General features: G+C 42.8%; 1 protein-coding gene across 3 annotated transcripts; it reads right to left on the bottom strand.

Moving 5' to 3' along the window:
• Positions 1-28,398: 28,398 nt before the first annotated feature.
• Positions 28,399-133,138, bottom strand: LRRCC1 (leucine rich repeat and coiled-coil centrosomal protein 1). Of its 3 annotated transcripts, XR_012244544.1 has the most exons (21): positions 133,006-133,138; positions 125,303-125,386; positions 117,712-117,917; positions 110,626-110,691; positions 96,267-96,434; positions 93,642-93,814; positions 92,208-92,423; positions 90,796-90,968; positions 89,008-89,206; positions 83,264-83,412; positions 80,282-80,486; positions 79,440-79,579; positions 75,957-76,158; positions 65,652-65,837; positions 63,323-63,497; positions 62,045-62,208; positions 60,410-60,618; positions 60,170-60,307; positions 45,180-45,315; positions 29,645-29,831; positions 28,399-29,359 (listed from the first exon to the last, which is right to left on the bottom strand). XR_012244544.1 is itself a non-coding variant. In XM_073631895.1 (20 exons), the coding sequence occupies exons 2-20, from the start codon at positions 125,359-125,361 to the stop codon at positions 29,709-29,711; spliced, it is 3,087 nt and encodes a 1,028-aa protein (XP_073487996.1). In that variant the 5' UTR covers positions 125,362-125,386; positions 133,006-133,138; the 3' UTR covers positions 28,399-29,708. The 3 variants fall into 3 exon arrangements, 2 of the variants coding, with proteins under 2 accessions (XP_073487996.1, XP_073487997.1); XM_073631895.1 differs by having other exon boundaries at positions 28,399-29,831; XM_073631896.1 differs by lacking the exons at positions 28,399-29,359; positions 29,645-29,831; positions 45,180-45,315 and adding an exon at positions 58,825-59,544.
• Positions 133,139-144,179: the final 11,041 nt, after the last annotated feature.

The following is a 144,179-nucleotide window of genomic DNA, read 5'->3' as shown; positions in this document are numbered from 1 at the left end:
TCCTTATATACAAGTATTGTGCAGCAGGATGGCCTACTGGGTGTAGAAAAAGCCTTACATGAGCTTACGTCTATAAAAAAAGAACAAATCAACTTTATCCTTGAAGGCCTACAGTTGGCTATGACCTGCAACTATTTTTGGTACAATCATGATTATTACGTCCAAACTAAAGGAGTTGCTATGGGCGCACGTTATGCCCCGAGTGTAGCCAACCTACTTATGACAATGTGGGAGGAAGAGTACATCTATGCCAAACAAATTCCCCAACTAAAAATGTACCGTAGGTACATAGATGATCTGATTATAATGTGGGAAGGCACACCAGATACGTTTGAAGATTTCCTGAGAAGTCTGAATACTAATAAATATGGCCTGACATTCACTGGGAAGTGGAATAATCAGAAGATTGAATACCTGGACCTTGAGATTATGAAAAATGGGAATGATTTACATACTAGAACGCACTTTAAGACAACAGACAGAAATGGGTATATCCCAATAACCAGCTGTCATCAGCCCCGATGGAAAGGGAATATTCCCAAAGGCCAGCTTATCAGACTGCGGAGGAACTGTGCAAAAACAGAGGATTACCTAGAGCAAGCAGACACTCTGATCGAACGTTTTTTAGAAAAAGGATACAAGCTAGACCTACTAACGAAACTTAAAAATAATGTAGCACAAATGGATCGGAAAAACCTGTTTTGCAAAATGAAGAAAAAGGAGAACAAACCTAGCATGGCGTTTATTACTGGGTTTAACACCCAGTATAAAGAGTTTGAGCACATTCTGACAAAGTATTGGTCCATCTTAAAACAGGATCGTGTCCTAGCAGACATATTACCAAATAAACCTAAGGTAATATACAGAAAAGCCCCTACGCTGCGAGACTACTTAGTCCACAACGTAATTGAACCTCCCAAGTCTATAAAGATATTTCCAGACATGAAGGGGTTTTACAAATGCCAAAAATGCCTACCATGTAGGGCTAGTAAAAAGCAACCCCGGAAGAAAGAGACCTTCAAATCTACAACTGATAATAAAGAATACCGCATTAGGGAACTTATCACTTGCCAGAGCACGCACGTAACGTACGTTATAGAATGCCCATGCAAGCTACAATACGTGGGCAGAACCACCCGCCCCCTATATGTACGTATAAGGGAGCACATTAAAAACATAAAAAAGGCGTTCCCTAAGCATCATTTGTCACGTCACTTTGATGCAGTACATAGACGTGACCCATCAGGTCTAATCTTTTATGGGATTGATTGCGTCAGGAAACACTGGAGAGGTGGTAATACAACTATATCAATATCACAAAACGAAACTGCCTGGATATACGGGTTGGGGTCCCTTGCCCCAAGGAGCCTCAACCTAGACATTGACTTAAACTGTTTTATAGCCAACCCCTAAGCGTCCTGTAGAGTAGAGCTATAATTATACACTTGGGAGGAGAATGGTGTCATTGGCCGTTTACCTTTTTGTAGAGTAACGTGGGGACCATTCTGTACTAGCAGCATGTTTGGTATAAACATGTTTGCCGGATGCTACTGACATAGGATGATCTCATCTTTTATGTACTTTTTCCAAGTTTGGAGATGCTACAAGAAAGCCCCTATTCTCCCATATCGGAAAAAATGTAAAGACTAATAGTGTAGTAACTGCAAATGATGTGAACTCTACTTCCCTGTAATAAACCAGGACTCAGGGGTTTTATACAAAACCACCTTGAGGATCTCTGAATACATATGTAGTGTTTGGTACTCATGTGCCCATTAATGAATGTGAACATATGTATACCAGCACTGAAGCACTGTGGAATTAGCCATGCAGATATGCTGGTGTACATTATGAAGGGCGTATATATGACCGGACAGTGAACAGACTGCCTATAATGTAAATTCCCTTTTGGATATATTCCTCATACATGAACAATTTTTCAGGCTACATGTCCTAACCCCCCTGTTTTCCTCCATCTTAAATGAACTCTGCTCAAAGTAGGAACCTTGATGGCCCTAAGTCTCCTCAGCTCATAGCTTATTATGCATATTAATATAATGCGCTGAGTGTACATATTGCACAGAATAATAAGACCCCCGGATAGGGTATTGAACATGTAATATATTCTTTAAGATCTCTATACATTTTTATATTATTTTGATATTATTTTTAGTTTTCGCATGCCATATGTGGTTTATAAATGTGTATATAATGGTTGCGGAGGGTCTGTCATGGTATCCATTTAAATTAGTTAGAATGCATCCAATTATGCCTTCCGCCTTTTAATTATACCCCATTGCTGACACTGCACAGACACCGCTCTGAATGCACCACCCATTCCTGTATTACGATTGGCCGATTCCTGAGTGTGGGATGGGACGGACATGGCGGCTCTCCTATTTATGACGTAGTGCGTGGCGTGCTTGGCACCGTCGCTGAGGACGTCAATGACGAAACGTGTATGACGGTGCCACGCACGCTACGTCACTTCCTGGTAGAGACAGCTGGAACGCAGGTGGAACGCAGCACGCTGCTGCTGATTCCACAACACACACTCAGCGTCCACTGCTGTGCTAGCCGACACATCCTACACCAGCTGCCCATTACTATTAGAGGCACTGTGTGCAGCCTGTGGGATACATTTAGGCTATCCAGGAATTTTATAAATATATATTTTTATACATATATTTTTTAAAGCTGTTATCGCTTGGATCAAGTTGTTGTGTCTCAAATAAAACCTAGCATTTTTTACTACACTATGGGAGCCTATATCTTTTTTCCTCTATGAGGAGCCAACCACAGAGATAACATCTACAGGAAGGTGAAATACCCCAGACCTCTGGAAGAGACCGGTGGAGCAACCGTGGTGGGCCTAAAGATAAGCGCATTACCCCCGTGGGGGTGAGGGGATCTGGTGAGTGAGGACACATGAGGGGGAGCACGAAGTCACAAGTGGAATTTTTTGAACACTCACAGTCACCGTTTTTATGTCAACTATTATGAATGGAGATTTAATCTACCTGATGGACTATTAGCTACACACAGATGCAGCAAGACCTGTTGGAACACTCGCATTCACTAATTTGGGGTGTTAACCCAGAGGGGGGGGTTCTACATATAATTATGGACTATCACTAAGTTTTTATGCACTCATAAAAATATTTGTTTATATATATTTTTTATTGCATATGTTCTCATTGCATATATATATTTTTTTCCATATGGTTTATAATTGAGGTTATGTGCTTTATTAAGGTCTATACAAGTGTGTAATATATAGGATTGGTAATTTGGAGCTAGCAATCTAGCATACGCTTAGAGACTTGCACATTAAGGTATATTTACTAGTAGGAAACACTCACTGATTAAAGATGAGTCATGTTTCTGGCAGGATCATCTCGCTAAGTGAATAACAGCCTATTTATTAGTCACGTACTCACAGCTCACTGAGCATTAACATAAAAAAGTTTTATTTTTCTCACCATTAAGGTTAGTCATACCACCACCTGGCACCCTTACCCAAACTAGGAAGCGCCACTATCCCTCCTCCTTCGTATTATTTGTGTTTATAGACCCCTTTGGGGAGCTATTTTAGGGGAGGCAGCACACCTAGACGGATCCCTAAGCGCGATAATTTACTTCCCTTTATATGAAAACCATTTATCACTTTCCTTCCACTTCACAATTATGTGCCACCTTTGTGTTGGTCTATCACATAAAATCCCAATAAAATACATTTACATGACAAAATGTGGAAAATTTCAAGGGGTATTAATACTTTTTCAAGGCACTGTAAGATTAGGAAGCCATAAAAACAAGGTAAAGCACAATATAACAAGTACAACTGCTGACTTACTGACCACTATATTGATTTGTAATAATAGCTTAATTAACTAATCTGTATGATAGTAATTATTGTGGCCGTAACTACTCATGAGTCAATGTTTTTCTCTGTTCTGCTTCCTCAGGACGCATGAGAGTTCACTGGACATATACAGTGCCTTGAAAAAGTATAAACACCCCTTGAAATTTTCCACATTTTGTTATGTTACAACCAAAAATGTAAATGTATTTTATTGGGATATTACGTGATAGACCAACACAAAGTGGCACATAATTGTGAGGTAGAAGGAAAATGATAAATGGTTTTCCATATTTTTTACAAATAAATATCCGAAAAGTGTGGCGTGCATTTGTATTCAGCCCCCTTTACTCTGATACCCCCCAACTAAAATCTAGTGAAACCAGTAGTCTTCAGAAGTCACCTAATTAGTAAATAGAGTCCACCTGTGTGTAATTTAATTTCAGTATAAATACAGTTGTTATGTGAAGCCCTCAGAGGTTTGTTAAAGAACCTTAGTGAACAAACAGCATCTTGAAGGCCAGACAGGTCAGGGATAAAGTTGTGGAGAAGTTTAAAGCAGGGTATAAAAAAATATCCCAAGCTTTGAACATCTCACGGAGCACTGTTCAATCCATCATTCGAAAATGAAAAGAGTATGGCACAACTGTAACCCTACCAAGACATGGCAGTCCACCTAAACTGACAGGCCGGGCAAGGAGAGCATTAATAAGAGAAGCAGCCAAGAGGTCCATGGTAACTCAGGAGGATCCACAGCTCAGGTGGGAAAATCTGTCCACAGGACAACTATTAATTGTGCACTCCACAAATCTGGCCTTTATGGAACAGTGGCAAAAAGCAAAAAGTTATGTGTGGTGGAAACTAACATTGCACATCACCCTGAACACACCACCCCCACGTGAAACATGGTGGTGGCAGCATCATGTTGTGGGGATGCTTTTCTTGAGCAGGGACAGGGAAGCTGTTCAGAGTTGATGGGAAGATGCATGAAGCCAAATACAGGGTAATCTTAAAAGAAAACCTTTTAGAGTCTGCAAAAACTTGAGACCCGGGCGGAGGTTCACCTTCCAACAGGACAACAACCCCAAACACACAGCCAGAACTACAATGGAATGATTTAAATCAAAGTATATTCATGTGTTGGCTCAGGGGGGATGAATACAAATGCACGCCACACTTTTCAGATATTTGTAAAAAATGTTGAAAATCATTTATCATTTTCCTTCTACTTCACAATTATGCGCCACACTGTGTTGGTCTATCACATAAAATCCCGTAAAATACATTTATGTTTTTGGTTCTAACATGACAAAATGTGGAAAATGTCAAGGGGTATGAATTCCTTTTCAAGTTACTGTAAGACTAGGCAGCCATAAACACAAGGTATAGCACAATATAACAAGTACGACTACTGACTTACTGGCCACTATATTGATTTGTAATAATAACTTAACTAATCTGTACGATAGTAACTATTGTGGCGGTAAGTCCTCATGAGTCAACGTGTTTCTCTGTTCTGCTTCCTCAGGACGCATGAGAGTTCAGCAGTGGTCACTGCACATATAAATAAAACACAAAATAATAGATATATACTTCAATAAACATATCATATGAATCACAGTAGATTGTATGTATCAAATCAGTAGTAGATTGTATATATCCCTAAAAAAAAATTGTGGCTGACGGACTTGAACTTCTCACACAACACAAGAGCAGTGGTAACCAAACTTGTAGTCCATTGAAACTACCTTGGTATGGAAACAGAGCTGCAGGGCCCTGGCAATGCACCCGTGATCCACTGATTGCAGTTGCTATGCTTTGCAGGCTGGGCTGCAAAAAAAACTAAATACATATTGTTTTTTGTATTTTATATGTGCTTTTATTATTGTTTTGTAGAAAGTAGAGTTAGCCTTTAAGTATCTTCTATATAAAAGACAACCGTATAAAAATAGATCATCAAGGTCTGAGAGTGCTTGAAAGTTACAAATTTAAGTCCTTTTTTGGCATTTACTTTGACTTTTTTCCTAACAAAAGTAAGCAAAAACAAAAGTGAAACTGTTAATCGTTATTTAATTTAGTCTGTAATAATGAACTGTTTGATTGTTGGGCTTCTAGAAAAGACAGGCACAAATCCCTGAGCAGCTTTTCTAAATACAAGGCTCTCCTGCTGATATTATTGTCAATTAGCAGGCTATCCTCTTTCAGTGACAAACTCACTGCTAAAAGCACTTTGTTCCAGATGATTAATTGTATAATCCATCTGAACAAATGAGTGGCATTTATAGATAAGCACAGCCATTAAATGAAAACAAAGCAATGGCAAACCAAGAATGATTGGAAAAACAATGTTACTGATCATAAAACAGATTGTTGTTGCTTTAGAATGGAATGCTGTCATCTACGTAGTGAGTATATAAGACATTTTAACTCTTACGGTGGGAATAAGGCTGGATTCACACTGGTGTGATCACAGACATCGCATGTGATTTGCACCGCATTGCATGCAATGTCTGTGCGATGCGAATTCAGCCAAACCGTATGGCTGAAATCCCATTGCAATTGCACCAAAATGGTGCAGAATCCTTTTTTTGGTCCGCACTGGAATCGATTCCTGAATCATTTCACAGTTCGTACTGCGATCTGAGAACCAATGTGGGGGTGTCATTAGGTTACATTGACACCCGCAGCGGTTCGCAGATGTCAGTGTTAACCGCCTGCGATTCAGGTGCAATGCGGGAACCCGCACAGGAATTGCAAGGTTTCCCGCATTGCACCAGTGTGAACCAAGCCTAAATTGGAAGAGATCAACGCATGGTATGTACAAATCTTATGTTATATGGGGCAGGAATTATTTCACCGTCTATGATGCAAGAGAAAGATGATTGAAGATTACATTTTGGCTTAAATTAATCAAGAAATACAATTTTTTTCATTGGATAGGTTTTATAGCAGAAAGTAAAAAATATTGTTTTTTCATTTATATCGCAACAAATAAAAACTCCAGCGGTGATCAAATACCACCAAAAGCAATTTAGTTTGGGTGCAGCGTTGCATGATCATGCAATTACCAGTCAAGGTAACGCAGTGCTAAACAGCAAAAAATGTTCTTGTTCTGAAGGGGCTAAAACCTCCTGGACCTCAAGTGGTTAAAGCTCACTTCTTGGCAGCACCATTGCATTCAGGCAGCTGCTGGTACCACGGCTGTTGAACACCCTAGCCGGCAGTGGGGATTCGTATGTTTAGCGTGGATAGGCAGTGCAAGAGAAAACTGAGCTAGGTATGGCCAGCTTAACCACTAGCCGACCAGCGCACGACGATGTATGTCGGCACAATGGCACGGCTGGGAAAATGGGTGTACAGCTACGTCCCCTTTCAATCGCGGCATTGTGGGCATGCGCACACGCCCGCCGCGTACTCTGTGACCGTGCCCGCGGGTCCCGCAGACGCTATGTCTGCCGGGGGCCCACGATCGTGTCACAGAGCGGAAGAACGGGGAGATGCCTTTGTAAACAAGGCATTCCCCCCCGTTCTGCCTAGTGACATGACAGAGATCTATTGCTCCATGTGATCGGGAGCAGTGATCGCTGTCATGTCAGTGGTAGCCCATCCCCCCACAGTTAGAACACCTCCCTAGGACACACTTAACCCCTTAATCGCCCCCTAGTGTCTAACCCCTTCCCTGCCAGTGTCATTTACACAGTAATCTCTGCATTTTTATAGCACTGATCGCTGTATAAATGACAATTGTCCAAAAATGGTGTCAAAAGTGTCCGATGTGTCCGCCATAATGTCGCAGTCACAATAAAAATCGCAGATCACCGCCATTACGAATAAAAAAAATTAATAATAAAAATGCCATAAATCTAACCCCTATTTTGTAGACGATATAACGTTTGCGTAAACCAATCAATATACGCTTATTGTGATTTTTTTTACCAAAAATATGTAGAAGAATACATATCGGCCTAAATTGAGAAATAAATCCTATTTTTATATATTTTTTGGGGATATTTATTATAGCAAAAAGTAAAAAATATTGCTTTTTTTTTTTTTTTCAAAATTGTCGCTCCTTTTTGTTAATGCAAAAAATAAAAACCGCAGAGGTGATCAAATACCACCAAAGGAAACTCTATTTGTGGGAAAAAAAGGACGTGAATTTTGTTGGGGTGCGACGTCGAACGACCGCACAATTATCAGTTAAAGCGACGCGGTGCCGACTCGCAAAAGGTACTCTGGTCAGGAAGGGGTCAAATCTTTCCGGGGCTGAAGTGGTTAAACAAACTCCTGATTAATTCGCAGCTCCTAACCTCCAAGGGGGAGTTTGTAGCGAGATAATATACAGATGGCCGGTGCTTATAATAGCCTCTTAAAATAAATTCATTTATTAAAATATGATTAAACTAAAGTTTTATACTTGCCTGCAGTTCACTTTAAATAAATGTAACAAATTTACATTCCAAACAATAGTCTTGCTTAACTAAAGTGGACGATCGGTAGGAAACAAAACTGCTCCTTCATTAGTGGCTCAGCAGGCTGCAGCAGCCTTTGAAATGAAATCTCTGCAGGTAATAGTAGGCTCTTGTATCACGGAGAACGGGAAATATAGAAAACGCTTGGCTCTGTATATCAGCAGCATGATGTCCATGGGCAGCTTAATCTATTGTGCCACATGAATGGAAAGTTGACTCTGGGGCTTTATAGTACATTTTTTGTAGCTACAATGTGGGATCAAGAAAAAAGTTTGCCTTTATGGTAATTCTGAATGTCTTTTAGTTCACATTATGGTATAATTAAGATGTCCATGTTGTATTGTAACTCCCATAATAGTTATACCGCATTTTTATTTGCAGTACTATAGCAATCATTATATATATATATATATATATATATATATATATATATATATATATATATATATATATTTTTACAACACTATTACTGGAAAATCTTTTAATTGTACTGTATCTTTAAAAGGATCATATTTGCTATGACATCTATGTTTTTGTCAGGAGAGTCTCAGATTGAATCTGAGGATAATTCTGTAGCATATGAATCAAATAAATGGGCTGTGCTATCTCTTTACCACTTCAGCTTCACAAGGTTTACCATTTACCACCCTTCATGACCAGGCCCTTTTTTGCGATATGGCACTGCATTCGTTTAACTGACACTTGCGTGGTCGTGCGACACTCTACCCAAATAAAATGTATGTCCTTTTTTTTCCCCCCACAAATAGAGCTTTCTTTTGGTGGTATTTGATCACCTCTGTGGCTTTTATTTTTTGTGCTATAACCAAAAAAAAAAAAATAGACAAATTTTGAAAAATAAAACTTTATTTTTTACTTTCTGCTATAAAACATATCCAAAAAAAAAAAGAAAATGTAAAAAAAAAACCTAATTACTTCATAAATTTAGGCCAATATGTATTCTGTTATATATTTTTGGTAAAAATAAAATCCCAATAAGCGTATATATATTTTTTTTTTACTTGGAATGGCGGGGATCAGCGACTTATAGCGGAACTGTGACATTGCAGCGAACAAATTGGACACTAATATAGTGATCAGTGCTACAAATATGCACTGTCACTGTACTGATAACACTGTCAGGGAAGGGGTTAACATCAGGGGCAATCAAAGGGTTAAACGTGTGTCTAAAATGTGCTTGGTTACTGTGGAGGAGGTGCTTGTGCTATGAGAAGGCAGAGATCCATGTCCCTGCTTAGCGGAAACACAGGATCACTACCTTCACTACTGACAGAACAACGCTCTGGCTTGTTTACATAGGCAAACTGCCGTTCTGCTTCTTTCCCAAACGATCGATGGGTCCCTGGCAGACCCGCTGATTGGCTTGTCTGCAGGGCTCAGTGAGGAGAGCTCTGAGAGCTGGTTGGAAGGAAGAGACACACCCCCTTCACACAGCACACAAGAACAGAGCTGAGGTTGTCAATCAGCTGGAGACCCCTCCCCTGTCACAATGTATCTCTTGGTGTCAGGAAAGCTTGTCAGAACTAACTCATGTTGATAGCAGAGGAACGAAGCAGCAGACAAAAATGACATTTAGTGCTCTTAACTGAGACAATTGTAAGGGGAGTTTGTGTTTGTAATAAGGAGTGCAACTATATTGAAAAAATGTGAACACAGGGGTATCATCCCATGTATAGTAGCAAAAAGGAAGAATAGCAATGGCGGAATTATAGGGGTCGCTGAGATCGCCATGGCGACCGGGCCCCTTGCTGCAGGGGGCCCTTGAACTCTTCGATAGGAGGAACGGCAAGGGCGGCTGAGACGAGCTCGTCAGCCGAACTGTAATCGGCACTGACTGTGCAGGGAGCTCATCAAAGTAAAAGTACAGTGCTGTGCTCTTTGTCTCCCCCTATAGTGCAGTACCCGGCAGGAAGAGCTTAGGTAAAAGTCTGACTTTTTTAATAAGACTATCTATCTACTGTATGTGTGTTTATATGTGTGTATGTGTGTGTGCATGTATGTATGCATATGTATGTGAGTGTGTATGTATGTATGTGAGTGTGTATGTATGTTTATGAGTGTGCATGTATGTATGTATGTGAGTGTGCATGTATGTATGTGAGTGTGTATGTATGTGAGTGTGCATGTATGTGAGTGTGCATGTATGTATGTGTGTGCATGTATGTATGTATTTGAGTGTGCATGTATGTATGTATGTATGTATATGAGTGTGCATGTGTTTATCAGTGGCGGTGCGTCCATAAGGGCACACAGACGCCGCCCCCTCTCTTCAGCCACCCCCTCCCTCTATGACCAATGGATAGATTCATGTATAGCATGAATCTATCCATTGCCACCTCTGCCACCACCATATTTAGGTGTCCGGCCCCTTTTTGGGCGCCGGGTGCCTGAATTACAGCGGCGGGGGATGTTTTTGAAGCACCTGATAGGCTCTAATAGGCTTCAAAATAGGTGAACTGCGAGTGCCATGCTTGGCGCTCACAGTCCACCCAAGTGTGTTAGAAAAACAAATTAATATTCACTTTCCTAACATTGAACCCCCTCTCCACCAATCAGGTGTGCGGGTCTGTTACCCATCACCTGATTGGCTGAAACAATAGGCGCGGCTATTGGATGCCTATCAGGAGGAGAGGACGAGAGATGAGGACGGCATGAGACGCTTGGAGGACCCTGCTCGTGGCCGTCACCTGCTGCCCCACGAGACAGGGTAAGTGCCGGGCGGGGGGGGGGGGATTCACAGGGGCAGCATTCAATGGCACAGTTGCAGCATTTGATGGCACACTGGCAGCATTTAATAGGCACAGTGGCGTCATTTGATGGGCACAGTGGCAGCATTTGATGGCACAGTGGCAGAGCTTGATAGGCACAGTGGCGGCGTTAGATGGGCACAGTGGCTGCAATTGATGTTTTTTTTCTGAATTTTTCAGTTTGCTTGCGCCCCCTAAAAATTTTGAGCACCAGCCGCCACTGTTTTATATGTGCATGCATATGTGCATTTATATATATATATATGTGTGTGTGTGTTTTTATATATGTGTTTGTGTGTTTACATGTATGTATGCACATTTTAGATATACGCCTTTAATCCTTACCCCCTATATGTGTACAATCAGAACCGATTTTTTTTTCTCTTTGCTTGTTCATAGTACCAGCAAAAAAATGCTGTTCCTCCGAAAAGCGATCCATGCTAAGATCGCTTCTCAGAGGCATTTGACAGCCAGTAAAGAGGCAATATGTTGCCTACTGACCGCCTGTTTTAAACCCTTAAATGCATCATTACTATGCTGCAACTGCATGCAATGCACACAGTTGCAGGGTGGTTGCAGTGCAGCCCCATTCACCTAGGGGTATACTTCAAGGGTGGCCTGACTGGAAAAAGATTGAGAAACTCCGACATAGAGGAACCCATCTCTCCATTTTCCTCCTGCAGCCACTGAATGCCTGTGGGAGGGACAGGAGGAGAAGCAGGGGGAAATGGAGAAATCGGTTCCTTTATATGCAGCCACACACTTGTGACCGGGCCTTGGTGTTCCGCCATCGGGCTTGGAGGAAAGTGCCTGTCCGGGGGTCAGGGGGGCGCTCCGTGGTTTCTTGCATCGGGGCCCTGAAGGTTCTAGTTACGCCACTGAAGAATAGATATTGGGACTTTAAATATACCCCCGTGTGCACAGTTGCATATGAACAAATACTAATAACATACAATATGTCTAAAAGAATTTTGTCTTTATTTTACACAATATAAAAAGCATATTTTGCTATCAATATAGTACATTACAACCAAAGCCATGCATAAGGTCTTCTAGAAGGGTCAACGCCTTTCACAGATCAACCGATTCGTCAGGACCAGTAGAATTAGACATATTGAGTTTAATAAATCAAACAATTTAAAAACAGATCCAAAATGTATGTAGTATGGTATACTTTGTGTCCAAGGAAGGAAAAGAAGTCAGTGATCTCAAAAAATAACCTGCCGGCCCATGGGAGGGCAACCATCAGGTTAAAGTAATGAGATAATGAAAGTTCACCGCCCCAAGATAATAACCCCTCCTAGAATTAGTTGTCTTCACAACAAAATGGGTGCCGGCTCTGTTTGCAACAGGAACATGAGGACAGAAATACGCTGGATAGCCGCACTCCAATATTCACCTTTTAATTGTGTATAAAAACAGAATCCAAAGCACCCACAGAGAAGTACAGACCAACAGGCGGCACAGCTAACGCGTTTCACACCGGATATGGTGCTTAATCATAGCTAGAGTGCTACACATACATACAGGCATATATATACACACCTAGGTGATTAAACAATTAGACAAGAGCATGTGTGACGTTAATTGTCAATGGAAAACACCTGTGGATATCAAACCATAAGTAACCATTATCCATTAACCACTTGCTTACAGGGCACTTAAACCCCCCTCCTATCCAGACCAATTTTCAGCTTTCAGCGCTGACGCACTTTGAATGACAATTGCGCGGTCATACAACACTGTACCCAAATGAAATTTTTATCATTTTTTCACCACAAATAGAGCTTTCTTTTGGTGGTATTTGATCACCTCTGCGGTTTTTACTTTTTGTTAAAAAAATGTAAAAATCTGAATTTAAAAAGAAAAAAAAAGTTTTATTTTTTTATATTTTGTTATAAAAAATTTAAAACGGGTAATTTTTCTCCTTCATTGATGTACGCTGATGAGGCGGCAGTGATGGGCACTGATAGGCGGCAGTGATGGGCACTGATGGGTGGCAGTGATGGGCAGCACTGCCAGGTGGCACTGATTGGCACTACAGGTGGGCATTGATAGGTGGCACTACAGGTGGGCATTGATAGGTGGCACTTGTGGGCACTGTTAGGTGGCACTGTGGGCAGTGTTAGGTGGCACTTATAGGTGGCACTGATGAGGCAGATGTGCCTCTTCCACTTGGGGACCGATGTCCCTGGCATCCGAGCCGGTGATCGGCTTTTTTTTCTACTCGCGCTGTCAGCGTGAGTAAAAAAAAAAACGATTACCGATCTTTTGTTTACATCATGTGATCAGCTGTCATTGGCTGACAGCTGATCACATGGTAAGGGGCCGGGACCGGCCCCTTACACGGATCGGTGATCAGCCGAGTCTCAGTGACTCGGTGATCACAGCGCGCCCTGCAGGGCGTGCGCAGGGAGCGTGCACAGGGGAGGCCGTCATACGACGGCCTCCCGGGAATGCAGCTCCGCGCTGTGGCCGTCATTCGGCCATAGCGCGGATAGCAGGTGGTTAATCAATGAATGAATCTTCACAATGAATTTCACATTAGAAATATATAAAAAACAAATCCTGGAAGAAGGGTTGATAGACATACTATCACCGAGCCTCATCGCAACTGAGCGGCATCCAACGGGGACTTGCTGGATTACCCTTCATTAAAACACATGCTGATAACACCGGGTGCCAGGCACAGGCACAGGCACCAAACAATGCAAGTGCATCTTATATCTTTTACGTTGAATTCTTTTCATAAATTACGGTTTTACACCATGGGAGTCCTCCTTCTGTCATTTTTTTCTTCCCATCTATGGAGGACCATCCCAAGTACAGCTGACCTTGGCATAAACCATCTAGGGGTCTACATTCCCCACAAAGCACTAGGGGTGCACCGAATGGGTTTTTTGGTGCCGATACCGAAAATGAAAAATACACTAGGCCGAAAACCGAAACCGATACCGAAAATGACCAATCCCGAAAATGACTGTTTTTAAAAAATATTTTTGTACAGGAGATGGTCAGAGACCGGGGTCATGGTACAGGAGATGGTCAGAGACTGCGGACATGGTACAGGAGATAAAAATAAAGAAAACAGTCCCGCTGGATATAAACACTGATATAACATTAGATGAGCAAAACCCTACAAATCAAGAACAAAACAAGTGTATAAAGGATGAATCAATATTGACAAAGAAGCAGCCGCTAAAAGTGGGATACACACACTCAGTAAACAAAATCTAAAAAAAAGAGCAGCGCTGTGATAGTGATTATCTTAAGGTTACCCTATAGGTAAACAGATATATAAAGTGAAAATACCTATTTAAGTGTTAATAAATTATATCAAATATGTGAATAAGGAATTGATCACATGAAGATTAGTCCCAAAATCAGTAAACGAAAAAACAGTCCAGATATAAGTCCCAACAGAAGAAATGGACTGATGAGGGGAGATAGGATAACAATCCCGATTGCCAAATGAAGTACAGTTGGATAAATGAGACCTTCACCGCACCAATGTGACAAACCGATAAAATTGTGCGCTTACCAGAAGGCAAGCTAATATAAGCTTGCGACCTTAACCCGGTCGGGGCCTTTGTAGATGAAACGGCACCGCACCCCTTCAGCTTATGGATGAGTATACTGTCAGTCAGGTCCCAGGGAACATTCATATGAGGAGGTACCCCTCCAGTTATACTCGGTTCTCACAGGGGGTATGTGAAGGAAAGAAAGGGCAACATAGTGTAATCCTGCTTAGGTTTATTAAAGGTAGCTAAAAATTGCACTTACATTTAGTAGGTCATATAAAAACAAAAGTTAGCCGGCCAGCTAAAAAGCGAACACCCGTTTGAGACGGAATCTGCAGCACGTCAGCACGTCAGCACGCCCGACGTACGTTTCGTCACACTCTGACGTCGTCTGGGGCACGGGCGACGCACTGACGTGTCGCACATATATAGCAAACAGCATAACCAGGCCTCGTAATGAGACCGGAACTGGAAATCACCCTGCGCTCCACTAGATGAAGCGGATGGTAAGAAAACGCCATCTTGGACGAGGGAGTGAATAAATAAAATTAATGCAGATTGCTACTGCGGGACCCCCAGATATGCAAAAAATAATGTAAGACACTATTAACGAGGTCAACCATACAATAATGCATATCAATTAAGGTAAACTAATGACAAATAGGAATAACAAAAATTACCCTATTCATAAGGAAAATAGAATCCCAAACAAACTATAGGTTACATTACCGATAAAAATTAAGTTATAAGTGGGTGCCAAAATTGAATTAATTATAAAAAATTATAAAAAACGGTCCAGAGCATAATTAATTACTCATATACCCCACCCCTTTAATTGAGTAAGGATAGGACATATACAGGGTAAACACCACACTCAATCAAGTAGAAATTACCCAAAATGGGCAGAGCTAGGGAAGGGAAGGGTGATTTCGTCCCCATAAGAAAAAGCTTTTTATATGCATAATAATCAAACAAGGATACAAAAGGGAGATACATCACACTCTAATAATTTAGACATAACATCCCTCAAGAGTCTTAATTGGAATACAAATGATGGGGCATATACCCCATGGCCAGAAACCTTTGATCTACCATGGAGGATATATCCAACCTAGGGTTCGATGGATATTTATGGCCTCTCTTGCTTAGTATAAAGGTAAGTCCTTAAGGGTATCCCAGGGTATATGTATAAATAAGGTTCATCCCATAGATAAAATTTCCTTATTCCTGATAGTAATTTTATGAGTTATCAATGAAGGCATTGGTATCAACGTCCACATTGAGGCCATGTGGGACGTAGCACTTAATTTTATGTATCCAGAGCATCTCGAGCCTAGAGATGCTCCTGATCAGAGAACTGCCCCTCCAATGGGGACGATACCTATCAATACCCAAAAACAAGGTCTTGGATGGATCCCTGTTATGGGTAGTTAGATAGTGCTTTGACACAGAGTGTTTCGGGAAACCGTTTCTGATGTTGGTAATATGTTCATTTAAACGAACGGAGAGGGGTCGTCTAGTCCTGCCCACATACTGCAAGCCACACGGGCATTGCAGCATGTAGACAACCCCCTCCGTTCCACAGGTGATAAAGGGTTTGATGTTGTGTTCCTCATGAGTACTAAAAGAGGTGAATCTCTGGGTACGAAACAAGAGGTATAGGTTATTACTTTATATGAGACCATGACCATCCGGTACACAGGTCTCCATCCAATTATATCTGAGAAAAATAAGGGGACTAGGGGAAAAAAGGGGGGACAATGGGGACTTTATATGAAACACATCACTAGGGCAGGCTGAGTCATCAGATGTAAAAATGTGTAAATTTATTGATACCACATGAGAAACAAGGTGCAATAGATGATGCTTGCATATAGTCAGTAAATAAGGTACAAAGTATGTAAAACATGGCAGTAGAACATATAATAATAGCATAGTAACATGTTATACATTGTAACATAGGTAGATTGCAGCATCATCAAAATTACACCCCACATGTGTATACGTAATTCATATTGTATTAAAATCCAACTGATGGCTAAAACACTAAAATGCCCATGGTAAATACATATTCGTTGTGACATGTCAAGAAGTTATGAATGTTCAGTTGTATTGCTCGACGCGTTTCGTGGAAGTTTGTCCACTCATCAGGAGCAGCTATCTGGAAATATCTAGAGTAACGTATAAAGTAGTAATTAATAATATTTAATTACAACAGGAAGAGGGGAAGGCAAAACCGCTAGTCCTAACACTCTTACCTGTAGATATATGGTATCATAGTAGTAGGGCATATATAGGAAAGTTCATGATGGTAGGAGATAACCAGGGGTGGACACAACAACCCCACGGGAGCTGAGGAGGCAACCAAGAGGCGGCAGGGCGAGGCAGCTCAGGACGCCGTAGAGCAATGGGTAGTGAAAAAGTTCACCTAGGTTTCCAACATGGTGTGTAAAATAGAGCATTGACCCAAGGTAACTGTAGATCAATAAAATAAAATACGTATAGGTAAAAAACAAGTAATGTTGGATGACCACTAGGTGGAAGATCAAGTGTGGGACAAGGTGAAGTGACAGTGAAGTGAACATAGGAAAAACAGACAGATAGTGTCCGGGAGACCGGTGGAGTGAAGGAACAAAGAAAGCCCATCACAACACCAAGCGAACAAGGTAAAGGGATAGTGCAAGGCAGGTAGAGTGAGGATGGATGTATAAAGGGGGATAAAGAAAGCAAGGTGCAAGGAGATCTACGGTTACCTAAGATGACAGAGTCTCAGCCCGCCAGCCAACGAGGTGAACCCCCAACGTCACACTCAGACGTGCTAGGAGGGAGGAGAGGAGGCAGCCCACTAAGGCGACTAGCGCCTATATAGGCAACCTCCGGCCTCCATCAGTATGCACGCCAGATGGAAACAGCGTCACGACGGCACGTGATGTCAATTGACGCCAAACGTGCCGATGTGCGGGGCGTGGCGTCGACGCACAGCGAACACACGCCCCCAATCCCATGACTGGTGGATCAGGGGGACAGGGGGATAGCAACGGTGCGCGTCGCAGCTCCCGAGGATGGAAAGGATCCACCCCCCGAGTATCAACCTGGATAGATAACATGACTAGGGTAAAACAAAGATATTCCAGTGATAGCAAGTAAATATAGTAACTAGGCATATGACACAAGACCACAGCAATGGTATATATAGTATTTAGTGTGTGTTTCCATCCCATATTAATTGAAACAAGAGGTATAGGTTAGGACTTTATATAAGACCATGACCATCTCTGGGTACGTCTAGAGGGCGCAGAATTCAACTTGCAGACACGACATCTACCACATTTATAGTACCCCTTCAAGTTATCAAAAAGGCCTTGTATGTTCCTACCAGGGGGATCCAAGACGTTAGGCGCTAGTCTATTTCTGAGGGACATTGCTCCCTTAAAGATCACCTGGTGGTCTCTCTGGGATCACACCTCTCAGAACAGGATCATTACACAATATGTGCCAATGCCTATCAAACAAGCTTTTGATATTATTGTGCTGTATTGAATAGGTTGTGACGAAGGGGAGAGTCACAGAGTTCTCCCTAGGGAGTGCCCTCTCACTTAATAGTTGTTTTCTATCAATATCCTTGACATCATATAGTGTTTGCGTTAGAAACTCCTTCTTGTAGCCTTTTTCCAAAAATCGATTCATCAGGACATCGGCCTGTTCCAAGAACTGAGAATCGTCAGTGCAATTGCGTTTAAGCCGCATAAACTGACTCTTGGGTATAGACCGGAGCCATGATCTATGGTGACAGCTATTTAAAGGAATATAAGAGTTGCGGTCCGTTTTTTTGAAAAATGTGGAAGTTACGAACCGGTCCCCTTGTATACCAATATTCAAATCCAAGAAGTTTATATTGGACTGACTAGCTTCAAATTGGAGTACAATACCCCTGTCATTTTGGTTAAGTTCCTCCATAAATAGATCTAAGTCACTGCGATTACCATCCCACAGGAGGAGGATGTCGTCAATGTACCTAGCCCACAGTATTAACTGGGGCCTCTGGCAAACATGGACAACATCCTCCTCCCATAGGGCCATGAATAGGTTCGCGAGACTGGGGGCATACTTTGCCCCCATCGCAACTCCACGGTCCTGTCGATAGAAGCATTTGTCGAACCAAAAATAACTGTGGGACGCGGCGTATCTTAGGAGTGCCATAATAAAGTTGATCTGCTCATCATATAATTCAGAGTCCCTCCTTAAATAATATTCAACCGCATATAAACCTAACTCGTGAGGAATAATTGTGTATAGGGACGTTATGTCCGCCGTCACAATCCACATAGTGGGACTAGGGGTGAAGTTAGCTAGGAGGTTAATAGTGTGTTTGGAATCCCTAATGAGGGAAGGCATTTTCCCCACTAAGGGTTGTAGGAAAAAGTCGATATACCTGCCCACCCGGGACGTGAGGGAATCAATCCCACTCACAATGGGGCGTCCCGGGGGGCAGGAAGGGTTCTTATGCACTTTCGGCAGATAATATATGACAGGAGTGCGGGGGGCTTTAGGTATCAGGTAGGCCTTTTCTTTTTTATTAAGGATGCCTTGTGTATACCCATAGTCAACTAATTTTTTCAGTTCTTTGAGATAGGGGGTTTTGGGATCTGATTCAAGTGGAGTGTAGGTCTCCCTGTCCTCAAGGATCCTATACATCTCTCGGAGATAATCTACTCTATTGAGCACCACGATCCCCCCCCCCCTTTGTCTGCGGGTCTGATAACCAACTCCTTATTTTTGCAAAGAGACTCGAGACCAATATGGAGTTCCCGATCTAATTTTGCCCTTTTAATGGTCATTTGGTCTAGGTCTCTTAACAGCACCTCTTTAAATATTTTAATAGAGGGTGCCAGCGCCCCTGGAGGATTGAATAAAGAGGCATTAGCCAATCCCGAATGTTGGTAATCATTAGGGAACCCCATCCTATCTTGAACAGGATTAGAGAGTAAATATCTCTTGATGTTAACTTTGCGAATGAATTTATGGATGTCCATATATGTTTCGAACTTGTTAAGTTTCCTGGGTGGTACAAACTTTAGGCCTTTGTCAAGTACCAGTTTCTCTTCTTGACTAAGAACCACAGTACTTAGATTAAAGATTCCTGTACCAGCTAAAGCTTTTTCCTTTTTTGCTCGATTGCGTCTGCCCCCTCGGGTGCCTCTCCTTGTTCTGCCAAATGCTTGGTACCCTGGCCTACCCTGTGAAAACCCCATTCATGATGGTTGGGGCCCAAGGGGCCTGGGTAATATGTGGATCCCATCCTGTCATTCTCGTAAAATGACGATGGGCCTGGGGTACCCCCCTCACCCGGATATGGGGAACAAACTGGGTCAATATCACTCTCCGGGGGACCAGCAAGGTCACGTAGGGGGAAAAAACGATTTTGTGTAATACCTCCATACCCATAGTATTCATCAGTACTAGGGCCACCCATTAGATGGTTCACTGGAGCTCCTGACGCATGGGAATATCTATCTTCCTGATGGATGGGGTGATTCCTCCTAGGGGGGGGACCACCTGTGGGTCTATGGGTGGGGTAATTCACCATACGTGATGGGGTACAGGAGATGGTCAGTGACTGGGGACATGATACAAGAGATCAATGCAGCCTGCCTGTGTCCCCAGTGCAGCCAGCCAGTGTCCCCAGTGCAGCCAGCCCAGCCTGCCAGTGTCCCCAGCGCAGCCAGCCCAGCCTGCCAGTGTCCCCAGCGCAGCCAGCCCAGCCTGCCAGTGTCCCCAGCGCAGCCAGCCCAGCCTGCCAGTATCCCCAGCGCAGCCAGCCCAGCCTGCCAGTGTTCCCAGTGCAGCCAGCCCAGTCTGCCAGTGTCCCCTGTGCAGGGGAAGAGAGGGAATAGAGAGGAGATCCACCGCTGCCTGTTTGATTAGAACGCCGGGAACATCACAGCTTTCATTTCAATAGCTGCGTGTTCCCCGCTGTGCGCGCCATCATATGCAGCCCCTCCCCCTTGTCCGGGGAACTTTGATAGACAGATCACCCGTCCAATCCCTTAATGGATGACACCGGGGGGCGGAGCGCCGTCCAGGCCCCGCCCCATTTTCGGCTCCATTATCGGCCATTCTTCTGTTTCGGCAAATTGCCGAAAAGGCCATTTTCGACCGATATGTTTCGGCAGCCGAAATTTCGGTGCATCCCTACAAAGCACAAGTGACCACTCTAGTCATAGGTGGCCAACATTTAGCGGTGAGTGTACATCCATGTGGGGCACCTCTGTCTGAACACTGAGCATTGGGACACCAATTATTTATCGACACACGAGCACTTTATTTCACAAAGTGGGACGTTTATAACAATTATGTTTGATTCACCTATTTATGTTTAATATGTTTGAATTTTTTATCAGCCAAGCGCGGTGTCTAACCACTTCATTTCATAGTGACACTAGTCAGCTCATGTTTACACTGCTGCTGGCAATGGTTTGTTTATTTGTTTATTATTTTCCATTTTCTCTGGCACAAAGTTTTATTTGTTTATATTGATTCATGGGGGCTGAATACAAATGCACGCCACACTTTTCACATAATTATTTGTAAAACATTTTGAAAACCATTTATCATTTTCCTTCCACTTCACAATTATGTGCTACTTTGTGTTGGTCTATCACAGGGGTAGGCAACCCCCAGCACTGGTGTCGCAAGCGGCACTCAAAGCCTCTTTTGCCGGCACTCAACTCCCTCCCCATCAGCAGAGCAGAGCAGGGAAATGTCCGTGAGACACTAATGCATTCCAGTTTCAGAATTCCCCACACCACACCTGCACTGAGGGGGAGGCACTGTGCCCCAAAAAGATTGTAAAAGATGAGAAATATTGTTTGGTTCTCTAACTTTGCTGTAGCTGCAATCGTCAGCTTTTGTGATGGGGAAGAGATTGGGTGCAGTTCTGCTGGGGGTGGCCCCTGTTTCCAGGAGGAGGAGGAGGACTGTCATTGGCCACTGCTAAAGCCAATCACAGTCCTGCTAGCCCCACCCACCATCTGGAGGAAGATGACTCGATTGGTTGCCACTACCAATCTCAGAAAGAAGGGATTTCACTGTGATTGAGAAAACCACAATCAGGTGACAGTTTGTGGAATTACTGTTGAGCTTCTGGGAACTTTGTTGAAATTATTCCTGAACCTTTGTGTCACTTACTACTGAACCCCTGCACTCTGTGTCCATTTAAGCCACAGCCAGTACTCTGCGCAATGAAAATCACACCCAACTTTTGCAGCGGAGCGCCGCACTTTTTCTCAGCTGCAGGAGCCCAACTTATGGTCTTGCACACAGGAACCACTGCTTTCAGAAAATGCCCCTGACCTGAGCTCATCATTGCGCATCCATTACAGATGCTTGTACGTTACATCACATACAAGTACGTGGGCTGGATGCAAGAGTTGGATCAGCAGGATAAGTGTGCCAGCACAGGTAGATGTGTCTCATCTGTTTCCTTTCACCACTCTGTATATCATGCATATCATAGAGGAGAAGAGGGTACAGCTTTGGAGCAGATGAGCAGGAGGGTACAGTGGTGGGGAAAATGAGCAGGAGGGGTGCAGAGGTGGGACAGATGAGCAGGAGGGTACAGTGGTGGGGCAGATGTGCAGGGATATACAGTGGTGGAATAGAAGAGAAGGGGGTTCAACAGTGGGACAGAAGAGCAAGGGGGTACAGCATTGGGCCAAATGAGCAGGGGGGTTCAGTGTTGGGCCAGATGAGCAGGAGGGTTTAGTGTTGGGGTAGAGCAGTGGGGCAGGTGAGAAAGGAGGTGTATTGGTGAGACAGATGAGCAGGGGGTTACAGTGGTGGGGCAGGAGAGCAGGGGGAACGGAGGTGAGACAGATGTGCAGGAGGTATATTGGTGGAGCAGATGAGAAAGCGGGTTACAGTGGTGGGGCATATGAGCAGATGGGTTCAGTGTTAGGACAGATAAGAAGGTGATTCAGTAGTGAGACAGAAGAGCATGGGGATACGGCGGTGGAGCAGATATGCAGGGAGGTACAGTGGTAGGGCAGATGAGAAAAGGTGGTACATTGATGAGGCAGATGAGCAAGGGGTTACAGTGGTGGGACAGAAGAGCAAGGGGGTACAGTGGTGTGGCAGATGTGCAGGAGGTACAGTGGTGGGAGCGATGAGAAGGGGGTTTTGGGGTGGGACAGAAACGCAGGAGGGTACAGTGATGGGGCAGATGGGCAGGGAGTTACAGTGGTGGGGACAGATCAGCAGGGGGGTTCAGTGTTGGGCCAGATGAAAAGGGGGTTACAGTGGTGGGAAAGATGACCAGGGAGTTCAGTGTTGGGGCAGAGGAAAAAGGAGGTACATTGGTGGGACAGATGAGCAGGGGGTTACAGTGGTGGGGCAGAGGAGCAGCGGGGTACAGAGGTGGGCAGATGTGCATAGGAGTGCAGAGGATAAAGGAGGTACATCGGTGGAACACATGAGCAGGGGGTTACAGTGGTGGGGCAGAAAAGCAGGGGGTACAGTGGTGGGACAGATGTGCAGGAAGTACAGTGGTGGGGCAGATGAGAAAGGGGGTTACAGTGATGGGGCAGATGAGCAGATACATTCAGTGTTAGGACAGATGAGAAGATGGTTCAGTGGTGAGACAGAAGAGCATGAAGGTACGGCGGTGGAGCAGATGTGCAGGGAGGTATAGTGGTGGGGCAGATGAGCAGGGGGTTACAGTGGTGGGACAGAAGAGCAGGGTGGTATAGAGGTGGGGCAGATGTGCAGGGGGTTACAGTGGTGGGGCAGATGTGCAGGGGAATACAGTGCTGGGGCAGATGAGAAAGGGGGTACATTGGTGGGGCAGATGAGAAAGGGGGTACATTGGTGGGGCAGATGAGAAAGGGGGTACATTGGTGGGGCAAATGAGCAGGGTGGTACAGTGGTGGGGTATATGTACAGGGGGTTACAGTGGTCTGGGGTGTGAAGGTGCATGAATTGGGGCTGATCTGAAGTGTGGAGTTGCAGGATGTTAATTTCTCACTACTAAAGTAGTTTACAGCGTATACTTTATAAAAAAATCATTCTCCTGATTGAGGGTGTACAGTTTAAATTTTTTTTTTTTTTTATAAAATCAGCATGCTTAATTTCTTTGAAAACATTTTTTGGCACACTGTGCTCAAAAGGATGCCTACCCCTGGTCTATCACATAAAATACATTTACGTTTTTGGTTGTAACATCACAATTTGTTTTAAATTTCAAGGTGTATGAATGCTTTTTCAAGGCACTGTATACAGTGCTGTGAAAAAGTATTTGCCCCCCCCTCTGATTTTTTTTTTTTTTGCATATTTGTCACACTGTCATGACTCAGATCATCAAACTAATTTTATTATTACACAAAGATAACCTGAGTAAATAAAAAATGCAGTTTTTAAATGATGGTTTCATTTATTAAGGCAAAAAAGCTGTCCAAACCTGCCTGGCAGCAACAACTGCAATCAAGCGTTTGCGATAACTGGCAATGAGTCTTTCACATTGCTGTGGAGCAATTTTGACCCACCTCTTCTTTGAAGAATTGTTTTAATTCAGCCACATCAGAGGGTTTTCCCAGCATGAACGGCCTGTGTAAGGTCATGATTCAGCATTTCAATTGGATTTAAGTCCAGGCTTTGACTAGGCCACCCTAAAACCTAAATTTTGCTTTGTTTGAACCATTTTGAGGTGGACTTGCTGTTGTGTTTCGGATCATTGTCCTGCTGCATAACCCAAGTGCACTTGAGCTTGAGGTCACAAACTGACGGCCGGACATTCTCCTTTAGGATTTTCTGGTAGAGCTCAGAATTTATGGTTCCATCAATTATGGTAAGTTGTTGAGGTCCTGAAGCTGCAAAGCAGCCCCAGACCATCACACTACCACCGCAATGTCTGACTGTTGGTATGATGTTCTTGTTATGAAATGCTGTATTAGTTTTATGCCAGATGTAATGGGACGCACACCTTCCAAAAAGTAAAATTTTTGTCTCATCGGTCCACAGAATATTTGCCTAAAATCAAGATGTTTTTTGGTAAATGTGAGATGAGCCTTTGTGTTCTTTTTGGTCAGCAGTGGCTTTGGCCTTGGAACTCTCCCATGGATGCTAGTTTTGCCCAGTCTCTTTCTTATTGTTGAATCATGAACACGGATGTTACCTGAGGCCTGCAGTTCTTTAGATGTTGTTCTGGGTTCTTTTATGACCTCCTGGATGAGTCGTCGTCATGCTCTTGGAGTAATTTTTGTAGGCCGGCCACTCCTGGGAAGGTTCACCACTGTTCCAAGTTATCCCCATTTGTGGATAATAGCTCTTCCCATGGTTTACTGGAGTTCCAAAGCCTTAGAAATGGCTTTGAAACCCTTCCTAGACTGATACATGTACATGACTTTGTTTCTAATCTGTTCTTGAATTTTTTTTAGATTGCGGCATGATGTGTGGCTTTTTGTGATCCGTTTGCGTGCTTCACTTTGTCAGACAGCTTCTTTTTTGTGATTTCTGGATTCAATAGGTCTAGCAGTAATCAGGTCTGGGTGTGGCAAGTGAAATTTAATTCAGCTTTACAAAAAATTGGGGTGAATCACAGTTCATTAATGATTCAGCATGGGAGGGGGCAATTACTTTTTCACACAGGGCCAGGCAGGTTTGAACAGCTTTTTTCCCCTTAATAAATGAAATAATCATTTAAAAACTGCATCTTGGATTTACTCAGGTTATCTTCATGTAATATTAAAATTTGTTTGATGATTTAAGTGTGAGAAATATGCAAAAAAAATAAAAAAATCAGGATGGGGCAAATACTTTTTCACAGCACTGTATATATTTTTTTATTGTTCTGTCCCATGTTGCTCGGTGCATCCTAATCCTAGCTATGAAGTATGAAATGCATTCCCTCATGCAGCAGCCAAATTTGTCAACAGCTAGAAAAGAGATGGCTGATTCATAACAGCAGCTTGTTTCGGCTGAGCACTTTCACCCCAGATCAGATTCTGGCACAGATCTGGTCACCATCCTGAGCAGCCTAATGAGGACAGCCATAGCGGAGCACCCGGAAGAAACTGGGTAGAAGATGCCGGCACCAGCAAGGGACATCTGACTGTTGAAGGAGTAGGTAATGCTAAGTTTAGTTCCACTTTAAGCAGCTGCAGCAAGTTTTTCCTTTTGGGATAAAGTTTTACATAAATGAATACAAGCTGATTATTGTAACCACCCCTGTCAGTGTTAAATGGTTTGTCTCAACCCAGTAAATGCCACTTGAAATTGCTGGACAGCTAATAAATAACAGACTTACTGGCTGGATCAGCAGGTAAAAAAAAAAAAAAAAAAAAAAAAGACAAATGCAGCCATTACATCCAAGAATTGAGAAGCTGCAATAGGTTGATGAATAAGATGATATACTTACTTTTTTCCTCACTCCCATCAGATGGCACTCTCCTCCACTACCCCATCTGATCGATTGCAGGCGCCCCCCAAAGTCCTCCTATACAATGTAGGGCTGCTGGTCCTGCATTTTAGGAGAGGACGTCAGTGAGTTGTGACCAATCCAGCTTCAACCTTCTGGAGCAAGGAATAAGGAAAGTATATCCTCTTATCCATCATCCCCCGAGCAAAGGTAGTAGTTAACCCTTGCAGTGGGGAGCAGGTTCATCTTTAATATTTACAGGTAGCTCACAAGACTCCTAAATGAGCAGTCTCAGGGCACAAAAAAAATAAAAATCAAATTAGGGAACACTGCCAAATCTCTATTTGTTTAATCTGTTCCACAAATGACTGCTTTCCCCTTCTTACTCCATTGCCTCAATCAGGAACGCTTCTATTTTGGTGATAGGTTGGTCAAGAGACCTCATTAGACATTCATTTTGCATGCCCATCCAACTAGTCACCAATGTCTGTGGCCAGTTTTAAAACTATCCCGTACTGGTAAAGTCTAAACTCTAGATCAGTGTTTCTCAACGCTTTGTGCATCATTTTAAAAGGTGCCTTGACTGAAAAATTTCGAGGCGCCCCAGTCTAAAATGTATAAAACTAAGCTTACAGTTTTTCATAATGCAGCAGCATTGACACATGTAGGGCACCCAAAATTAGAGGCGATATTCTTACAAAGCAATACACCTTTGCACACTGGTACAGATTAGTATTCCAGCGTTTCTTTCTCCCTCATCCAGCTAACGGGACCCCAATGTTGACTAAAAGGACCAGGAAAAGTGTAAACAAGGATATCCTTAGGCACCTGATGTCCTCCTTATCAACCGATGACATCACTGTGCGTTCAGAAGCTGGCAGCTAGCCTGCCCAGTGCCCAAGGTTGTAATCTTGCTCATTAAAAACCTGTGGCTTAGTGTAGCAAAAAAGGCCGTCTTGATCCACCTGCCAGCTTGTTGACAATTTTTGGGGTAATTTGGAGCAATTTTATCTTTCCAAGGCACCCCTGAAGAACCCAGAATGCACACTGGATGAAAAAATGGCAGCATAAGATGTTATGAACTTGATGGTCCCATAGGTGTGTTTATTTTGATGAATTAGTATTCTGTGATGCAACACACAAAGCTGCAATAGTATAAAAACTATGCCTTCTAGAATCTCCAATGAAGCAGGATATGAAGTACTCGGAACACACACCAACGCTGGGAGAAAAAAAAAGAAAAAAGTATTTGACTAATACAATTTGTTGGTCAGTTCAAAGGCATGTTGCCAATTAATAAATTGTTTATAAGAAGGAAAAAAATGCTGCACATTTAAAATGGTTGATTTTCCATTTTTTTTTACATGCCTTTTTTGCGTCAACAGGGTCTCTTCTGAGCATACATTTGTATCAAAAACTGAAATGTAGGTGGGCAGCTGAGTGCACATAGGCAGTTCCCATCATATTTAGAAAGTGAGAGATTGGCAAGCGGGAAAGACATAGCTATATATTTAGGCACGAGGGCAAATTCCTACGCTTTCGCACTCAAATGGAAAGACATGTGTCTGTACACCAGTTGTAATCTTCCTCCTTGTACTCCAGTAGTGGCAGAATGAAGTATAGGCAGTGATGTCATTTGGCACCTTTTTAAAATGACTGGTTCAAGAAAACATATTAACATATATACCCACCTGGGTGTATGCTGCATCTATCCCCCCGTTGTCTCTATACCGAGAACTGAACGATCAAAGACCGCCGATCATTCAGTTCTCCTCTTCAGTGAGCAGAGACTGTCATTCACTGGCTCTGTGCTTTGAATGACACAGTGCGATTTTTGAAAAGGTGCAGGTGCCTCTGGCATCTTTTATGTCATTTTTTTCAGATATTTGTTATGCTATGTATTCTGTGAAGTCTAAAACTTCAATAAAAATGTATTGAAAGTGAAAAGGTGCACGTGCTTCTTTCGGTGTGGTGGTGCAGTTAGTTTTTAGCTTCATAGACTGCAATGGGAGTGCATAAAAAACAAACGTACATTTACATGCATTTTTGGCAAGGTTTTAACAACCAGTTATTTTTGTCCATCACATGCAGCCCAACAGTAACTGGAGGTACAGTATAATCCATAACAGTGAAAATAAAAGTCAGGAACAGGAAAGATCAATATCTTTAATTTAAATAATGGATGTTTTGAGGACAGATGTTTCGATCAACAGGAGGCAGACCCTGTGTGTGTGCACAATACTGTGCTTAACTGCAACTTGTTTTGAATTAATAGCACTTTTTTACATTTTCTGCCAAACTTGGATGGTCTTGGGCTGTTTCTTTATATTATATTTTCTGAAAACATGGCAAATTAAAAAGCCTTAAACACTTTTAGTGAAAAATATTTATTAAAACAATAAATACACAGTACAATTATATGTTTAAACAAAATACAATTATTTTTTGGTGTCCACAGAGGAACACAGGAAGTCTTTAACCTTTATGTAATACGCTTGCCTATTTGACAAAGGTAAAAAAATAAAACTGGAAAAAAACAAAACAAAAACAAAACAAAAACAAAAATAGTAGGCCAGTCCAGGATAATCCTTCCTTCTACCAGCATACCTAAGTTATGAGGAAGACAGGAAGTCTTTCACCTTCATGATGTCCAAAAGCCATCCAACTTAGGCTCCTCTCACAGTGCTGCGCATTGAAAGTCACAAGATTTTGCGGCTGCGTTTTTGCGGAAATTTCAGGGAATGCCTGTGTAAACTTGAAGTCTATGGACCTCAACTCGCATCAAAGTCGCACCAAAGTAGTACAGGGAAGTCGGACAGATATGAGTTATCATGGAGTACGAATTGTCATGCGACTTTGATACAGGAAAAGTCACACAAGTGTGAAAGGGGCCTTAGGGTGGGCAACACAGCAAACAAATGCTAACAGGTCCAGGAAAACATGGCATCAGATGAGGCTGCAAAGTCCACCTGGTAGAACTTCGAGAACATGTGAACAGAAGACCAGATGGCAAGCTAGCAAAACTGGAAACAGTTGCTTGATGCTGAAAGGCAATAAAGTGCTCACAGATCTAGTAGAATGAGCCTTAACAGGAAAGAGTGGAAGCCCATCCTTGAGACCATAAGATGATGGTCTGAGCCTAGAAATGGTGGAATGAGAAGATGTTGCCCCCTTTCAGGGACTATCTAGGATGACTTAGGACACTAAAAGGGGAAAAAAGAACAGAGTCATTCTGGGAGTGGGGTCATCCTGGGCTGGCCTAGAGTTTGTTTGCCAGAGTCCAATCCTCTTGTAGGCCGCAGTATAATCCAAAAGGTGAAAGTCTTTGCGTCCTTTAATGGATGAGAAAGAAAATAAAAATATATTAATAAATAATATATTTTTATTACCGTCAGTTATATGAAAACTCTTTAAGAAGATAAAATTCTACTGGTATAATTATGTATACTGCCATTGCTGACCTCATGAACATGCTAACTGCATGGCTGTCTGAGGTTGAAGACTTTTGAAAGCCAGTAGGCACGACAGACAGGCAAGCAGCATTTTCAGAAGGAGATCACAGCAATAGAAGTCTGCATATTTCTCTAATGTAAGTTTCCTTTAAACTACGGACACACCTATAAACAGATGTAACTTTAGCCTTTTTAGCAACATAACATCTCCTTCCACTCTGTTGAAATGTTAGAAATGTTGCTGAATGTCACTTAATGCACTAGTGAGCCGCTTTATCTTTTCCTCCATGGCTTTCTTACTGTTAGCCGTTTCCTGCAAGAGCTGCCGCATTTCCTCTTCTACTTGATAAACCTGCAACAACAAAGTGGGCATTAGTGAGGTTGTATTATAGTAACACATTCTTGTTTTGTAGTTACCTGCATTTTTATAATGTAGCAAATTATATAACTTTTTTTTAAGAGAACATTTACATCAGTCCCTTCAGCAAAGGGTCGTATGATCGAGTGCGTTTACCATGCTCTTCATTATAGGTGACATGACATGGTATGAAATGACATATATGCAAGTGGCAGTTTAAATGTGTTTTTTATTCCACGTTTACATTCTGATCCCAGCTTCCTTGATTAGGCAGCCACTCACATGGAATTGCTTGCCTTGCATGCTTTTTCTAACTTTTCAGATTGCACCGACTAAATGCTTGCTCAATGTCAGTGGATGACGAGGTTGTAAATCCAGGAGAGGGGTGACAGCCTCAGAGCCTCCACCACTAACAGCAATTACAGTTATTATGTTTGTTTTTTGACAGGTTCCCTTTAACCAGATTACTCAGTAACTATGAAAGAATAAAGAATATAACTGCAGATGCAGAAGACAACTATTGCAATGTAAGCAAATAAAGAAAGAATGTGCCCCACTCAGAGAAAATCACCAATATGACTGGTACAAGACTTTGGGAAAAGACCAAAGACCATTGTTCTTTGCCTCCCACAACCCTTTCTGTTATTTGTACTTATAAGGCAAATTAAATTCAGCCATACAAATACAACAGTTGCAACAGCAATCATGTGGTCATTTACACAGCAGCAGGCTGAAAGAGAAATGTAGAAATGCAAATCATGAGTTTTGGCAAAAAGATGGAGTTACTGTATATGGAGGGGGGGGGGGCATACTGGAGTCATATAAAAATCCATAACTTTACACTTGTGAAAGGAATAGGAGTGTTCAGGTAAAACAATGTTTGAGAGAGGGTACTCCTCATTTGGGGGAAAGTTTCACACAAAAAAAAGACACACGTCCAACCTGTGTGTGCGCGATATATGTCAGTATTACATTATATATGTCTGTATGTTGCGGCTGTTCAGGTGCTTATCTAATAGTTTTTTGAAACTATCGATGCTCCCCGCTGAATCCACCGCCTGTGGAAGGGAATTCCACAGCCTTGCCGCTCTTACAGTAAAGAACCCTCCAAGTACTTTAAGGTTAAGCCTCTTTTCTTCTAATTTTAATGAGTGGCCACGTGTCTTGTTAAACTCCCTTCCGCGAAAAAGTTTTATCCCTATTGTGGGGTCACCAGTACGATATTTATAAATTGAAATCATATCCCCTCTCAAGAGTCTCTTCTCCAGAGAGAATAAGTTCAGTGCTCGCAACCTTTCTTCAGAACCGATATCCTCCAGACCCTTTATTAGCTTTGTTGCCCTTCTTTGTACTCGCTCCATTTCCAGTACATCCTTCCTGAGGACTGGTGGCCAGAACTGGACAGCATACTCCAGGTGCAGCCGGACCAGAGTCTTGTAGAGCAGGAGAATTATCGCTTTATCCCTGGAGTTAATCCCTTTTTTAATGCATGCCAATATTCTGTTTGCTTTCTTAGCAGCAGCTTGGCATTGCTTGCCATTGCTGAGCCTATCATCTACTAGGACCCCCTGGTCCTTTTCCATCCTAGATTCCCCCAGAGGTTCTCCCCCCCAGTGTATAGATTGCATTCATATTTTTGCCACCCAAATGCATTATTTTACATTTTTCTACATTAAACCACATTTGCCATGTAGCTGCCCACCCCATTAATTTGTTCAGATCTTCTTGCAAGGTTTCCACATCCTGCGAAGAAATTATTGCCCTGCTTAGCTTAGCACCACAAAAATAGGACAAAGGCAGGAAAAAAAATGTTTTTAACTACAAAACTGAAATAAAAGTTTTGGACGGAAATATTTTAAAGTGCATGTTACTTGGGGCGTGGCCTGGAGCTGCATGTGGTGAGACGTGCTTGAGCTGAGCTCCGCCGGTGGTGACTTTTATATTAGATCCTGTTCCCAGCAAACAGAGCCATCGGACCAGTACCTCACCACCAGAGTCCCGGTACACATCTGCACAATGTCACCACCTCGCAGAACAGCTGAAGCGGCTATTAAACTTGTGCAATTCTGCTCTGGCTCCCAGTCCTCCTCTGCAGCGTGCACTGCTGACAAGAGTGAGATCTTGGAGGCTATTGCTGCATGTCAAACATCCCTCACTACCAGAATAGAGGAGGTGAAGATTGACATATCGTTGCTCAGGCAGGACATGCAGCAACTAAGAGACAGAGTTGGGAAATCAGAACAGTGCCTGGGTCAGGTAGAAGACGCCATCCTCCTCTACGGGAGTCATCCGACCAGGCACACCGCATTATAGCACAACTGCAGCAGAAGCAAAATGACCTCGAGAATCGCATGCGGAGGAACAACTTGCGATTCATAGGTCTCCCTGAAGGTACAGAAGGCAACAATCCAGCTACCCTCTTGGAAGAGTTGCTGACTACTGCATATGGGCGAGAGGCCTTCTCACAATCATTCGTTGTGGAACGTGCACATCGGATGCCTGCAAAGAAACCACCCCAGGGTGCACCCCCTCGAGTCTTTAATGCTAAATTCCTTAACTATAAGGATCGTGATGCCATCCTCCGCCTGTCAAGAGAGGTTTCACTTTTTTGAGGAACCGAGGGCTGCCAGAGACTGGCTGGACCAACCTTACCCTGCATAAGCTGTGAGTACTATGTGGAAGTTTTCCCCTTTACCTTTTCACTTCATGCTGATTATTGCCTGGGCCCCTGACACTCCCTAGGGGGAATCGCACTCATATTCAGACTGTTCCTTTTGTTTTTAGTCTTGCATAAATCCCCTTATTAGTGCAACCCCTCTTCATAACATTGAACATATAATGGCCCAGGTCTGCATGTTGCCCTAACACATTATGGGACTTTCCTTTGCCTCAATACTGCCGGCGGGCTCAGTGATACCCTGCGGTTGTTTTTCAGCTTTACCGCTGTGCACAACCGGTGAGACCCCAGGCAGTAAATTCCAGAGGATTTTCGTCTCCCTCGCTCCTGTTAGACTGTTGGAGGAATTACCCCCCAAAGGACTTCAGCGCCCATGTTGATAAGTAAGCTGCCCCAGCCAGTGTCAATCCTGGTGTGGTCACTGAGCTGGCGTTCAATTCGACACTCTTACCAGTTGATCACCTTGTTTGGAATTTATGCTCGTACAAGTTGGGGTGGGTGCAGAGCTGGCTGGGTTAGGGTTTTGTTACTACTAAGAATCAAGTTTTTGGTGTTTATAGCATATATTTTTTACATGAATAGAACCAATCACAGCGCCAATGCAAAATTGAGCCGTGTAAGCCTACCCGGCTTAACTGCCATATCATGCTATATTTATGGCCAGGCTAAGGTTTCTGACATGGAATGTCAGTGGATTGGGAGATAAATTGAAACGCACTGCAGTGTTCTCCTTCCTTAAAAATCAGAGGGCTGACGTGGTTGTGCTGGTGGAGACCCATGCACAGGGACACCTGCAGCGGGCGCTGCAGAACCCCTGGATTGGTTGGGCATACCACTCTACCCACACATCATACTCCAGGGGCGTCTCAGTTCTGGTGGCTAAGTCAGTACCCTTTGAGGTCAAATCTGTGGTGTTAGATCCCCAGGGAAGTTATGTGTTGCTGTATGCCAAAATAGCGGTTAACCTCATATTAATACTTGCTTGGTACATTCCCCCTCCCTTCAATTTCACCATTCTTAGTAAGGGATTTTCGTTCATGGCTAAATACCCAGGTGTATCGGCAATCTGGTTAGGGGATTTTAATATGGTAACCAATCCCTTCCTTGACTGTCTGGGACAGGGCTCACAAACACCCATGCCAGATCATGCCACCAGGTTTAGCAGACTAATGACCAGTTTTGACTTAGTGGATACCTGGCGAAACCTATACCCAAGGCACCAAGCTTACTCCTGCTTTTCTAGTTCTCACTCTACTATGTCCCGCATAGACCAAGTGTGTATATCCGGTACTTTAACTCCATGGTAACATAACGCCGGATTTGGGCCCAGACTACTCTCTGACCATTCTTCTTACTGGGTTGAACTGATGTCTTATGACAATCCCCCTCCCTTAAATTGGAGGCTAAATCCTTTTTTGGTTAACCATACTCCCCGACACAGACAGGTTAGTCTTGGAATGGGCATTCTTTTTTCAAAACAACACAGACAGGTCCACTCCACTAAATATATGGGAAGCGTTCAAAAAACATGCTAGAATGATACTTACTGAAAGCATATCCAGTTTTAGGAGGAATTTTCTAAGCTCACTTTTACCCAACCTACAACACAACTAGTGGAAATGTAAAACGAATATGTAACATCTCCTACACCAGCCACACTGGCACAGCTGAAGCTGCAAACCAGGGCTGTTGACCAAATGTGCCAGGAGAGGGCCAAATATAAGATGTTCTTCAGTAAATAAAAAGCCTTTGAACATGGGGAACGCCCAGGTAAGCTATTGGCTTACCTGGCACAACTCGACTCCAGACCCCCCGGTGGTCATTACCCTGAAATCCGCCACGGCAGGTGACATTACAGACCCCACCTTGATTGTCAAAGAATTTGAAAGTTTCTTTAAAGATGTATACACATCCAAGGTTAATTATCCTACACAAGACCTAGTAAATTTGTTCAATACCCTTACACTCCCTAAACTAAATGCAGAACAAGTTGAGATGCTCAAGGCCCCATTGTCCGCAGATGATATTAAACTTGCTATTTCCCACTTTGCTAAAGCCCCGGGCTCTGACGGACTACCCATTGAATTTTATGCCCATTTTTCAGAAACCCTTATCCCTAGACTTCTCACTTTATACCAAGCAATATTTAAAGCTAAGGCCCTCCCCGAATCCATGCGTGAAGCCATCATAGTACTGATCCCTAAACCAGGCAAAGACCCCCCACTTACCCAAATCATACAGGCCTAACTCACTTTTACAAACTTTTATCAAAATTCTAGCAAAAATCCTAGCCCTGCGTTTAAATAAGGTTATCCTTTCCCTTATACACCCGACCAAACGGGCTTCATGCCAGCCAAAAACACGGCCTTTAATACTAGACGTCTTTTTATGAACGTCCAAGCCTCTCATCAGCAAATAGGATCTAGAGTAGTCGTTTCCCTTGAAGCTGTCACTGCCATTTGACTGAGTCGAATGCCTTATCTGTGGCATTGTTTACATAGATTTGGGTTTGGCCCTAACTTTGTCCAGTGGCTCACTATCCTATACAATGCTCCTCAGGCTAGAGTCGTGGCTAACGGATGGACATTTGCTGCTTTCCCACTTTTTTGGGGAACACGGCAGGGATGCCCCATCTCACCATTACTGTATGCGCTGGCAGTGGAACCGCTGGCAGTGGCGCTTAGAGAACATCCGGACGTCTACGTTCTGTCCTCAGGTATAGTGGAGGAATGGGGGGACTCTACGCGGATGATATGATACTATACCTTTCTGACACAGGTCCCTCCCTTTAGACGGCCCTACAGATTATCGAGGAATTTGGCAGGTTCTCAGGGCTTAAAATGAACTGGGACAAGTCTCAAATCCTCCCCATTGATATATTTCCCCCATCGAGAGAACAGGCTAATTTACCCCTAGTAAGAATGAGTATTCTTAAGCACCTGGGGATACAGATCTCCTGGTTGTTGGCAGATGTTATCCCTCTAAATGTCGAACCCCTAATCCCATTTATTAAATCTAGGATACAGACATGGGCAAGACTACCGGTGGGGGTGATGGGTCATATAGGCTTAATTAAAATGATACTTTTGCCAAAAATCTTGTATGTGATATGGCATTCCCAATATACATCCCCTTCAAATACTTAAAAATTATAGACACGCTTCTACAATCCTTCGTATGGGGACCAGGCAGACACAAACTCTCATGGAAAACATTACAGTGCCCGACATTGGGGGGCCTTGCTGTCCCGGATGTTGGGCCCTACTATTTAGCCGCACAACTTTCCCATTTCTATCATATAGATAAGTCAGATAAACATAGGTATTTGGCCTTTGTATCCGATTCCACAGACTCACACTTCCCACACCCCTTCTGTGATATACTGAGAGGACTGAAGGGCGCGACGATATCTCCCCATCGTTCCAAACTCTTATTCCAATACAAAAGGGTTTGGGATCTGGTGACAACCAGGTTGGACTGTCCAGTATTTCATGATAACACCCCTCTTTGGTACAACAAACATCTTCCAGAGCTCCTTCAGATACCTGGCCCCTCAATCTGGATATCTCGGGGAATAAACCTACTGTCACATGTACTCTATAATGGAGAAATTAAAACTTTTGACCAGCTCAAAATGGAATTCAATCTCCCAAATCACATGTTATTTCGCTTCTTTCAGGTATGCCATGCCCTCCACACTCAGTTCAGGACCATGCATCCCATACTATCCTCCCTAGACATACTTATGGCGATTCTTCGTGAAGAACCACGTCGGCTAATATCCCTCTTTTATGGTATGCTTAATACGCCCTCTACAACCAAATTAGCATACTCAGTTAAACGGAAGTGGACAGATGGGATAGGTGTAATAGAAGACGAGGACTGCAGTGACATATTGGAGACTCCAAAACTGGTTTCTCCTAAACTGTCTAACAGTCTTATACAAACCTACATTACCCATAGAGCCTATCTAACTCCACAACGTATGGCCAAATTCTGCCCATCTGGCAGTGACAGGTGCCCCAGATGTCTGATTGCTGTTGGTACCTTCGACCACATTATCTGGCAGTGCCCTCGGATCCAGGGATACTGGTCTTAAATAGTTCAATTCTTGCATGATCAGATGGGTTCACCAGTAGCCCTGGACCCTAAACGATGTTTATTGGGCCTATTCCCTGAAGAGGAAATGGACAAATTTACACGCCACTTTTTACATGAAACGCTGTTTACAGCAAGGAAAATAATAGCTCGTAACTGGATCCAGGCGGCGGCTCCTACGTTGTCGGCTTGGATTGCAGAGATACACTGCCATATAAAAAAGTGGTCTATACGAACAGGGGGTGCACGGCCAAATTAAATAAAATCTGGGACAGATGGCTGAAATCCCCCACAACCTGTGAATCGTAATTGAGCCTGATATATGCTATGCCTGTGCAACTTACTGCTTGGATCATGCTCTGTTAATATGCAAATATACATTATATGGTCTCTTAACGTACATAGGGAAAATAACACCAAAAATACTGGTTGAACTTGATTTATTAGTTTAATACTTATTTTTAATTTTACTTAGAAGTTTATTGAGTAGAACGGTTATATTTACTATGCATGTAACAATTGTACAACTTTCTTGCATACCTCTTTTGTACTAAAAATGAAAATTCAATAAACTTTTGTTTCTAATAATAAAAAAAAAAGTCTATGTTACCCCAAAATTTTGCATTTTATCTATGTGTGTTCGTCTGTGTATACTTTTATTATAGTAGTCTATCAGTTTGAATCACTGCATACAAGAGAAATACCTTGCTGATCCTGCTTCTTGTTTTAAACATAAACCACATAAGCAAATTCATGCTTGCCTGGTCAGTTTGCACCCCAATACTTGCAGTCAGTTACCTGTATCTTCCATTGTCGATTCATTGGCCAGGCCCCCAACCTAGTCCTTTCTAGTTGATTGTCAATCTGGTGTCAATAGCCTTCATTCCGGATGACAAACCTAATTCAGTAATATCACACTCCTGTAACTGCAGTCAGGCTGATGAGCATTAGCAAATCACAACCTGCCTTATAATGGTACAGTCTGTAGGGATTTGGAGAACAGAAAGCACAGCCTTCTGAAAATGGCGGCACAGTGGTGTAGTGGTAGCACTCTCACCTAGCAGTAAGAAGGGTCACTGGTTCAAATCCCAACCACCCAGACACTACCTGCTTGGAGTTTGCATGTTCTCCCTGTACCTGCGTGGGTTTCCTCCGGGTACTCCGGTTTCCTCCCACACTCCAAAGACATGCTGGTAGGTTAATTGGATCCTGTCTAAATTGTCCCTAGTATATGTATGAATGTGAATTAGGGACCTTAGATTGTAAGCTCCTTGAGGGTAGGGACTGATGTGAATGTACAACGTATATGTAAAGCGCTGCGTAAATTGACGGCGCTATATAAGTACCTGAAATAAATAAAATAAAAAATAAATACATAGACAGAGAGTGTAGTGATGCAATTAAATTCCTGCTCCTTGCTAGTTAAATGGGGATGGGCTAAAATGCTTTGCGGTCATTTGACTGCAAGAAAACAAAAACAAAAAACAAAAAAAAAGTTACTGAAAGTATGGTGAAAATGGAATATTAACTTTAACTTAGTGTCTGTGCAGATGAGTGTACACATATACTGAAAGAGAACTTAGTCTGAGAGGAATGTAGAGAGGCTTCCATTGCCAATCTTTAGTGTGACATTTTTTTTCCAGTAAATATGTTCTGTTTTTCCCATTACTTTCTGTCCCAATGTTGAGGGTGGACAGGGTGAATGTCCCCAGCAGAGACTCCAATAAAAACCTGGTTAGGAGGCTTCAGAGGCTTATAAGCACAGTATTTATATTGGATACATATTCCAGTTTACCTTCCTCTAGACCAGGGTTCTCCAAGCTTTATGTACAAAGGGCCACTTTACTGCCCTTTAGACCATAGAGCTGCTGGACTGTGGATATTGGCAATAAAAAGTGTTCCAGCGCCAGTGGGATTTAAAAAAATATAAAATTACGTGGTTAGTAGGAGGTGGAATGGTGCCCCCTCATTGGCATCAGCGAGAGGAATGGTGCCCCCCTGTTGGCATCAGCGAATCTTAGGTTTGAAAACTTCAGTTAAAGTTTGATATTTAACAAGCTTACTTTTGAACCAAAAGATTGATGTCAGTTGTAGTTTTAATCTGCTTTCAGAGTCCTCCCTTTGAAACACAAGGGTGATCCGCTCTCAGTGGGGGTGAGGAGGTGCAATTACAGAAGATATAGATGCACACAGAACTTGTGTACAACATAAATAAAAAGCATGCAAAAGAGCCTAAGCAGCTTTCTACTTCTGTAGAAATACACTGAGCAAAATTATAAACGCAACGCTTTTGTGTTTGCCCCTATTTATCATGAGCTGAACACAAAGATCTATGACTTTTTCTATGTAAACAAAAGGCCTATTTCTCTCAGATATTGTTCACAAATCTGTCTAATGCCGCGTACACACGAGCGGACTTTACGGCAGACTTGGTCCGGCGTACTGGATTTCGTCGGACAATTCGATCGTGTGTGCGCTCCAGCGGACTTTGTTTTCTCAAAAGTTGGACGGACTTAGATTTGAAACATGTTTCAAATCTATCCGACAGACTCGAGTCCCGTCGAAAAGTCCGCTCGTCTGTATGCTAGTTCGACGGACAAAAAGTCACGCTAGGGCAGCTATTGACTACTGGCTATGAACTTCCTTATTTAAGTCCGGTCGTACGTCATCACGTACGAATTTGTCGGACTTTGGTTGATTGTGTGTAGGCAAGTCTGTTCATTCAGAAAGTCCGTCGTAAAGTCCGTCGTAAAGTCCGTCGTAAAGTCCGTCGAAAAGTCCGTCGAAAAGTCCGTCGAAAAGTCCGTCGAAAAGTCCGTCGAAAAGTCCGTCGAAAAGTCCGTCGAAAAGTCCGTCGAAAAGTCCGTCGAAAAGTCCGTCGAAAAGTCCGTCGAAAAGTCCGCCGGGCAAAGTCTGGGGCAAAGTCTGCCGCAAAGTCTGCTCGTGTGTACGCAGCATAAGTCCTGGCTCGCATTGTTAAGATTTGACATGTCAAATCGGCGGCAATGGCACCGATTTCAAAAAGTCGTTTCTGTACTACTTTTTGCGATTTCGGCCTGCGATTTACATTGACATTTGTGCAGAAACCTGCACAGATGTCTATGAAATCGCGGACGAAATCGGGACTGACATGTGGGAGTAAAACGTGGTGCCCATATTTAAAAAGGGATCAAAGTCTTTACCAAGTAACTATAGACCTGTTAGTTTAACTTTTATAGTCAGGAAGATATTGGAGAGTTTTTTTAATAAAAGACACATAGATTAGTTCTTTCTGGGAAAAAAAATATTTTAAGTAACAGACAGCATGGATTCATGAAAGACAGAAGAAGTTATCAAACAAACCTGATTTCTTTTTATGAGGTGGGAACGAAAAACTTGGCAAGAGGGGTGGCTGTGGACGTGGTATACTTGGATTTTGCAAAAGCGTTTGACACAGTTCCCCACACACGACTAATGTGTAAGGGAAAGTCTACAGGCTTGGAAAGATCAGTTTGTAAATGAATAGTAAACTGGCTAAAAGACCAAATTCAGAGAGTAGTGGTTAATGCTTCTTACTCTGAATGGTCAGTGGTGTACCCCAAGGTTCAGTGTTGGGACCCTTACTTTTTAATATCTTTATAAATGATATAGGGTCTGGGATTAAAAGTAGCATTTCAGTCTTTGCAGAAGACACCAAGCTATGCAGTGGAATAACGTCCTTACAGGATGTCTCCACTTTACAACCCAACCTTAATGCACTGTTTAATTGGGCAACTATGTGGCAAATAAGGTTTAATGTTGATAAATGTAAAGTTATGCAAATGGGGGCTAAGAATATGCATGCATCATACATACTAGGGGCAGTACAACTGGGGGAATCCGTAGTGGAGAAGGATCTGGGGGTTTTGGTAGATCATAAGTTTAATAATGGCATGCAATGCCAAACTGCGGTTTCCGAGGGAGGGGGGGAGAGGGAGAGAGAATCATTTGTTAAAGACCTCATCTGGAATATGCAGTTGAGTTTTGGGCACCAGTTCTCAAAAAGGATATTGGGGAACTGGAAAAAGTGCAGAGAAGAGCAACCAAACTGATAAGAGGCATGGAGGAGCTCAGCTAAGAGAAAAGATTAGAGGAACTGAATTTATTCCCTCTTGAGAAGGGGAGATTAAGGGGGGATATGATCAACATGGTGTTGAGTTATTCATTTTAAGGTCATCACAGAGGACAAGGGGGCACTCTACATTTAGAGGAAAAAATATTTCATCTCTAAATTCAGAAATATTTCTTCACAGTAAGAACTGTGAAAATGTGGAATAGACTCCCTCCAGAGGTGGTTCTGGCCAGCTCAGTAGATTGCTTTAAAAAAGACCTGGATTATTTCCTAAATGTACATAATATAACTGGGTACTAACATTTATAGGTAAAGTTGATCCAGGGAAAATCCGATTGCCTCTTGGGGGATCAGGAAGGAATTTTTTCCCCCTGCTGTAGCAAATTGCATCATGCTTTGCTGGTATTTTTCGCCTTCCTCTGGATCAACTGTGGGTGAAGGATTGTGTATATGGGATTGTTATTTTTTTTTTTAAGTTGGTTGAACTAGATAGACTTACGTCTTTTTTCAATTTGACTAACTATGTATGTAATGTAAATGGCAGTACAATTAACTCTTCTAAATTATCTCCTCTGCATAGTAATAATAAATACCCCTCAAGATACGTACATGCAGTACTGTGTTAGCCATAGAAAGCAATAGTAATAAAAAATGTTGGCAATACCTTTCATTGGCGGAGTTTATTGTGAGGTGCAAGCCTTCGAAACAGTTTCCCTCTTCAGACATAGTTTCGTTATTCACTTTGAGTAGAATCATTATATATATATATATATATATATATATATATATATATATATATATATATATATATATATATATATATATATATATATATATATATATATACACACACACACCGTATTTATCGGCGTATAACACGCACAGGCGTATAACACGCACATTCATTTTAAGAGGGAATTTTCAGGGAAAAAAAATAAATTTTAAATAAGGAACTTTGAAGCAAAATAAGGGTCAGTGCCCATCTGCAGCCTCACCATTGCCCATCAATGCAGCCTGATCAATACCCATCTGCAGCCTCACCATTGCCATCTATGCAGCAGCCTCCCCATTGCCATCTATGCAGCAGCCTCCCCATTGCCATCTATGCAGCAGCCTCCCCATTGCCATCTATGCAGCAGCCTCCCCATTGCCATCTATGCAGCAGCCTCCCCATTGCCATCTATGCAGCAGCCTCCCCATTGCCATCTATGCAGCAGCCTCCCCATTGCCATCAGTGCAGCCTGATCGATGCCCATCTGCAGCCTAGAGGGAGGGGGGCGGGAGGAGCCCCGACAGATTACATACAGTGAGAATCTCCTATGATAGACAGAACAGTGGTCCAATGGCGGCCCAGGAGACGTGACTTCCCATTACAGAGGCCGCCATGTAAACAGGAGATTCTCACTGTATATAACCTGATGGCGCTCGTCCCGCCCCCCTCCCTGTCTCCTACAAGGCAGCTAAAATTGAAGTATTGGCGTATAACATGCACACACTATTTGTACCCGATTTTCATAGTGAAAAAGTGAGTGTTATACGCCAATAAATACTATATATATATATATATATATATATATATATATATATATATATATATATATATATATATATATATATATATATATATATATATATATTAGTTTCATTATTCACTTTGAGTAGAATCATTATTTACATATACACATACATACATACATATATACTGTCACTGTAAGACTTTATAATATCCTTGGTTTGTTTGTTTTTTTTCTTCTTAGATGGCTTGTTTCCCAATAAACAAAACTAAGGAACACCTGTGATGACACAGACTACTGATAAGGACTCAAAGGCCGCTCAAAATAGGCTTTTGTACCAAAACCTGTCGGAACGGACCAGATACGGCTGAAATCTCTTTTTTTGCTAGTCACATTACGTAACCACCTACTTAACTGTCCCCCTGCTGTTAAGAAGATATGAATGCTGATTGGACTAAACTATACAGTCACACCTATAACACGCTTGGATCTGTTGGATATTCATAAGTATATATTGTATAGCCTGTAGATGTAACCTCAGAAACACTTTCACTTTACTTGCTTTATTGAGAACTGTGTATTGTGTTTCTCCACTGGAGTGTATGAATAAAGCACCTAATTTTCTTTTACAAAGATTTGGATCTACTATCTCATCTGAATGTCTTGTTTGGAGACTCCCTAACCTGATGTAACAACTTCTATACCCACGAGTACAATGGATTTATAAAAGAATACAAGCTCATGAAATCAACAGCAAACAAGGTAAAAAATAAATGGAAAAACAAAAACACGGATCTATAGGGCAAGGATTTTCTTTGCAAATGAGTCCAGGCAATAAACACACCTCTGCCTAAACTAGAACTATAGTCAAATCTTTTTATTTATTATTTTGGATAGAGCAAAGGAGGGTTATAATCATCTGTGTCTCATTTTGAAGATTTGCCAAATAGGAAGTAAACAGAAATACCTGCAAATTAAGGGAATTTCTTTGGGATCCCCACGTGACCAAAACTTGTGTCCCCATTGGAAGATTCCCCCTCTATTACTTTTTTTGGGAAAATGCAAAATTTGGGATTTTCTATTACTTTCACTTTGAATGATAATGGTACAGGACAAACAGAGGAGGATGAATCTCCCTAACCGGGGCACAGACAGCAATACAAACTGACAGGGGTTATAATCCCTCTCAACTCTATCCAAAACTACAAAAAAAAGGTTTTGCCTTTAGTATTTTTTTTTTTTGGACTAATTTACATATAACTTCCTTTCCCAACTGATCTGTATTTTTGTCTCTGTCTCTGCATTTAGCTTACCTTGCTTTTTTGTTATTTATTGAAACCATATTTGAAGAGGGAAACTAAGGGGTAGATTTACCAAAACTAAGGCGCACAGAATCTGGTGCAGCTGTGCATGGTAGCCAATTGGCTTAACTTCAGCTCGTTCAATTAAGCTTTGGCAATAAAACCTGGAAGCTGATTAGTTTCCATGCAGTAGAGCCTGATTTTCAAATCTCCAGTGTTTTAAAAGCTTGCTCTTTGAAGGCACTCACATTTCATAATGAAATGAAAAAAAACAAAAAACATTTGCTATATATTTAGGGCTCATTCACCCCTTTGAATTTTAACGTGCATTAACACATGCTGGCTTGCCATTTTCTCTTTACTGGTACTAATTTACATATACGGAATGCATTAACATGAACGTGCAAAAGGTCAAAAAAGCTAATTTTTTAACATGTTGATGTGTATTATAGGGATTTTAGACAGAAATGGTAATGCATTTCAAAGCATTATAAAAAAACAAAACAAAAAAAAACGGACAGAAGAACGGGCTGCAACTCAAGTCAAATTATTGTGGATCCAGCCTCAAGGCTGAACCTCCAGGAATTGAGCCACTTTGGAAAATGTTCCGGATTACTAGGGGTTAAAGTGATTGATAATGATCACCTTGTAAAACAACCCATTCAGTTTAAAACTGAAATGAAAATCAAAACATGTGTGTATAGATAAAAAAAAGGTATTTATAATGTTTTTTTTTTTATATATTTTTTTTTTTTAGAAGTGATCACATGGATATGTCAGGACAAGTCTGATTATTCAAGGAGAGCAGGCTGAGTTCCAAGCATCGCTAGAGAACTAACCATGGCGTACTCTCCTGCTTAGTATGGTCATTTTCTAATAGGAAAGCAAGGGGACTAGCAGGAACACCAGGGCTTTCACACAAAGGAAGCAATATAAATAGAACAGGATACTTTTCCATACAAGTACATGGTAGAGTAGGCACATATCAGGAATATGAAATGGGTTAACAAACACTTTAAGTCCAACGGGTGCCTCATGGAATAAGATCTTTAAAGTCCAGTTTTCATTTTTACATGCAGCCCATGTGCCCGCCCCTCCCGTCCTTGTGCCCAGTCACAGAGCGGTTTGTGTTATGTGAACTCTTTCACAAAATACAAAGGCTTCTGTGAATGGGCAGTAGAGGGGAGGGGTGGGCAGAGATGCTGTTTGTGTGAGAAGCCACTGTTTCTACTGTCAGAACACCAGAAGTGTAGAGATAGCTGTACGCCTGGAGCTCTGTAAAACCATCAGATGTAAATAAAAGAGCCCAAAAGATGAAATACACCTCACCTGACTTAACTCATAGTACACCAGCATATTTTATAGATCTTTTCCTGAAGTTCAGCTTTAAAGATTGTGGGTAAAGCAACAGAAGTCAATTTTTTATTCATCAGTATGCAACTGTGCATCGAGAAACGCAGCTTTATAAAAGTATAGGGTAAAACAGTCAACCTGCAGAAAACTATTTCAAGCTAGTTAGCCCTAATCAGTAAAAACAATCTACTAAAGTGACATGTGGCTTTCATTTTCACCAGATTCTAAATATGTTTGTTTATTTACCACTGTGTAGAGTGGGTACAGGAGCCATGATTTACTTTGGGACAAATGTGCGTCGATACGTACCCTTTCATTTGCTGCTTCTACTTCCTTCTGTTTTTCACTGGCTACTTTAATAGTTTCAGCTTGATGAGCAGCTAGAATGGACTCCAATTGTCTTCGAAATGCATCATCCACAGAATGAAGTTTTTCCATTACAACCCTATGCAAACAAAGATTTACCACATAGGTGAATTAAAAAAAAAAAAAAAAATTACACTCACACACACACCCTTTCAGTACTTATAGATGGGACATGTTCTTATATACCTGAAGCGTTCCTTAAGTTTAATGAACCTACTTATGCATGTTGTTTTTAATAATGTGCACATTACATATATGCAATGGTCTATGAGGCTGTACCAGGCAGAAATCCCTTTCTTGGAGTCCATTGTAGGGCATGATTCAGTTACAGTCAGGGCTATACTGCCACCTACAGGAGGATTTGACGCTGGCAAACAGAAAAACTGTGAGCAAGAGACCCTGTGTTACCCTCTACCGAACATGCTTCAATTTTAGCGTAAAGCATTACCAAGACTATACCCCCTACACCAGCAGACATCACCTTGAGGAGGAACCGACTCCCATGACATACGTATTTTTGTATACTGACGCCAATGATGGACGTTTAGGTATGTATCTTGGCTAGGGGCGTAACTACCACCATAGCGACCCATGCGGGTGCTATGGGGCCTGCAGCCAAGTGGGGCCCAGTGAGGATGAGAGCACCGCTGGCACAGTCTCCCAGCCAGGGGAAGAGAGAGGAGAGGAAGAGGCAAGCTGTGACCTGTACCCAATGCAGCATGACCTGTGCCCAATACAGCCTGGTCTGCCTGTGCCCCATACAGCCTCACCTGTGCAGAGGAAGAGGCAAGCCACCCGGATCAGCAGAGAGCTGAATTGCCCTATGTAATAGCTTTCATTAGAACTTCCAGTGTTCCCGGGGCTCACGTCACATAGCTCCACCTCTTGGCCCGGCGCCTTTGATAGACAGAACGCCAATCCAATACGGGACGTGTGACGTCAAAGGCGTCAGGCCAAGAGGTGGGGCTATGTGACGATGAGCCCCAGGAAGACGGGAAACTCAAATGAAAGCTATTACAGTGGGCAATCCTGCTCTCTGCTGATCCGGGTGGCTTGCTTCTTCCTCTGCACAGGTGAGGCTGTATAGGGCACAGGCAGACCAGGCTGTATTGGGCACAGGTCACGCCGCATGGGGCACAGGTCACGCCGCATGGGGCACAGGTCACGCCGCATGGGGCACAGGTCACGCCGCATGGGGCACAGGTCACGCCGCATGGGGCACAGGTCACACTGCATTGACACTACGGCAGCTGTGGGGGGGGGGGCTGTTTGCAGGGGGGGCCCATACAACATTTTTCTATGGGGCCCTGCTATTTCTAGTTACGCATCTGATCGTGGCTCTTTAAGTGATTGGAATATATGCAGCGATATTATGAATTTTTGGAGTCAAGTTATGGTATCTTCATATGGCAGACATCTTTGGATCCACAGTATTAAACTAGGAGGTTTCGATATATGCAAGTTGAGTGGAATGCAATAAACACTTTTATACAACTGTTTGGACCCATTCTGTGCTCGTATGGGATGAAGATTTCATGTCAATTATGACCCTACTTGGCATGTTACTGTACAAGGGTGGCTGCCAGCCCTGCCAGCCAGCATGGTCTGGAGATGGGGACAGGACCCCCCATTGCAGTTTCCTCTGTCCCCCTTCACATAACTCCCATAGTGTCCTCTGCCCCCCTCCCCCATAGCAAGTTTCCTGTGCTCCCTAAAGCAGTGTCCCCTGTCCCTGCACCCCCCCCCCCCCCCCCCACTGTAGTGTCCTCTGCAGGAACTGCTGAAGTTAACTTTTTACAGCAACAGGCTGGTGAATAGGATCCCCCCCCCAATTGCAATGTCCTCTGTCCCCCTTCACATCACTCCCATAGTGTCCTCTGCCCCCTCCCATAGCAAGTTTGCTGTGCCCCCCAAAGCAGTGTCCTCTGTCTCTGCATCGCGCCCCCTACCTTACTGTAGTGTCCTCTGCCCCCATAGTGTCCAGTGTCCTCTGCCCCATAGTGTCCTCTGCCCATGGACACAAAAACACACTGTGTAGGTAGAACTCTCCTACCTTACACAGGTGTAGAGCACAGAAGAGAGTGGCTGGTATCACAGGGCTGGATGGGGGTGGGAACTGCTGAAGTTAACTTTTTCATCAACAGGCTGGCGATTGGTTGCTAGGGTCGCCCGGCACCAATCACCTGCTGTTTAATGTAAAAAGTTAACTTCAGCGGTTCCCGCCCCTATCCAGCCCTGCGATACCACCAAGTAATAACAGGCACTGACTGACCGGACAATTAGCGGTGACGGGCCGCTGATCCCTACTTTATACAGACAACTTTCATATAAAAGCCATGGTCTAAGAAACTCCTGATCTCCCCAGCAAAGTATCAACAGCTGTGGAGCGGGGGAACAGGCATCCTAGCAGAACCATTAAGAATATTCACTCAATTAAGGGCAACTGGAGGACACCTCCCTAAAGGGGCTGTGGATCAACTACAAAAGGAAGTCCAATTTCCAGGTGGAAAAATATATAATATAAATATATCAACTCGCGCTGATGGTGTAGAAAATGGGTGATAAGAATGAATGTAGCTGCTATACACAAAGTGCTAAACACTTGAACATAGTGACAAAATATATAAATACAGCGCTCACAAACAGAGACCCATAATAGGTGTCAAAAACATATAGTCCATATAAAAAAAGTGGATGATAAACGAGCCTTCAACGTAAATGCTCTGCCATACAAAACAGGTACCCAAAAAGGAAGAAAAAAGGGGGACCAATAGTGAAGTATGCTAAGAAAGCAAATTTATTGCGCTAAAAAGGTATACTTACAAAAGTAAGTTAAGAACAGGAATTGAAATTGTAAGAAGATGCAGCAAACACCATTGGGGGCATTCCTACGAAACCGGAAGTGATGTCAGTGCCGGAAGTGAGACACGTCAATGCATTTCGCCCTCCCACAGGGCGTCATCAAAGGACCCTTGAGGTTGAGTGTGAGCAAGACTAATACAGTCTGCATGTGACAGAGAAGAAACCAGGCCAATCTCCCTAGTTCAGGGAGGACTCCTATTCATTTCCAGAGGCAAAAGCACTGCAACACCTAGATGGTGTCCAACGGAGTCCAAACTAGAAAACATACTCAAGGCGGGATTCCCTGACGTGTTTTGAGAAACCAAACAGTAACTCTGAGGATGGATGCACTCCAGCGAGTGAAACCCTTCTGGTATGGGTGGAAGAAACTACCCCAGTCACCTAAAAAGGCTGAAGGATCATGGCGGTGGTAACCTGGTCTACAGAGACAGGTCTGTTGGTCTGCTCTGAACTAAAGCCCATGACAACTAGGAGGGGGACTTAGAGGGGCCAGGAAAAAAAAAAAAAAGAAAAGGAGAAGGGAGAGACCACCCTGAGTAAGGGAGTTAAACTTCCTCGACCACCAGTGATGGGTAGTTGCCAACACTGGAACCCAGTGATTCCCGATTCATCCAGATCTTGCAGGCAGTCAGACCTTCGGGAATGCGATTACTCCAATGAACCATAAAGCCGACTTCTGACATCACACAACCTTTCACAATGGACCCAGCTATGCCTTCTGGTGGCTTGCAGGGTGATTATAAGTAACTGGATAAAACTTTCACCACCTTGCCTTCTGGCGATAAAACAAATGCTATTATCGCTGTTCAACTTAGAGAGGCTGGACACCATCATATTGAATTTTCGATCTACTCAGCGCTTCTTTGCCAGATGGCGAAAGTTTATAGAATTTGCTATATATCCCTTTCACTACACTGATTGGTACCTAAAATGAAGCCTTATCAACTCCTTGGGCAAACATTTTTTGAAAAGCCTGTGGTGTGTGAAACACACCCAAAAACCACCACCCGGTGCCAAAAAAAGTGCTCACACATAAAGAGTGACACAAAACATGCAATAGGTGTTACACTGATCCTCCCTAGGAACGACCTCACCCTGATCTCCAGGGGTGTTAGGCTCCAGACGGGGACTGAGGTACTTCACTGGGTCCATCTGGCCGAAACCAGACAGACCCCCTTTCTCTGGAAGGTCTGCCGAAACAGACCCACCCAAGTACTTGGTGGGACTTCCCCGAAGGGAGACCCCATGAGAGAGGACGAACCAAGCCAGAAGGCCATGTCCATCCCCCTCCCAAAACTTTCAGGGTGGCCTGAGGACCCACATCCTACTCACACTGTGACAAACGTGCAACATCAAACAAAATGATACAAAAAAGTGACAAAGGGTAAATAAATAGAAAGTGGGGGAGAACGAAGTGGGAGAAGTGAAAAGTGACCATTTTGCAATACAATGGCCAGCCCTTCGGCCAGGAATAAAAAATTCCTCTGGTCCTAGCCAAAAGGCTTGGTGCCATGGTGCTATAAATCAAAGTGACGCTCACTCACAGTGAACTGCCACTTTAGGGGCACATTCACCACAGGCTTTTCATCCCAACCCTGACCAACAGCCCAGTCAGCACAGCCCCGACCCCAGCCAGGAAGGCCTGAAGTTCTGAGAGCTTAGGGAGATCCCTTGACCCCATAAAGGCTCAACCATCACTCCCATCACTCCTACCTAATTACATTCACGAGATACTAACCGCCCCCCCCCCCCCCTGCTAAAGAGGAGCCCGAAAAACTGGCTGGAGCTAGGGCAAACTCCTTAGGCAAACTTTTTTTTTTTTTAAAGCCAGTGGCATGTGAAACACACCCAAAAACTCCACCCGGTGCCAAAAAAATTGGATTTTTTATAACAGCTTACCTGTAAAATCCTTTTCTTTTGATGGACATCACGGGACACAGAGCCACAGTAATAACTGATGGGTTATGTAGGTACCACTAGGTATTGGACACTGGTCACACCCTAATCAGGAAGTTCAACCCCCTATATAATCCCTCCCCTTCCAGGGATACCTCAGTTTTGTAGCACAGCAATATAAGTTTATTAGAAGAGGGGCGGGACCTCTGTGTCCCGTGATGTCCATCGAAAGAAAAGGATTTTACAGGGAAGCTGTTAGAAAATACGATTTTTTTAATTTCTCGGACATCACAGGACACAGAGACACAGTAATAACTGATGGGATGTCCCAAAGCAATGCCAACTGAGGGGGGGGGGGGGGCAATCACAAGCAAGTAGGGTGCAATCAGACCTGAGGACCTTGTACCGCTGTCTGCAGCACACTACGCCCAAAGGCGATATCCTCATGCCTTCTCACATCCACCTGATAAAATCTGGTGAATGTGTGGACTGAAGACCAGGTTACGGCCTTGCAGATCTGAGCCATAGAGGCCTGGTGATGCACTGCCCAAGAAGCACTAATAGCCCTTGTGGAATGTGCCTTGATCTGAAACGGAGGAATCTTCAGTTTCAAACCGTAAGCCTGAATAATCAATTGTCGAATCCATTTAGAAATGGTAGCTTTTGACGCTGCCTGTCCTCTATTGGGACCCTCTGGCAGCACGAAAAAAACATCCGTTTTGTGAATCTGAGCAGTTGCTTCCAGATAGGTCTTGACTGCTCTTACTACATCCAAAGAATGTAGTGACCTCTCTTCCGGAGAACAGGGCTCTAGAAAAAAGGAAGGCAGAACAATGTCTTGGTTTAGATGAAAACCTGAAACCACCTTCGGTAAAAAATTAGGATGAGGGCGCAACACCACTTTATCCTTGTGTACAAGAGCTGCTAATTCTGATACTCTTCTAGCAGAAGAGATGGCTACCAGAAAAATTAGTTTCCTTGTCAGCAAGATCAAAGGATTCTGACGTATTGGTTCAAAAGGCTGTTTCTGTAACACCGACAGAACCAGGTTTAAGTCCCAGGGGTTTAGGGGCGCCTTAACTGGAGGATTAAGACGCATCACCCCCTGCATAAAGTTTCGGACCAAATAATGCGAAGCAAGTGGCCGTTGAAACAATACTGATAAGGCCGAGACCTGGCCCTTGATGGTACTCAAGGCCAGCTTCATCTCTAATCCTAATTGTAGAAAATCAAGAATTCTACCCATGACATACTTTCTGGGATGCCAACCCCTGGATTCATACCAGGATACATAAGCTTTCCAGACTCTATGATAACTCACTCTGGAAGTTGGCTTCCTTGCATTGATCAAGGTAGATATGACAGGACCTGAAAGCCCACGACTCTTCAGAACGTGGGTCTCAATAGCCAAACCGTCAAATTTAGCGTTTGTAAGGCAGGATGGAACACTGGACCTTGAGATAACAGGTCTGGGCGTACCGCTAGGGTCCACGGTGAATCCACCGTCATCCTCACTATTTCTGCATACCAAGTCCTTCTGGGCCAAGCGGGGTCCACCAGAAGTACCGACTTCCTTTCCTGCCTGATCCTGCGAAGCAGTCGTGGCAGTAACAGAATAGGCGGGAATGCATAAATCAGTGAGAACCGATGCCACGGAATCACCAACGCATCTGTCCTGCATGCAAGAGGATCCCTCGTTCTTGCCACAAATCTGTCTATCTTTTTGTTGAATCGGGATGCAAAGAGATCTACATCCGGGACCCCCCCATCTTTGGCATATGGCCCAAAAGACGTCGGGATGCAGAGACCATTCCCCCGGGAGTAACTGCTGGCGACTTAGATAATCCGCCTCTTAGTTCTCTATCCCTGGAATGAAAACTGCTGATATGCATGGCACATTCATCTCTGCCCTGACTAAGATCTGGTTCACCTTCTTTTGAGCTGCTTGGCTCTGGGTGCCTCCCTGATGATTGACATAAGCCACTGCTGTGGCATTGTCGGACTGGATCCTGACCGAGCAACCCTGTAGCCTGATAGTCCAGGCTTTTAGGGCAAGGTATACCGCCCGGATCTCCAGAATGTTGATGGGTAAGGTCCTCCCAGTCTTGGACCATAGCCCCTGAATCGCAGACTATTCCAGACATGCTCCCCAACCTGACAGACTGGCATCTGTTGTTACCACCGTCCAGGTAACCGGTAGAAAGGACCTCTCCTTCTGCCGATTTTCGGGTATGAGCCACCAATTGAGGCTCTGACGCACCGCATGCGACAGGTGCATCGGAAAGTCTAATGCCTGAACCTTCTTGTTCCAGGCCGACAGAATACGGTGTTGCAGTAGTCTTGAATGGAACTGAGCATAGGGAACTGCTTCGAATGAAGACACCATCTTCCCCAGCAGCCTCATACAACGGCGGACAGGACCCTTCTTGGTCCTGACTGTCAAGAATCAGCTCCCTTAAAGCAGTGATCTTTGCCTGAGGAAGAAATACCTTCTCCTGGCTCGTATCTATGATCAGACCCAAATACTCCAGTCTTCTTACTGGTTTTAGGAAAGACTTTTCTAGGTTGAGGATCCAACCTAGGTGTTCCAGATACTTGACCGTGGTCCTCAAGTTCCCATTCAAGGAGGCTACCGACCGGTCTATCAAGACCAGGTCGTCTAGGTATGCTATAACAGTTATACCCTGAGCCCTTAATCTGGCCAGAGGAGGAGCCAAGGTCTTTGTGAACACTCGAGGTGCAGTGGCTATCCTGAAGGGCAGAGCCACAAACTGGAAATGGCACCCTCCTAACTCGAAGCGTAGAAACTTCTGATGAGCAGGAAAAATGGGCACATGTAGATATGCATCTCTGATGTCTATCGATGCCAAAAATTCTCCTCCTTGTAGGATGGAGACTACTGTCCGAATTGATTCTATGCGGAAGGACTGAACACTTAGGAATCGATTCAGATCCCTTAAATCAAGAATGGGTCTGACATCCCCATTTGGTTTTTGGACCATAAAAAGGTTGGAATAGAAGCCCAATCCTTGATCCTTTGTGGGAACCACCATAATAACCTCTTGCGACAAAAGTCGCTCTAACGCTAGAAGGAGCATTTGCTTCTTCTCTGGGAACACTTGATCTGAGGAAACGAGGAGAGGGAAATTCTTGGAACTCCAGCCTGTACTCTAAGGTTACAGTGGAGATTACCCATCTGTCCTGGAAGTCCTCTTGCCAGAGCCTTGAGAACTGCAGCAGTCTTCCCCCCACTCGAGCGAGCGAGGGCGCCCCTTCATGAAGAGGCCTTAGTGTCTTGTCTAGAAGACTTCTTCCCCCAGGACTTCTTTTGTCCCTGGGGCTGGCTCTTGTTTCTTGCCCCAGACGGAGGAGGCCGTCGTGACTGCCTGGAGGCTGATGCCCCTGGCGCTGGGGAAAGAGTCCGTTTGAAAGAGGGACGCTTACTCTTCTTCTTAACAGGTAAGAGAGTGCTTTTCCCACAAGAGATTCTCTTGATATAGTTATCCAAGTCTTCTCCAAACAACCTTGCACCACGAAAAGGAAACCCAGCCAAGAGCTTCTTACATGGTGCTTCGGCTGACCAATTTTTCAACCATAAGATTCTACGCATATGCACCAACCCAAGTGAAAGGCGAGAGGTTTGCATGATAGAATCTCTGATGGCGTCAACAACATAACATAAGGCCGCTGGAAGGTTAGCAAACCCCTGGGCCTGTTGTTCAGGTAATACTTTGATGACCTGCTTAACATGGTCTCTTAAGTATTGACAGACTCCAATCGCTGCTACTGCAGGTTGAGCCACTGATCCTGCTAAGAAAAAAACATCCTTTAATAAGGACTCCATCTTTTTATCCACAGGATCCCTGAGCATCTGAGCGTTGTCTACAGGACAAGTCAGGCTACTATTAATAGAGGAAATGGCCGCATCAATGGCCGGCATTCCCCACATCTTAATAAATTTTTCTTCCATAGGATAAAGTGTTGAAAACCTTTTCGGCGGAAGAAATCGCTTATCTGGGTGATCCCACTCAGAATAAAGGAGCTTTTCAAGTAAACTATAAACAGGAAAAGCATGCGCTGTTTGAGAAGGTTTCAGCGACCCCAAAGAAGATGAAGATTCCTTAACAGATTCAGGTACGGGCAACTTAAATGTGGAGCGGACCAATCCAGTAAGGATCTGTACTAAGACTTTCTCCTCTTGGGAAGTCGCAGAGGGTCCCTTCTCCACCTGATTCCTCCGAAGAGGAATCATCCGTCCCATCCTGATCCTCTGAAAGGGATTCATCTCCTTTATCCCAGAGCTCCTCTGTCTGAGGGTCTTGGGAAACAGAGGAAGGCCTAGTATGTTTTCTTCCATTGAGTTAAGCTGTAATCACGGCAATTAATCTTTCCTCTAACCCAGAAATGGTTGAGGAAAAAACCTCTTGTGTAATGTATACAGGGGCTAAAGTGCCGGAAGCAGGTACAGCCCCTGACCCCAACGGCTCTCCCTGGCTAGCCATCCCTGGCCCCTCAGGGGGGGGGAGGATGTAGCAGAAAGGGGGTCCTCAGAACCTGACCGAGATCCCCTAGTGTCTCTGGCTCTGGGGTTACTTGAACCTCTTCTACCCATAGTGCAAAGCAACAAGGTGTGAGGTATCCAAAAATGAACACTGACTGCTGAGCGATGTAGTCCGGCAAAGCCCTGCTACCAAATGCCCAGTCTGGTGTTACCTTAGTAAATGCAGCTTAGGAGAATGCCTTTGTCCCACCTTACATGTGACTGTCAGCTCTGTGTCCCTCCAAGGCTCAGAGCACCTGTAAAGTGTGCTTTAAATAGCCATGCTTTCTGGCACTGTGGGCGTCTGAGCACGCTGATGCTGTGCTAATGCCCCGCCCCGCCCCCCCCACGCCGTTTTTCGAAAAAACAAGCGCTTCCCGCGCAAGCCGACCCTTCCTGACAAGCATGGAGGAAGGCTGGGGGTGGAGGAAGAAAGGAGGAGGCGGCAGTAATGGGGCCTGCATTGTAATGGCGGCCTGGCGGCGGCAGCGACAGTGCGGTGTAAAACCGCCTTACAGCACACCTGTAGCCTCCCCCTAGCCTGGCGGGAAAATCCCAGATGAGAAAATCCCCCATCCATCCTACCTGGAACCGGTCGGAAGAGCCTGTGCAGCGCCGAACGCTGAGACAGAAAACAGCATGAGAAGGTATGTGCTCTTGGCAGCCCCCCGGTGGTCACAATAGGCATAGAACGCATTTACCTTAAAGGAGAAAACCCACTAGAATTCAAAAATTCTGTGGAATCTCCTCTTACCTTATCCAGCCGCAGGATTCTGTATACACAGACCCAATCTTCACCTCTCACGGTGGGCTCCGTTTAAAAAAAACGTCAGAGACTGGGGCCCCCTACGAATAGGGGGATCCACAGTTCTGGCCCTGTAAAGCACCCAGCCAGAAATTAGGAGGTTTAAAGCCATTTTCTGATCTGCGGGGTCCAGCTCTCTAAAAAGAGAAGCGTTACAGGTAAAACCTTGTTTCTTTTGACACGAGGCCCGGGTACCATCCAATTCGGCCATGAAAGGACACTTTGAATGGATCCGGTTCGCCTGGCTTGCCCCAGTATAGGATATCAGGATATTTCCTTTGGAGCTTCAGCACAGGACATCTTTACACGTCCAACACCTAAGACACTGGCGAAAAAACTGAGGTATCCCTGGAAGGGGAGGGATTATATAGGGGGTTGAACTTCCTGATTAGGGTGTGACCAGTGTCCAATACCTAGTGGTACCTACATAACCCATCAGTTATTACTGTGGCTCTGTGTCCCGTGATGTCAGAGAAAGAAAAGTGCACGCACATAAAGAGTGACTCCTTGGGCAAGCTTTTTTTCTTTTGAAAAGCCAGTAGCATGCAAAACACACCCAAAAACTTCCACCCAGTTCCAAAAAAAGTGCACACACATAAAGAGTGAAACACAAAAACGTGTAACGGGTGTTTACACTGATCCTCCACTAGGGAAGGACCTTACCCTGATCCCTGGGGCGTTAGGCTCCAGACAGGGACTGAGGTACTTCACTTGAGTCCATCTAGCCGAAACCAGACGGACCCCCGTTCTCTGGAAGGTCTGCCAAAACAGACCCACCCAAGTAATAGGTGGGACTCCCCCGAAGGGAGGCCCCATGAGAGAGGGCAAACCAGGCCAGAAGGCCTATTATCCACCCCCTCCCAAGACTTTTAGAGTAGGCCCCAGGACCCACACCCTACTCATCACACAGTGACAAACGTGTATACACATCAACCAAAAAACACAAAAATAGTGACAAACACGGGGATAAATAAAAAGAAAGTAAGGAGACGGAAGATGGGAGAGTGAAAAGTGACCATTGTGTAATACAATGGCCGGCCCTCCAGCCAGGAATAAAAATTTCCCCTGGTCCTAGCCAAAAGGCTCGGCCCTAGAAGCAGGTGCGAAAAAAGTATGTTGTGGCGAAGTGACCATGGTGCCATAAATCAAGTGCCGAAACACTGACTGTACGGCACCCCTAAACTGCCACTTCAGGGGCACATTCACCACTGGCTTTTCGTGCAACCCTGAGCCCCAGCCCAGACCACAGCAGCCCCCATCCCAGCCAGGAAGGCCTGGAGTTCAGGAAGCTTGGTGAGAGCCCTTTACCATCAGGCCTCACCGTCGTTTCATCCCTCCTGCCTAATTTCATTCGGGAAATACTAACCACTCCCCCCCGAAGGAGGAGTAAGCATTTTCTCCCGAAAAACTGACCGGAGCTAGAACTACTCCAATCTAGGCCAAAAGGCCAGGGACCCGACCCTCCGGATCAGACCCTGTGGTTCTCCATCCCCATCAGAAGGCTTCCATTTTGGCTACAAACCGCTCCAGGTCACCTTTACTCCAGCAGGTTTTGCATAGCAACCGCAATCCCTTCTCCACTTCACCGTAGATCAGGGACGGAAGCAAGCACCACCTCCTGGAAACTGATAAGAACAGATACTACACTTGATCTTAGCTTAAAAAGGGGCTAGGAGGGCTCTCTGCACCTGAATGCTAGACAGGCAAACTACTCAAGGACCCGCCAGGATGCACACTAAACTTCCCCCTGTAGAAGTGGGGGCTCGCCTTCATGAAGGCTTTTTGGAGGTGTTAGCGGACATCTGAGTGGAAATCAAACTCTAAGGGCCTGTGAACACCCACTGCAGAAGTAAATAAAGGAAATGGGCAAGCTTCAGCTGACCTCCATCTAGACTCCCTCCACTAAAGCAGGACTCTGGCCCCCTGCTGCATTACTAATCATAGGGTCAAGTGCAGGGCTGAAGAGACATCTTCCCTTGAAGGCCAAACAAGTCAGATGCTCATTGGATATGGCATAAGTCTCTCTGCAGCACAACTGCTCTGTGCATCTGTATGAACATCAGACTCATGCAGGACATAAGCACAACTAACGCATAAAACTCCAAACATTTGTTTCACACACACTCCATGAAAGAGAGATCTACCCTTGCAGATGAGGATTCTTTTCAAGGGAACTATCATATTCTGGCATGGTTTGGCAGATTACAGCAATATTAAAGTAAAAAATTAAAAACTACTGACAGACCGTTTTTATAACAGAAGAGATCTTTGTGTTCTTTTCTGTTTTAAATGCTTCTTCCAGCCTGTCAACAGTAATGTAATCAGAGCTACAGATGCGCAGCTCAGACCACAATTACGTTAACTGCTCTGTGCCGTGATGAAGTGACTCCTGTGTGCATGCGTGGGAGTGATGTTACTGAGGCACATACATTGAAGTGGCCCGAGAGAGGGACCCCAGAAAAAAGACAGATTAAAGGTGGAAGCACCCAGGACCGGCTGAAGCAGTGACAGCACAGCGCTGGAGGGCTGGTTTGACAGGGAAGTCTGCCATAATGTGCTAATAGGCAGTGCACAATAGCACATTATGGCATAAACCTCCTGGAGGTTTATTAAAAAAAAAAAAAAAAAAAAAAAAAAAATAGTGGCATCTCTGTTAAAGTGAGTCACTGGTGGATCCACAGTGGGAATTTACCACAGTTCAACTTCACACTCAAAAGAGAACAGTTCCAGAGTAAACCAACTGGGACTGGTACATAAATGATCCAGTTTTTCGAGCCTGGTACGTACAGGTGCCTGATGCAGAACAGCAAGTTGTCTGTTCCTATTCCTGTGGCTGAGAGGGCTTGTTTGGACTGAACTATATGGCCTTTTTCCTGGGATTCAGAGAGTACTGAAACATGTCAGGAATGTGCACAAAACACCCTGCTTGGGTGCCTGTGTGTACACAGCTTACATGAACTGCTCTCAGTCAACAGTTCTTATAGACAGTGGATATAAAAAGTCTACATAACCCTGTTAAAATGCCAGGTCTCTGATTTAAAAAAAAAATGAGACAAAGATGAATAATTTCAGAACCTTTTCCACCTTTAATGTGACCTATAAACCGTACAACCCAGTTGAACAACAAACTGAAATCTTTTAGGTAGAGGGAAGTAAAAATAAAAAACTAAAATAATATAGTTGCATAAGTGTGCACGCCCTTAAATAAATACTTTGTTGAAGCACCTTTTAATACAGCACTCAGTCTTTTTTAGTATGAGTCTATCAGCATAGCACATCTTGACTTGGCAATATTTGCCCACTCTTCTTTGCAAAAAAAAATCTGTCAAATTGCGAGGACTTGTCCTGTGCACAGCCCTCTTCAGATCACCCCACAGATTTTCAAATCGGATTCAGGTCTGGGCTCTGGCTGTGCCATTCCAAAACTTTAAACTTCCTCTGGTGAAGCCATTCCTTTGTTGATTTGAATGTATGCTTGAATGTATGCTTTGGGTTGTTGTCATGCTGAAAAAAGAAGTTCCTCTTCATGTTCAGCTTTCTAGCAGAAGCCTGAAGATTTTGTGCCAATATTGACTGGTATTTGGAACTGTTCATAATTTCCTCTATCTTGACTAAGGCCCCTGTTTCAGCTGAAGAAAAAGAGCCCCAAAGCATGATGCTGCCACCACCATGCTTCACTGTGGGTATGGTGTTCTTTTGGTAATATGCAGTGTTTTTGTGACAAACATATCTTTTGGAATTTTAGCCACAAAGTTCAACCTTGGTTTCAACAGACCAGAACACATTTTCCCACATGCTTTTGGGAGACTTCAGATGTGTTTTTTCAAACACATTAGCCAGGCTTTGGATGTTTTTCTTTGTAAGAAAAGGCTTCCGTGTTGTCACTCTACCCCATAGCCCAGACATATAAAGAATACGGGAGAATGTTGTCACATGTACCACACAGCCAGTACTTGCCAGATATTCCTGAAGCTCCTTTAATGTTGCTGTAGGCCTCTTGGCAGCCTCCCTGACCATCTTTCTTCTTGTCTTTTCATCAATTCTGGAGGGACGTCCAGTTCTTGGTAATGTCACTGTTGTGCCATATTTTCTCCACTTGATGATGACTGTCTTTACTGTGTTCCATGGTATATCTAATATCCAATTAGATCCCTCTGATGCTTTGGAAGCTCTCTGCGGACCATGGCTTTTGTTGTAGGATGTGACTAGGAGAATGTCAGGAAAGACCTACTAGAACAGCTGAATTTTATTTGGGGTTAATCAGAGGCACTCTAGATGATGGCAGGTGTGTACTGACTCCTATTTAACATGAGTTTGAATGTGATTGCTTAATTCTGAACACAGCCACATCCCCAGTTATAAGAGGGTGTGCACCTATTCAACCACATAATTTTAGTTTTTTTATTTTTACCCCCCCCCCAAAAAAAAAAAAAAGATTTCAGTGTGTTTTTCAATTGAGTTGTATAGTTTATAGGTCACAAAAAGTTCTCAAACTATTTATCTTTGTCTCATTTTTTTACATCACAGAAACCTGACATTTTAACAGGGGTGTGTGGACTTTTTACAGCCACTAAGAGGCTAAGTGTGTATTAACTGAAAAACACATATTATGCCAATAATATTGAGCTTGCCAAGGGGACGTACAATGCATCAAGATACTCTACAAAAGCATCAAGCAGTGATAGTTTGTCAAAGTAATTGTACAGGGAAGCAGAGAGGAGTACCTAATAGACAGATATTACACATAAAACAGGCTACTAACCATTTGGATATAAAGTGGGATTCACCAAACCTTTACAAAGTTTAAATCCAGCATAGCTTTATACTCACTTTTGGTTTTGAAGGCTTTTGTCTCTCTCTTCAATCAGTCGCTTTTCCTTGGCATCAAAATTCTCTTTCATCTGCCTGACTTGCGTTTCAAGCTGGCTTAATAATTCTGCTTTATCCTGCCACTTCTTATTCATTGCACTATGAATAGAAAGCGCAAATGCCTCAAATGAGCACAGATTTCACATCAAACAGCACATGCTACATTTACTAAAACCTCTGCTCCAGAGGCTGCTTAATCACCTATAAGCTTTCTTCACATCTTCCAGCTCAGCCTCCTTCTCTTCTAGCTGCAGTTTGATTTCCTCCTTTCTTTCTGTTTGCCTTTCCAGCTTTTCTTTCAGCTCATGTAATTGTATTGCTCTTTCATCATTCTGCTCTCTTAATACTTTCTCCATCTCGAGATTTTGTGCATGCAGCTTTCTGATGCGTTCATCTCTCTCTTGCAGCCCCTGACAATAAGAAAGTCTAATATCAGAATCATATGGGCCCCATAAGTGGAATACTAGCCAATCAGGAAAAATGGACATGCACTCAACCCACGCATCAAAACCACTGGGGGCTAAAACATAACTTTTATTGGGCTGTAATACATATATACAAAATCTTAGATACATCCACTATTAAATAGCACTGAAAGTATAACCTCAATAGTATCTGGGAAAATACTCCCACTATTGTAATTCATGGAGGTTTCTCTGACAGGTCAAATATAATGAGCACATAAAGCTGAAAATGTGTCAGTATGCAGGAATTACACATTCTGCAGGTATATAAAGAGGTAACTACATTCAACCTCAATTATATTAGTAGGCATAGACTAATAGACTAAATAAACAGTGACTACTGAAGGGATTGTCTGCACCCCCTAATGCCCAGCATGCCAACTGTTCCAGCCTACTAGTACCAAACTGCACTACAAGTCCTCTTGGTGACCATGGAAACCACCACAACATTTACCGAGAAGTCACAGTGCCATCCTTAAAAATTGTGCTAAACAGTAAACCTAAAAAAACCCCAACAGGTTTCACTTCCAAATCAGAAGCTTCATCAGGAATTCTTAAGAAATAAAACAATAAGAAGTAAAGTGCAGATGATGCTCCACATACCAAAGTTGCAGTTTTGTACTATTAATATGAGTGGGGAAACAATACACCCTCCTATAAACTGCATATCCAATATGCAGTTTCTGAACTGTATGGACAGCCCTGCTCCTCTGTGGGAAATCTCACTAAAGTGGCATTGGGGGGTTGACACTCCCCTAAGATCCCCTTTAAACAACAAGGTCAACCTGTTTCTTGGTTTCTACAGTGTTTGGCAGACTTAAAGCAGAACTTCACATTTTAAATCAACGCTGACTATTTTTAATCCTTATGCTGCTAGCATTAGTAAACAGATATGATATACTTTCCTATGTACTTGTTTTGAACTTTTTTTTTTTTACATTTCTTCAGTTACTTCCTGGTTTCCAGGCCTAGGCAAATAATGTCATACATCTCAGGAGTCTTCAAGAGGGATTCTCTCAGCTAAGCACATGTTCCTGCCTGCATGCCTGAGCTAAGGGCAGAAGGGTTACAGGAAGTAAATGATTTACTCAAGATGGCCACGGTTAGAAATGCTAGGGGGGTGTTTATAAAAAATGATTTCTCAACAAAAAGTCTGGAGACATGAATGGATTGGGAAGTTCGCTTTGAATATTAAAAATGAAATTAGATAGCGTTTTTGATTCGTGGTGCTCGGAAGCAGTGTAGTTCAGCCCTTCAGGTACAATAGTTCTTAGAGCAATGGATTGCAATAGAGCAAATAGGTTGTTGTGGAATGTATATTTCTGATTAAAAGGTTTAGTGTACAGCAGCAGTCACTGGAAACATTACTCACTTCTTTTAACTTCCTAATAGTCTCTGTTTGATCCTCAACCATTTTTGTTTTAATCCTTAATGCATCATTGTCACGCTCATTTTGCTTTTTCAGGGATTCTATCTCTGTCGAAAGAACTTCAATTTTAGCTTCAAGCCTTCCTCTATCCTGAGCCAGTGAGACACCTATAATACAGAGCAAAGGGCAGAGGGGATACACAATCAGTAGATTAATAACTAAAAGCAATAGGTTACAATATCTACATTATGCACCTTGAGACAAGTCCATTTGAATCACAACATTATTCAGAGCACACAATACAGCTGCAGTGCCTGATCATGTTATTGGTTCCAGTATCAATTTGTCAGGAGACTAGACGGAGGAGAGTTGCCCACTGGCACAGTGGGCAATTTCCAATATGGCCACACCCGCACACGTATTGTGAATGCAAGTTCACCATGGCGAAGACGTGTGGATGCTGGCGCCTGCAACGCTTGTCAGATCCTGGTGCCCTCTGGCCTTTAAAAGAGTGACTGCAGCACATGGGCATGGCTGACTGGTCTTCAGCTTCCTGCTCTTGTGTGTATGCTTCTGATCTCCTGTTTACTACCCGGCCTGCCCTTGGATATCTCTTGTCGCTCTCCCAGCTCTGACCTCGGATTGCCCACGGATCTGCTTGTCTCCTGTCCTGTGTATGACTTCGGCTTGCCTGACCACGTCTTTGTTCTTCTGTCTGCTGACCACTGGCTTACCGACCTTGGCATCATTTCCTGACTATGCTCCCTGCTTCACCCTGTCTGCTGTGATATACCCTGGTGCCTACCCACAGTACCCAGTCTGATGTACCGACCTGCAGTACTTACCTGTTGCTCCAGCCTGCAATCCATACTTGCTGAATCCAGCTTGCTGCAATCTCCACTGCAACCTGTTTCCTGCTGTGTGCAGTCTGCACAATCATCAGCTCCACTGGGTCCTACTGCTCACCTCATCTGGTGGCCACCTACAGAGAGATCTTTACACCTGCATCTCCCATCTGTAGCACAGCTGGCAATCCCTGCTGCTCTGCGCTTGGTGTTCCCTGTTTCCACCTTCAGGGACACCAAGCACTCTGCTGCAAGGAGAGCACTCTCAGCATTTCGGCTTCAGGACCAGGTACGTGACACAATTACTTTCAGTATAAAATCCCAGAAGAGAGACGAGCAAAACACAAGTGAGATCTGAGAGAATTAAGAGAAGCAGATTGTAGCAAACTCTTTGAAATTGCACGTTATGTTCTACACATCAATATAATGATCTTACCTTGCTGGGTGAGCTCTTGTCCCCATATTTTCCTTTCAGCTTTTAATCCATCGATCAGTGACTCCTGGGCAGTGAGCTGTGAAATGAGTTTAGACTTTTCTTGTTTTAGAAGCTGTATTTGCACAGTTTTTTGTTTTTCTTCTTCTGCCACCATCTCCTGGTTGCGTATTTTACTCTGCAGATACAGTAAAACAGTGTTATTGAAAGCAACTCGCTCTTCTGAGAAGGAACACAGCATATAATTAAATCTGAACTACAGGCAGATATAAAAGACACAAAATAATGCAACCCTGAATTCATTAACCACTTCAGCCCCGGAAGGTTTTACCCCCTTCCTGACCAGAGCTCTTTTTACAATTTGGCACTGCGTCGCTTTAACTGGTAATTGCGCGGTCATGCAATGCTGTACCCAAACGAAATTTGCATCCTTTTTTTCCCCACAAATAGAGCTTTCTTTTGGTGCTATTTGATCACCTCTGTGGTTTTTATTTTTTGTGCTATAAACAAAACAAAAAAAGAGCAACAATTTTGAAAAAAAAAAAAAAAAACACAAATATTTTTTACTTTTTGCTATAATAAATATCCCAAAAATGTTTAAAAAATAAATTTCTTCATCAGTTTAGGCCAATATATATATTCTTCTACATATTTTTGGTAGAAAAAAAAAACAACAAAAAAAACCAGCAATAAGCGTATATTGAGTGGTTTGCGCAAAAGTTAAAGCTTCTACAAACTATGGGAAAGATTTATGGCATTTTTATTATTATTATTATTTTTACTAGTAATGGCAGTGATCTGCGATTTTTAGCAGTATTGCAACATTGCAATGGATACATCGGAGACCTCTGACACATTTTTGGGACCACTGACATTTATACAGCGATAAGTGCAATAAAAATGCACTGATTTCTGTATAAATGTCATTGGTGGTGACAAGGTTAACACTAGGGGGCGATCAAGGGGTTAAATGTGTGTTCCCTCAGTGTGTTCTAACTGTATGGGGATTGGACTGAGTAGGTGAGGAGGCATATCGCTGTTTCTACTTGCTAGGAACAAATGACATGTCTCCTCTCCTCTGACAGCACAGGGATTTGTGTGATTACACACACACACACACACAAATCCCTGTGCTGGTGCTCGTGCACGCGATCGCCGGCCACGTGCAGCGGGTGCGTGCCCCTCTCTGGTGGCTCTTAAAAGGAAACTCCGTACGGGTATGGGGTTTCATGCAGGGGAGCCATTCTGCCCCAGTAAATAGAGGTGAGCCGGTCAGGAACCGGTTAATAAGTCATTAAAAGTACTTTAATACAACTAGTGTAAGTACCTGAATTTCACTTCCAGTCCTGTCCCTTCAACACCTTGCACCCACTCCCAAAATGATCCCGTATCTAAAACTTGTTTTTCTTCCAGTTTTGGATAGTGTAGGGAAGGATTTTAAACCTGTGTCTGGTTTTTTTTTGCTGTCTGTGTGCCCATTAAGGAGATTCACTCTATTTGTTCAGACGATCAATGACCAAAACAGGAATAGAGGGAATATATTACAAAGGGGACACATGTTCTGGTGACAACGGTCAAGAGATTTCTCATTTTGAAGAGATTTCCTCTCACTTCTTGTGGTGTTGATAGGACAGGAAGTGAAGGAAAACCTTCACCATGGGACACACTATGGAAAAAAAAAAAAAAAAACAACAAAAAAAAAAACAAAACACAACACATCGCCCTTTCGCGTGCACCTTGCTGCAAAGGCCAGTTATAGGTTGGTATGCTTGCCAATTATTTGCAGGGTTTTAATCATTCCCTACTCCAATTTACCTGTTTACAGTTCTGGCTATTGATATACTTTATAAAACACAAAACATACCTCCAATACTGCCAAAATAAAAAATAACTTACCCCAGGTTTCCAAGTTTACTTTACAAATTTAGCAAAAATTACCATGTTTCAATATCATAAAGGTTTTAAGACCGGAAAGATCATTGGGATTATCTGCTGGGTCATTTATATCAGGGTGCAGAATAATTTCTTCACTGGGGGACTTCTCTCTGACCAGAGGATAAAGGACAGCTTTTGTGAAGTGGTAAAGAAGTCTTCAGGATCCCTTTACTATTTCACTGATGGGATCAATAATTAATTACTCACACCGGATGCAGCTCTTGAGGCACCCTGCTTGAATCCCTCAAAGTACTCCCCTGGACCATTCAGTACCACATAGAAATATTTGAAATTCCAGTAAAAATATTAAAAGGCAATGCTAATTATTAGACAATCTAAAACATAACATGTTCTGGTACCTGGAGAATTGTCAGTTTACAGTACAACACAAACATACTTTCAGATCTTTGATGACTTCTTGTTTTGTTTTGGTGATGTCCGCGATCCTGGTCTTCTGTTCCTTCACCATAGTGGTAAGCTCCTGGATTAAACTTGCTGATTGCTTCTCTTTCAGCCGGAGGCGGGACAGTGCTTCCTTATGCTCCGCTAACTCTGCTGTGACGCTGTCAAAGCCATCTTTCACCTGATGGAACATAAACACATTTTCACAATATACTTTTATTATGGCTAATCTGTGTACAACACATTGAATGTTCACGGATCTGAAAGCAGTGTCAGCAAGTGGTAAAAGCTGTGTCCACTAGAGGTCTATAGTCTTTGATCCAGGCAGTCAAACTATATAGTAAAAGGCACAGCTGGGCCAGCACACTGTAAGTACATACCTCAATAATGCTTATTGGTACAATGATTTCTTGGTTTATATGAACAACATAAATTTGCATGACAACAAGCACACACCTATTGGACAGTGAAAGCAAAAGGAAATGGATCTTCAAATAATTACCAGCCTTTGAAATGACTAAGTTGAATTACATTTATTTAGGCATGCACATCAAGAATACATGTAAAATGCAAAGATCTGTCCTCTTTTTTGGACAACCAATTAAAAAAAATGTAATGCCATTATGTATGTCCCACTATCAAATAGAAATAGCAGGACTGCCTGACAAGGGCACCAGGAGGTTTAAAGTAGTTGTAAACGGTTATACAGTGCATCCGGAAAGTTTGCACAGCACTTCACTTTTTCCACATTTTTGTTATGTTACAGCCTTATTCCAAAATGGATTCATTATTTTCCTCAAAATTCTACAAAACAAATACCCCATAATGACAACGTGAAAGATGTTTGTTTGAAATTTATTAAAAATAAAAAATGAAAATAAATCCCATGTACATAAGTATTCACAGCCTATGCTCAATACTTTGTTGAAGCACCTGTGCATCGGTGCACAGCCATTTTAGGATCTCTCCAGAGACGTTCATTCAGGTTCAAGTCTATGCTCTGGGTGGGCCCCTCAAGGACATTAACAGAGTTGTCCCGTAGCCACTCCTTTGTTATCTTGGCTGTGTGCTTAGAGTCGTTGTCTTGTTGGACGATGAATCTTCACCCCAGTTTGAGGTCTAGAGCACTCTGGAGCAGGTTTTCATCAAGGATATCTCTGTACATTGCTGCATTCATCTTTCCCTCAAGCCTGTCTAGTCTCCCAGTTCCTGCTGCTGAAAAATATTCCCACAGCATGATGCTGCCACCACCATGCTTCACTGTAGGGATGGTATTGGTCAGTGTCTGGTTTCCTCCAGACATGACGCTTGCCATTCAGGCCTAATGCCCCGTACACACGGTTGGATTTTCCGACGGAAAATGTGTAATAGGACCTTGTTGTCGGAAATTCCGACCGTGTGTAGGCTCCATCACACATTTTCCATCAGATTTTCCGACACACAAAGTTTGAGAGCAAGCTATAAAATTTTCTGACAACAAAATTGTTGTCGGAAATTCCGATCGTGTGTACACAAATCCGACGGACAAAGTGCCACGCATGCTCAGAATAAATAAAGAGATGAAAGCTATTGGCCACTGCCCCGTTTACAGTCCCGACGTACGTGTTTTACGTCACTGCGTTCAGAATGATCGGATTTTCCGACAACTTTGGGTGACCGTGTGTATGCAAGACAAGTTTGAGCCAACATCCGTCGGAAAAAATCCTAGGATTTTGTTGTCGGAATGTCCGAACAAAGTCCGACCGTGTGTACGGGGCATAAGTGTTCAAGCTTTGTTTCATCAGACCAGAGAATTTTGTTTCTCATGGTCCTTCTGGTGGCTTTTGGCAAACTTCAGGCAGGCCGTCATGTGCCTTTTACTGAGGAGTAGCTTCCATCTGGCCACTCTACCATTCAGGCCCAATTGGTGGAGTGCTGCAGAGATGGTTGTTTTTCTGTAAAGTTCTCCTCTCTCCACAGAGAAACGCTGGAGCTCTGTCAGCGTGACCACCAGGTTCTTGGTCACCTCCCTGACTAAGGCCCTTCTCCCCCGATCACTCAGTTTGGCTGGGCGGCCCGCTCTAGGAAAGAGTCCTGGTGGTTCCAAGCTTCTGCATTTTACGGATGATGGAGGCCACTGTACTCATTGGGACCTTCAATGCTGCAGAAATTTTTCTGTACCCTTCCCTAGATCTGTGCCGAGATACAATCCTGTCTTAGAGGTCTGCAGACAATTCAGTGGTTTGTGCTCTCACATGCACTGATAACTGTGGGACCTTATATAGACAGGTGTGTGCGCGCGCCTTTCCAAATCATGTCCAATTAACAGAATTTACAGCAGGTGGACTCCAATGAAGTTGTAGAAACATCTCAAGGATGATCAGTGGAAACAGGATGCACCTGAGCTCAATTTTGAGTGACATGTAAAGGCTGTGAATTACTTATGCACATGTGATTTTTTTTCATTTTTTATTTTTAATAAATTTGCAAAGATTTCAAACAAACTTATTTGCCGTTGTCATTATGGGATCGTGTTTGTAGAATTTTGGGGAAAATAACGAATATAATCCATTTTGGAATAAGGCTGTAACATAATAAAATGTGGAAAAACTGCGCTGTGAATACTTTCCGGATGGACTGTATATACACAGTGAAGTGACTGGCCTCAAGTGATACACAAATACTCCTACATAGGTTGTACCCATTTATCTGCAGTCTTCTCTTCTCTACATTAATTTAAAGTCCAGAAAGGCTGTGCTTGAGATCCCTCCACTGTCACCTTTTTTTTCTCTTGGTGTCAGGAAAACTTGTCAGACATGACTGATAGCAGAGGATCGAAGCAGACAGAAATCACACTTGTTACCCTGGATTGAGACAAGTGCACACTACTGAAGGATATGATTTGCTTAGCTTTTATGTCTGAGGTTTACAACCATTTTAAAGTAACATTAAACCTTCATTTTTTTTTTTCCCTTTAAAGCGGAGTTCCACCCATTTAAAAGTCAGCAGCTACAAAAAGTGTAGCTGCTGACTTTTAATAATCAAACACTCACCTGTCCCACGGTCCAGCAATGCAGGAGCACAAAGCCTCGCTCCTCTCCCCCTCCTCTCCATGGCGCCGGAATTCTAACTGTGGGCGTCCGGCTGTGGCTTCACAGCCGGGCGTGCGCTGAGCGCGGTGAATGACTGGGCAATCTTCTGGGACCTGTGACGTGTCCCAGAAGATTGCAGGGAGGGAGAGGGGAGAGGTGAACTTCCTTCCGGTGCCGCGGAGCCAGAGGAGGAAGTGGGAGCTTGGTGCCCTTAAAAACTGGGTACCCGCTCCCCCCCAAAAAAAAATTACATGCTAAATGTGGCATGTCAGGGGGTCACCATCACCTAAAGCAGAAGTTCCATTTTTTGGTGGAACTCCGCTTTAAAATAACAAACATGTTATACTTACCTGCTCTGTGCAATGATATTGCACAAAGCAGCCCCGATCCTCCTCTTCTGGGGTCCTGCGCCAGCACCCCTGGCTCCTCCTCTTCAGTGAGTGCCCTCATAGGAAGCCGATTACCATGGGGGCACTTGTGCGGGTTTGCTACCGAGCCGCCTTGTCTGCGTCCATTGACACAAACAGGGCAGCTCAACCTTGTCCTTCACATAATTTGACAGCAGTAGAAGCCAATGGTACCCGCTGTTATCAATCTGTGGATTGGATGTTTTATAGCAGAAAGTAAAAAAATAGTTTTTTTTTTTTTTTAATTGCCGGCCTTTTTTTGCTTATAGCATAAAAAATAAAAAAACACAGAGGTGATAAAATATCACCAAAAGAAAGCTTTATTTGTGGGGGAAAAAAAAGGACATACATTTTGTGTGCAGCATTACACGATCGCACAATCGTCAGTTAAAGTAACGCAGTGCTGTATCTCAAAAAATGGCCTGGTCATGAAGGGGGTAAACCTTCCGGGGGCTAAACTGGCTAAACAATGTTCAATTGGTACCAAGGGGCCCAAAGTGTGCCAAGAAAATATCCCCCACACCATTACACCACCAGCCTAAACCGTGGATACAAGGCAGGATGGATCCATGCTTTCATGTTTACGCCAAATTCTGACCCTATCATCTGAATGTTGCAACTGAAATCAAGACTCATCAGACCAGGCAGTTTTTCCAATCTTCTACTGCCCAATTTTGGTGAGCCTGTGTGAATTGTAGCCTCAGTTTCCTGTTCTTAGCTGACAGGAGTGGCACCCCGGTGTGGTCTTCTGCTGCTGTAGCCCATCTGCTTCAAGGTTTGATGTGTTGTGCATTGAGAGGATATTCTGCATACCTTGGTTGTAACGAATGGGTATTTGAGTTACTGTTGCCTTTTTATCATCTCAAACCAGTCTGCCCATTCTCCTCTGACACGAACAAGGCATTTTCCTCCACACAACTGCCCCTCATTGGATATTTTCTTTTTTTCAGACCATTCTCTGTAAACCCTGGAGATGGTTGTGCCTAAAAATCCAAATAGATCAGCAGTTTTTGAAATACTCAGACCAGCCCGTCTGGCACCAACAACCATGGCACGTTCAAAGTCACTTAAATCCTTTTTATCCCTTTTCTTCCCCATTCTGATGCTCGGTTTGAACCTCGGTCTTCACCACATCTAGATGCCAAAATGCATTGAGTTGCTGCCATGTGATTGGTTGATTAGCAATTTGTGTTACCAGATCTCACCATCTCCTCCGCCTGCTACGTAGAGTCCAGAAAAGGACAAAGCAGCAGTAGTTGGAACAATCATTAATTCCCGACTCAACTACGCAAACTCCCTCTACATAGGACTACCTCAATATCAGATTGCACGCCTACAACTCATCCAAAACATGGCAGCAAGACAGGTAACAGGAAGAAAAACCCTGGGAATCAATCTTCCCTTCCCTAAGGAGCCTACATTGGCTAACCGTAAAGAATGGGATCACATTCAAGACCCTCTGCCTCACCCACAAATGTATACAAGGAAACGCTCCTCAAAACCTATGCGAGAAAATAAAACACTACACACCCAATCGCAGTCTTCGATCAACTAACCAAAACCTCCTCCTCATTCCCAAGTCCCGCTACAAATCAAAGGGAAAACTAAGATTCGCAGTCCAAGGACCACGGCTATGGAACGCTCTACCGACTAACATCCGCATGGAAGAAAACCATCAGGCCTTCAGAAAAAAACTCAAGACCTACCTCTAAGAAGCTGGACAACACAGGACGGATCAAGCGCCTTGAGGCGATTCAGTTCACATTTGCAGTGCTATACAAATCATTCATTCATATACCAAGCAATAGGTGTACCTAATAAAGTGGCCGGTGAGTGTATATGCATATACACACACACATATTATAAATAAATTCTTTTTTTTTTTTTGCTGGTTTAAAGACATACCAGATCATATCTTCTCCCAGAAGCGGCAGTGGGACAGGCCTTACTACTGCACCAAATGACCCTGACATAATGAGGTGTTAGTGTTGTCCAGTGCAGTAGTTCTCAAAGCCCAGGCTGTGGGATGGCACTGCCCTTGATCTTAGAAGTAGTGGGTAAAGACACTGGCCTCCATTCCACCTAGAAGACTGGGAACATCTGGTGGCGGCTTTCTATTACTGCAGGGAACAGATCCAGATTGAAGGTAAGAACTGCAGCAAAAGCTGCTTAAAGTGGGGTTCCCATTTAAAAAAATAAATAAATTAAAAGTCAGCAGCTACAAATACTGCAGCTGCTGACTTTTAATTGGACACTTACCTGTCCTAGGGTCCAGCGATGCGGGGGGGGATCAAAACCCCGCTCATCCCCCCCTCCGCTTGGCTGCGCCGGCATTTTAACTGTGGGCACCCACTGTGCATGCATGAGCCGCACCGCCACTGGCCCCGCAATCATCTGGGACTGGTCACATGTCCCAGATGATTGACAAGAGGGAGGGTGGAGAGGCGACCTCCCTTCCAGCGCCAAGGGAAGTGACGTCAGGAGCCCAGGCACCGAAGGAGGCATACTACGAGGGACCCCCTAGCAACAGGCATTTAAAGGTGAGTAAAAAAGAAAATTTTTCTCCAAATGTTTTTTTTTAATCATTTTTTTTAAGCACATTACGTATTTTTTTTTTTGGGGGGGTGGAATTCCACTTTAAGCCACTAAGCAGGAAAAAAATAGATCAAGAGCACAGATTTCACTGGCCGCATGAGTGTTTTGTGTCAGCTGAAAGCACTGAGGCCAGAAAGTCGGCTAACTAGGAATTTCAGGTAGTAGGTCAGCAATAGCAGCATCAATATCTCTCACAGCAAATGTTTCCGCTAAACAGATTGAGCATCTGTCATTTTTCGGTTAGGCCACAAGGATGTGTTCTTAGGGGTTTTATTATGCATTTTGCCTCTATATATCCCCGGACTTTTTCCAATTACTAGTAAAGATTTGCAATTAAAACCATAATCTCCCCTTAAATCTTTCAATATCAATAAAGCTACAGAATGCCCCAGAGATTTTCCATCCAGAAGAAGTGATTTCCGCTGCTGATGCTTAACTGCATTTTATGATCTATACACACATTTCCGTGAAGAATGTTTTTAAGGGGTTGGCATAATGTTGAAGTTAATGGAAAAGCAGAATGGTTATTACCAAAGACAGACACTTGCATGAATTATATTTGCTGTGTGATATAATTTCCCAATCAGTCCACATTCCCCTTTTCCATCTCGGAGTAAATCACAGTGTTCATTCCAAGTTCTGCTTTGTCCTCTGATGTGAGCTGCTGGGTGCCCGACCAGTATTGACTACTGTCATCTATTACTTACAGGGGGCCAACGGCATTCTCCTAGTTTAAAGCAATTCCAATAAGGTATTGTATTGCCATCAACAATTATAGTAGTTTTCCTACCATGAATGTATCTTAATGACTACAGCATAAAAACATCAGAGCAATAATAACCTAAATAAACCTAAATTATTTTGAATGCTTTCCTTTTAAAGGAATATAGCAATAGACATAACATGTTTACATAGCAGAAAACAAAGCTCTATTTGACACTTGATTCAAGTAGCTGGAGAAAAAAAAAACTGTTAAAGATGCACCTATTACTTTGTGTGGTATGGGCAATACACAGCTTCACTTTAAATCAAAAAGCCCTCACAAGTCCAGAAACAAACCTACCAGTAGACAGGACTGGTTAAATTTCGGGCATCATCAGCAAAATAGCAATTGCCCATAAGTCATTTCTTTCTTTTTTTTTTTTTTTGGACGATCTGTCATCTGATTTTCAGATCATGTGTACGGGGCTTAGGCCCCTTTCATACGAGGCGGACTCCGTTTCTACGGAGCACGCCTCGGTCCGCCGGCTCAGTGGGAGATCAGTCCGTTCATCTCCGCTGAGCCGGCGGATGACAGGTCCCTCTCTGCTCACTGAGCGGGGAGGGGCTTGTCAGGTGCCGCTGCCGCCTATGGAGGGATCTCACCTGATCCGATAGCGACGGACCTGGACGTAGAGCCATCCGTCTGCTTTTAGCGGATCGGACCGTGTCGGATGTCAGCGGACATGTCTCCGCTGACATCCGACGCTCCATAGACTAACATGGAGCGCCCGTTCAGGTCCGCCGTCAAAACTGACAGGCGGCCCTGAACAGTCTGATCATGTGAATGGGGCCTTAGTCTTTAGTGGTTGAACTGATCTCATTTACAGAACAGTTCATTCCTTTGATTTAAAAGAACTAAAAAAAAAAAAAAAAAAAAAAAAAGATACTTTTGTTTATAGTTATCTTCCAGCGCTGACAATGTTGTGATAAACTTGGCAGGCTGCCCGTTTTTTTTTTGACAGCTCTTAGTGACTGAATCGTGTAAATGCTGCATTGAGATCGTGAGGGGGGCTGAATCGAGATCATGACTTTTTTTTTTTTTAACGATTAATCCTGCAGCTCTAATATCCATCCATACCTCTATGCTTTATTTTGCAGATAAATCACTTTACAAAAGCACACCCCTAGCATTTCTGGCAGTGTCCATCTTGAGTAAGGGCATTTACTTCCTGAAATCTGTCCTTAGCTCAGTCATGCAGGCAGGAGGGTGTGATTGGCTGAGAAAGCCCCTCCTTCTCTCCAGAAGACTTCTGGGATGTATGACATAATTTGCCTAGGCAAGAAACCAGGAAGTAAGTGAAGAAATGTAAAAAAAAAAATAAAAAAAAAATAAAATAAAATAAAATAAAACTCCCAGTGCAGTCCCCAGCTGGGACTGGAAAAAAAGCTCCCAATGCATACTTTCTATCGGGAGTTTTCTGATCATGCGACTGCTGTGAAAGCCAATCACAGTGGTCACTCGACCCAAATGCCTGCCTCCCAGCATCTAGAAGAAGTTCTTTAAGGACTGGGGTCGGCAGTGCGAAGGGGTTAAAGTGGTTGTAAACGTACATATACTCAGTGAAGTGACTGGCCTCTGATACACAGAGATGAAACAAATCCTCCTACATAAGTACCGGTTTATCTGCAGCCCTCAAATCTATACATCCAGAGTCCAGAATTTATAAAGTTTGTTGGGGCTGTCAGAAAAAAGGGTGTGGAGAGCAGAAGGTATAGTCTGCAGAGCTCAGCGAGGAGAGTTTTGAGAGCTGATTGGAGGGAGAGGAATGAAGCAGCAGACAGAAATTACACTTAGTGCTTTCAATTGGGACAAGTACACACACTATAGTGGGATTCGGTTTGTTCATATTTCATGTCTGAAATTTACAGCCACTTTAAATGTTGTTGAATACGCCAGGGGACCAAGTGCAAGTAGCACTTGGTTACACTGATCCGTGGCCGTGTTGCGCAATTAAAGCATGTCTTTATGTCTGTTTGTGCTGGCTGTGAGCTCCTCCCCAGGTTGAAACCCAATATATAGGCATTCCTATGGAGAAACTAAAGCACAGCACTGTTGCCACACCTCATCTTCATTCTCACAGACCTGCTGTGTGCCCCTTTTCTCCTCCTACTAGCCATTTTCCGGGAGGAGGGGATTAGGGCAAACACACCACTTAGTTCCCTGTAAATGGGTCTAATTTACCAGATAAACAAAGTCCCGAGTGCTACCCAACACCACTCACTGCATTGGATCAAACCTTATAAATAAAAGTGGCTTTGGTATGATATAGGCAGACAGGGGAAAAAGTCCTTCACTCCAGCTTTGCTCCTCTCATTTTAGCAGACACTGCACTTGTGAGGTGCATTTGTTACTTGAGTGGATTTGTAAGTTACATATAGTTACATAGTTAGGTTGAAAAAAGACACAAGTCTATCCAGTTCAACCTTAAAAACATTAAATAAATATAATAAAAAATTTTGTACAATCCAATATACCCAATTCTATACCCACAGTTGATCCAGAGGAAGGCAAAAAACCCCAGCAGAGCATGCTCCAATTTGCTACAGCAGGGAAAAAATTCCTCCCTGATCCCCCGAGAGGCAATCGGATTTTCCCTGGATCAACTTTACCTATAAATGTTAGTACCCAGTTATATTATGTATAGTTACATAGTTAGTCAGGTTGAAAAAAGACACAAGTCCATCCAGTTCAACCTTAAAAGAGGAAGGATGGGAACATAACATGCTACATATAAATTCAACAATGAAGAACAAGGACATAAAATGAGCTAACCTGACATATAACATATTTCTGTTATATTTTTTGGCTCAAAACATGCATAGAATAAGACATTTAATTTTTTAATTGTGTGTTAGTGCTGTACGCCTATATCAAAGAGCCCTGTGTAGACAGCACTCAGGAGATCTGGACCACCGCTCCCAGAGTACCTTGGTTTAGATCTCCAGCAGTCCGATACCCCACTGTACAGTGCTCCAATCAACAACAATCATGTTTCCTGAGCAGGATGAATGAATGAATGAATGAATGAATGAATGAATGAATGAATGGATGGAGCACTGTGCATGGGGCAGATCAGACTGCTGGAGATCCAGACCACTGTGTGAACACAGAGCACAGCCCCCTGGATCTCCAGCAGTCTGATCTGCCCCATGCACAGTGCTCCATTCATCAATCCTGCTCTGAAAACATGATTGTTGTTGTTGTCCAGACTGCTGGAGATCCAGGGGGCTGTGCTCTGTGTTCACACAGTGGTCCAGATCTCCAGCCTGCTGTCAGCATAAGACATAAAAAAATACCTGCACATACCTTACTTCTTTGGTAGACAGACTGCATCAAAGAAATAAAAGATATGGGTTCAAACTACAGTTTAAGCCTACAGGGATAAGACTGCGTTTATGAGCTAATCAAGACATTAAGGTTTACTATTTTTCGCTCAGGTGCTTATATTTTACACTCTGTAGTACCTCTTTAAATCTTCCTGCTTCGATAACCAGAGCAGCACGAAATTCATCTTCTAAATCAGCATACTGCTGTGTCAGCATGCCAATCTTCTCTTGGAACTCTTTGATCTGCTGGTTATGACGTTGCCCTTCTCTGGACACTTCCTTGGCCACAGCTTCCTGGAATTCAGGCCCATTTAATGGCACTCTTGCCTCCAGCTCCGTTCTGACAATGACAGACAGACATTGTAAAAGTGCACTACAACTTGTGCATACAAGGCAAGGCAATCTCTTGAAAACAGAAAAAGCCTCAGGTGACTTTAGTATCGCAAATGAAATGGCTGATTGCATAACTAAGTTATATTACACTTTTATTCAGCTTTATGGCTTTTTCATTTTCCAGGTTGTGACAGAACAGCAAACAGCAAAGAAGACAATCACATTTTACATACAAGACACAAAAATTGTGACATTGTAAGCTGACCATGCAGTATCCCATCCTTGCAAAGCAATTTGCAATGTTTCACGCTAACCAATGAGTGTAGTGAACAAGTCCAAATGTTTATAGGTGATTCAAATAAACCTATAACATCAGATGTTATAAGGAAAAGGTCAAGAGAAAAAAAATGGAGGCTTCCATTCAAGTCTTCAGTCTGGCAAAAAGTGAGGCCCAGGGTATGAGAGGGGTAGGGCTGGTCATTTACATCATGGAATTGGTTGATACTTGCATACCAAAGTATTCTGGGTGTTGGGGCTCCCATTATATTCAGCAGGAAAGCTGGACTGATATAGGGACACCAGCATGCTTTCACATACCAATGTTCTAAACAGAAAAGAAATACTGTATAGCCATCTCTACATATGTCGTCGCTCCAATATGTAAATTTTGACATTTTCTAGCAGTGTCAAGAGCTGGCTGACTGCTCTGCCCCTCATCCATCATCAGGATCGAATAGGAAGATGTGTAGGTGTGCAAGTGAGAGTGGGTTAAGAAATATCAAGACCTCCATATTAGAACTCCTAGGATTTGGGAGTCCTCCTGGCAAGACCAGTAAAGATATACATAAAGGTGGCTGTAGTTTATTTATGTTTAGAACATGGTTATAACTGACAGGAAGTGTTGGAATTTACAGTGAGCTGAAATTTAGGGATCCCATGGGTGCTCGAGAAGAAGTGTGTGCAGAAACCTCCCTAGGTGCCTGAGTTTCAGTATTGAATCAGCTGAGCACACCTTCACTATTGGCAGGCATATTTGAATGAATTTATTTGTTTAGCATTGGCATCACACAGTACACATTTAAATATGTATAGCAAATACAGGGTTCACCTTAAACTGGTTGTAAAGGCACAAGGTTTTTTTTTTTTTACCTTCATGCATTCAATGCATGAAGGTAAAAAAAAAAATTCAGTGTGCAGCAGCCCCGCCAAATACTTACTTGAGCGCCCTCTTGATCCAGCAAGCTGTTTGCTCTGGTGGCACCCGGCAGGATGCAGGGGCCAGGAGCGCCAGCGTGGGACCCGAGAAGAGGAGGATCCGGGCTGCTCTGTGCAAAACCACTCCATAGAGCAGGCAAGTACAACATGGTTATTTTAAAAAAAATAACATAAAACAAGGCTTTAATATACCTTAAAGCTGTTCTTAAAAAAAGATAGTTGCTGCATCTCTTTCAATTAAAATAAAAGGGCAGCAGCTACAAGACTACAGAATCAGCAACTTAAAGATTGGCTGTGACAAGCATTTCTAATCCTTAAAATGTTAAGCCTTTATTTTGCCCCAAATTGTATATACCAGCAAGCACTGATCACATCACAAGAACTTTGCATTAGCACAGTCAGACTTCTAGTGCCTCAAAAAGCTTATAAAAAGAGCTTTTTTTCCCCCCACGAATAAGTAAAATCTAAAGTGCTTGGATTTGGAAACACTTGTCCCCCTTAAACTTAAACTCTGGGGACAAAGAAATCTTAACTGGTGCAATAGAACGCCCTTCCCACTGTAGGGAACTGTAGGGATTAACTGCTCATTTCACCTAGGGGATAATAAATAAGGTGATATACTTATCTTATTCCTCCCTTCCCCAGCAGCCAGCGCTGTCTGATATCCAAGCTTGTGGGCAGGGCCTCCATGTCCTTCTGCACAATACAGGACTGTTGGTCTTGCATTTTACAGGATGACCTCATTGAGTTTGACCAGGTGGTCAATGAAGGACTGTTTGTACAAAGAGGAGGAAGCAAGGTATAAGATATGTATTATATTGCAGCTTACCAATTCTCAGATGTGATGGCTGCATTTGTTTTCTTTTTTGTGTTCTTTTATTTTCACCTGATGATCCAGCCAGTAAGCCAGTTGCTTTTCATTTCCAATATTTTTTTTCAGAACATTTTGAAAAAGTACCAAATCAGCGTTTGCCGTTGTAACAAAGATTAGTTGCTGGTTATAAAACCAGATATTATTTGTTTATGTCACAGAAGAGTATATGCTGATATTAAACTTAGTATATCATCATGCACATTTTAGACTTGTGTGAGAAAATCAAAAGATGAACAATAAAGAAACACTGTATAACATATATAAGCATCAAGCGATGAGATTACATAATATAACGTTGCATCCCCACCCATCCCACTAGAGATATTCAAAACTTGGGGGGGGGTAGATGGTGAGCATGCATACATTATATAGACTTCTTTCCGGAATAACCGTGCTCACTCTCGGTAATCTGCAGATGTATTTAAATACATAACAGGGGAAACATTGAGAGCCTGTTGCTTTTTCAAAAAAGCAAGCTCTCCTTGTTACAGGGACGAGACAAACCATTTAACACTGACGAGGTGTAGTTTGGGTTCAATTTGTTAGTGTATCTAAATCTGCTAGTGCATGTAACACTTCCCTCACCCAGACTGACAATTATGCTGTCCAAAGGGGTCTCTGTGCTTCTTCCTCCAGAAAAGGGGGACTCTAATACAGCAGGTGTTAGATCATCAGGTAAAAACAGAAAGGGGGAAAAAAAAGCCCATAAATAAGAAAAACTAAGCCATCACATCAAATGATTGGTAAGTTGTAATATATTACATTTTTGGCTTTGGGTTTAATAACGCTTACGTTTTAGCTGGTACACCAATCTCTCCAACTAGAAATGTGTATTGAAATCATATGCTGAAATGTCACATCAATTTCTGTGGCAACAATATTATTGAAACATTCAATTCAACTGTAGAAAACAATTTCACAGGGACCTACGATTTCACAATCCCACCAAATCTGAAGCTAAACACATTAGATGTAAACCTGGTAATTTATATTCATGGTTCAGAATGTTTATTTCACTTGGAAGTAAATTTAAATGAAATAATAACCAGGCAAAATTTTCAAGTTTACATCCAGCTTCTGAACAGGGCTCTCCCAGCAAGAGATTAAACTGATGAAAACGGTTGATGCTAGACTGTGTTTCATGTCTAAGTATTTAGAAGCTTGTGGGGAGGCGACGTGCTGGAGACAATCAGAAGTACCTGTGTGCCTGCTCCCTTGATGTAAGCAGTTCATTGAGCTGTTGGACTTTATCTTTGTGCTGATGCACAGATCCTCGAAGCAACTCAATTTCTCTTTTGGAGGCAGTTACTTTGCGTTCAGCTTCCTGCATGTGTTTCATCTGCATTCAAGGAAAATCATTTTTTAGATTTAGAGAAAGTGCAAAACAACATTACCCCTTTTTGTGTATGTCTGCTCACACAGCCAATCAGTATAAAGAGAGGACTACCCTTTTTTTAAATCAAAAATGTATTTTATTTGTTAAAAAGCCAATTAGTGTAAAGTGGGGAAAACCAGACGCTTCACACCAACACAACATAGCTTGTTTCTTAAAATTAGTGATATCCGTCAACATTAGTTGTGCTTGGGGATGGGTTAGTGCCTCTGTCTGCTGCCCCCACTGAGATCGCTACCCACGTCCTGTGTGATCTTATAGAAGTGAGCTGAATGCTTGGCTGTCATGCCGATCCAACAATGAGTTCGGCCAGTTTTTAGGTCAGGCACTTGAGACATAAATGCAGCTCAGATCTGCCTTAAAGTGGTTCTAAAAGGGCAGAACGATATTTTTTTTTTTTACCTTAATGCATTCTCTGCATTAAAGTATAAAACTTTGCATGCAGCTTGCAAGCATCTTGTGTGAACCAATCCTTAGTCACATATTGTGGCAAATTAGCTATAGTATGTAGACAGGTGCAGTTACACTTGAAGAAATAAACTCCCTAGGCAGCAGACATTGAAAGTGGTGATTCTTGTTGAATGCCAAGTCTATACAAGAAAAATTATGTTAAAAATTCATTTTGAAAAGGCTATGAATATCTTGTACCTCCAGCGCTTCCTGCTGGATTCTTTGCGTTTCTAATTTAGACATTGCTTCTTCCATCTTTCTAAAGGTTTGCTGATATTCTTCTTCTTTACTAGCAGACTGCTTTATTTTATCGGTAAGCCTCTCATTTTCTTCTTTTAACTGGTGCACAAGTGCTTGCAATGTACATTTCGCATTTTTCTCCTTCAGAAGTAATTCTTTAATCCTACAAAACAAAACACATAAAACACATTGCATTCGCAACGGCTTTACAAAATTCCTCTAATATTAGATGTTGCTTAAAGTGGTTCTAAAGGCTCAGGGTTTTTTACCTTAACGCCTTCTATGCATTATGGTAAAAATCCTTCTGGGTGCAGCTCCTTCCCCTACCCTTATACTTACCTGAGCCCCATCTTGCGATCCAGCGATGTGCACGAGAACAGCGGCTCTCCTGGGTCTCTCTCTCTCCTCATTGGCTCACACAGCAGTGGCAGCCATTGGCTCCTGCTGCTGTCAATCACAGCCACTGAGCCAATGAGGAGAAAGCAGGGGGTGGGGCCGAGCTGTGCTCTGTGTGTGAATGGTCACAAGGAGCACAGCTTGGGAGCGAGCCTGCTCATGTGCACATAGCAAAGGGCTTTTTATAGGGGGCACAGAAAGGGAAGGAGCCAGGACTGCTGATGGATGACCCAAAAAGAAGAGAATCGGGGTTGCTCTGTGCAATACTATTACACAGAGCAGGTAAGTATAACACATTTGTTGTTTTTTTTTTTCATTCCTTTAGATTCACTTTAACAGTAAATGATACACCACCATGTAAAGACTATAGGTGGAAGAGGATGTGAGTGATATAAACATTCACTAAGAGGCCTAGGGTATCTGTAGATATCCATTTTAAAACCCAATTGACCAAAAATGCACCAAGTTAGCCAGTCTTTTACATTTTAATAATTAACAGGATGGAGTTTTTTTTCATAAAATACTGCAAAGCCAGTATAAAGCCATATCTTTAACCAAGTCAGCAGAAAGTTTGATTTTTTTAGAGTACATTGTAGACTGTAAACACCGATGGGCCCTGGGTAGGCTGGACACCGAATGCACATCTGAGGTCTAGGTTTTCTATGTCTAACTTTCATGGGGGGGTGTAGGAAGTAAAGATGGCCATACACCGTTATTTTTTTTAATTCAAATTGGGTGGATGGAGGAATCCCCTCCTGCTGGGACATTGTGTTTTTCCAGCATCACCTGTAACTGTCAGAATATACCGATCAGCTGCTGATCAAGGAAAATTTTCCAACATGTCCCTTTGACAGAAGTCAAGTAACCCTTTCACTGCCACGTCCGTACGCTGTACGGACCTACCGAAGTGCCTAAGGTGGCCAGATCCGTACGGCGTACGGACCTCATTTCTCCCTCTCCTATTTGCTGTGCCTTAAAAATCAGTGGCACCTTATTTTTATTTAACTGGCCATGTGCTTTCAGAAAATGTATGGTTTGGGGGGTCTTTTACAAATTCTGAAAGCTATAAGTGAAAAAGGAAAACCTCCAGATTTTAATGAAGTTTTTGCGTACGTCCGATTTTCACCATTTCTCAAAAAGGCGCAATAAAAAATTGACAAATATTTGCTATTTATTAACTCAATACAGGCTAAGCTTTTATATTTAGTACGAATTTTGTAAAGTTTGCTGTGTTTGTATCTGCTAATAATGTTTTTACTGTATTTTTTCCGAAAATATTGCTTTGGTAAACATTTGCGCAAATGTCATGGGGCCTTAAAAATCAGTAGCACCTTCTTTTTATCCTACTAGTCCTATGCTTTCAGAAAATATATGGTTTGGGGGGTCATTAGCAAACTCTGAAAGCTGTAAGGGAACAATGAAAACCTTCAGATTTTTAGAGAAATGTGGCTATTTACATTTTTGCGTACATTCAGTTTTTACCATTTTGCAAAAAAGTCGTAATTCAAAAATTACAAATATTTGTTATTTATTAACTCAATACAGGTTAAGCTTTTATATTTAGTAGGGATTTTGTAAAATGTACTGTTTTTATCTGCTAATAATGATTTTAGTGTATTTTTAACGTAAATATTGTTTTGATAAACATTTGCGCAAATATCATTGTGCCCTAAAAATCAGTAGCACCTTATTTGTATTCTACTGGTCCTGTGCTTTCAGAAAAAAATATTTAACAAACTCTGAAAGCTGTAAGGGAAGAATAAAAAAACGCAATGAAAATTGCAAAAATGGCCTGGCCACCTGAGTGTAAAAATGGAGCACAGGGCCTGGCAGCAAAAAAGTTAAACAAATGAATCCTGTTGAAAAGGTAATACCACACACTGACCAAAATTTGGGCAGTCCTTGCTGAAAAAAAAAAAAAAAAAAAAAAAAAAAAAGTTTTATGTTCTGATCCCTATAGGTGGCACTACTGACAGGTTTTTCACCTCCTAACGCTTCCCATCTGAACAGAGAGCTGAAATGTTATAGGCGATACACAACAGTGATCTTTAGCACTGTCATATTTCTTCTGAGAATACTAGTTGCCTGCTGTCTCTAGCTTCAATACTTTCTGAGTTACAGTGTTGAAAAAGCATGCAGATTAGAAAGTCAGAGTAAAGTCAGAACTTGTAATCTACATATTTGTTCCAGGTCAGAGGGTACAAAAGTATTGAACCCATCGGAACAGCACAACAATCATACAACTAGTATTTTTAGAACAACAATGTTTTTCAGCACGTTTATTATCCTACCAAACGATTTCTAAATGGTTGTCATTTTTTATGTACTTCTTAATAAATAATTGCCAATATGTTTTGTCTATAAAGAAAAAAAAAAAAGATACGTGTAAAAACCAAATCCCACGATTTACAAAACATAGAAAAATGTGTATAAAGGTGGCAAATAAACAAAAATATCGACGGGCTATAAAAGTTCAGATATTTTAGGATTATGTATCCCAATGAGCTGAGGTCCAATTATGTAGAATTTTGCAGCTTTCCTCACCGATCCGTGGTATATACAGCCATGCTGTTTAGGTCTTTCTCCTCCTTAGCCTGACTTTGCAACTCTTTGAAATTTTCTGTTAGCTTTACGACAAGCTGTTCAGCTTTCCATCGCCGTTCTCTTTCCTGATCCAATTCTTGAACAAGTGCCTGCAATGCAAACACAACTAAATCAGATTTAAATCCTAACAACTGCAAAAGTACTGCCTCATAAAAACACATACAGTGCCTTTCAAAAGTATTCACCCCCCTGGCTTTTTACCTATTTTGTTACATTACAGCCTTTAGTTCAATGTTTTTTTAATCTGAATTATATGTGATGGATCAGAACACAAGTTGGTGAAGTAAAATGAGAAAAAAATATATACATAAACTATTTTTCAGAAATAAAAAACTGATAATTGGCATATGCGTATGTATTCACCCCCTTTGTTATGAAGCCCATAAAAAGCTCTGGTGCAACCAATTACCTTCAGAAGTCACATAATTAGTGAAATGATGTCCACCTGTGTGCAATCTAAGTGTCACTTGTTCTGTCATTACATATACACACCTTTTTGAAAGGTCCCAGAGGCTGCAACACTTAAGCAAGAGGCACCACTAACCAAAAACTGCCATGAAGACCAAGGGACTCTCCAAACAAGTAAGGGACAATGTTGTTGAGAAGTACAAGTCAGGGTTAGGTTCTAAAAAAATATCCAAATCTTTGATGATCCCTAGGAGCAGCATCAAATCTATCATAACCGAATGAAAAGAACATGGCACAACAGCAAACCTGCCGGACACCAAAACTCATGGACTGGGCAAGGAGGGCATTAATCAGAGAGGCAGCACAGAGACCTAAGGTAACCCTGGAGGAGCTGCAGAGTTCCACAGCAGAAACTGGAGTATCTGTACATAGGACGACAATAAGCCGTACGCTCCAAAGAGTTGGGCTTATTGGCAGAGTGGCAAAAAACATTCAGCAAAAAACAAAATGACATGTTTTGAGTTTGCGAAAAGTCATGTGGGAGACTCCCAAAATGTACGGAGGAAGGTGCTCTGGTCTGATGAGACTAAAATTGAACTTTTTGGCCATCAAAGAAAACGCTATGTCTGGCGCAAACCCAACACATCACATCACCCAAAGAACACCATCCCCACAGTGAAACATGGTGGTGGCAGCATCATGCTGTGGGCATGTTTTTTAGCAGTCGGGACTGGGAAACTGGTCAGAGTTGAGGAAAAGATGGATGGTGCTAAATACCAAGGTATATGTGAGCAAAACCTGTCTCACTCTGTGTGTGTGATTGGAGACTGGGACAGAGGTTCACCTTCCAGCAGGACAATGACCCCAAACACGCTGCTCAAGCAACACTTGAGTGGTTTAAGGGGAAACATGTAAACGTGTTGGAATGGCCTAGTCAAAGCCCAGACCTCAATCCAAAAGAAAATCTGTGGTCAGACTTAAAGATTGCTGTTCACAAGCTCAAACCATCCAACTTGCAAAACTGCTCCAGCTCCTTCAAGGAGGAATGGGCAAAAATCCCAGTGATAAGATGTAGCAAGCTCATAGAGACTTATCCAAATCGACTTAATGCTGTGATAGCCGCAAAAGATGGCTCTACAAAGTATTGACTTTAGGGGGGTGAATAGTTATGCACATTGACTTTTTCTGTTATATTGTCCCATTTTTTGTTTGCTTCACAATAATAATAAAAAAAAAAAAATCTTTAAAGTTGTGGGCATGTTCTATAAATTAAATTAAATGATGCAAATTCTCAAACAATCCACGTTAATTCCAGGTTGTGAGGCAACAAAACATGAAAAATGCCAATGGGGGGGGGGTGAATACTTTTGCAAGGCACTGTATACAGGCTCTAGTACCTTACAAGTACTTGGAAATGATTATTCTACAAGAACTATAATATAAGACTGACAGAAGTTCTGTTCTTCTACCCAGCTTGTAAGCTCCAGTCCTTAGTGGCATCTAGTAAAGTAGACAGCATGATTGCCATTTTGACACCCGTTATCAGCTGAAAGGACCAAGGAGTCAGGCATACAAAGCTTGTTGTTCAGCTACCTAATATTGTCTCTACATGCACATACACACAAAGGGTACTCAGGAGTGAAAGGGTGGAAGTGGTGGGGGGGGAAATTTTAAACCCTGCATTCAACGATCCATTCACTTGGTCTGATAAGATTATAAAATAATTCCCAGGTCACCTCAACGGGTTCTCTAAAGGCAGTATAAAGCTGGGTATACACATACTGAGCCTTGGTTCACACTTGTGTGGTGCGGGACACCGCATGTGATTCGCACCACATTCCTGTGCACTGCACATGTCTATGCAATTTGATTTGAGCCATTTTGTATGGGTTAAATTGCACCCGCAACAAAATGGTGCAGGACCCTTTTTTGTCGCACCTGAATCGCATTGCATGGTGTTTACACCCATGTTATCTGATTCTGGCAATCTCACTGTTTTGCAAGCTGTTTCAGAGTGTTTTTATTTTAACACTGACATCTGCAGCAGATTGCATGGACACCATGCGATTTTTAATTGTGGTGCAGGAAACGCACAGTATTCGCATTAGTGTGAACCTAGGCTAAATGTTAATAACCATGCAGGACAACAATTGGAAGACAGGGAAAGAATGTTGTCACCCTATAACAAAACTTGCCTGCCAATAAATCTTTATGAAAAGGATCACCATGTCTAATATCATTGGGAGGAATAGTGCCCCAAGGGTCAGATAAAGCTAGCAAAGTGCCGCAGTTTGGCGACCCCTGTTCTAGACGATGCAAAACCCACACATTTCAATGCCTCCCCTTCTATCCTCTAGGAAGCTAGGAGTATAATAATTAATAAATCACTAAGTCATTGGTCTCGTAAAACAATCTTCTTCGTTATACTAAAGTTGTATTTCATATTTCTGAAACTGTGAAAGTGCCTACGATGGCATAAAGATTAGAAGAAAATAACAAGAATACTACTACAATAACTTCCAACATACTCGCCCAAACTTAATAGAATTATGGCCTGCAAGTAGCAGTAAAGCATTGTACATTTAAAAAAAAAAAAAAAAAGTTGTTTTTATTTACAAAAATTCACATATGTTGCTTGCTTACTTCCTTAAAGGGGTTGTAAAGTTTCATGTTTTTTCACCCTAAAGTAGTTGTAAACTCTTACAATCCACTTTTGACTACAGAGAAGCCTATAATAAGGTTTACCTGTAGCTAAACCGGATATCTCTTAAACCTGCACCGTTTAGGAAATATCCCCTGTATCGGAGCTGTGTACAGGGACCGCTGTGGGGGCTTCGATCTAAGGTGAGTATTTCATAATGAGCTAGTATGTTATGCATACTGTTATGCATACTAGCTCATTATGCCTTTGTCTTAAAAGGATAAAAGTTTTTTTTTTTTTTTTTTTTATGTGGGTTTACAACCACTTTAATGCATTCTATGCATTAAGGTGAAAAAACTTGTGTGCTTCAGCTGCCCCCCGAACCCGACCTTTCCAGTGATGAGCCCAGCGGCTTCAGCCACTGTCTCAGGTCCTCATTGGATAGATTGATAGCAGCAGGGGCCATTGGCTCACGCTGATGTCAAATCCAGTGACATGGGAGCCGGGGGCGGGACAGAGTCCTGCTGTCTGTCAATGGACCCAGCAGCGGGACTCGTTAGCACGCCCGCACGGGTGCTTCCATAAAAAGCTGCTCTCTGTAGGGGCATCCTATGAAGAGGAAAAGCCAGGAGCGCTGTCGGGGCACCCCAGAAAAGGAGGATCAGGGCTGCTCTGTGCAAAACCCTTGCAAAGAACAGGCAGGTATGACATGTTTGTTATTTTAAAAAACAAAAAACGAACCTTTAGTGCCGGTTCACACTAGACGCGGCACGACTTGCAGGTCGCCTCACCGAGGCGACCTGCACTCGACTGCCGGGGCGACTTGCAAGACGACTTCTGTATAGAAGTCTATGCAAGTCGCCCCCAAAGTAGTACAGGAACCTTTCTTCTAAGTCGGAGCGACGCAATTAGAACGGTTCCATTGTACAGAACGGGAGGCGACTTGTCAGGTGGCTAGGTCGCCTGACAAGTCGCCCCCGTGTGAACCGAGCCTTACAATCACTAAAAACAAATACCAATACTGTAGCTGCTGACTTTTAAAAATCAGGTACGCACTTCATCAATTCCTTGGCTTGGGACGATAAGTACATTAAAAATGGACATTCTCCCTAAGCTGCTTTACATTCTTCAAACAGTCCCCATAACGCTGCCCAAAACATTTTTTCACACCTTGTGTTCTCTTTCTATTTGCTGTATATGGAACCGAGGAGTTTCAAAATTACGGTACAAGTTGCTCACCTATAATAAACTTCAAGGCAGCGCTGGTCTTTCTGACTATGAATTATATCACACAGCTGTGCTCCTCTCCCAAATGCTCGAGTGGTTCCCTCGTCCTGTGTTTAAGGTGTCCACTATGATGGAACAAGATCTCCTTCTGTTTGATTTATGGCCACTCCAGTGTGGTTTTAAACAGTCTTCCACAACAGCTGGAGGGCCCCAGGTTGCCTACCCCTGCTGTAAATGGTATCAGCAGAGGCTTCTTACTCTTTATGTCATCAGACCGTCTCGACACTTACATCTTTATTTGACAATCCAGCATTTCCTGAGGGTGTGGGCACTCCAACGAGGCCATTCCATCACTCCGACTGGCCTGTAGCACATACATTTATCGAACCTCGCATGGGCGTCCCCATCTCTGGAGTGGGTCAAGGGCACTGGCTTGTGTCTCTCCATCTGTCGTCTTTTTCCAGGCAACATTTTGCCTCTAAACATACACACACCGTTTATTGATGGAGTTCAAAACAGTTGTGCCCTCTCCATGAGACGCCTAGACATCCTCTATCTACAATATATCAGCTTCTCCACTCCATAAAAATCTCCCAACTTATATCAGGATGTGGTCAACGGAAATGGGTAGAGATCTTTCTGCCGCCGATTGGCAGACTTCTTTCTTATTTACTCATAATTCTACAATCTCTAGTTATGCCCAAGAAAATAATCTCAGGATCCATTTGCGGTGGTAAAGAACCACCGCCTCTTCACATTGGATAATCCCCTCCACACCTAGTGGTTGTTGGAGATGTGGCTCTGAGAGAGGCACTTATCTACATATTTGGTGGGACTGCCCCAGGATTAAGCCCTTTTGGACACAGGTTATTTCCATTTACAATACAGTCTATGACAAGTCTAACTCCGGAAAGAGGAATAGTAGCATTTTCACTTTTGAATACAGGTCAGCTTTAAAAGGAGAAGTATGGCCAAAGCTATTTAGGGTAGACTTCTCCTGCACTTGGTTGTACACTCCTGTGACCTGTTTTCAACTGACAGCAGGCTAAAGTCCACGTCACTCAGCTGGTCCAGGCTCAAGAAAGATCCAGACTTTATAATTGGGATCCACCCAGATGCCTGGACCGAATCTCAGAGAGCTGTTGGGAGGCTGAGCCAGCCGCTCTTCACCCCCTCCACAGCCCAGCACTCCAGTGAGCGCTGGTGGGGCAGAGCATCGGAGACAGTGACCGGCTCTCTGCTCAGTGCAGACTGGAAATGGAGTAATCAGCGGTCTTTGATCACTCAGGTCTTAGAAGCGGCGGAGTACAGCTGCACCATCAGATCGATGCTGCGTCCACCTAGACGAGTATAATTGTTTTTTATTTTTAAACCCAAACTTCTCTTTTAATGGCTAATAACTCCATACCCTGTATGTAGATTCCTCTACTGAGTTGGATACTGATGGTTCTAGCCTTCTTTGCGGAGATCTCAAAGGCCCAACAAGTCGCGCAGAGACCTGTTCCATACTGTCTGTATTTGCTCTTTCTGACGATCCACTGCTGGGTCTCTGTGCTTTTCTGTGAGGGCTGGGGCTCTTATTCTTGGTTGCATTTTGCTTAGATACACTGTAAAATGTAAGATGATAGAAAATAATTATACTTGTAGCCTATGGAAGCTGCAACTCTACAGAATTGAAATGGTGATTAATCCCACATAACCACATCTAAGTGAATTGATCAGAAATGACTGAATAACTAAACTGCTCCTCCACCAAATGGATTTCCTATGTGTTTACAGGGACACATTGAAAAAAGAAATATACAGATTTTACATTGAGACTGTTATTAATCACAAAATAGAAGTATCAGCATACATACAACAAACATATTCTCACACAAAAATTGCTAGCAGTTAGGATCAGTTCATACCAGAATGCAGTGTGGGAAACAGAGTTCCATGTGTGTTTCCTGCACCACACTCGTCTTGTGCGATTCATAGTATGAACCTCCCTAAAAGTGATATTGCCCTACAGTTAAGCCTGACCTGTAGGTGCCTTGTAAAGGGCCTGAAATTGTGCCTTTTAGTAGGTCTGAACATCGGCTTCAGCTGATGGCATATCTAGCGCAGTACTCGCTGCACTGACGGAGGACTGACTGTAATGTGAATGCAGAGAGTGTTGTGCCCAAATGGTGACTCGCATGCACGGAAGTGACACTGTCGTGGCCGTCATTCAAACAGCTGGACAGCAAACCTGAAAAGAAGACAGGGTGAAGATAGAAGTGCCAGGAGCAGTAAAAGCACACCATTGGAAAGCTCCACTTGAAAGAAAAGTCTATCACAATGTGCTAGTAAGTGGTGCATACTAGTATGCAATAAATTATGGCAATGACCTGCAGGGGGACCATTTTACTTTTTTGGCTAAAGCCTGCTGTCAGCTGACATCACTGCCACTCCAGGCTTTGGAAGCGACTCGACAATGACCTTAGGATTCACCCAGATGCCTCAGCCCTTCAGTGTGCTGCTGAGAGCCTGAACCCGTAGCTTCTGCCCCAGCCCGGTGCTTCAGTGAACAATAGAATGTCACCACTCTCAGCTCCCCGAGAACCGAGCGATCAGTGGTCATATGATCACTTAGTTCTCTGGCTTAGAGACAGCTGCAGCATCAGAACGGCAGCATCAGAATGATGCTGCCGTGAGGAAGTGAGTACAGAGGTTTGTTTTCTTTGTATTCCCACACTTTTCCTTTAATGCTAGGGCATTGAAAAAGCTCCAGGCCCAGGTCTCACTAAGGTTGAAAAATCACTGTCTTAAAGCATTAATGAAGCTGCTACACAGTAAGAGAACCACATCTGATACCCTTTAAATCAGAGGTTTTATTCTACTATAATTGATAAATATTAACTTTGAATAATTGGTTACCAGCACCATTTCCTTAACCCTTTCGTGATGATAATTTTTTGAAGCATAGATGCACAGATCAAGTTTAACAGCATCAGTATGTATCAGTTACCTTGACAAAAACCGATAATCATTTTTCAATTTGGCATTGGGCCTGAGGACTAGAAGCATATACACTTGCACATTAGTTTCTTTTCTGCAAGATTAATGGATGTTCTCACAGCAATAGGCATTTTTCATGTGGACCTCAAACGGAATATTGTGCTCACAAAATGGTTTGTAAACAATAAGAATGAGAGATTAGCCACAGGAATACCTAGTTGAAGTTCGGGTCTTTGATTGCTGATGAGAGTTTTGTTTCTGTGTCTGTCTATTTTTAGAAGCAGGAATTTTGCTCCTTTTAATTACAGAGGTCTTTACATTTTCCTTCTCACTTTCAAAGTCGCTCTCAGTTGTGGGGTCAGTGTCTCTCTGGGGTTTTATAGGATTCTGTAAGGAAAAGAAATACATTAAAAACTGTCACTTTAAAGCTGAACTCCAAGAATTCAGTCAGTCACTTTCGAAAATGTGCTGGATTATGTCCAACAAGGGGCATGCCAGCTTTTGGACTTTCCTTTTTTAACCACTTCAATACCGGCCACTTTCAGCCTCTTCCTACCCAGGCCAATTTTCAGCTTTCAGTGCTGTCGCACTTTGACTGACAATTGCGTGGGCATGCAACACTGTACCCATATGAAATTTTTATAATTTTTTTCCCACAAATAGAGTAGTGGTGGTATTTGATCACAACTGGGTTTTTTTTTTTTGCTAAATAAATGGAAAAAAAAGAGACCAAAAATGTAGTTTGTTATAAAATTTTGTAAATAAGAACATTTCTCCTTCAGTGACGGGCACTAATGAGGCTGCACTGATGAGGAAGCACTAATATGCGGCAGTGATAGGCGGCACTGATAGGTGGCAATGATGGGCACTGATTGGCATCGCTGATGAGGCTGCACTGATAATCACTGCACCAATTATCAGTGCAGATATCCCCGTCAGGAGAGCTGCTTATTCGCTCTCCTCTACTCACGCCCTGTCAGTGCGAATAGAGGAAAGCCGATAACCGGCACTTCCTAGTAACATAGATCAGCTGTGACCAGACACAGCTGATCACATGAAAAAGAGCCCACGCCATTGGCTCTTTACAGTGATTGGTGATGCGGTGTGTCGGAGCACACTACTTATCACCGCGCTGTGCGCCCCTGGGGTTGCGCACGACTGGCTTGTTCTGCTGGACATTCTATGTCATCCAGTCAGATGGAGAGAGCCACCGCCCGGCCATCATTTTCCTATAGGCCTTGGATGTGGTTAATTTACAATTGACATTTTTACTGAGCACCGGGAGCATCGTGATTGCTATACTTTCATTGTTCCAGCACTGGACATTCTGGTCTCAACTTCTGCAGCTACACACAGCTGCTGCGAACAAACAGTGGAGGGGAGAGTCAGGTAGAGCTGTTGCTGCGTGAGAAAGTCGCATATCTCCTGTCAGAGCGCGGGGAGTGCTGTAAAAATTGCACTCACAGAGCTCCGTAAAATTGTCAGCTGTAGATAATAGAGATAAGTCAACAAGGTGGTATGCCAGCACATTTTACAAAGTACCCGAAATCCTAGAGTTCAGCTTGAACATTACAAAATGTACATTACAAAATGAGCTACAACCAAGGTAAGAATTCAAAGACAAACCTTCAGAAGTTCCGATATCTGCTCCTCCAACTTCTTAATCCTCATTTCACGCAGGATGCTGGTGGAATCCTGATGTTTGGTGGACTCTTGGTCTGATGAAGTCATACCATCTATACATCTACTTAAGTGCCCTGAACCGAGGCCAACGGGCCTCTTCCGATACTGCGATAAAACCTGATCGATTCGAGGCGTTATGACAGAACCACTTGTTGAGCTCTGGTGATAAAATAAATGTGCAGTGTTTAAATATAAATATATATATATATATATATATATATATATATATATATATATATATATATATCTCCTTTAAATAATGCTCTGTCTGTAAGACAGCATTTTATTTAAAAGAGGTGTATGTGAATTTTGTTTCTGAATCGTACTTACCTAGGTGGCTACGGTCCGATGCTGCATCTGTCCCCGCCAACTCTAAGACTGAGAATCGAGCGATCAAAACCTGCTGATCGCTCAGTTCTCAGGGCTCCCTGAGCAGAAAGCCATTGGCTGTCAGTCACCGCTCTCTGCTCTGCCTCTCCTCACTCACTGGAGCGCTGGGCTGTTGAGAGGGCGGGAGCGGCTGGCTCAGGCTCTCAGTGGCTTGCTGAGAGGCTGAGCCGATTGCTGGTCCAGGCATGTGGTTAGATCCTAACCATATGTTTGTGATCCTTCCCGAGCCTGGACCGGCTCTGTGAAGTCAGCCAACAGCGGGCTTCAGCCCGCTGTCTGCTGAAAACAGATCACAGGAGTGCAGAATGATCTGCACTCTTGTGATTCTCTGGAATAGTACAGCCAAACGAGCTTTGGCTGTACTTCTCCTTTAATAGCCCTTTATGAATACAGATAAGTGTTGTAGCTTACCAGTCCAGGAGGTGTCTTTGGTTTATTTTTTCAGTCTAAGAACATTTTTTAAACAAGCACATACAATTTTGTAATAATACGGTTTACTTTTCACTTCCTGTTAACGGAAAGCGCAAGCAATATTATCTAACTTTTGTAAACTATTTATCTCTTCACCCTCTTGTAATGGAGAAGAAGAAAGTAAGACAAGTCCAGTCTGGGATGACAGCCATGGCTATCTCTCGCCAGAAATACAGTGGGCGATTGTAGCCACAGGGCAGGAATTGTGTTATTCACAGGACAGCAAGGTGAAAGTTAAAAAAAAATCCTGAAAAAAGGAAACTAGAGCAGACACCTTTAGTTTAGATATATAATAGTTTCTGCTACCATCAACACACTATTGATTATGCTTTCAATTATTACATACAGCATCAATCTTGTCAGTTTGAGTCTGCATCATCAACAAAGAGTGCAAGCCTCAGATCTGAGAGCCAGAAAAACAAAAACAAAACTAGGACATTGCCCTGAACAACTATTTTGATGCTTACTAACATTTTCTAATCTTCAGTGGACAATCAACAATGGCAAAAGTTGTACCTTTAATTCTTTGCTGCCAGGATCATCATCACAGGTGATCAAATATTCCAGGAAGTCAAGATTGGGGACATCTGAAGACTCTACATCAAACCCAAGAACTGGCTCGCCTGATCTACTAACACCATCCAGAGCTTTTAACTGTGCCAGGTTTTCAAGAACCACATTTCGGTATCCTAAAGACAAAAGAATTGTTTTTGCAATGAGCGTTTAGACAATTTAGGACAATCTCTAAATTACATATAATGACAACAGTGCTATAATCCAATGGATTTACAAGCGAAAAAAAAAAAAAAAAAAAAAAATAATAGCAGGAATAGAATGATAGATTTTCCAAAAATTCGGTCATTAAAAAAGGAAGCAGTTTTCAGCATCTCCTCTAATATCCTGGTTTTGCTCATGGCGAATGAGACTAAACAACTATAATTTTCCTACATTAAGGTGCCCATTGACAAAAGATGACAGTGTCACAGTTTAGCCGTTTTCAGCCAGATCAGGCAACAAATTAATGTTGTAAAGTGCTGCGTAAACTGTTGGCACTATATAAATCCTGAATCATTCATGCGTAGCCATATAAAACAAAAAGGCAAACCATACTGCTCTCTGCTAATAACATTTAACAAAACTTAACTCAGGGATAAAATACTCACAAATGTGAAAAACATGCATATCATCAATAATGATGAGATTGGAGAAAGTCCTGAATGGCGGCACCTCACAACTGTACGCATTACGCTCTCTAATGAGCTTCTTCAGCAGGTTAGAGAGCGTAACGTGTACAGGTGTGAAGTGTCGCCATTCAGGAAGTTTTTTCAGTTCTCATTATTGGTGATATGCATGTTTTTCACATTTGTGAGTATTTTATCCCTGAATTAAGTTTTACTAAATGCTATTAGCAGAGAGCACTATGGTTTGCCTTTGTTTTATATGGCTACACATGTCTGAATGAGATCCCAGGAGGAGGTCTGAGCTGTCTAGGTGCACTGTGATGAGGATTCATGTTCCTGAGGTATCCTGAGAGATATTTCACCAGGCGTGTGTCACTCTGTACTGGGGTCCATATCGTGAGAACCTGGGAGGAGGTCTGTCTTGTCCAGGAACACCAGGAGGAGGAAGGGTTTCCCCGAGGCATCCTGAGGGATATTACTAAAGGCGTGTGTCACTCTGTAGTGGGGTCTACATTGGGAGGTCAGCAGGCATTCCAGCTAGAGGTGGTGGTCATTAGGTCACTGGATATCTATAAACTGTCACTGAAAGTTGCACTATGGTGGAATTTTGTCAACATTTGGACTTGATTTATGAGCTTTTGGTTGTGCTACATTCAATAATTATACACACACAATATATATATATATATATATATATATATATATATATATATATATATATTTATTTATATTTATTTATATATATATAGTCACAAGTAGATACACTCTAAGTGGTGTGGGCAGCAATCACGTCAAGCCTATTAGTAGGCTATTATATTGATTATTTTATTTTTATTTTCACAATCACATTGTTTATTGCGCTGATCATATATATTTTTTTCACTAAATAGCAGATTATGTTGTTGATTGGTCTTTGTCTTTCAAATAGACCTCATAAACACAGAGCTCCAGCCAGCTTATAAAATGAACAAAGTGTCAGATAGGGTCTCATTTATATTTACCTTTGCAGTGGAACCATGGGGAATGCAACAGTCCCCCAAAGATGTGTTTTGACATAAAACATGTTGGGAGGAGCTTACTTGTGACATCATTATGCACACCAGAGTCGGGCATCGGTGAGATTGCCATTTTTTTTATGTCTAATGCTGGTTGATCGCTATCCTTGCAAGAATGTTTACAAAAAATTTGGACTTTATTTATTTGAAACTGGGCCATGGAGTTTATGCTTGTTCTCTCTAAACGACATATCACCGAGATTGATGTGGAGAGCTGCTGGAGTCCTAGGAGAGATGCTGGAGCCATCTATTGGTACAGGCTGCTGATGATACATCCCAGGCTGCTGATGAACCTGGGTTTATTACATCTGTGCTAGACTGACCTCCTATAGTTTAGAGGTCTGATCTTTCTGGTAATGAGTTTGTACACTTGGTGGTGGGGGAGAACTTTTGAGAGAGATTTTATGTTTGGATCTTTCACAGCAGCAGTCTTGGGACATTCTATGAACTTTTTAATCAATTATTCATATATTTATTAGGTTATTGCACAATTGCATTTTTATTCACCCATATACGCTGTATGGAATTAAATTTTATGATATTGAATTTGAAGTTCTGAATTGATACATTTTGGTCACATGATTAATTATAATTTTTTTTACATATTTAATCTTTATTGCATGATAAATCTGTTACACAAAATGCACCGATTTCATTTAACATTTGATTTGTATTGCTGGATGATTGCACATAGCAAAATGTTTTCATAATTACATTTAAAGAGACAGCACGCCCATTTAATAATTTAATCCATTTAATAAAACAAGAAGCGGACAAATTGCTGTGGCCATCTCAAGTAGCTCATCATCTACCTTAAACCACTAATCCTTTTGTCTGTAACAGTGTAACATGTTTTTGCTGTAATAATGTAGCTAACAAAAGAAAAAAATTATTGTACTGGTTACCTGCTACAAAACAAACACGGTTGCCTTTGCCATCCTGCTGCAATGTAAGGTGAGCTAAAGACTGTAACCCCACCATACTCTGTAGTACATGGTCCATGCTATTAATGCAGTTGCTATGGAGATAAAGGTGGCTAAGCTTGTGATTCCATCCATGGAGCGGAATTAAACCTGGAAAACAGGGACAAGACACCAAATACACATGAAATCCAGCTAGCTATGTAGGTGAGATTTATATTCAGCAACAGCTACGATTTACTATGGTGGTAACTTGGGTTCAAGTTGGGCTGCTATAATCCTTTAATTGTAAAACAAACTGATTATTGAGTGACACAAAGCAAAAAACAAGGATGTGCTATAATTTACATCCATTACAAAAAAAAAAAACTTTTAGTAATCAAGTCTAATTGGTGCAGTAATGATTAGGAAGAGCACTGAATGGAAATTTTGGTGCCAAAACCAAAAATGCAGGATGCACTTGGTCGAAAACGAAAATGACAGTTTTTAAAATATATAATACAATTTTATATATAAAAATGTATATATGTGACTTTTTAATTAATATCATGAATTTAAATGTATATGAGTTTATTGTCGGCCTGTATCGGCACCTTAAGCGTACGAAAAGCTCAAGAAAAATGCATCCCTTTAAATTCTATGTATGTTTTTACACTGGTCCGTTGTGCTTCCTTTGTGGTGTTAAAAATCTTGTCTAATGCATTTTTGGTCAGTTAAAAAAAAAAAAAAAAAGCGCACCTCCCCCATTGAAAAACGCAGCAAGAACACATCCATGTTATGTTTTTTGATGCAGTTTTTGAGTCACATGACCTATGAAGTACAAACCATAAGCATAGTAAAATCGCGGCAAAATCACATCCCCATTAGCGTCACCTGTTTTCTCGATATGCCAAAAACACCATTTTCGGCTGCCGAAATTTTGGCGCATCTCTAGTAATAATACACAATTAGTTCCTTAGGCAGGCCATACATGGGTCGAATTGCGAACACATTTTCTTTAAAAAAAATCAGAAGTTTTGTGATCCCATTGATTTAGAAATTCGACAAACCAAACCTTCAATTTCACCGCATAAAAGAATTGCTGCATAAAGAATTTTAGTGGTCGGGAATCTGTTTTCTTCTTTTTCGATGATATTTTTCACATGATTCTCCCATCATTGATTTGAAAATAGTTGGTTTTTAAAAAAAAATTCCAACATGCCCGATCACTCAAATTCGATGGCCGCACGAAATTCGGCTGTTGCTGTGGCTCACTAATGGTGCAAAATTTGAACGAAAACTCTAAGAGAAGACCCATGTATGGTCACCAGTGTTCTTTGTGCCATTTTATCACACGCCAACTAAGCTAAGCCTCAATTTTGTATTAGTATCTAAAACCCTGGTCACATCTGGCAATTTGGGATTGTGGGCAGAATCGCTGCGATTCTGCCTGCAATTCTAAATCACACTGCAATAGTGGCAAAACGCACCACGCACGTTTGGATGCCATTGATTTTGAATGGCACCTCAAAACGCAGTGTAGTTTTGCTGCAATTGTCACGCATTAAAATCACAAGGCAAACCTTGTCACCCAAAAAGGAGCAGGAGCTTCTTTTGGGCGACAAGCTTTGCAGGATGTGAAATTCGTGGCAAAACTGTACCATGTGCGTGGTGCGTTTTGCCACTATTGCAGTGCAATTTAGAATCACAAGCAGAATCGCTCCCAAATCGCCAGATGTGAATGAGGCATGTGTTAAACAGCCGCCTCTTGTCATTTCAGCCTATGTTTATTGTTTGTATGTGATTAGAATTACAGGGAGGTGATGCCTTCATCAATCAACATGTAATATCCCACCCCCATAGTGTGTAGCTCGTTAGTGGGGATGGAGAAAGGTGGGCTGTCATTTATTCAGAGTGTATACGTCCACATGTTTGACTCTATAGTCACACTGGCTGCACAGATAAGAAAAAGGAGGAAATGAACAGCTTAGAAGGGAACTGGAACTGGAGCATGCTCAGTCGGTGTGGCAACTGCTGGTCTACATAATCTCAGGCTGCATAACAAGTGTTCTAAGCAAGCTAAAGGCACCAATGTTTTTGTGAGGGGATCTCTGGATGTAAGGCATAATCAGTAGTCCAGAAGAGAGTTACTTTAGTGATATAAAGACTGTTCTGACCTCTTACTACATACTGAGGTCCATCAATATAAGCAAAATTACACCTGACTGAGCATGGTGATGGAGGAGAAACTCACTTTTGGTGGACTGTGAAATAATTAAAGTACACAACGTATTGGTGTCAAGGAGGGAAAAGTTGACTATTTTCACTATGTTCTCAATATAATTTATATTCATAAAAGGCCTCAAGATTTATATAAAAAAATTAAAAATAAATATATATATATTTTTTACTTTTCTAAGTTCTACCAGGTAGGTGTTCTGCGAACCCCAGTTTTGGGTGGAAGGTACTGCAGGCGGCTTTAGAGTGGAGTTCCCTCTCTGCTCTTTTGTGGTTTTGGCCTTGCCGTGTTTTTCTCCCTACATTATCAGAGCTTTGGGACTCCCAAGTAGTCATGAATATGAACACCAAGATGTTACGATTTTTGATCTACCCGTAAAACAGTTGCTGACCGGGCCGTACAGCAGGAGGATTAGCGGCGACCATGGTCCGCACAGGGCTATCACAGACTGCAGTTGCCCATTCCCTCTTGCTGTGCAGTCATGCCTGTTTGTCCTCTCCCAGCTCCTTCACCCACCCAGCCGACAATGTCATACAATCTGCAGGGCAGGGGCAGGAGGAGCTGCAGATCGGAATGGAGAGCTCCTCCAACCCCCTGCCCTGCTGATTGGATGACATGGTCGGTTGGGCAGGGGAGCCCAGAGAGGAAGCACGGACTGATCACTGCCTCTGCCCTGCTAAAGGTAGGAGTCCTGTGCAGGGGAGACAGACATTAGAATAGAGAAGTGTCATGTTAGAGAGGAGGGGGGGACTAGGGGCACTGTGATGGAGGAGGCTGTGATTGCTAGGGGCACTGTAATATAAAAAGGAGACTACACTGCAAAGGGGCACTGTAATAATTACAGTGCAGTCCCCATTACATCACAGTGTCCTCCTCACAAAGCAGTCCTCTTTATATTACAGTTCCCCTTTACAGAACAGTCCCCGTTACATTAAATGTAAAGGGGGAACTGTGATGTAAGGGGGAATGCACTGTAAAGGGGCACTGCAATGTAAAGGGGGGCTGTGATGTGAAGGGGAACTGAGGACACTGATATAAAAAGGGGGGACTATGCTGTAAAGGGGAGCTGAGGATAGACCATGAATAGCCCACTCCCCCAAACCCCTCCCCCCCCCCCGTCCCTGGGAAAATTGGCTGCTGTGAAAGCGGTCCCTGGTGCCAAAAAGGTTGGGGACCGCTGGTGTAAAACACTTTTTTTGGAGTACATTACAAGACACAGAAATCCCTCCTCTGTTGCTTGTGTTCCTCATTACAAAGCTAAGCCTTAGCTGAGCTGGGAGAAGTTATGCCTGAGTAGAGATCCTGCCTTTTTTTAGCCAGTGTCCATTCACCTGAAGGTGGCAGCATAACCCCAGTAGTCATTAATATTAATTTATCTGTGTTCTGTGATGTACACGATTAAAGGCCTGTACACGCGATAAGAAAAGAGGAAGTAAAAATTTGTACGATGAACAATCAGCCGATTATCTGATCATTAGTATAGTGCTTCTGACAGCCAATTCCGACTTTTCAGATGACAAAATCTGAAGGTGCAGGCTATAAAACATTTTTATCGTAAGTGAACAAAACCTCCAATTTTCGTTGAATCAGTACAGTTTTCATCCGGAAAAAAACGTAAGAGCAAGACTACGCATGCTCGGAAATTACAGAATACATGACAAAACACCACATTACATTACTTTTGAAGTTGTATTCTGTTATATGAGAATTTTCGTACGCTTAGTAACCTCTTCACTTTCGATATGAGACTAGTGTGCAAAAAAAAAAACAGGCAATTATTTGTCCGTAATCAATCTCATCATATGTACCAGGCTTTAGTTTTGGGATTCCATTACAGGGGTCCCCTAGTTATAAACATCCGACTTACAAACGACTCCTACTTACAAATGGAGGGAGACAACAGGAAGTGAGAGGAAATCTACCCCTAGGAAGGGAAATTCTCTCCTGTAAGAGCTATTATGGGGAAAAGGTACCTCCACTGATGCTTTACCACCAAGGCTTGTTTCCACAACAACCCAAAATTTTCAAAATCCAATTGTCATTGGGACAGAAAGTGAGGTGAAATCTTGTGAACAGGGGCACACACAGCAAAACAAATGTTACAGGGGTGGTAACCCCTCCCTATGCTATCCAAAAAGCTTAAAAATAGTTTTTTTTGGCTGAAGCTACACTTAAAAAATGTACCTGTTCCGACTTACAAACAGATTCAACTTAAGAACAAACCTACAGTCTAGAAAAATAAAACAAAAAAAAACAAAAACAAAAAAAAAAAAAAAAACAAACAACACACCAGACCCACCCAAAAAACCCAAAGGGTACTACTTCACCAAAGAATGTAATCAAAGGCCCAGATAAAGTTTAATCTGCTTATGTTATGCCTTTAGCCCACATCAACACGGGACACAGAGTATTCATTACATAGTGGGTTAGATAGGCACCATCGGTGATTGGACACTGGTTAACCCCAATTAAGGAGAATTCCTCCCCTATATAACCCCTCCCATACGGGGGGGGACCTCAGTTTTGTAGCAAAGCAACAGGTAACCACGTAAAACCCATAGAAGGGTGGGAGCTCTGTGTCCCGTGATGCACTCTCAAGAAAAGGATTTTTACAGGTAAGCTGTATTCAAAAATCCTATTTTCTTGATCATACATCATGGGACACAGAGTATTCATTACATAGTAGGATGTCCCAAAGCAGTGCTCATTTGAGGGGAGGGAGACACAGATCAGAAAACATAGACCGCAAACGGACCAGAGGAACTAAACTGCAGCCTGCAGTACACTGCGCCCGAAGGCAGTATCCTCTTGCCCTCTTACATCCACCTGATAGAATCTGGTGAATGTATGGACTGAAGACCAAGTCGCAGCCTTACAGATCTGAGCCATGGAGGCCTGGTGATGCACTGCCCAAGAAGCACTAACAGCCCTAGTTGAGTGTGCTTTCACATGAAAAGGAGGAGTCTTCCTCTTTATATCATAAGCCTGAAAAATAACCTGTCTAATCCATCTAGAAAGAATGGATTTCGATGCTGGCTGGCCTTTCTTATGGCCATCTGGCAGAATAAACAATCAGTTTTCCGTATCTGAGTGGTTGCCTGCAGATAGACACTGACTGTTCCAACCACATCAAGAGTGTGCAAAGATTCTTCCTCCGAGGAAAAAAGGATGGTAGGATTACATCTTGATTCAAATGGAATCCTGAAACCACCTTAGGTAAGAAGGAACGATTAGGACGCATAACAATCCTGTCCTTGTGAATAATTAAATATGGCTCTTTACAAGAAAAAGTTGCCAATTCTGATACTCTCCTAGCAGAGGATATGGCTATCAAGAAGACTAATTTTTTAGTCAAAAGCGCTAAAGGAGCCAGGTGCAGTGGCTCAAAGGGTTGTCTCTGTAAAGCCGACAACACCAAATTCAAATCCCATGGGCATACTGGAGGTTTGACTGGCGGATTCAACCGCAGCGCCCCTGAATAAAGGCCCGGACCAGGGAATGTGAAACAATTGGCTTCTGAAAAAATACAGACAAAGCCGAAATTTGGACTTTGATAGTGCTCAAAGCCAATCTCATTTCTAGGCCTGACTGAAGAAAGGTCAAGATTCTGCTAATCATATACCTTCTAGGATGCCATCCCCTGGGTTCACACCAGAAAACATATGCCTTCCAGATTTTGTAGTAAATAAGCCTGGAGGCCGGCTTTCTGGCATTGACCAGAGTGGAAAGGACTGACTCCGAGAGCCCACGGTCTTTTAAAATGTGGGTTTCAGCAGCCAAGTCGTCAAATTTAGACTTCGTAAAACAGGATGGCAAATCGGACCCTGTGCGAGCAGATCTGGCCGGAATGGGAGGACACAAGGCCTGCCCACTGCCATCTTTACGATCTCTGCATACCAAGGTTGTCTGGGCCAAGCGGGGCTACTAAAAGGACCGACTTTGCTTCCCTTTTGACCCTTCCCAGGAACCGCGGAAGAAGTGTTCGGAGGGAAGGCATACATTAGATTGTACTGATCCCATGGGATTGTCAGAGCATCTGACCCCTGAGCAAGTACATCCCTTGTTCTGGACACAAATTTGTCCAGCTTCCTGTTGAATCTGGACGCGAATAGATCCACATCTGGTGTTCCCCACCTTTGACATATGGTTTGGAATATGTCGGGGTGTAGGGACCATTCTCCTGGGCATAATTGCCGGCGGCTTAAGAAATCCGCTTGCCAATTTTCCTGGGATGAATACCGCAGACAGGCAGGGAACATGGCTTTTTGCCCATGCAAGAATGCGATTCAGCTCCCTTTGGGCATCCAGACTTCTGGTGTCTCCTTGGTGATTGATGTAAGCCACAGCCGTGGCATTGTCGGATTGTATCCGAATAGGATGACCCTGTAGCCTGTAAGACCAGTCCATGAGGGCCAAGTAAATTGCCCAAATTTCTAGAATATTGATGGGCAAGTGTTGCAGACCAGCTTCCCTGCGTGCATGTTTCTTCCAGAACTGCTCCCCAGCCTGTCAGACTGGCATCTGTGGTTACGATCTTCCATTGTAGTGGAAGAAAGGCTTTGCCTTTCAAAAGATTTTTGGTTCGTAACCACCAATTGAGGCTTTTGCGCATCCTTGGGGATAGGCACATCGGAAGATCCAAGGCATGAGTCTTTTTGTTCCAAGCTGCGAGAATGCTTGAGTGAAACTGGGCAAATGGAACAGCCTCGAAAGTGGCAACCATCTTTCCTAACAGTCTCATACATAGCCGAATGGATGGACTCTTTTTGCTTAATACTAAGCGGACTAGAGCTCTTACGGCCTTGACCTTTGGCTCTGGTAGAAACACCCTGCCTTGCGAGGTGTCTATGATCATGCCTAGATACTCCAACCTTGTTGAAGGTTGCAAAGAAGACTTTTCTAGGTTGATTATCCAGCCTAGTCTTTCCAAATGTCTTACTGTCTTGAAGACAGCGCGGTTCAGGTGTGCCACCGATTGCTCTATGAGTAGCAAATCGTCTAGATAAGCTACCACAGTTATGTCCTGAGCTCTTAGATTTGCTAAGAGAGGACCTAGAATTTTTGTAAAAATTGGAGGAGCTGTAGCGAGACCGAATGGAAGGGCCACAAACTGGAAATGGCACTGGTCTACCGCGAACCTTAGATATCTTTGGTGAGCGGGAAAAAAAAAAAAAAAAAAAAAAAAAAATCGGCACATGAAGATATGCATCCTTGATATCTATTGATGCCATAAATTCTCCCCCCTGCAGGGTGGAGACCACCGAACGAATTGACTGCATTCGGAAGGATCGAATGTGTAGAAAATGATTCAGATCCTTTAGATCTAGGATGGGTCTGACATCTCCATTTGGCTTTGGAACAGTGAAAAGATTCGAGTAGAACCCTGAACCCTGATCTTTTGGGTTCATTTCTACTATCACTCCCTGGGATAGTAAGCGATCTAAGGCCAGTAGTAGCGGTTCTCGCTTTACTGGATCTTTGGGAACTCTTGACTTTAGGAAACGAGCTGGTGGAAGCTCTAGGAACTCTATTTTGTAAATTTTGATACTGAAGAGACCACCCACTTGTCTTGAACCTCTTCCCGCCAGGCTCCTGAAAACTGTAGGAGCCTTCCCCCCACTCGGCCGAGTGGGACGCCACTTCACAGGGATGTTTTGGGGCTCTGCTTGGCAGGCTTTCATTCCCAAGTCTTTTTCTGCCCTTGGGTGTGACCCTGGGCCTTTCCTCTGAAAGTAGATTGGGAAGGCCGTCGCCACTGCTTAGAGCCTGATGTTCCAGGGGAAGGGGAAAGAGACCGTTTGAATGGTGGACGTTTACTCCTCTTAACTGGTAGGAGTGTAGATTTACCACCTGTAATTTTTTGGATAAAATTATCTAGGTCATCCCCAAATAGGCGTTCCCCTTGGAATGGGAAGCCAGCTAAATATCATTTGCATGAAAGCTCTGCTGCCCAACTTTTAAGCCAAAGGGACCTGCACATGTGTACCAACAGGAGAGACAAACGAGATGCTTGCTGGGCAGAATCCAGAATGGCATCAATCATAAAACACAGCACCTGTGGAAGGTCTGCATAGTTCTCCACTTCCTCACTGGGAAGGAGGCCAAGCATCTGTTTAACCTGCTCCTTGAGGAATTGACACAAACCCACAGTTGCGACTGTAGGTTGGACTACAGCGCCAGCCATGGAGAAGGAGGCTTTTAATAAAGTTTCCAGCTTTTTATCAGTTGGTGCTTTAAACACCTGAGCATTGTCCAAGGGACAGGTCAGGTTTTTATTCACACAAGAGACAGCCGCATCCACGGATGGGACCTCCCACTTCTTGGTGTAGCTTTCCTCCAGAGGATAAAGCATAGAAAACCTTTTAGGAGGAGGAGTAAACAGTTTATCGGGATGTCCCCAGTCCTCATACAACAACTTATCCATTAAAGGATGAACTGGAAAGGAAAAAGGCAGTCTGTGGGATCCTTCTGACCCCCAGGGAAGAAACAGAGAATGTAGCGGCCTCAGCAGAGGGCATTTTAAATGTGGAACGCACTAGTTCAGTAGAATACTGGACCTGCTTCTTGAGTGCCTGAGAGGAAGCTCTCTCCTCTTCCTCTGAATCCTCAGACTGCTCTTGATCCCTATCTCTGGATAGGGATCTCTCCTCATTGTCAGAAGAATCATCTGAAAGAGAAAGTGCAGCAGAGGGAGGGGATCTACCCCTTTTTCTGCTATCCTTTAAGGAAGCTGAAATAAAGATTCATAATTCTTCCCTCAAAACCCTCCAATGTAGCCCTAAGGGAATCCTCTGTGACATACGCTGGGGCTGTAACATTAGGAGAGGCTGCAAAACCTGACAGGGGCACTGACTCATCCTGTGAGGCTGGCTCCAGTCTTGCAGGGGGTAATGGTAATCTGCAGGCATCTTTAGGACCCCTAGACACAGGCGGTGACTTTCTTGTGCCTTTGTTACCTCCCCCCGAGACCCTCTTACGAGGAGACATAGTCCCAAGCTACAAAGCAGAGGTACTAGTACATATGCAATCACTGTTAAAAGTCTCACAATATACATATATGCTTATACTGCACAACCTGATGCCGAGTAGGTGTCTTAGATTAGCCTGGATCCGACCACTTTAGGATGCTCACTGCCCACACTCTGTCCATCTGTGTCCATCTGTTTACAGAGCTCTGAACGCTCTGGGCTTTTAAATTAGCCACCTGGCGTCTGCACACCTGCAGTGGAGGAAGTGAGCGGATTGGACACCAGCTTCACTGAGTGCGTATCTGAAAGGCACGTAAGTTTGCTCCTTACTCCCTCTAGTGGTGGAAATCAGGTAAGACATGCAACTACTCATTGAATATATATATATATATATATATATATATATATATATATATATATATATATATATATATATATATATATATATATATATATATATATATATATATATATATATATATATATATATATATATATATATATATATATATATATATATATATATATATATATATTCAATGAGTAGTTGCATGTCTTACCTGATTTCCACCACTAGAGGGAGTAAGGAGCAAACTTACGTGCCTTTCAGATACGCACTCAGTGAAGCTGGTGTCCAATTCGCTCACTTCCTCCACTGCAGGTGTGCAGACGCCAGGTGGCTAATTTAAAAGCCCAGAGCGTTCAGAGCTCTGTAAACAGATGAGGAGAATGTCTAATCTGTAATTTGATGCCATTTGGAAATTTTTACATCTTTCCTTGGCTTCGTTATGCACATTAATACACATTTTTACCTGGGGTGCCCAAACTTTCGATCCCCACTGTATATAGGATTAACTTCTCTTACCTGTCCCCGCCGCAGGAACTGCTGAGAACAGACAGTTTCCAGCCTTCACCCATCACGGCGGGTAGCGTTGTGCCAACCTTCAGGGTTTTTTGGGTTCCTACTCAGAGAAACCTCTTACCTGGACCTGTAAAAGGCTCTGCCAGAAACTTTCGTGCCACTGTTTTAATAGTACACCAAGCCTGGTTTTCTCAGAGCCCAGTCCTCCAAAGAGAGACTTACAGGCAAAACCTCGCTTCTTCGGATGACGAGGCCCGGGTACCATACCATCTTGGGAGTCAAAATATCGGCCCGAGATATGGATCCGATCAGCATAGCCCTTTAAGCCCCCACAGGGACCAAACTGGAGCTTTCTTCACAGCAGGTTTTACGTGATCAACCACCTTAGACACTGGTGAAAAAACTGAGGTCCTCCCCGTATGGGAGGGGTTATATAGGGGAGGAATTCTCCTTAATTGGGGTTAACCAGTGTCCAATCAACGATGGTGCCTATCTAAAGCACTATGTAATGAATACTCTGTGTCCCGTGATGTATGATCGCGAAAAGCAGTTTTATCTGATCCTCTGCTCCTACAGGCTCCCTCCAGGCTGTAAGAATGGTCCCCTCTGCCTCTTCTCCCCTGTCCTCTGGCAGTTGGATGCCCTCAGACATCAAGACCTAAAGCACTACAGTGGACATGAGGTTGCCAAGGGACAGTTCACTGTCGGAGTGTAGGGGTGATAAGAAAAGCACTGGGATAGCGGGGAACCGGTGAGGTAAAAGTGTTTTTAGCAACTCCCTAGACCTAAGCAAGCATTTAACCCTAGCAGTGCAGAGGCAGCCCCACTCCAAGTAAATATATATATATATATATATATATATATATATATATATATATATATATATATATATATATATATATATGCCTCTGTACTGCTAGGGTTAAATGCTTGCTTAGGTCTAGGGAGTTGCTAAAAACACTTTTACCGAACTGGTTTCCCGCTCTTCCAGTGCTTTTCTTTTTACCCCTACACTCCGACAGTGAACTGTCCCTTGGCAACCTCATGTCCACTGTAGTCCACCAAGAGAGCCTTGGTCGCTGGATCGAGATCGGGCTCAATTATGCATTGGGGGGGGGCTTAGTAGGGAGCTGCATGCAGAAGGTTTTTTTTACCTTCCTGCATAGAATGCAGGAAGGTAAAAAAAACACTCAGCCTTTACAACCTACCATTATAAAATAAGCACAAATGTGAACGGGTTCTACCCTTAGGTCCCTAACGTCTTAAAGTAGCAGTTCAGCCCAAAACTATTTAACTATCTCTAAATCTACTCGCATCCACAATCTAAGACTAACCTATCTAACCCTGTAAAGAAAAAAAAAAAAAAAGAAAAAAGAATTGGCTATACATACCTTTTCTGAAGCCGATCCGGTCTTGGCGGATGCTGTGTGTGAGGCAGCCGACAACGGCTGGGAAGTGACATCACCCACAGAATTACTATGGGGCATCTGTTGTCGGCTGCCTGTCCTGCACACGCCTACACAGAGAAGCAGTCGGTAACAGCTTAGCGTGGGACCGGATCCGCTATAGAAAAGATAAGTATAGTGATTCCTTTTTTATAGGGCTAGATAGGTTAGTCTTAGAATGCTGCTGCGAGTAGATTTAGAGCTAAAGAGATTGTAAAGCTTCACGGTTTTTCACCTTAATGCATTCTAAGCATTACCTGCTTCCGGACCGCCCACCGCATATATACTGCGTCAGGGTGGCCTGGTTGCACAAAATCACGGACCTATCCGTTATTTTGTGCACGCGGTGTATAGGGCGCGCCGCTTCTGCTGCAATTGGACACAGCGGGAGCCAATCAACGGATCCGATTGTTTAATGAAGAGAAGGAGCAGTGGTCTGCCTGTGTAAACATCGTCATTTGTCAGGGAGCTAAAGCCAGATCTTGCGTTTCAGATCACAGATCTCTTTCAGTTAGAAAGCACCTCCCAGGGACACACTTAAAGGGGTTGTAAACCTTTGTGTTCTTTCACCTTAATGCATCCTATACATTAAAGGTGAAAAAACACCTGGCAGTGACCGCCCCAGTCCCCCCGTTTTACTTACCTGAGCCCTGGACCCGCCTGGGATACGCTCTTCCTCTGCCCGGGGTTCTCGGCTCTTGATTGGATAGATTTATAGCAGCGCAGCCATTGGCTCCCGCTGCTGTCAATAAAATCCAATGACACAGGCGCCGGGGCCGAGTCATACATTCGGAGGCTATGGAGGCCGAATGCTGGACTCGGGAGCGCGCCCGCATGGTAACCCCCTGGAGAAGAGCTTCCCCTAGGGGCTTATCTGATGCGGGGAGGAGCCGCGAGAGTAGCCGGGGGACCCCAAAAGAGCAGGTTCGGAGCCACTCTGTGCAAAACAAGCTGCACAGTGACGGTATGATATGTTTGTCATTTAAAAAAAAAAAAAACCCTTAAAATCACTTTAACCCTTTGATCGCCCCTGGTGTTAACCTCCTTGCCAGTGTCATTTATACAGTGATCAGTGCATTTTTTTTTTTTTAGCACTAATCACTGCATTGGTGTCACTGGTTCCCAAAAAGCACCACTTGGTGTCCTACTTGTCCGTCGCAATGTTGCAGTCTGCCTAAAAATCCCTGATCGCCGCCATTACTAGTAGAAAAATAAATGCCATAAACCTATCCCATAGTTTGTAGACGTGATAACTTTTGCGCAAACCAATCAATATAGGCTTATTAGAATTTTTATTTACCAAAAATATGTAGCAGAATACATATTGGCCTAAACTGATCAAGAAATTAGGTTTTTTAATTGGGAATGTTTTATAGCAGAAAGTAAAAAATATTGTTTTTTTTTTTTTTTTTTCAAAATTAAATCTGTCTTTTTTTGTTTGTGTAAAAAACAAAAACCGTAGAGGTGATCAAATACCGCCAAAATAAAGCTCTATTTGTGGGAAAAAAAGGATATCAATTTTATTTGGGTACAGCGTCACACAACCGTGCAATTGTCAGTTAAAGCAACACAGTGCCGTATCGCAAAAAATGGTCTGGTCAGGAGGTGGGTAAAACCTTCCGGAGCTGAAGTGGTTAAGGTGAAAAACCTTCTGTGTTGCAGATCCCCCATTTTTCTTACCTAAACCCGATCTAATCCAGGGATGTGCACAAGCACAGTGGCCCCAGCCACTATATCTTTCCACAGTGGACAGACTGATAGCAGCAGGCAGCAGGAGCCATTAGCTTCTGCTGCTGTCAGTCAAATTCAGTGACACGGGAGTGGGGGGGTGGGGCCGAGTCCCGCTGCCTGTGTTAATGGACGCAGCAACGGGACTTGAGAGCGAGCCCACATGGGTGCCCCCCTGGAAAGCAGCTTTCCGTGGGGGCACCTAAAGAGGAAGGGCTTGGAAAAGTGAAAAGTAGAATTTCAGCTTAAAACTAATTAAAGGGGTTGTAAAACCAGTTTTTTTTAAATATATATATATATATATATTTAAAAAAAAACAGGTTTTACAACCCCTTTAATTAGTTTTAAGCTGAAATTCTACTTTACACTTTTCTACTTTTAACTTTTCGTGGTATGATCACCCCATAAACAGTAGGCGATTGTCACAGTAATGGCGGTTTCTCTAAAATTGCCCAGCAGCTATGTTATTTGAAGAGTTTAGATTCAAACAGCACTCAGCAAAATTCATGAATACTTTTGTGTGGAGACATTCATTTTTGCAGATAGCACAGCAAGCTTCATTGAGCAGGTTTGGGAATACAGAATAAGCAATGACAGCAAAGGGAGTTGGACACCGAACTTACTAATGGAAAGTAAAGACAGTCCTCCAAATAAACAGCTGGAGGGCATAACAACAAATTTCTATGGACCTGGAGTGGGAAAACTGAAAAAAAAAAAAAAAAAAAGGGGAAGAAGTAAGAGAAAGGGTTCTATGAGCTAGATTACCCCAAATTGGAGGGCTTTACCCTAAATTACTTTACATGAGGCAAAGAAAAAAAAAAAAGAAAATAGATTGATGCATCTACGCCTTGTTTTTGACGGTGTTCGGAATGTACAATAATACGTCCAAACACTAATATGTTAAAAGGCTTGAAAATACAAATCATTTCTGGAACGTGTGAGATGTGATATTATCATAAAGATGTTACTGTCACAACCCATTACACAGACAGAGATGATGAAGCGTTCCATTGCATTAAGATGTCTCGCCTTAAATGTCTGGTCATTAATAAAAGCTCTTCACTGGCAATTCACAAGCTAACAAAAAACAATTGAGGAAACAAGAGGTTGCAAATCCACTTACCACTAAGGTCATGTATGCGATTATAAGATAAATTCAGCTTCCTGAGATTTAATAACTTATTCAGCCCTGAGGTAAAAATCAGAAGAAAACATTTAAGAGAGATACTACAAAAACTCCACAGAGACAATCACCAACAGCAATAGTTGAAAAGAAAATACCTTTTGACAATTGTATTTTTGTTTAATTAGGTCTCATGTAAACTGCCAGGAAAAAAAAAAAAAAAAAAAAGTGCTTTTAGTGGCATTTTTAATGCCTCTGAACACAGCTCTATTTCAGCCGATGTGTCCATTCACACTGTGGTGTTTAGATTTGTGTTTTATAATGATGTTCAGTGGCATAAAAAATAAATGCCCCAAACCTGCATTCAGAGAGGAATTCACTGGCATAATTTACACACATGCATAGAAATGCATGTAACACATGTATGAGTGTAAATTAATTGCAGTGTCAAGGATAAATTAAAGTGGAAGTCCATGTAAAATCTAAAATCCCTGAGTATACATACCTCGGATCCCATGCTGAGCTGTCAGCCATGGCTTCACTGTAAAGGCTGGTGCAGAGGAGACAGACGGCAACAGAATCCCCATAGTAACTCTATGGGTGACGTCACTTCCCATTCATTTCACAGCCGTTGTCGTCTGTGTCCTCTGCAGAGCTTCCGGGGCTGGAGATCCGGTTGGAGCGGGTCAGACTGACTTCCAAAAAGGTATGTATACTCATTTTTTCTTTACAGGGATAGAGAGGTTAGTGTTAGATCCCTGGTGTCTATAGATGCAGGGAATTCCACTTTAATATTATAGCCAATAGAAAAAATTTATATGCATATGCTTCTGAATGCTATACACCTGTAAATCCCCCCAATTATGCACCAAAACATGTATTTTTTTAAAGCTACATTTTATAGATGAGCATTTAATACGCTTGAGAGCGATTTGAGCTGACAGCAGAGGATACAAAGCAGCTTTGTTCATATTTCATATCTGAGGTTTATAACCACTTTAACAGTTAAGCTAAAAGCAATTTGAGCGGTGGGTGGCCCTGTTGGCAACCATGCCCCCAATTCCAACCACTGCCCCTCACCACGCCATCTTCTACTTGACAAGAGTCATTTTCTGTCAAAAGGAGCTGGTCTGAAAATTCTAGAACATTGATTACAGATGCAAGCACTGTTCAGGTATGAAGCAGCAGCTTAGTGTGCGGTAATCAATTCATTTCTCTCATTTAGCCCCTGGGTTTGAACAAGAGACATTTGAAGTATGTATGGCCAACTTTAACACTATTTCCAGTGTTTTTTCAGAACACTTTGCATGTTCTAATGCACCTACTGTCCTTGGGTGACAATGCTGCTACTCCATAGATACTGGATAGTCAGTGAGCATAGTCACCCCAAGACAGGAAGTGTGGAAAAACAAAAAAGGTGATGAAAATGCAGCCACCAGATCTATGTACTGGAAAGCTGCACTTTTAAAAAACAAAAATATAATCAAAATCATAATCTTGGGACCTCAGGTTATATGGCCCATATAGATGTCCTATCCTAGATGAAAACATCCTCAATGTGCACAATTTCAGAATTACCCCCATAATCATAGAAATGCTACTCACCCATATTCTTAATGACTAAAAGGAAAAGATGCTGCTAACATTTCTGCTTCCCTTTCCCCTTCCTACTGATTGGCCAATAAAGGAGCAGCAGTACACTGACAGTGCCCATTCACATCTCTGTTCATGGCTGTACACCTCCTTGATCACCAGGATTACTGTTGCAGGTATGGCCAAGTGTTTACATCCAGCTGCAGATGCTCAGCCTATATAAAGTGCCTTGAAAACATATTAAATACCCCTTGAATCTTTCCACATTTTGTCATGTTACAACCAAAAATGTAAATGTATTTTATTGGGATTTTATGTGATAGACCAACACAAAGTGGTACATAATTGTGAATTGGAAGGAAAATGATAAACGGTTTTCAATTTTTTTTACAAATAGATATCTGAAAAGTGTGGCGTACATTTGTATTCAGCCCCCTTTACTCTGATACCCCTAACTAAAATCTAGTGGAACCAATTGCCCTCAGAAGTCACCTAATTAGTAAATAGAGTCCACCTGTTTGTTAGAGAACCTTAGTGAACAAACAGCATCGTGAAGGCCAAGGAACACACCAGACACGTTAAGGATAACGTTGTGGAGAAGTATAAAGCAAGGTTAGGTTATAAAAAAATATCCCAAGCTTTGAACATCTCACGGAGCACTGTTCAATCCGAAAATGGAAAGGGTATGGCACAAATGCAAAAAAATTGGAGCCTTTTCATTCTCCATAGTGGTTCTTCCTCTAGAACTACCAAGACATGGCCGTCCACCTAAACTGACAGGTCGGGCAAGGAGAGCATTAATCAGAGAAGCAGCCAAGAGGCCCAAGAGGATCTCTGCAGAGATCCACAGCTCAGGTGGGAGAATCTGTCCACAGGACAATTATTAGTTGTACACTCCACAAATCTGGCCTTTATGGAAGAGTGGCAAGAAGAAAGACATTGTCGAAAGAACTCCATAAGAAGTCCTGTTTGCAGTTTGTAAGAAGCCATGTGGGGGACAGAACAAACATGTGGAAGAAGGTGCTCTGGTCAGATGAGACTAAAATTGAATGTTTTGGCCTATAAGCAAAACGCTATGTGTGGTGGAAAACTAACACTGCACATCACCCTGAGTACACCATCCCCACCGTAAAACGTGGTGGTGGCAGCATGTTGTGGGGATGCTTATCTTCAGCGGGGACAGGGAAGCTGATGGGAAGATGGATGGAGCCAAATACAGGGCAATCTTAGAAGAAAACCTGTTAGTCTGAAAAAGACCTGAGACTGACAGAGCTTGAGCTATTTTGCAAAGAAGAATGGGCAAAAACGTCACTCTCTGGATGTGCAAAGCTGGTAGAGACATCCACAAAAAGAATTGTGGCTGTAATTGCAATGAAAGGTGGTTCTACAAAGTATTGACTCAGGGGGGCTGAATACAAATGTACGCCACACTTTTCAGATATTTGTCAACAATTTTGAAAAATATTTATCATTTTCCTTCCACTTCACAATTATGTGCCACTTTGTGTTGGTCTATCACATAAAATCCCAATAAAATACATTTACGTTTTTGGTAGTAACATGACAAAATGTGAAAGATTTCAAGGCACTGTAAATGAATGACAAGCTGAAAGGCTCCATAGCAGTTCCCATGTATTCGCACATGGAGTGATTGCCTGCAGTAAAGGACAAATGAGCGGCCCAGGATGCAAACAGTCTGTGCACAGAGCTGCTCATCTATCCCCAGCAAAAAGTAAAATTGTCCTTGATTATGGGCATACAAACACCTACAGATGGTGTCAACCTGTCATGGATTTGTACAGGTTTCCAGCCCACAGCTGAATGTAAATACTTGGCTATACCATTTGCAGAAATATGCTGCTCTGGGTGATGTGAATGAGCCCATAATAACATCCCTCACTACTTTTTGATAACTTTAATAGGCACACAAGCCAAAGAAAATCTGCATGACTAAACATATTAACAATCCAAAACAAACTAGTTTGCTTACTAATAAGGCTGCATTCACACTGCATATGCATTTTTGCTATGTTTCCGGTGCATTTTACACCTGTGAAAAAAAATAAATAAAAAAGGAGGACACGTGACTCAAAATGCACAAAAGACGAAACTGTGGTGCGTTTTTTGACGCACTTTCCATTCATTTCAATTGGGAGATGTGTTTAGGGTGCATTTTTTTTAACCGCACTAAGCATTCCACATGCAGGACTTTTAGAAATGCAACTGACCCCTAATTGACTGGTATAAAGCTTTTCATAAGATTTAATGGTTGTGCATTTTTTCTTTCACTTTTATACCAAGGATCTCTGTTCTTGACAAGTTCTAGCAGCTTCTGTCTGTGTAATAATTGGTTTGTACTATACTGCTGAACTAATCAGTGTTGAGCAGCTATTAAAAAGTAATTAGGACTCCTAATTCATTGTTTAGGTCTCATGCACGTTGCAAATTACTTGTGCAGTATATATTAAAGCTGATAGGATAGGCTGTAGACTTCTTATATATTAACCCTACAACCTGGATACATGCAGATTTGGCAATAAAACGCAGGTAAATACAATATACTACATTTAAAAAGGGCAGCACACTGGCTTAGTGTTTAGCACTTCTGCCTAGCAGCAATAGGGTTGTCAGTTCGAATCCATGATGCTACCTGCCTGGAGTTTGCATATTCTCCCTGTGCCTGCATAGGTTTCCTCCATGTACCAGTTTCTTCCCACACTCCAAAGACATGCTGGTAGGTTAATTGGATCCTGTCTAAATTGGCACTATGAATGTGAGTTAGGGACCTCAGATTGTAAGCTCCTTGAGGGCAGGAACTGATGTTGATGTCCAATATATATTTAAAGCGCTGCATAAATTGACTGATACAATATAAGTACCTGTACTAAATAAAGGATTTAGTAACATCTGGGTTATTTTAGTTCTAAACTAGAAAAGGTACAATTTCTGGGGAAATTGTGAAAGTGTTCTTGCCTCTACAACTGGAGTGGGCGGAGTAACTGGGTGGGGTGGAGTGGCTTGAGTAACTGTGAAAAGTGTTAAAAAGCTTAATATTTTAAAAAGTATAAATAGTAGTAAAAAAGTTCCATCATTCGCTGAAAGAGCTGAACATTTTTTTCAAAAGTAATTTTTTTTTTCAAAAATGAATTTTTTTTAATCAAAAATGATTTTTTTTTCTTCAAAAATGATTTTTTTTTTCAAAAGTAATTTTTTTTTTCAAAGGTAATTTTTTTATTTCAAAAATAATTTTTTTTTCGAAATTATTATTTTTTTTCAAATATATTTTTTTTTAAAAGTAATTTTTTTTTCAAAAATATTTTTTTTTTCAAAAATAATTTTTTTTTTTCAAAAATAATTTTTTTTTCTCAAAAATAATTTTTTTTTCAAAAATAATTTTTTTTTTTTCAAAAATGTTTTTTTTTTCAAAAATTATTTTTTTACTTTTTTCAAAAATTATTTTTTTTTTTCAAAAATTATTTTTTTTTTTACATGGGGCGGTCATAATGTTTTGGCTGATCATGGGGTTGTCAGCTTTTGTCACTTCCCACTCTAGTTTTGAACATTTCGCCATTCATTCCTATGGGACCAATTTCGCCGCAAAAACGTCATTTCGTGGACCATTCGGCAAAACATTCCACAAAGTAATAACACACCAATCGGGAACAATCCGCTCGTTTCGGTATATTATTTGTCTCTGTAGTGTGAAAACTGTGGGAGGAGTCTACAAGCATTATCAAGTCTAGCAGATGAAGTCACATGCATTTGGGGTGTCTCAGCATCTTGTGTTTACAACCACTGTTTCCTAGCAACGCTCATGCCCTGTTTATGCTTCCCAAATACTGCTTCATCAAAACTGCCCCATCATATTCCTCTATTATAAATCAGTACATGGTGTGTCTGTCCCCTCCCCCGGGCTCTGTAATCAGCTGAGATGCTCCAGCCACCTTCCCCCCCTGTGTATAACAGAAGCTTTGGTAACCATGGCAACAAAACAAACACTAACAGTACACTCTGATTAATGGCTAAAATTTCCTGAAATGACCTCTAAACAAATGGCCGTATTTTAAAAACTATACATCCTACAGCAAAGATCTTTATATTGTGAGAATCACAAGACCCAGACCTAGATTTTGATGTATAGTATGTCTCTGAAATATTAAAAATGAAGGCACAGTCGCAGTTTAGAAATTGCCCTTCAAATTTGGAGGGGGCTAGAGTGTAGTTTCAATGAATGTCAATGGACGGCGTGAGTTGCAAACAAATGGTCATATTGTGAAAACTATCAGGACTATGGCTTAGCCGTGGACATGTTTAGTGGCAGCAGGGATAGCTGAACGTTTTGATATAAGATTTGTGTAGGTGGGCTTGAAAATGAGGGAGTGGCGGCAGTTTAGAAATCATGTTCTGATTTTTCAGCTTTTGTCATCTCCCACTCTAGTTTCCCCATTCATTCCTATGGGACCAATTTCGCCGCAAAAACGACGATATTTCGTGAACCATTCGGCAAAACGTTCCACAAAGTAATAGCACACCATTCGGGAACAATCCGCACGTTTCGGTATATTACTTGTCTATGTAGTGTAAAAACTGTGGGAGGAGTTAGGGTGGTAAATTTGGCTATAATAATAAGAATAATATATATGTGAGATAACAGTAAGTGGTCTTGCTATGCAAGAACACTTAATTAAAAATGTATTAAAATTTATTAGGTGTGTAAAATAGTGTGAAAACTGCCACAACTCATAGCAACCAGCCAGCTTAAAACTGTAGGATCCTTAAAAGGCAATAAGTTCAATTGGCTGCTCTGGTGTACCACATAATTCCCCCCCCCCCAAGTAGCCTCTATCTTATAAGGATCACTCATACTGGAAGCTGAAAGTAAAAGGGATGTTATGTGAACAAAATACCACGAAAAAAAACAAACACAGTCACTTCCAGCGCTAATGGGGTGTTCTAAAGTGATGGGCAACAGGGACATTGAATGATAAAATCCATAAAAAGTGGGTACTCACAAAAGACGACTCCTATATGAGCCATAAAAATCACAGTGTATGGACATGTGCAGGACCATATCACGGGGTATAGCTGACACTTTTCGGGAGCACACCCCCTTTCTCAGAGATAGGCCTAGCTCTGAGGAAGGGGGTGCGCCCTCAGAACACGTCAGCCATACCCCGTGATATGGTCCTGCACATGTCCATACACTGTGATTTTTATGGCTCATATAGGAGTCGTCTTTTGTGAGTACCCACTTTTTATGGATTTTATCATTCATTAAAATTGTCATTGGTAATGCACTAAGTGTGCGCACCTTTCATTTTTTTTTTGTAGTGAACAAAATACCAGCTAACATTGGCTATCTGCTCTTTCCCTCAAAGCTCTTCTCTAAGTTTCTAGTGCTAATAATAAAAGCCTGGGTTATGGCCAAATGTTACATGCATCATGTAGACAGAATACAATACAATTTACATTAAAAAAAGAAAAATCACACACCTTCTATTCTAGTGAGTTTGTTGCAGGACAAGTTCAGGCTTTGAAGTTGTATCAGAGAATCAAGTCCTTCAATCTGGCTTATTAGGTTGGATGACAGGTCCAAATGCTGTAAATTGTGCAGGTGAGCAAGGCCTTCAATCGCAGAAATGTGATTACAGTGCAAATTGATTGAATGGAGGAATGCGTTCAAATTGATGTCTAACAGGCTGGTAAAAAACAAAAAAGTTGTAATATATATAAAAAATGCAGCACAATCACATAAATTAACATAAAATAATTATAATCAAAAAAACAAAAACCCATCTACAATCTCTTTTTAAGCGTCCACAAAAATCCACCACCAATGTGCTGTAATAGTAATCTCTACAGTTCCTCCAAACTCCAGGTGATACACGCATCCACCCCATATGCATCCAATGCCTTCTTTATGTGACCTTAGTATGAGTCAAGATCTCAATGCACTTGTTCCCTCACCATGGGCTTTTAGCTTTCTCGGGCCGTAGGGGATAAAACCCCTGTTCTCATCTGACTCTCCACCAGCTTTACTCCACCTTCCTTATTTGACCTCAATATGAATCAAGGTCTCAATGCACTTATTGCCCTACCATGGGCTATTTAGGCATCTGTGGCCAACTTTACTCCACCTCAGGTAGGTATGCATGTAAAATAAAATGGGACCAGGAATAGTGCTCTCTGTATAGTACTATTATATTAAAAAGCTCCTCAGTGGGTAAACTCACACTAAAATAAGCACCCCAAGTGCTATGTCAACAGCATTAAAAGACATAGGTAACAGCATCCATAGCGAATGTAGCTTACCAGTTCCTATATACGTTACACTCCCAGTCAGGGCTTCACCAATAGGCTTGTCAAACATAGGCAATTCAAACTAAGCACGTGATGAAAAGATATATGAACAGAGATTGCCTTTCGTGAAAACGGCACACCAAACACGGAGTAGAACTATGGGTTGTTGAAGTTACATACAAATTTGTGGATATCCCTGGCCACATGACTACAATTCACCAAGCTTTACTATTGGTATTCTATTGTGATGGGTTACCTCATGGACTAGTAGGTTGGCTAAGGGGGTTGGAGAGGGAGAGCTAAGCTTAACTTTGACAACAAAAGTCCTAGGGCGCTGGGAAGGGTTAGAACCTCTGCTAGGTTTTTACTGCTGTCGGTTTTTGGAAAAATTACCTTTCCTTCAATTTCCCAGTGGAGGGAACCTGCAAGATTGTAAATAAAGAGGAATCTGTTCAATACGAATAAAGTTAGCAATAAAAACCTGGAGGAGGTTGTACACTTTTCCTGAATTATCCAACATAAAAAAAAATAAGTTTTGACTGGAGTTCCATGTTATAGTTTAGCTGATATTTTTGGATTATTATCCAGTATTTTAAAACTTTCATATCCCAAGATGATATCAGTAAATTTAGGGAATGTATGACCAGTATGAAGTTCCTCCACAACAGGGAGCAAAATTTTGAATATTCCATGGAACGTGATGAATGAAGTTTGATCACACCAGCCAGTTAAGCTGCACGATTAATTGTTAAAAAATTGTGATCTCGATTCAACCCCCTTCACAATCTCTATGCAGAATTTCTCGATTCATTCATGTAACAAGTGTAGAAAGTTCTCTGCTCACTCAGCTGTTAAAAGAAAAAGAACAGGCAGCCTGCCAAGTTTTTCACAACATTGTCTGCACTGGCAAATAACTATAAAAACATTGTAACTTTTCGTTCTTAGATCAAAAAGGGATGAACTTCGGTCTGTAAATGAGGTCAGTTTAACCACTTAAAAGACTAAACCTTTTTCTGACACGGATTTCTTACAAAGTTAAAATCAGTATTTTGTTTGCTAGAAAATTAGTTGGAACCCAAACATTATATATATCAGGGATATGCAATTAGCGGACCTCCAGCTGTTGCAGAACTACAAATCCCATGAGGCATAGCAAGACTCTGACAGCCACAAGCATGACACCCATAGGCAGAGGCATGATGGGACTTGTAGTTTTGCAACAGCTGGAGGTCCGCTAATTGCATATCCCTGATATATATGTTTTAGCAGAGACCCTAGGGAATAAAATGGTGATTGTTGCAATATTTTATGTCACACTGTATTTGCACAGCGGTCTTTCAAACGCAATTTTTTGGGAAAAAATACACTTCAATGAATTTTAAAAAAACTAAACAGTAAGGTTAGCCCAATTTTTTTGTATAAATGTGAAAGATGATGTTACGCCGCAAGAATTGTGATCTTTATTCTAAGCAAAAAAAAAAAAAATTGTGATTCTCATTTTAGCCAGAATCATGCAGCTCTACCAACCAGCTGCATGGATCACAGTCGCTGATGTGAGATGGGAGATACAGTGCCAATCCCGATGCATCCCGCTGTTTACTTTTTTAAAATTTTATTTAATTTATATAATTCTTAGTCATCGCAGCAGCACTGTAATGCAGTGCACTGAATAAAGGTACTCGTGCAGTACTTCGTTTCTGAGCACACCACAGTAACACTGAACTGATACCATTGGAAATGTGGCCTGGAAACAGCTGACAGCACAGCCCCAATAATCTGATGTATTTGAGCGCTTAAAGTGGAACTAAATTCTGCTGGAAGGGCTCTTGCCATAACATACCCTGATACAGTGCCCTCCTCCAGCAGTGACAGTTCCACAGTCACCAAATCCCGGGACAATCTTCTGTGACCAATGATATCGTACCTCCTACACATGCCCGCTGGAGTTACATCATCCCCAAACACCCTGGCTCTATTCTTGGATCCCTACATATGCATAGGAAAGGTTGTTTCTCATGCATTAGAATGCGTTCAGCCAATATTTCAAATGTAGCACCGTTCAAATCTAAATTCAAGTCCAATCCTAAAAGCACCAATTCATGCAAAGCCCACCGTAGAAGCCAGTCAGAAATCATATCCTGTAAAAATGTTTCCACTAGCTGATTGTTTGCCATTTGTTACTGTAATTTGCACTAATTTTTTGTAAACTGGATGGAGAAAGATGTGTCACATAAAAAAATCCTTTTTTTTTTTTTTTTTTCAAACAGCTTACATGCAAAATCCTTTTCTTGGAGTACATCATGGGACACAGAGCTTTAAGTAATAACTTAATGGGTATATAGGCACCTTCAGGTGATGGACACTAGTATACCCAATAGAGGAATTTCACTCCCTATATAACCCCTCCTCCTTCCAGGAGCACATCAGTTTTTGTAGCAAAGCAATATACTTAAACCCCAAAAAGAGTGGAGGGACCTCTGTGTCCCATGATTTACTCCAAGAAAAGGATTTTACAGGTAAGCGGTTATAAAAATCTTATTTTCTTTATCGTACATCATGGGACACAGAGCCTTAAGTAATAACTTATTGGGACGTCCCATAGCAATGCTACTTGAGGGGAGGGAGACAACCCGGAGGGTACCCCCAGACTTGAGGACATATACTGCTGCCTGCAGTACACTGCGCCCAAAGGTGATATCCTCATACCTCCTTACATCCACTTGGTGAATGTATGCACTGAAGACCAAGTTGCAGACTTGCAGATCTGAGCCATGGAGGCCTGATGACGCACTGCCCAAGAAGCACTAACCGCCCTGGTAGAGTGTGCCTTAACTTGAAAAGGGGGAACCTTACCCCTTAAATTATAAGTTTGAATTATACCTTGCCGAATTCACTTAGCGACAGTGGATTTTCAATGCTGCCTGTCCTTTTTTAGGACCCTCTGGCAGAATAAATAAGACATCAGTCTTACGAATCTGAGCAGTTGTCTTTAAATAGATTTTCACTGCTCTCTCCACATCAAGACAATGTAGTGACTTTTCTTCCCTGGAACATGGTTTTGGAAAAAATGATGATGGCAGGACAATATCTTGGTTCAGGTGAAAACCTGAAATCACTTTTGGCAAAAAGTCTGGACGAGGGCGTAACACCACTCTGTCCTCATGAATAATCAAATATGGCTCTTTACAAGAAAGAGCAGCCAATTCCCAAACCCTTCTTGCTGAGGATATAGCAACCAAAAATACCAACTTCCTTCTCAGACTGACTAAGGGAATATGTTGTATCGGTTCAAATGGCTGTTTTTGTAATACAGACAAAACTAAGTTCAAGTCCCAAGGGTTCAAGGGAGGTTTGACCGGCGGATTAAGCCGCATCACCCCTTGCATAAAACCCCAGACTAAAGAATGTGTAGCAAGGGGTCTTTGAAATTAGACCGATAAAGCTGAGACTTGGCCTTTAATAGTACTCAAGGCCAATTTAATCTCTACCCCTAATTGTAGAAAGGCAAGAATTCTGCCTATGATATATCTCCCAGGGTGCCAACCCTTGGAATCACACCAGGAAACATAAGCCCTCCAATCCCTATAATATATAGTTCTGGAAGCTGGCTTCCTTGCATTAATCAGGGTAGAGATAACTGACCTGGAAAGTCCACGTTTCTTCAGAATGTGGGTTTCAATAGCCAAGCCGTTAAATTTAGAGATTGTAAGGTAGGATGGAATATCGGTCCCTGTGAGAGCAGATCTGGTTGTAGTGGGAGGGATCATGGACCCTCCACTGCCATCTTTATGATTTCTGCATACCACGACCTTCTAGGCCATGCTGGTGCTACCAGAATTATCGGCTTTCTTTCCAGCTTGATCCTGCAAAGAAGTTAAGGCAGCAACTGAATAGGGGGAAATGCATAGATGAGTGAGAACTGATCTCACGGGGTCACCAACGCATCCATTCCGCTTATGAGCGGATCCCTTGTTCTGGCCACAAAGTTGACTAACTTCATGTTGAACCTGGACGCTAGAAGATCTACGTCCAGAGTCCCCCATCTTTGGCAAATAGTCCAAAAAATATGTCCGGGTGAAGAGAACATTCCCCCTGGAATAACTGCTGGCGACTCAAGTAGTCAGCCTGCCAATTCTCTACTCCCGGAATGAAGACTGCCGAAAGGCACGGAACATTCCTTTCTGCCCAAGTTAGAATATGGTTCACCTCTCTCTGCGCTGAGAGACTCTTGGTGCCCCCTTGGTGATTGATATAGGCCACAGCTGTGGCATTGTCGGATTGGATCCTGACAAGATAATCCCGTAACCTGAAAATCCAGGCCTTCAGAGCCAGACACGCTGCCCAAATCTCTAGGATATTGATGGGCAAGGTTCTTTCGGCTCTTGACCACTGTCCTTGTACAGTTGTCTTCTCTAGTACTGCTCCCCATCCTGAAAGGCTGGCATCTGTCGTTACAACTTTCCAGATAACTGGTCTGAAGGATTTTCCTTTCAGCAGATTCTGGGTTACTAACCACCAACTGAGGCTTTGGGACACTTTTGGGGACAGCCGCATTGGCAAGTCTAAAGCCTGAATTGTTTTGTTCCAAGTAGACAGGATACTGTTTTACAACAGTCTTGAATGGAACTGGGCATAGGGAACCGCTTCAAATGAAGCCATCATCTTTCCTAGCAACCTCATGAAAAGGCGAATGGAAGGATCGCCTTTTGACCTGACCATCCGCACCAGCTCTCTTATGGAGTTGATCTTTGCCTGAGGCAAGAACACCTTTTCCTGGGCTGTGTCTATGATCAGACCCAAGTACTTCGGCCTTTTTAGCGGTATTAAGGAAGATTTCTCTAGGTTGAGAATCCAACCCAAACTTTCCAGGTAACTGGTTGCAATATGTACGCTTTTCTCCAAACAAGCCACTGACTAGTCTATTAGCAATAGATCGTCTAAGTACGCCACGACTGTTATGCCCTGTGCCCTTAACCTGGCTAGAGTGGGGCCAGGACTTTTGTAAACACCCGGGGTGCTGTAGCTAGCCTGAAGGGCAGGGCTACAAACTGGAAATGCTGTTGTTCTACCTCGAACCGCAGAAACCTTTGGTGAGCAGGAAATATAGGAACATGCAGATATGCACCTGCCAAGGAAAAAGCGGATTTTAACAGGAATTCCAACCTTTTATCTGTTGGATCCTTAAGCATTTGTGCATTGTCTACTAAACAAGTTAGACTTTTATTCACACTGGAAATCACAGCATCAACTGCTGGTAGCTTCCATCCTTTGATGAATTTCTCCTCCATGGGATAGAGAACTGAAACTGAAAAAAACTCTTTTGGCGGAAGAAAATGCTTCTCCGGGTGATCCCATTCAGCGTAAATAAGCTGTTCTAGAAATGCATGCACAAGAAATGCATACAAAGGCTGCTGGGTGAAAACCTTTAGTTTTTTTTTTTTTTGTTGTGGTGTCTTTTTTGCTACTCATAGTCCTAAGCCCAAAAGCAGAGGTACTATTAAATTGCACTACTTGCTGAAAATAGTCATGACAGAATGATGCCGTTATTCAGAACAGCCTAGTGCTGGGAAAAAAGTCTTCCTGTATCAGGAATGCCACTTGCCACCCTTCCGTTCCCCACAGCTCCTGTGTCCCATGTGAAGCCTGTTTGCTCCTCCTCGTCAGCCGAGGAAAGACTGCTCCAGCTGTATTTTTATTTCCTGCTTGCCTGCTTCATGGACGTTGCACGGCGATGCGCCTAGGCCCCCCCCCCTGCGCTCACACGCGAGCGGCTTTCGGGTCTGCAGACTCAACACGGAGGTTGGGGGAAGGCAGAGCCCCTGACACCAGCCAGCATAGGAACAACACATGGAACAAAATCCAGGACCTCCGCACCCCCCGCAGCAAGGGGGGGGTGTGTGTATTACAAGGGGGTACACCACTTGTGTTTCCCTAACCCTCTGTCCCTTCATGGGGGAGAAAAAAAGCATTTTGGCAGATCTCTTACCTGAGAAAAAAACCCCTACGCAAGCTGCTGCGGCCACACACAGACTGACATTGAGCTTTACAGAGGAAACAGATTAAGGTATGTGCATAGACTCCCTCTAGTGGAGAAATAAGGCATGACAACATTTTTTCCCTTAAAGAAGAAAGCATAGGTGGACTTTTCAGTTCCTAAGTTTTTTCCCTTACCTTATCCACACTGCAGGATTTGCTGAATTAACAGACAATCCAACCTTCACCCATCATGGCGGGCTGAGTTTAGCAAACCTTCAAGGACCGGGTCCCTTTATATCAGGGTTCCACTCCCTTGGACCTGTAAAAAGCACTCCACCAGGAAAGCTTTAGGTAATGTAGCATGACCAAAGTCCTGGGTCCCGGGGTCCAGCCCTACAATGAGAGGAGTTACAGGCAAAACCTCGTGCTTCGGATACGAGGGCCAGGTACTATCCACTTTGGCCTCAGTGGCACTTTGGATGGATACTGGTCTATGGAGGCTATTTAAATCCAGCATAGATCCCTCCTGGAGCTCCTCAGAGCACATCTTCACTTGTGACCAACACCTTAGACACAGGTGAAAAAAACTGATGTGCTCCTGGAAGGAGGAGGGGCTATATAGGGAGTGAACCTCCTGGATTGGGTATACCAAATGTCCATCACCTGAAGGTGCCTATATACCCATTAAGTTATTACTTAAGGCTCTGTGTCCCATGATGTACGATAAAGAAAATCACTGCATTGCAAAGTGTTTTTTGCTGTTGTGATTTTATTATTCATAGCCAAATGATACAGTCACACAGCTTACCTGGTGATTTGCTTATCCATCAAGCTTAACTCCTTGTTACTAGGATCTCGATCGGCCATCTTTCTTCTGAATGATCAGCAGCTCCTAAGTGTGGCAAGTTTAAAGTCAGTTTACATTTATTGTATTTACATTACATTCAAAGGCAACAGTTTTATTAGACTCAGAACCCCCTGTACACTGTTATCTATTGCTTCATATGTTTCATGGTTTCTTGTATACGCTGGGCATCATATGTAGAAAAAAAAAAAAAGTATGTTGAAGTAGATGTAAACAGCACATTGAGAATAACTTATTGCTCCATCAAAAAGGTGTAATGATTTATTAACCCTTACACATATTTCCTTATAAAATGAGAATTCGTACATGTTCAATCTAGCCAACTGTGTCAAAGTGATCCCTCTCTGGCCAGTCCCTAATCTATCTTGCAGATTGCCAACCTCTTAGCCTCACACACCACACACACACACGAATATCGGATGAATGATCATCTGTTTTCTTTTTTGCATGCTAGTCTCATATCAGAAACGAAGAGGTTATTCAATTTACGGAAATTCTCGTATGTCAGATTATCATACGATCGATTCCAAAGCCATATTTTGTCTGATTTTGTGATTGTGTGTACTTGCTAAAATCTTTGGAACATAATCATGGGGCTCATTCACATGTGTGTCTATCCGCAGTGGATTGCTTTTTAAAGGGTGTTTGACAGGCAGTTAGGGGGTGATATGTTGCCTCCTCACCTATTTTAACCCTCAAAATATTGAAGCACCTTGCTGCACATGGTTGCAGGGTAGTTGGACTGTGGCCCTATTCATTTGAACAGGTCACATACAGCAGTGGACCTGCCTGCTGAATGCAACATGCCATTTAACTTTTGCCATGGCTGTGAAGTGCCCTAAGTGACTGTACTGTTGTGTTGTTTAGTTTGGAGGTAAAACTGCTTTTAATGAGCTGCGGACCAAGATCCAGCTATGCACATCCACATAAAAAAAAAACAGTTTAAGGGCTGGTTCACACTGCTGTGATGCAGGAACCCTGCGAATCCACTGTGGGTTCCCGCATCGCATGTTTCCCGGCGGTAGTTCACACTGCCCTATGCGAACTGCTGGGAGTGTCAGGTAACAGTTAATGACACCTCCAAATCAGTTCGCATATCGCAGTGCGATCTGCAAACTCGGACAGGAATCGGATCGCATGGGTGATCCAATTCTGCTGCGGACAAAAAAAAAAAAAAAAAAAAAAAAAAAAGGGGGCCCTGTGTGAGTTTGATGTGAATTCAGCCATACGATCTTTATGGCTGGAATCGCATTGCACAGAGATTGCATGTGATTTTCACTGCAGTGCGGTGCGAATCACATCTGATTTCTGACATCGCACCAGTGTGAACCGGCCCTAAGAGGGTGGTCAGCAGGTTAAAAACAATTATCTATGCACATAACCAGGTGTGTCCCACCTAGATAACGGTTTTTATTCGGGGGGGGGGGGGGACAGTAAATAGTTACGGATGAGTTTAGGTGTATTCAGAAACGAGTCCAAACCCACCTGAGCTATTCCGCCTAGAAACTGCAAGTCTTGGTTCACACTGGGGCAGCTTCAAAAGTCGCCTGACTCTGAAGCCGCCCTGCACAGCGTGACTTGCAGACGACCTCTTTAATAGAAGTCAATGCAAGCCGCTCCGGTTGCCCCCCAAGTAGTACAGGACAGGAACTCTTTTCTGAGTCGCTCCGATTAGAACGGTTCCATTGCATTGAATGAAGCGCGATTTGTGTCAGGTGGCTAAATTGCCCGACAGGTCGCCCCCGTGTGAACCAAGCCTTAAGGTGACAGCCAATCCTAGGCGAAGGAGCCATTCCTCCGTGTATACATGCAGCTGTGGGGTAGGAGAAGATGTCAGCTATGACAGCTTCCTGGCAGGATAGCTTCTGCGGGTTCAGACACTTGTCCAAACACAGTTCTGCTCATCCCTGTAAGGCCTCATGCACATCGGACGTTATTATAACATTATAAAAATGCCAGTAGCTTTGCAGTGAGTTTTTCAACGTTTTTGCAATAGCGGTTTTTCCAGCATTTTTTCCCCCCTCTAATGGATCAAAAACATTTTTAAAGCGTTTATCTGAGTTTTTGGGCATATTTTTTTTACAGCTGAAAAACGCCTCTCAGAACCCACTAGTTTTGTTTTTTCCAGCCAAAAACAGTTGATAACAGCTTATGTGTGCATAGACACGTAGGATAACATGATGGAGAGTTTATTGACTGTAGAAAAAAAAAAAAAACATCTGAAGCCAAAAACAGCATCTGTAAAACGTCCAAAAACATCCAGTGTGCATGAGGCCTAAACAACATTTATATTTTCGTGGGAAACGGTGAGGGCAGGAGGAGTAGTAATTGGTTGTGTCTTAGTGTCATGTGACTAGTCTGTCTGGCAAACCTGATGACCTTACAGTTTAGTATAAGAATTGTCACACCGTGGTGAAGATGGCTGCGAAACTAATTAAAAAAAGTGTGGAAACTTTTTGAAGAACCCTTGTATATACAACTGAAGAGCAGCCAGCACCTATGTGAAGAAAATATCGATTAAATAGTGCAGAGCTCCTTTAAAGCGAAACTAAACCCTCCTGTCCTTTTCAGCCAAGGAAGCTGCCATCTTGGCCTCAGTTTGATCTGCAGTTGCCATGGTGCTGCACATGTGATCAGTTATGACACCAGCCATTGGATGGTTTGACATTTCAGCTGAGATCACAACCAATGTGACAGTTACATTCCCCGACACTGATTTTTTTAAACTATTAAATTGATGGGTTTATTCCGCCTTAAGAAATTATTTTCAAAAAAGTGCACAAAATTAGATGACACATACACTCAGCTATCTCTTTGTATGTGGATTCAAGTCATAACAACCAAAAAAGAGTATACATACACTCAATGGCCACTTTATTAGTTGCACCTGTTCCATTGCTTGGTAACACAAATTGCTAATCAGCCAATCACATGGCAGCAACTCAATGTATTTAGGCATCTAGACGTGGTGAAGATGACTTGCTGAAGTTCAAACTGAGCATCAGAATGGGAAAGAAAGTGGATTTAAGTGACTTGGCGTGGTTGTTGGTGCCAGACGGGCTGGACTGAGTATTTCAAAAGCTGGGATTTCATGCACAACCATCTCCAAGGTTTACAACAGGGTGGATTTGATTCAAATCATAATTTTTAAAGAGCAACTGTCATATCTGACCCGCTGTTGACTCACCGACAGTCCCATTCACTTTAATGGTACAGCTGGTGATGCGGCAGTGACACAACAAGGTGAGGGACGTGGTGGCAGCAGGTGAGTGGATGCCCGCTAACAGGCGCTGCCATGATGGAGCTGAAATGACAGGTGCTCTTTAAATGTAAGGACTCATTCTTGCTGATAGTTAGAATCTTTAATATTTGCAAACAAAATGAAGGTTTCCTATATAGAATAATAGGCTGTCAGATTAGTAAAACAGCGGTATCAGAACCGATTCAATCATACAGTTTGTAGTGTACATAGATTTGCAACACAATGGGATAAATGAATATTCCTAAACGTTGTTTTAGCTCATATAAAAAAAGAGCAAGAGGCAGGACTTTGCATGAAGCACGCGGGAGCAATTGGATAGATTGATAAGATAAAAAACAGCTTTTAATTGGGGTCAAATTATCATAAAATTTTTTTTATATTTAATTTTTATGCATTTTGTTATATATCAATATTTTTACAATTTATTAGAACCAAATATATCACATTAATTGACATTCCAACAAGGAATTATTACATATTATACAAATGGTCACACTACTTTCCTCTGTGGAATATGATGCACCTTGGCACTTCTGCTCCCATTCACTTTGTCTCAGGTATTCAATTTTTCCTCACCTACCATTTGTTTCTCTTCCCCGTTCACTCCTCTCTTGGATTTTTTTTTTCTTTATTCTTGAGGCGCATTCTTTCACTTTGTTTTACCTTTTTCTGATTTTCTGACACAAATTTCACATCACTTTTTTAATATTTATTCATTTGGTTTTTTTTTTGCTTTTTTGTCACATTTTTTTTTTTTACAGAGGTCTCCCATATTGGGGTCACCCCATTTGGTTTAGACTTATGTCACCTCATACACTTTGTCCCACCTGGGGCGCTGTTCGTTTTTGGCTGTTGTCGCCATGTCGCGCCCCCTCAGCTCCCGGATATGGCGTTTTTGGCTGGTCTGAGATTTTCATGGCCGCACCACCATTGCGAAGACGTACATGTAAGTGTGCGGGCTAATTAAGTTCATGGGGGGTTCTCTTATGTCCCATGTTTGCCCTCATGGTCCCTTCAGAACATTTAAATATCATTGCTTTTCTTATTTATAGATAACTACTACGGTTTTGCTCCTGATGAGAGGCTATAAGGCCTTGAAATGCACACAACTACCGATGTGCATATACTCAAACTTTTTATGGACGTTCCTTTTCATTTATTTCATTTTTTTTATTTTTTAATCTCCCCTCAGTGATACTTCTGTGTGTTATTAATTTGTACAGGTATTAACTACAATGTACAGTATGTAATTATGCATCAATCACTTCATGTATTTGTATAATATGTAATAATTCTGTGTTGGAACGTCAATTAATGTGCAATATTTGGTTCTAATGAATTGTAAAAATATTAATATATAGCAAAATGCATAAAAATTAAATATGAAAAACATTTTATGATAATTTGGACCGATTAAAAGCTGTTTTTTATTCAATCGCTCCTGTGTGCTTCATGCAAAGTCCGACCTCTTGCTCTTTTTTTATATAACATATATTGAACCAGGATGGAGGAGGGGACTTGAACGACCCCGTTACACCTCATTTAAAGTCCCAAAAATTATTTTTTCTCTATTTGTTTTATCTCATTGTTACTGTGAAATTGTGTGGATGCATCAATGCAGTGCATGTTATCTCAGTTTGCAGAGCTTGGATTCATTGAATGAGTTTACCAAAAATGTAAATATTGCAGAATATACAGCCTCATGCTATATAACTAAGCTCCATTTCATGCTGAATAAACTAAATTATTAATGTATCTTAAAATAGAAAACTATCGCTTCTGAAGTAAAAATCTATTAAAATAAATTTGAAAAAAAAAAAAAAAATTATTTTAAGCAAAGAAAATCATTGATTTCTATCCACCGTGGGTTACAAAGAACGGTAGAAAAAGAGAAAATATCCAGCGAGTGGCAGTTGTGTGGAGGAAAATGCCTTGCTGGGGTCAGAGGAGAATGGGCAGACTGGATTGAGATGACAGACAGGCAACAGTAAGGCCGGGTTCCCACTATTATGAAATGGATCTCCACATCAAATCTGCAATAGCAGGAGAATGTGACCAGCTCTCTATAGAGCCGGTTCACATATCTCCGATGCGGTTCTGGTGCGAATTTGCACAGGAGTCCTGTGGGTCTTTTGGTCCATTTCAGGTCCGAATTCAGCCCAAAAATCGAACCTGAAAACGGTGAACCAGGACGCACAAGACCCCCGCTGTAAACTGCTTCGGCATCCGGTGTGAACCGAGTCTTACTCAAATAACCCCTCGTTACAACCAAGGTATGCAGAATACCATCTCTGAATACGCAACACATCAAACCTTGAAGCAGATGGGCTGCAGCAGCAGAAGACCGCACCAGGTGCCACTCCTGTGAGCTAGGAACAGGAAACCGAGGCTACAATTCACAAAGCTCAAATCATCTCATCACTGGTTTCTTGAACATGACAATGAAGTCACTGCACTCCAATGGCCTCCACAGTCACCAGATCTCAATCCAATAGAGCACCTTTGGGATGTGGTGGAATGGGAGATTTGCAATATGGATGTGCAACTGACAAATCTGCAACTGAGTGATGCCTTAATGCCACTATGGACCAAAATCTCTGAGGAATGTTTCCAACACCTTGTTGAATCTATGCCCCGAAGAATGAAGGCAGTTCGGAAGGCAAAAGAGGGTCCAACCCGGTACTAGCAAGGTGTACCTAATAAAGTGGCCGGTGTGTGCATGTAAACATAGAGTATTGAAACCAATCATTTACTAAAGAGCACCGCACTATTTAATAGACATCTAAAACTTTATTTTTTAGTTGTGGATAGAGTGGAGGGATAATAAAGCACCCGCCACTTTTATTGCTGTCAGTGCCCTCATTAGAGAGATTCCCCCTATGTGTCCTGTTTACCATTATCACTAAAAATGAAAGAAAATCACAAATTTTGGGTTGTCACCAGAACAGGAATAGAGGAGAAATCTTCCAATGGGGACACTAGTTCTGGTGACAGCCTTGGATTGAATTTAAATTCCTGTTTTGGCTTTGGGACAGGAAATGAATAGAAATCTCTCACATAGGGACACAGATGACAATAATGAAACCACTGGGGGTTATAAACCTCCATTACTCTATCCAAAATTAAAAAAAGAAGCTTTGCCTTTAGTCTGATGAAGAGGTTGAAGCTTCTATGAGGTGGCAGTGATTTGTTTACATCTACTTTAACCGCTTGCCGACCAGCCGCTGTCATTATACTGCGCCAGGTCAGAACGATCCCGCGAGCCGTCGTAGCTATACATCGGCTCCTTTAAGCGCGAATAGCAGGCATGCGCTGCAGGGGTGCCGATGCTCATAGCCGATGGTTGCGATGACCGTCGGCCATGTGCGATTGCGGGCACGAGAGGCAGAACAGGGACGTGTATGTAAACACACAAACCCCTGTTCTGTGAGGAGAGAGAGATTGGGAGTTCCTAATAGCTAAGAACAACGATCTGTCATTTCCTATAGTCAGTCCCCTCCCCCTACAGTTAGAACACACAGTCAGGGAACACAGTTAACCCCTTGATCGCCCCCTAGTGTTAACCCCTTCCCTACCAGTGACATTTATACAGTAATCAGTGCATTTTTATAGCACTGATCGCTGTATAATTGTCAGTCGTCCCAAAAATGTGTCAAAAGTGTCCAATGTTTCCACCATAATGTCGCAGTCACAAAAAAAAAAAAAAAAAAAAAAAACAGCAGATCGCCGCCATTACTAATAAAAAAAAATAATAATAAAAATGCCATAAATCTATCCCCTATTTTGTAGACACTATAACTTCTGCGCAAACCAATCAATATACGCTTATTGCGATTATTATTACCAAAAATATGTAGAAGAATACGTATCGGCCTAAACTGGGAAAAAAAATTGTTTTTTAAAAAAAAAAATGGGGATATTTATTATAGCAAAAAGTACAAAATATTGTGTTAAAAATGGTCTTTTTTTGTTTATAGTGCAACAAATAAAAAACGCAGAAAATACCACCAAAAGAAATCTCTATTTGTGGGGAAAAAAGGACATTAATTTAGTTTGGGTACAACGTTGCACGACCGCGCAATTGTCAGTTAAACCAACGCAATGCTGAATTGCAAAAAAATGGCCTGGTCATTGAGCAGCCAAATCTTCCGGGGCTGAAGCGGTTAAGCCGGATGACCCCCCTTCCTCCCCAGTTGTTGAGGAACTAAAAGTCCCAGCAGTGCCATAGTCAGCCATCATGGGGTGATCAGCAGAGAGGGGGCTGTCCGCCCTGACACACATCCTCACAGAGATGACAGAACAGACAACCTGCGGCTTTCCTCCATACATCTACAACACCGCACACCCTTCAATGGTATGAGGAGCGCCTCTGTACATCACCCACCTGCACTCTGCACTGTCAGCCGCCCGCCCGACCCCCATCCGGATCCCTGTAACGGCAAGACAGTCTATACAGGAAGTACAGGGCGGCATGGCAACCATACACTTCCCGGGGAACCCAACTCCGCCCACCTCTCCTCTCCGTCCCAATTAGCGGCCGGGGTTGCGAATAACCAATAGGAGAGCGCTGCTCATTGCCATAGCCCGGCAGCATTTCAGATGAAAGGGGAGCGGTGATAGGACGAGAGTAGACTGATGTGCGAATGGCGGTTGGGAACGTTCTGTGTATACATTGTAGTAAAGTGTTCTAGAAGTGAGGTGTTTCTATGGTTGTAGGGGAATGGCGGTTGGGAAGGTCCTATGGGCACAGTGTAATAGATTGTTATGGAAGTGGGCTGTTCTATGGCTGTAGAGGGGAAGGGAAGAGGCAGTGTGATTATCTGAAGGAATACTGAGTGGCCTGTTCTTCCTTACCTCTCCATTGTAGCCAGAGAAGCTCCTGTATGCACTGCTCGTAGATGAATGTCAGAGGACAGGCCTAGGCCCACACCTGAGCACACACACAACTCAAAACCCTGTGCATATTTTTTAACCACCTCAATACTGGGCACTGTACACCCCTTCCTGCCCAGGCCATTTTTCAGCTTTCAGCGCTGTCGCACTTTGAATGACAATTGCGCAGTCATGCAACACTGTAACCATGTGACATTTTTATCATTTTATTCACACAAAAAGAGCTTTCTTTTGTTGGTATGTAATCACTCCTGGGTTATTTTTTCCTAAAAAAAGACCAAATTTTTTTTTTTTTTAAGTTTTTCTTAGTTTTTGTCAGTAAATTTTATAAATAAGTAATTTTTCTCCTTCACTGATGGGCGCTGATGAGGCGGCACTTATGGGCACTGATTAGGTGCCACTGATGAGGCACGAATATGCCACAGTTATGAGCACTGATAGGTGGCACTGATGGGCACAGATAGGTGGCACTGATGGGCAGCAGTGATGAGCATTGATCGGCAGCACTGATAGCTAGCTCTGACTGGCATTACTGATGGCCACTGATTGCTGGCACCTGTGGGCACAGATTGGTGCCAATTGTGGGCACTGATTGCTGGCAGTGGCATTGCTGGCACTTATTTGTAATCAGGGCACTGATGATCAGTGCCCTGATTACATCCCTAGATGTCCTCTGTGAGGAGAAGCCGCTGATCAGCTCTCATTTCCTCACACGCTGTCAGTGTGAGGCGAGGAGCGCCGATTACCGGCATCTCCGTGTTTACATGTGACCGACTGTGATTGGACACAGCTGATCATATGGTTAAAGAGCCGTGGCTCTTTACACAGATCAGGGTCGTGCCATCTCCTAGCAACACAGCGCGGCCACGCTGCACGCACCCGGCGGCACGCAAGAGCAGTCGTTCTGGAGGGCTGCCAGATGAGGTCCACCCAGAATGAGAGCCGCGCCGCCCAGCCATCATTTGACGACCGGTGGGCGGGAAGGGGTTAAAGGTGGTTTTAGAGCATTTCATTGTTGTACATGGGGAAGCCCATTCACTTGTATAGTCTACTTTACATATGACAGACACCCCAATGAAGCTCCACAACTTTTTTTTTTGGAGTGGAACGTGGTGCGTTTTTTCACAGCGCGACAATATATGCACCTGCTACCTGCTCTTGTTCTTTAGCAAGGAACATACATTCCACATTCATAATTATGCCACCAAAATTACTGTGTGCTGTAAATTGCCTCCAGCATTGCTCCTGTTTCTTCTTGCTGGAGGCTGCCATTTTGCTGAAGCCCAGAGCCCCTGAGCAGCAGTAAATCTTAAAGGGGAACTAAATTTGGTAATTTTACGGTTTCAGAAAACAGTTACATTCCTGGAATGCCAGGAATGCTAACTGTCACAATTGCTTGTGTCCTCAACCAAACTGTCACACCATCAAATGGCTGGTGACATACAGTATCTCACAAAAGTGAGTACACCCCTCACATTTTTGTAAATATTTTATTATATCTTTTCATGTGACAACACTGAAGAAATTACACTTTTCTACAATGTAAAGTAGTGAGTGTACAGCTTGTATAACAGTGTAAATTTGCTGAACCCTCAAAATAACTCAACACACAGCCATTAATGTCTAAACTGCTGGCAACAAAAGTGAGTACACCCCTAAGTGAAAATGTCCAAATTGGGCCCAAAAAAATATTTTGTGTGGCCACCATTATTTTCCAGCACTGCCTTAACCCTCTTGGGCATGGAGTTCACCAGAGCTTCGCAGGTTGTCACTGGAGTCCTCTTCCACTTCTCCATGATGACATCACAGAGCTGGTGGATGTTAGAGACCTTGCGCTCCTCCACCTTCCATTTTAGGATGCCCCACAGATGCTCAATAGTGTTTAGGTCTGGAGACATGCTTGGCCAGTCCATCACCTTTACCCTCAGCTTCTTTAGCAAGGCAGTGGTCGTCTTGGAGGTGTGTTTGGGGTTGTTATCATATTGAAATACTGCCCTGTGGCCCAGTCTCCGAAGGGAGGGGATCATGCTCTGCTTCAGTATGTCACAGTACATGTTGGCTTTCATGGTTCCCTCAATGAACTGTAGCTCCCCACTGCCGGCAGCACTCATGCAGCCCCAGACCATGACACTCCCACCACCATGCTTGACTGTAGGCAAGACAGACTTGTCTTTGTACTCCTCACCTGGTTGCCGCCACACATGCTTGACACTTCTGAACCAAATAAGTTTATGGTTTTATGGTTTATTTATAGGTTTTTTTGGTCTCATCAGACCACAGGACATGGTTCCAGTAATCCATGTCCTTAGTCTGCTTGTCTTCAGCAAACTGTTTGCAGGCTTTCTTGTGCATCATCTTTAGAAGAGGCTTCCTTCTGGGACGACAGCCATGCAGACCAATTTCATGCAGTGTGTGGCGTATGGTCTGAGCGCTGACAGGCTGACCCCCCACCCCTTCAACCCCTGCAGCAATGCTGGCAGCACTCATACATCTATTTCCCAAAGACAACCTTTGAATATGACACTGAGCACGTGCATTTAACATCTTTGGTCGTCCATGGCGAGGCCTATTCTGAGTGGAATCTGGCCTGTTAAACTGCCGTATGGTCTTGGCCACCGTGCTGCAGCTCAGCTTCAGGGTCTTGGCAATCTTCTTATAGCCTAGGCCATCTTTATGTAGAATAACAATTCTTTTTTTCAGATCCTCAGAGAGTTTGCCATGATGTGCCATGTTGAACTTCCAGTGACCAGTAAGAGAGTGAGAGAGATAACACCAAATTTAACATACCTGCTCCCCATTCATACCTGAGACTTTGTAACACTAACGAGTCACATGACATCGGGGAGGGAAAATGGCTAATTGGCCCAATGTGGACATTTTCACTTAGGGGTGTACTCACTTTTGTTGCCAGTGGGTTAGACATTAATGGCTGTGTGTTGAGTTATTTTGAGGGGACAGCAAATTTACACTGTTATACAAGCTGTACACTCACTACTTTACTTTGTAGCAAAGTGTAATTTTTTTCAGTGTTGTCACATGAAAAGTTATAATAAAATATTTACAAAAATGTGAGGGGTGTACTTACTTTTGTGAGATACTGTAACTGATCACATGTGCAGCACCAATGGCGATTCCAGATCAAACAGAAGCAGCTTCCTTGGTTGTAGAGGACAGGAGGGTTTAATCCCGCTTTAAAGTGATATTTAGTGCTGGTTCACACAGGGGTGGCTTCAAAGTCGCCCGACTCCCGTCCGACTCGGAAGCCGCCAAATACAGCGTGACTTCAGCGTGGCTTGCAAAACAACTTCTGTGTAGAAATCAATGCAAGCCACTCCAAAGTCACCCCCAACCTTTTTCGGCTCCATTGTACTAAGTGATGTGCGACTTGTCAGGCTGACAAGCCGCCTGACAGGTCGCCCCTGTGTGAACCGGCACTTAAAGTCTTGTTTTTTTTTGTTTAAAAATAATAAACATGTTATACTTATCTGCCCTGTGCAGTTGGTTTTGCACAGAGCAGCCCAGATCCTCCTCTTCTTGGGTCCCTCACCGACGCTCCTGGCCCCTCCCTCCTGCTGGGTGCCCCCACAGCAAGCAGCTTGCTATGCGGGCACCTGAGTGTGTGTCCATTCACACATGGAGCCGCGACCTGGGCCCACCCCCCTCTCTCCTCATTGAATCACTGACTTTGATTGACAGTAGCGGGAGCCAATGGCTGAAGCTCCTGTGCAACATCTATGGAGCAAGATGGGGCTCAGGTAAGTATTAGGGGGGCTGCTGCACACAGAAGGTTTTTTTAACCTTCATGCATAAAATGCATGAAGATAAGAAAAACTTCTGCCCTTAGAACCACTTTAAGGCTGTCAACAGATCGACCTCTACAAACTCAGCTATGCCTAAAAATAGAGAGCAACTTAGCATGTGCAGAGCTGGGGTGAGACAGTGTATTACTGGATTCTAAACAGAATGGACACATGTTTAACAATTTATATAGCTATAGCTGCAAAGGGGACCAGCCTGAAATCATCTAGAAAGACTTATAGTGACTCTAAAGGCTCACGTTTTTTTACCTTCATGCATTGTATGCATGAAGGTAAAAAAACCTCTGTGCAGCACCCCCCACCCCCCCCAACAATTACCTGAGCCCCATCGCGATCCAGTAATGTGCATGAGACTCCGGGACTCTCCCTCCTCATTGGCTGAGACAGCCGCTGCTGTCAATCACAGCTAGTGAGCCAATGAAGAGGGGGAGCCGCAGCTCTGTGTGTGAAGGGACATGCAGAGCAGTGTCTCAGGAGCGAGCCTGCTCAGGTGCCCCCACAGCAAGCTGCTTGCTGTGGGGGCAATCAGCAGGAAGGAGGGGCCTGGAAAGCCGTCGGGGCATCAGAGAAGAGGAAGATCCGGGTTGCTTTGTGCAAAACCACTGCACAGAGCAGATAAGTATAACATGTTAGTGTTTTTTTTATTTAAAAAAACAACAAGCCTTTAATATCACTTTCATTTTTTGACTAAAGTTCCACTTTATTATTGGCACTGCAAGTGCGACATTTGTTTTCTGTGCACTTTGTTGCTCATTCCAAAAACAGCAAGTGTGAATTGAGCTAAAGTCTTAGGAAAATTCATATGAAAATTAACAAAACATTCACATGCCATTCAAAAGATTTTGTTTGCTTCTAACATTTGATTCTGGAATGAATGGACTTTACTGAAAGAAAACCACATACACTGTTAGAAATTGGTTCATTTGAGGAAAACTTTCTATCCTACTCCTTTGAATTTCTATGGCGCTGTGGTTGAAAACAAACCTCAATTTGACCCCACTAAAAACTAACAAATGTTCTTAAAACATTGTTTTCCTAACTTGTGGGGTTGAACAAAAAAAAAAAAAAAAAAGATCTGATATACCCATCCACACATTCGAGGTGAATGAGGAAATCCCTCCTACAGAGCTATTGTGTAATGATCGTGGGGACACTTCCCCACTGTAAGAATACAATGATCAGTGCTGCTGGCTATAGCCGACACCACAGATCGATCAGAAAATCCTGACAGGCTGGTTATACAGAAGTTGATAGGTAGACTGACTTCCAAACAACCACTACATACATGGATCGAAAATCAGCCAATCCCTGCTGAGCCACACAAATTACAATCCATGTATGGCCAACTTTAGGCTTCCTTCACACCTGATTGTTTGGTAAACTTTCGCAAAAGTGAGGTTTGTTTTTGTTTTGTTTTTTGTGCACATTTATGAAACACACTAAAACTGCGTGTTGTGTTTGTGGTACCATTCATTGTCAGTGGCACCCTAAACGCAGCAAGCAGACACGTGGCCAAAAGTGGCAAACTGCACAAGGCTTAGCATGGCAAAAAATGGTACATAATATTCTGCATAGGGCAGCTCATTAAAATAAATGAATGCCCAATGTATGTTGCGTGAAAACGTGCAAAAACAAAAAAAAAAAACAGGCTTAGAAAGCATTAGGTGTGAATGAGACCAAAGAGTTCTTTCACCACTACAAGTCAAATAGGAATGTGCACTGATTTGTTCTGAATACTTATTCCAATGACTCAGAGCAACAGTAATGCCACGTACACACGAGCGGACTTTACTGCCTTTTTTTTACTCCGGCGGACCGGAGTCCGTCGGACAATTCGATCGTGTGTGGGCTCCAGCTGACTTTTTTTCCTAGGACCTAGAAACGAAACATGTTTCAAATCTTTCCAACGGACTCGAGTCCAGTCAAAAAGTCCGCTCATCTGTATGCTAGTCCGACGGACAAAAACCGACGCTAGGGCAGCTATTGGCTACTGGCTATGAACTTCCTTGTTTTAGTCCGGTCGTACGTCATCACGTACGAATCCGTCGGACTTTGGTTGATCATGTGTAGGCAAGTCCGTAGTAAAATCCGTCAAAAAGTCCGCCGGACAAAGTCTGCCGTAAAGTCCGCTTGTGTGTACACGGCATTAGTCAATTGGCTCTTTCAGAAGCAGGTCAGCAATTGCAACCTACATATTTCCTCGTAAGAGTTGTAGGTTCCAGTAGCCCTGTCACCGCAATACATAGAGCTGACTGAACACATTCCGTAATAGTGGATATTGAGCACTTACCAAAACCCCCTGTGCTGTTGCAATCTGTTGTTCCCCTTTTCATCAATCATCTTTGATGTTTTGGCCCACCTCTGACACTTCCAGAAGTGTCAGAGGCCCTCTTCCTCTCCACAACCCACATCTTGCTTCACACCAGTCCTGACCTCACCAGTGGTCAGTGCTGGAATGCTGACAGGAACTACCAGGGTCACAAAAATTGCACTTGCGACCGGGCCCTGGCGTTCCACCTCTGGGTTTGGATTGAAGGATCCTGGCCAGGGAGTCCTTCATGATTTCTTGCAAGGGGGCCCTGAAGGTTCTAGTTATGCCACTGCATGCCATGACCTGAGCCCCACCATATGCCAGGGGTAGGATCTCTTTCAGCTAGGGACTGCTTCCTCTTCCTTTTTTGTGCAGACCTGCTCACACTCACAGGATTGTTTACTGCAGGGTGTTTTCCCTTTTTTACCTTTCCCTACTCTAAAACTAATAAAAAGGCTTCAGATATACTTTAAAGATCCAACAATGTTTTACTAATTGCTTCTTATTCCTATATTTAAAAGAAGCTAAAGAACCAAAGTGAGAATATTCTTTGCTGTGCAGTAACAAGCATAATGCTAACTACAATGTCTGTTGTTTTTTAGCGAGAATCTTATGCATCACAATTTTAACATCCAAGGAGACTGCTACAACAGATACAGTGATTTAGATTTCATTAATTAAAGGCGCTTTTATAGGGTAAGTCATTTGTCACAAGTAAATGAGAAACTATAGTTGACTTTTAATTTAATAGTTGTCAATTTTTTTTTTGTAGTTTTAGGATCAGTTATAAATGAAAAAAAAAGAGAAAGAAAAATAGAAACAAGCACAGAAAAGTTTTTACTTTAATGCCTAGAATGCATTAACCTCCCCAGCGGTATGATTATGTCAGAATTTTGCATCTCAAAGCGGTACAATTATTTTGCATAGAATTTTGGCATTTTATATTGTAGGCCTGTAATTCTTAGCACTAACACACTTAAATCTGTCCAAACAAGAATCTAATAGATATCCCGGGTATGATGAGGTTTGAAACACAAAATCATAAATTATAATATAATAAATAAATATAAATAATTATAAAAAATAATAATATAATAATAATAAAATTAATTTCCCCACGATTCACTATTGCTCAATTCTGCAAGTGTTCTAATTTACTATCGTTGTTTTCTAGCTGGTCTGAAACCACTTTTGACGTAAAGGGACACTTTTTGGTTGCTATGGACAATCTCAAGTTTCAAGGCAGAAAGAACAGTATTTATAATATAAAACTGCATGCAGGGCATTGGACAAAGCACTGGGGACAAAAGGGATGTGAAATGATTTCATACAGTAAGGTAATCTGTAAGATTACAGTGTACTGTATGTGTTATGAATTTTCACTTTTTGAATTTGCCGCCAGCCTCCGCCCCGTGTGTCACGACGCTCGCAGGGAACGTAGCTCGGCACAGAGAGGCTTCGAGAGGAGGACAGAGCCCACAGACACAGCGTGGGGGACATCGCAGGACCCTGGGGACAAGGTAAGTAACCTCTTCCAGGATCCTGCAATGCAATCGCGAGTGTGGCTCGTGGTTAACGCTAATGGTCCTGAAATTTAACCCCGAGCCACACTCGGGAAAATTGCCAGGGAGGTTAAGGAAGAAAACATTATGATGTTCAACCACTTTAACCAGTTTCAATCTGCTATAGGCTGGGCGGGACTATCCTTCTTCCGGGTGGACGTCATATAACTTCCTCCCAGTCACGCCGCTTGTGGGGATCGGTGGTGAGCCGTGTCCCTTGGACACAGCGCATAACTGATCTGGGAAAAGTGCCAATGACATTGGCTCTTTACCATGTGATCAGCTGTAACCAATAACAGCTGATCCGATGTAAACAAATGATGGTTATCGGCATTTCCTTTCCTCAGCGCTGTCACTGTGAGGAAAGTAAAGCTGATAACCGGCTTTCTTGTGACAGTACAGGGCAGCCTCATCAGTGCAAATCGGTGTCTATCAGTGCAGCATGTCAGTGCCCATAAGTGCTTCTTCATCAATGCCACCATATCAGTATAGCTTCATCAGTGCCTCTTCATGAGTGGCTATCAGTGTAGCCTCATCAGCGCACTTCAGTGAAGAAGAAAAATTACTTGCAAAATTTTATAACAGAAACAAAGAAAAAGGATTGTTTTTTCAAAATTTTCAGAATCTTTTCATTTGTTTAGCAAGAAATAAATAACCCAGTGGTGATTAAGTACCACCAAAAGAAAGTTCTATCCGTCTCAAAAAAAATCATAAAAATGTAATTTGGGTACAGTGTTGCATGGCTGTGCAATTGTCACTCAAAGTGTGACAGCGCTAAAGCTGAAAATTGGCCTGGGCAGGAAGCAGGTGAACTTGCCTGGTAGGCAAGTGGTTAAAGGAGAAGTAGGGACAAAGCTCTTTTGGCCCTACTTCTCCTGGGGATCACAAGAGTGCACTTTGTGTAGCAATTTTTTGACTCGTCTTCAGCCGATAGCGGGTCAAAGCCCGCTGTTGGCTGATGTTAGTCAGCTGGTCTATACTCCGAAGAGACCCCAACTTTAATGTCGGGATCCTCCGAGATGCCTGGCTGGCAGCTGCCTCATCCTCTCAGTGAAGGTAAGAGCTTGAGCCAGCACCTCCCGCCACCTGCACAGTCCCCGGAACCCCAGGGAGCGCTGGAGGGGTAGAGCAGAGAGCCGGTGACTGACAGTCACTGGCTCTCTGCTCACTGAAGGTTGAGAACTGAGCGATTAGTGATCTTTGATTGCTAACCTATGGGTGTTGAGGCAACAGGGTACAGATGCAGCATCCACCTAGATAAGTATTAATGTTTGTATTTTTAAATCCCGAACTTCTCTTTAAGACCTCTTTCACACCATGTGCATAGTTGCCAACCATGTAAAAAAATTTATAGGGACACTGTTTTGGCTGCAGGCTTATTATAATTAAGGGCGGGGTATGCATTTGTAGGCATGACATAGCAAAAAAGAAAAATGCGGCGCGCTGCAAATGGGCATGGTTTACGTGAAATAGTGGGCATGGCTTATGTGGGCGTGGTTCAAATGGGGGTATGGTTAGAGTCTGAGATGAATGAGAGATGGAGAAAGAAAGGGGAAAAGAGGGAGGGAGAGAGAAAGAAGGAAAGAAGGAGGGAAGGAAAGAGAAGGAAGGAAAGAGGGATGGAGGGACAGCAGGCCCAGATCCTACACCACAATAGAAATGTGTATTCCAGAGTTTAACAAATCAGCAGATAAAGATACTCCAAACATCTAGTGTTAGTGCTTCAATCATCCCAGCACCATGGTTGTTGTGGTGTCAGGATGATTGAAGCGCATTATTACTATTAGTACATTGTAATATAGAATGAAATCATTCAACTCACCATAATCCAGAATCAGTGGGACCCCTGAGTGTGTCACCTGCCACGTCGCCTGCCACCAGATGCCATCAGGTGCCCCCAGGAGAGTCTGTGCTTACATCAGGTGCCCCCAGCAGAGTCTGTCCTTACATCAGGTGCCCCCAGCAGAGTCCGTCCTTACATCAGGTGCCCCCAGCAGAGTCTATCCTTACATCAGGTGCCCCAACAGAGTCCGTCCTTACATCAGGTGCCCCCAGAAGCAGAGGCCCTCCTTACAGATCTGTGTCCCTGGCAGCAGAGTCCCCCTTACATCAGGTGTCCCCAGTGGAGTCCCCCTTACATCAGGGGCCCCCTGCGGTATCCGCCTTACATCAAGTATCCCCAGCGGTGTCCCCCTTACATCAGGGGTCCCCAGCGGTGTCCCCCTTACATCATGTGTCCCCAGCGGAGTCCCTCCTTAGATCAGGTGTCCCCAGCAGAGTCCCTCCTTACACCAGGCATTCCCAGCACAGTCCCTCCTTACACCAGGCATTCCCAGCAGAGTCCCTCCTTACACCAGGCATTCCCAGCACAGTCCCTCTTTACATCAGGTGTCCCCAGCGGTGTCCCCCTTACATCAGGTGTCCCCCTTACATCAGGTGTCCCCCTTATATCAGGTGTCCCAGCGGAGTCCCCCTTACATCAGGTGCCCCCCAGTGGAGAAGCCCCCCTTACATCTGGTGTCCCTCAGTGGAAAAGCCCCCCTTACATCTGATGTCCCCCAGTGGAGAAGCCCTCCTTACATCCGGTGTCCCCCAGTGGAGAAGCCCCCCTTACATCAGGTGTCCCCCAGTGGAGAAGCCCCCCTTACATCAGGTGTCCCCAGTGGAGAAGCCCCCCTTACATCCAGTATCCCCCAGTGGAGAAGCCCCCCTTACATCAGGTTCCCCCAGTGGAGCAAATTCCCTTACATCCTGGATTCCACAGTGGAGAAGGCCCCCTTACATCAGGTGTCCCCCAGTGGAGCAGACCCCCTTACATCAGGTGTCCCCCAGTGGAGCAGACCCCCTTACATCAGGTGTCCCCCATTGGAGCAGACCCCCTTACACCAGGTGTCCCCAGTGGAGAAGCCCCCCCTTCCATCTGGTGCCCCCCAGTGGAGCAGCCCCCCTTACATCCGGTGTCCCCAGTGGAGAA

The sequence above is a fragment of the Aquarana catesbeiana genome, linkage group LG05, assembly GCF_042186555.1.
Source record: "Aquarana catesbeiana isolate 2022-GZ linkage group LG05, ASM4218655v1, whole genome shotgun sequence".
Taxonomy (NCBI): Eukaryota; Metazoa; Chordata; class Amphibia; order Anura; family Ranidae; genus Aquarana; species Aquarana catesbeiana.
The sequence above is the reverse complement of the archived record's forward strand: the minus strand, read 5'-3'. Positions and strand labels throughout refer to the sequence as shown.

Coding starts and splice junctions, on each gene's coding strand:
- LRRCC1 (XM_073631895.1), bottom strand. CDS start 125,361: ATGGCCGATCGAGATCCTAGTAACAAGGAGTTAAGCTTGATGGATAAG. Junction 93,815..96,266: donor CCGTGTTTGTTTTGTAGCAG/GTAACCAGTACA, acceptor TTTTGTCTTTAG/GATACCGAAATGTGGTTCTT. Junction 60,619..62,044: donor CTATTAGGAAGTTAAAAGAA/GTGAGTAATGTT, acceptor TCTTATTGTCAG/GGGCTGCAAGAGAGAGATGA.